This window comes from Lontra canadensis, unplaced genomic scaffold, assembly GCF_010015895.1.
Source record: "Lontra canadensis isolate GAN:19392208 unplaced genomic scaffold, GSC_riverotter_1.0 scaffold24, whole genome shotgun sequence".
Taxonomy (NCBI): Eukaryota; Metazoa; Chordata; class Mammalia; order Carnivora; family Mustelidae; genus Lontra; species Lontra canadensis.
The window spans coordinates 17,305,950-17,450,128 of NW_022631018.1; the positions used below are offsets into that span (position 1 = coordinate 17,305,950).

The window sequence follows — 144,179 nt, forward strand, 5'->3', positions numbered from 1 at the left end:
TTAAAGCCAAACCTAGAGAGGATACCCTCCCCCCAATTCATGTGGAATAGCACAGATTCTTCCCTCCACATCCAAACATTGATTAATGAATTTCAACAACTCCCGCTATCCACAGAATATGAAATGCCTACTCCAGTGAGCTTGAATTCCTTATCTTATTAAGTATTTTCTCTGGACCAGGCACTGTATGATCTCTCTGAAGCCAAATCTACTTTAATCGTCCTAGAACTCTGCATTATAGGTATTTTAACCTTATTTTATATATGCCAAGACCAAAACCCAAGAAGAAAAGCAGAAATCCCAAACAGTAAGTGATTCAGCATTCAAACCCTTTGTTGACATCAAAGTCCACACACCAAATGATCGTGCAAGAATGTCTATCATTTAAAACTAGCCTGAGGTTAACCTAACTTTTCAGAATATGGGAGATGCCCCCATATTTCACTGGGTTTTTTTCTTCTTGTAGTCTCCTTTCCCAGGAGGAGAAATTCACAAAATTTACCTCGAGCATTGGGAGATTTAGTATAAGAGCACACACAGAAACAAGGGAAAATAGAGGTACAGCCCATGGAAGCTGAGAAAGAGTGAGCAACAGGACACCCCCTTGTCTTGCATTCTTAGTCAAAACTTCACAAACGATCATTTTCAGTGTAATCATACATAGTATATTCTCCTTTCTCTGATTTTCAGACTCTTGAAGATAATATCATTGCTCTCAACTGCGAACTATGGATGGATAGCTAGATGGATAGGTAGAAAATCAGACAGATCGATACCCAGACATAGCCTTAGTTTAAGATCTTCAAAAGAGGAAATCTGATGGGCAACTAGCCACCATTATCTCTGCACGGCCGGCAGATTGTTTGCCTCTGAGCCTAGTCTCGTCTGATACCCGTAGTCAGATCAACAAGAGTATGACTCTTCTGTACTCATGTATGGAACTATCTAGGAGGGCTTCCTTAGCCCTGGGTTGTGAGGTTGGGGAAAGGGCTGTGGGGTGGCAGGCACCATGATGGAGGCTGTCCTGGCCATTATCTCAACTACGTTTGTCATTACTAAATCTTGTTTTAGCCATCTCCTCTGTTTGCTGTGTCATGAGCACATTGAGGTCAAAGGCTGTTCTATCTTCCCTTCACCCTGATTCTGCCCTCTTTGCCTCTTTCCATCCATTTCTCAGAACTAAGGGTACAGCGCAGTGGCCTTGCTGACATCTAATAAGCATGAACTAATGAATCAAAAAAAACCCACAGCCACCTGCTCCCTGGGTCTTAAGGGAAAATATAGGGCTTGAGCTGAATATGTGGTCGTTCCCTTTCTTGTTAATTTCCCAAGCTCCTCTGTGGGTTGTACTCTCTGCTCTGCTGGGGTGACACAAACATGACAGATGGCACTCTCATGCCCAAGGAGTTTATTCTGCAACCCAGGAGGGGCTATATTTTTTCCTATAAAAACTCTTATAAATCTTATAAATCACTCTTGTGCATTTGGTGCAGGAATATTGTGACACAACAGAGAGAAATGCTGTTCCATACACATAAGCAGCAGCAATGTGTGGGTGGTAAGTTTTAGATGCCGATAGGTCAGTGAATCCTAAATTTTAATCCATTTGGAGATTTCGATGTATATATACAACATTAATCAGTAGAGTTTTGGCCTTTCTGTAAAATGAAGATTTTAATCTGCTGGAAGAATATAATTTAAGTTGAAGAATTAAAAATTTCATATATCAAATTCACTTTAATGTTAAATTTAAACTGTCATGATAACCTAAGGAAAATGACTATAACTATAAAAGGACTAAAACACTTATAGATTTATCAATAAATTGATAGGTTAGAAAAAAGCTACTAAGATGAGTAAGAGATAACCAAGAAAAAAAAATCAGCATTAAAAAGTCATCTAATACAAGTTGGAAAGAAAATGATAAATAGGTATAGAAAACATCGAGAGTATGATGCTTATCTTATTAGAAAGTCAATCAGCCTTCAGCATACTAGCTATGTGGAAATCTCATAGCTTTGAGTAGTAGTGAAAAATTGCAAACTCTTTTATTCTTCTTCTGTATGGTTTTTTAAAGTGTTCTGTTATTGCAAATGATGCAGAGTCATCATATGGATAAAAGGTTAAAAGGCCATCTCTAATCATCTTTAGTCCAGAGATATATTTATATCATAATCATAACTTTTTAAGCTTAACAACATGTCATGAGAATCATTTAGTGAAATTTTAAGTTCTCTTACAATATTTTGAAGTTCCGTAATAAGACCAAAGATGCTGTCAAACTGGAAGAAACCTGGGATCACCTAATCTCTTTAGATGACTCTGAGCCCTTTCTTGACCACTTTGGTCACTGGGAAATCATCGATTTACCAGGAAATCCTTGCATTTGCTTGCATGCTCTAATTATGAAAAGTCCTACCCTACTCTGAATTTTATTCACCTCCTTTAACTTCTCCCCAGAAGAGCACTGGGCTTGGCATGCATTTCAAGTTTTCCCATCCTTTAGTGGCATAGCCTAACTGAATCATGTTACTTTACTCTACTTTCCTATGCAGACTTGATCTATAAAATCAGTCTAATACTCTTTGCCCCATATTCCTCATCGGGTTGTTAAAAGATTCAAGTCAGAAAATACGTGTGAAAATGACAATACGCTTAAAGCATATATGAATGATAAACATAATCCCTCTTTCATATATATGATTTGCAAATTGTTACCATGTCTACCCCAAGTCCCTTCTGCAAGACAAACTGCCCAATTCTCTTCATCATCTCCCATAAATTATAACATCCAAAACCGCTATCTTAGGGAACCTTCTGGATACATGCCAGCTTGCGAATGTCTCCCATAAAAGGCGCCATACGAGCTAAACAGGTGACCCTGATGTGGCTGAATGAGTGGAAAACGAAATAGGATTGTTCTGCTGTTACTATGCTGGGCAGTTTACTCTGATGTCTTCTGAGATGCAGAGTTTTTCTTATTGCCACCACCTATGTTATTTATGAGAGCTAATTTAATTGCAGCATTTGAGAAATATCTTTAAAAAAAAACCTTTTTAAAAGTAGCAAAATGATCAAAATAATAAAACATAGGAAAACAAATACTAATAATTTATTTTCTCTAAGTCGCATGACTAATTGGGTATAAGAGGTATATGCTTCCATGAATGAAGGAAAGATGGCTTGAGTTATCGCCTAAAATAAAGTTTAAGATTTATCTGTGACTTTAAGTGAACCATGATTTTATTTTAAGGTCTTTTCAGGAATATAACGTGCAACAGTGATCCCCCAAATAACAAGCAGAAAACATAACAACCTGCTTGATTTTAACAGTCGCGTCTCTCGTTTTGGAAAGGCAACTCTAAGAAAGTACAAATTATTGGCAACTTATCAGAACATGCCATCATCTGTCCTGGGATACTGTGTAAAATAACTATTTACCAAGTTGGTCAGATGATTTCAAGAATTGTTAGCTCGTCTATGCAAATCCAAATCATGATGGGAATCCAAATCTGCTATAATAACACTTCACTTCCCTTCGGATTGAATATTCTGTATAGAATAGTAATCTCAAAAAGGTAAGAAGAAAGCAGTTATCCAATCTCCCAGCTCTGCCTGCTATCTACCTTCATAACACTGGCAACTTTATCCTTCTCTGTCTTTGTTTCTCCACCTGGAAAATCTGGAAAATCTTACCTATGACTCCTTTCTTTCTATGACTGTTGAGACCTTTAGAAGAAATAAGCTTCACACATTCAAAGATTTATGTCAGTGTTTGTTTGTTTTTTTTAACTGCTTACTTGAAGAAAGGGAATGGATTCGAGTTGTAAAAGTAATAAGGAGACGCCATTTGGAAGTTGGATTGTTGTTGGCAGAAACCAATGTGGCCAAATATGGTTTTGTTTTGTATTTCTTTTGTCAATTTCAGCTGGTTTCAGATTGGCCCATTCCAAAAAATAAGGCTTCTTGGAACATGTCCAAGTAAGAAAAGCAAGCAGGTAGTTTGTTTGGTGACAGTGAATTCCAAAAACTAATTTTTGTTTCCTGTGACTTTGCAACAAAATGTGTTAGGAGCTGGGCTGAAACCAGGACATCAAATACGAAACTAGTAGACAGAAGGCATAACACTGGGGGGAAATTTTCCAATCAAAAATCAAAATACAGCTCAGTGATTTCAGAAGCAATGTTTCTCGTCAAGAAGAACCGTCATTAAAATTTAAATAGGCACAAGTGAAAATGATTTAGGGGTGATGGACGCTAAGGGAGGGTCTGTTTTAGAAAACACAGTGAAGTTTTATTTTACGCTTAACTTCCCCCAGTCAAGTTTGTCAGATCTCAGAAGAGAAATTGGGGCGGGGGGTGTTCATTCTCAGCTGAGCATTTAGCACTCTTGACCCCCACAGACTGAAATTTTTAATCCAGGTAACTTTTTCAGCAGAGTCTCACCAGCTTTCTTTGGCCAGTGAATCCCACTAAGTGAGTGTCTTCAGACCATCAGTGGAGACAAGACTCCAAAATTCAACAACAACAACAACAACAACAACAACAACAACAACAACAACAAAATGCAGGAGCATGCAGGCGTCCCCGGAGCCTCCCGGTAAAACACACGGAGCCCGCGCAGCCCAGGAAGTGGTCTGGCGTCATCGCTCCATGTTCCCTGGATGCTGTAAAGTCTGATTTGCATTAGAAACCTCTGTATTCAATAAACAAAAATAGGGATAATGACCAAAGCACTATTTGGAACAGAAAACAAACTCAAGCAGCGAGTGTTTTCCACTGAATTCATTCAAGATTTTATTAGTGGAGCTCTCACTTCGGTGATGGGGCTCAGCTTGCCTTTAATGTCATTGGCCTCAGTTATTCAAAACAAAAGGAGCCTGATGTGTGCGCGCGCGCGCGTGTGTGTCCGCACACACGCAGGCTTGGTACATTCCTCACGTTCAGACCCATCCACAAAGGGAGGAGAAGACCCGAGGGGAGTGCGCGGGTTTTGCGGGTCCGGGGACGGAGGGTTCCCCCACGTAAGCAGGGCGGTTCGGGCTGGAAGTCTGCTCCCAGCCGCGCTCCCGCCGACCGCAGCGCTGCACACCCAGCCTGCAACGAGCGGAGGAGACACCCCGCGAGCGAGGGCACAGCCTGTGGCTGCGACGTTTGCGGGTCCGAGCGAAGCCCGGCGGGGGCGGGGGCGCGGCGCGTGTCCTTGGCTCGGCGCGCGGAGCCAATAGGAATCCCGGGCCGCGCTCAGACCCGGGCGCAGCGCCGCGCGGAGGCAGAGCCCAGCCCCGGCCGGTGCACAGCCGCCAGCCGCAGCCCCGCGCGCCCCGCGCCGCCCCCCGCCCGCGCGCGCCCCCGCATGCGCGTCCGCGTGCGCCCGGCCGCCGGCCCCCGAAGGCGGCAGACGCAGAGCCGGCGCGCAGCCCGCGGGGCGCTCTGTGGCTCGCCGGACAGGGCCCCGAGGACGAGGCTTCCATCACGTCATTGCAGGTACGTCGCGACCGCGGGGCGCGGACACGGCTCCCCGTTCCTGCCTCCGCGGGGCGCTTAAAAGTCATTGGCGCCGCTGCTCCCTCGCAGGTCGCCGCCGAGAGCGGCGAGGGCGCGTCCCGGGTGCCCCCGAAGGTGAAGCGGTTGACGCGCGTTCGGAGGGCGCGGGGTCCAGCCACCCACTCAGTTATCCGCGGCTGCGACGGGGCCGTCCAACTTGCTCGGCGTCCCCGTCTCTCCAGCCGCACCGGGCTCTGCGCGCTGTCACGCTGCCCCCGGCCGCTCCTGGTGACCCCGTCGTAGCTGAGACCACGGCGAGGCAGACCCCGGCCGGTTGTTGGGAAGCGGGCTCCGAGCAGTCCCCAGCGCCCCCCCAGGTCGGGAGCCTCCTCTGAGGACCGGGAGCCCGCGCGGACTGAGCACGGGTTTGAGCCTAAAAGCGCGGCCGGCGCGGGCCGCGCTCGGGAGTGGGAACAGCGCCGTGTCGCTTCGCTGTGGCCGGAGGGAGGACGGGGTTTCTCGGTGTAATGGTCAGCGACTCCTGCTGTGTACCTGATTTACTTGGGCATCGTCTTCGGAGTTGAAAGTGCATCTGTGTCGTGCACCCTCCGGTGGGAAGAATTCCGAGACCTCACGGGTCACTACACTAAAAAGTCATGAACTGGAACCGTGTCGTAGATGGGATCTTGGGAGGAAATGCCCATCTGGGGCTTGATTTTATTTGATACGAAAATCCGTAGATGCCTGGCCATGTCCTGGCCTGTCTTTATTCATTTTATTTTGAGATGGGAATTTAGTAAAAATAAATAAATAAAAATAATTTAAAAATATATATATATATATAAAACCATGTTTGATTTCAGATTTTGAAGATGGTTACATAACTTTCTTTTTTCCTGTTGATTACTTAATGATTAAATTAGCATTGCTTAATGAGTTCAGTCTTTGCCTTGGAAAAGCCAGTGGGGCTGAATGACGGCTGAGTTAAAAGATTAGTCTTGCTTTGGGCGATCCTCAAACAGCTGGCGTAGAGCCACCCTGAATCCCCAGATAAGAGCTTTTCCTGCAGTGAAGGACTCTGGTTCCACGAGAGAAGCGCCCTGTAGCAGGTGCAGGGCTGGTAGACTATGTTCTCTTACTAGAGAACAGGAGAACTTGAATATGTTCTCTCACTCTTCTCAGTGGATTCTCAGTGGAACATATTCAAACCCTCCACCGGTAATTCACAGTTCCCCATTCTGTCATGCCTGGATTGTAGGGCACCCCGATCCAAGACATGTGCCTGCCCGGGGTAGATAAGGAAGATAGAAGAAAGGTATTTGTTTTACATATCACAATGGAGAATTTACACTGACCTGTTTTTTTAAATCAAGTTAATCTTTGTCATTAAGGAAAAGGCATGCTTAGCTCAACCACGGAGTCTTGAAAACTGTTCAAACGGTTGCCCAATGCCAAGTTCGAATGATATAATGGGGTATTTTTGAAACCATGTCAAAGAAGAGACATGGCAAGTGAGCATTTTATTTTGCAGAGAGCATTTTGATTTTATATGAGTATTTTTCTCTTTTTACAGCACAAAGGAAACTGATTATCAGGAATTTACCTATTTCAATAAACACTAATTAACTGACCCCACTCAATTCTATTTGCAGTTAAAAGTGTAGTTTTGCGTCACTATACACATTTTTCAATCTAAAAGTATAATATCTGAAATACACGGAAACCCGTTTCCTTTTGCCATCCAAGCTCGAGAGTTGTTTTGGGCATGTCGGTAGTGACAGTGTAAATGTGAGGCTGAATATGTATACTTACACACACACTTTGTCTGGACTAAGAGCTTTTCAAAGATAAATGTAAACCGTGCTTTGATTACTCATTGTTTTGTGCTATCACTCTTTGCTGGGAGAAGTAATCGAAAGTTCATTCCCTCTGTGTTTTAGGATAGCTGGCTAGAGCTTTAGATACCATCAAGTTATAAGTTTGGTAAAGTTTAAACAAGGTACTTGCCTTGAAATCTCTTTAAAGTAAACAACAACTCCTTAGTCCTCTTCTTCTAAAGCAAAGGAATGGAATTAGGCTTCCAGTCCGGGTGCTGAGCTCTTATTGATATGGAGAGAACTGGCCGGCCTAGGTCAAGGACAAAGGCGGAGAGGCTGCAGAGGCACGGGCACACAAGAGATCATACCAGCCACGTCCTGCCAGTTTGCAAGCATTTTCTCAGTATCAGGGTCCACTAAGTATTTAGGAGAAAGTGGTGAATTAGAGTAACTGCCTGGGCCAAGTATTGGGCTTAAAACAAGTCACACAGAGAGCCAGCAAATAAGACAAATCATTTCGAAGGGGAAATACACGGTTATAAACTTGGCCTCTGGTGCCATCTACTCCTGTGTTTGCTTAGCTATTTCTCTTCCTACCCCAGAGTTCTCTTTTCTCTAAATTGGACACACTGACCTAATCATGTGTAGAATGAATTTTGAGCCCAAGTCAGGCTAAAGTATGGTCCTCAAGCCCCTAGTCTACATACAGGTATTTCCCACGGCCACCACTTCTGGGTGGGGATATGTCTTTGACTGGTCCGCTCGTTTGTAGGACCCAGCTCACGCGGACCACTGATGTGCAGAGCAGAGTCCCAGAGCCACATGGCCTTAAGAGGGCGATGAACAGCGAGGCGGTCAAAACACTGAGAGTGTGAGGGGAGATGGTATGAAGATGGTCATCCTTAAATAGGAACCCAAGAGCCAAAGGCATAATGAGTGTATTTCCTCAAATAAGCTCCCAGTATAAACTTTCACTGTGATTTCCTGAATATTTTAAACAAACTCTCACGTGTACACATGGACCTTGCACCCAGGTATGGGATGAAAATAAATACATGGGATGTGCTGTTAACACTCACCAGGAGAGGGCAGCGTGCAAACTGTAAAAAGTGACATCTCCTCTTGACCAGGGGTTCTCCCATCTCCAAAATAGCTAAACCTGTCTCCCTAACAATAGGCACTGTCTTCCCTTTGAAAAGCAGAGTCGAGAGCCTTACTTAATATGGGATACAACGTTCAGAAAGATTTGTTTCTACTTTTGCCTCCAGAGTTGGAGCCGCCCGGCAAGATCAGGAAAGCAGCCTATTTAAGAGAGAACTCAACTTCTCTTTGAATTTGCTTCATTCCTTGAATGGTCTTTATCTTTACTCTGCCAGGAGATGGGTGGGAGAAAGGGAGGTAGAATACAGAGGGGAAAAAAGAGAATAGGGTTTTTTTGAGTTGGTTCTCGAGGGGAAGTTTTTATGAGCTGCTTTCTCCGTACACCTTGTCATTGTTTCAAGCATGTCTCAAAGGCAGGTTCAGGGCCACAAGAATACATGTTGTAAGTTGACAGTAGTGTCTCTAGAATCCTAGTGAATTTGGTTTCAAAACAGAAGAACTAGAATAGCTTTTTTTTTTTTTCTTGGTTGTTTCCAGAGTCTAAGACTTGTGCTATAAAAAAAAAAAAAAAAAGAATTCTACATCTACTGCTTAGAATCTCAGAATCTCCGAGATGGTCAGACCTAATCCCTGCTACACCTAGTCCAGCCTTTGAAAAACTCAAGGCTGATAAGCCTCGCACTGTTCTTACTTTCACAGATCAGCCATATTCTAGGGACAAACTATAAATGTGTACAGAAGAGAGAATAATCACTCTTTAAGTGGGCAACCTGGAGCTGGCAGAGAGAATTCCTGCATGCTTCATCCTAATTGAGCTACGTCGGGGGTTTTAGCTTCAGGAACACCATTGTCTCTTTGCCGTGATTTGTGCCGTCAAATGCCACACACAGCTTGCTGCTAAATATGAAGGCTGTTTAGAACGCAGCTCAGAGGGGGCTTTAAAAACAAAGTCTGGGAGGCCCAGAAAAAAAGCATTCTTGATGAAAAGCTGAGGTTTCTCCTGAGAGAAGAGGAGGCGGAAGGGACCCTGGGCTGGGGATGGGCACACGAGAGTGAGGGAAGCCATGACCTCTGTGTCAAGAAAGGGCAGTGCTGAAGCTTCTGGAAAGCAAATCCTGGGACCCTCAGGACCTGCCCAGCAGGGCTCAGCCTTGAAAGCACTTCTCTCTGGGGCCACTATACTCTGCTAGGAGGTGTGGTGTCCTTGAATCAAAGCAGGAGGTTTTTTCAAGGACAAAGTAAAGATGTCTCGGTGTCTGGGAAGAAAGGGAGGTCACTGCGTGTCTCCCCCATTCTCAGCCAGATTAGCCTCTGCAGCACTCCCATGTACTGTCTGGAATGACGCAGTGCCCCAGTGCTGCTGAGGGAGCTTGGGTAAAGGGGGAAACATTCGTCCAGGGTCATCGTAGAACCCAGCACAGTGCGGTAATAGTGGGGCGTCAGCAACAAGGGAGGGAGAGGCAAATCCTGGAGGCTGAGAAGCTGCATTGCTGTTTCTCAGTTTTTGATGTAGCCCTTCCCAGCTCCTTCAGTCATAGAAACTCTGGATTCCATCTCTTTTTTCTAGATTACTTTGCAATAAAGGAATCCCATGGCTGAAGGGGAAATCTCTTTGAAGGCACTTACCCGTTTGAGGGGCAAAGCAGGGTAAGTAAGATCATAGGCTGCTGGTGGATACAGTAACCCTCAGGAGAAGACACACCTGAGGGTTTGTTCCAGTAAGAAAACATTTCCAGATTGTGAAGGCAAGGGCATTTGAGACAAAGGAAATACATGACTTAATGAAAAAATTCTCCCCAAAGAGGGTTTTTGAAGGCTATGACAGCAAGAGCACAAATATTCACAAACATGACTTTCGTGGTATGGATTAGTAGTAGTTCCAAGCTAAAATTCTCCACTCCTGTAATTTATTTAAACATCAAGAGAGGGAGGAAAAGAACACACTGAGCAGGGGAACACTTGACTAGCTCATGTGAAATGCTAAGCTGAGTTGACTTTGCCTAGAACAAATATCATCTGCATTCACAATTATTCCACCTGGTTCGATAGCTGGGACTCTAAAAGCTGAAGGAGGCTAATCTTATCACCTAGGGGAAACTCGCCACCTCGCTCTGCTTTTATGCAATTACAACACACACCCTGGATAATGCATTATATTTCCTAATTATAGTAGCAGTGTTTCAGGCCAGTCGATGGATGTATAATATTGTACTTACAGTTAATAAAAACCCAGCAGATCTATAATGAGATTTCATTGCCACCTGCTTTTTCTAGAAATCTAAATTCCATCCAATTTTCGAGCTATCTTTAATTTTCCCTTACTGATCATTTTACAAATTAAGATTCATCTAACACTTGTTAAGGGCTGAACACATGCCAGGTTATACTAGACACATTCCTGCATAATATATCATTTAATCATTACATGAACTCGGAGGATTTATCTTCTGCAAGTTTTATTAAGGCATTGATTATAACCAGGACATTTGAAAGCTAAAAACATAACCATTTATGCAAGCATTCATTCAATAGGTAGCTGTTGAGCTTCTTTGAACAGCAGTAACAAAAGCAACAGTAACAAAATGATCTGGTTATTATCTCTAGATGATCCTTTGCATTTTGTTTCCACATACATTGTTGCACTTAATTCCTGGATTAGCCAGTTCCTCACACATGTGTAAACAACAAGCAAACATCTTTCTATAGCACCAACTCCTCACTACGTGATTGAAACTATGTATGTGGAAATAATCTTGCCTGACTGTTGATTGAAGTCTATGGTCATAGGAGTGTCTTATTTGATAAACAGATGAAAAATAGTCACCCTCAAGCCCACTACTGGAGAGAAAAAAATAGGTTGTGTCTATTTTAACCCCTTTGCTGAGGATGTGTTCATGTCTCGGCCACATCCTCTGGCCGGCAGACAGCACCCCTCATTGTAGCTCATTAAATATTTGCAGCAATACAGAAATGTGTAGCTTCAGATATATATATATCTGCCTCCTAGAGTTCAACTTGACAAATAATATGGAAAAAGTATTTAAGATATCTCACTTCTATGAATTCAGAGAATGTAAACTTTGGAGAAAACAGACAATAGCAGACAATGGCATCACAGTGTTTCAGAAGGCCAAATGATATTAAGACCCCTTTGACCTAGAAGAGGGTTATCTGGTTATTATTAAAATTTATTAAGCTAGGAAAATGAGAGGACCAGGTTTGCACCTGTTCCTGTTTTTCACATCGGAAGTGTGGCCTTAAGGAGAGCCTACGATCTCTTGAGCTCAGTCTTTAAAAAGAGAAATGGAAGTGGATCATTGTATTTCTTTCCAGCCCTAAACATCAGTTCTACATGCTTCCTTCTGTGACGATAGCTGACATTCCTTGAAGGATGACTGTTTTTCAAGTCTTTTATAGGTATCATCTAAGCTTTATCAAAAGCCTAATATTCTCATTATTATCCCCACCTTACAGGTGAGATAACTAAGGCTTAGGGGGATTAACACAGCTTTCAGCAATTAACACAGACAAGCCAATTGCAAACTAGGATTCACACCCCTCCCTATCTTTCCCATTGTATGTTGCACCTTCATTCACTTATTTATAGTATGTGGAGAGGATTCTGTGTGCAAGGTGTTGTGCAAGCTTATGGAGATAATCATTAAGAGCTCAAATAAGTAGGAAAGACAAAGAATATTCTAGCAACTATAAGGTTGTTTGCTGAGTATGGTAATACAGGAGGCTTTGCAAATCTATGGTATTATTTTGCCTTGTTAACAAAACCATTTGACAGTTTAAGTCTACTGATTGTAAGAACTCAACTCTTTCCTTTGTATCATTTTGGATAGTTCTCCCCCTCCAAGATAGCATGGCCTTAGTCTTCCTTGTATAATTATTTTTGTCATATGTTTACATCTTTCACTAAATTTTAAATTTCCCTTGAGGACAGAAGCCATTTCTTAATCATCTTTTGGTTACCCAGCACAGAATTGATGCTCAATGAATTTTACCTCTGCTGATCTCCCGCTATGTCTAATTTATGGCTAGCAGCAGAGACTCCTGTTTATTTGCCAAAAGGGGCAGTCTTCAAGAGCTTTAAATAGGGTATCCTGGGTGGCTCAGTGGGTTAAGCCTCTGCCTTCAGCTCAGGTCATGATCTCAGGGTCCTGGGACCTGGGATCGAGCCCTGTGTTGGGCTCTCTGCTCAGTGGGGAGCCTGCTTCTCTCTCTGTCTGCCTCTCTGCCTACTTGTGACCTCTGTCTGTCAAATAAATAAGATCTTTTTTTTTTTTTTAAAGGCTTTAAATACACACATTCGGTGTAGGCTAAACAAATGATAAACTCAGTCATTCATCTGGGAGGAAAAAAAACTTTCTTTTTTTCCTTTTTCCTTTGTGTTACTGATCCCTTGTGTAACACATTAGCATTTAAAATGATCATTTCAGTAGGAAAATCAAACTGTCATTAAAAGTCAATTAATCCTCTTTTTAAACAACTTACTGCTTTGACTTTAAAATACTTTATCAACCATTTTAATAGATTTTTCTTCCCAAAGTGAGAGATCACTTCATCATTAGAGGGTGCCAAGGTGTCCCTCCAAGTTTATCCTTCCTTCCTTTGGGGTTGTGTGGGCTGGTCATAACACACTAGAATGCTTGCTAACTTTCAGGGCGCTGTGCTTTCATTTGGAAATTAACAAACTCTAGCTCATGCAGAGAAAGTGATAAGGTTACCAAAGATTCTGGAAACAGTGTCGGGTTTGAATTGGAAGGCTTAATTTAGGAAAAGCAGGAGAGTTCAAGAGGACTGATTTGCTCTGTGTGGTTGCAAAAAGCAGATTTTAAAAAATCTCTGTGAAAGAATTCTTCACAGAGAATTCTTTCTCTGTGGGGTTAGTCTGTGATAATTCTGGGGTAATCTATGACAATTCAGGGGAGTCTATGAATTTGGGTGGTAAAAAATGGCATCTTTGTCTCTCCTGCCCTGAAACTGAAATTTCCCTTCCCCTTTAGTTCTGAACGTGAGCAGCATACCCCAGCAGTATTAGCAGAACCATCGTCTTGTCACCAATAGAAATCAGAGCTATTTTCATACTATACCACAGTTGGTACAAATGTTTCAAAATATCACTTACACCTACCACTACTTCAAAATTATGGTGATTATGATACCTACTTCTAGATCTGGTATTAACATGTAAGGAAGACCACATAAATCTATATCACACTTTAAAAAAATATGTTAGTATATATATATTTGTATATTTATACACACATATTTATATATATACACACATACGTGTGTGTGTGTGTGTGTGTGTGTGTATACACACACATACATAGTTCCCTATTAAGAGTATACATTTCTGGGGGAGCCTTGGTGGCTCAGTTGGTTGAGGGCCTGACTCTTGATTTCAGCTCAGGTGACGATCTCAGGGTCATGCGAGCCAGCCCCGTGTCAGACTGTGAGCTGAGCGTGGAGCCTGCTTACGATTCTCTTTCTCCTTCTCCCCCTCCCTGCTCACTCTCTCTCTTTCTCTCTCTAAAAAAAGAGAGTATACACTTCTGGCCTTAGAAACATTATCCTGAAAAGGAGCTTCACTAGACCAAAAGGAAGTCCGTGGGGGAAAAAATCTAAAACACCTCGGTCTAGAGGGTGGTAAATTTGGCTTCTTAGATGGCAAACGTTCTGTCAGCTGAAGTTGCCCCAAATGGAACAGGCCACCCTGGGAGCCCAGGAAGCTTGTGCTGATGCGGGGCAGGACAGTGGTGGGGATGGATCTCAGTTGAGGGGAGTCATACATCAGATACGGGGTTGGGCATGATGCTACCACCCAACACTGAGGCTACGTGGTCGAGACCAAGAGGCAAAGAAAAGTCCATTGCTTTCCTCGATTTCGATTTGCAAGGGTCTGAGCCAGCTGGCTTCTATGAGGAGAAAGAGACAAGAGTCCTTCAGAGGTACACACCATGCCACATATCTTGGTGTTTGTTTCCAGGTTAGTCTCAAACATCAATAAGTACTTGTGAATGGGGTGGCTGAGGGCCACCATTACCGATCAGGTCTGGCTAGTGTCCTGAAAAGTCAGAGACTCACCACTTGGGGTTCCTAGGTACAAAACTCCAGGCTGGATTGTAACTGTCTTTCCATTTCTGGCCTCCCCTCCTGTGCTGTGAGATATCTAAGGGGCCATGCATTGGCATCTTGATGTCTCCAGTCCAAGAGACTTCATGTTTGGCAAACGAATTGGTGGAGGCCCCTGTAGAGGTCACTGTTGTTGCAGAACCAGTGGTCCCATTTTTTAAAAATAAATTAAGGAAGAAAATCCGAGAAAGAATACTTCTGATTTTACTCAATATAAGTATCCTCATGGGATGGGCTCTCAGAGAGCATAGTTCTGGACCACTGAGTAGCCAAGTAAAAACCTCAGAGAAGAATTCTGTTCATGGCGAAATGAGCAAATTCTCTTCTATTCAACTCAATGGAAATGTTGATAGCAAAGACCTTTCAGGGTGGCTGAGGCCTTGGTGGTCTCTGATATCTTCTTGGGAGGTAAGGCATTTTATTCGGGACTTGGTTAAACTGAGGAGAAGTTCTTCACAGGGATGCCAAGGTGTTCCTACACATGTAGAGCTCATTCTTCCAATGTTACGGACTTTGGGAAGGTCGGGCTCATGCTGGAAGGCAGAGTTGGGAGGGGACAGTAAGGACCTACCATGCAACTACTGTGCATTTTAGGTATTTGAACATACAATTCGTCATCGAGTTTTTATAAAAACTTTTTGCAGTAAGTGCTGCTGTCCACATTTCACCGACAAAGAACTGAAGTTTATTGAGCTTCAGTAAATTTCCCAACTTCACACAGCTGCTCAGTGGCTCAGTAAGCTTCATTCTGAGAGCTTAAGAACTCCAAATGCAAGTCACTGCCTTTTCACTACAACAAAGCTTGAAAACACTGCCTTTCTCTTCCATAATTTTGGTTCTGTTGCCTCGCAGTGATGCAGGGTTCATAACTAGAGACAGAGATAAGAGTCTAGGTACGTTGTGTTGGGAGGATATCAAACAGAGAGGAAGTGTGCACTTCTAGTTTAAAGCATGAACTTTGGAGTTGGATAAACCGGGCTCCGTTCTTATCTGAGGGCACTGTTTCTTAGAAGCAGTCATCCTCATCTAAAATCTCATAGTACAGTTTTAAGAATTATATGAAAAAATGGTTTCATCCCAGGCACAAAATGCAGTTCTCATTATTATCTGTGTATTTATTTAGCAGCCTTTTGATATTTGTGGGTAAGGGGCAAAAAGCAAAGGTCTTCAGAATGGATGTCTGTGAATATTTAGTAAAAGAACAGTGCATTGCTGTGGATGCCTTGGAATTGGGAGCTCGAATCCAATTTTTTGAACCGAGACAAGTAAAACATTTGAGTCTGAAGTTTATCTTTTAAATGTAATAATTATTTAGAAGAGTTCATTAAACACTCTCCCTGGAACCATTGATTCTTTTGACAAATATTTACGGATTCAGAGCTGGAAATGGCAGAATATCAAAAAACGGATCATATTTTCAAGGAGCTTATGGCCAACGGGGAAGATAAAACATATGTGTCAATAATGAGGACACCAGATTAAAACTGGATAAAATTGGTAAAGAGGCAAACCAACGAGGGGACAAAGGCATTGGAGGAGTGAGAAGTTATTTCCGTTGAAGAATTTTCGATGCTCCAGGAAGGCCTGGACAAACCATGCCATGTGCCACTTTGAATTATTTCCTGTCTGTTTTCTCCAGCCTATGACCTGTGTTCTGTATCACTGTCTTCTGGCTCCTTGAGTTTTAGAGATACAAAGTAGCAATTTATTTAATCTTCTCATTTCACTCAGAGGGAACTGATAGCTGAGAAAGCTGTGTGCCTTGTAGAACTACAAGTGGAGCCAGGTTCCCTATCTCCCAATCTATTCCTCTTCCTACCACACCATGCCCTCCAGTGGGCCTCCGCCAGGAAGCTAAGCCTAAATCAGCAGTACACAAAGTGCTGCAGGCGGTTTCACAAAGGTCCAAGGTGCAGGCTACAGGATGTGTGCCCAAGTGGGACAGAGACCATTTTGTTTTGGGGACAGTAGAAGGATTTTGTATAAATGCCATGTAGTCTGTTGTTTAATTTGGATGAACTTTTCTCCTGCTCTCTGCAATACCAGATAATCCTAGAGCTTGTACTCCCCAAGGCTGAGGTCCATTGAAATAGTCCCAGTCATTTTTAGAAGTCCAGCAGTGCCTTCAAATCACGTCATGAACAAATGGAAAATGGAATGAAGTGGTAAGAGGAGGAAAGTCCCTTTGCATTCTCCTTCCCAGGCCGCCAAGTGTCATAGTGCTTTTCGGCTTATTAAAATAATAACAGTGACTTTCCCTACCCTCCATTTGGACCAAGGGTGGATCTTTTTTTGTGATCTATGCAGTCAGGTTTTTCCACATCCCCGGCAACCAGTGTTTTCTCTAGTTCAAATGCCCTAGTTAGACAGGTTTACTTGGTCATACTTAGAATGACTTTAACCAACAAATGCAGCCTCTGGACAGGATTTGGGAAAAGAACAGAGCTGGTGTCACACTCCATCCAGAATTATGCCCCTCCTGTTTGTCAGAGGAAGGGTGCTCTCTGGAGGAAAACTTTCTTCTCTTCCTCAGCCAGGTCGTTTGGCTCAGTGCTCCTTCTCCCTCCTCGCTCCTTTTATTTCTGGAAACAGACATGCGCAGAACCAGACAGCCCCCTGGGACAGGCTGCCAAGTAAATAGTGGGCACCTCCCTCCTGTGTGGCTGTTCCTACCCATGGTGCCCCTAGAGGACTCTGAGGGTCAGCAAGAGACAGATTTCTCTCTGTGGGAGAAGAACTGTCCCTTAAACAGCCAGGAAGTTGTTTTACTCTAGGAGAGAAAGCAGGAAGCAGGGCACAGACCAAGCAGGGTATATCCGAGGCTGGAAAGCCATCCTCCCTGGTTACTTCATTCATGACTGCTTCCCTACTCCAGCTGAGTTTACATGCCATTGACCTCAAGTAATTGGGCTGGGGAAGATGAAACAACTAACTCTTCATGAAACTTCTTTTTATCCAAATTTGGAGCAAAACTCGTGAACTCTATTCTTGGGGTTGAATAAGACAACATTGCTGAAGGCTTGTGTCTGAATAGGCACCATATGGATTTGTGCAAAGGGAAGCAAATAATCCTCAGTTGTAAAAATATCTCTGGTCTTCCTAAGGGTGATAGGCACCCACATGTTTCTGTCAGGTGGTTTTGCTATAAACAATTATTCTTGGGCTAATAGGAAAAATTTCCTTTTATAGTGATTGTACGTTTTCCCAGATTATCAGTGTAGCGTGCAAAATCCCACAACTTCAGAAACTCCAAAGATCAAAGTCAGGCCAGTGAAGTCATTAGACTCACCACCCACCAGAACAACAGTTTGGCTACCAGAAAGCCCCTTTACTGACAACAAGAAAGTGTGCTCTCACAATTGCCAAACTGCACTGTGAAAACTGATATGCATTCCTAATTCCTGCATTCGATATTCCTGTTGTTTCTCGATGGCAGTAAAACTCAGATTGTCTCCATATGATTAAAACATTGGCCAACGGAGGTTTGGGGCCGTTCGGTCAATATTAACTACTGCGGTGTTGAACTGATTTTCTGTTTCAAGCGACAGCCAAGACTATCAAATAAACCCAAAAATATTTATTAGGGCGGCTTCTGAATATATAGGCTGTGGCTCATGACACAGACTCAATAATCTCATTAAAGGAGGGGAAAAGATTTTTTCCCCATCTGTGTAAACCCCCTCGGTAGCTGGCCTGTGGTGTAACACGGTGCATTGGAAATGTCTTTGGAATGCGTGAAAAAAACGAGTAACTTAGAGCGTGTGGATTCGAAAGTAAGGACCTGTAGCTGTTTAAATATAAAAAAGAAGTCACAGATAATGTTAACAAATTGACCATCCGTTTAGCAGTTTAGCCCTGTTTTGTCAAGGTTCTGATTTATATACAATGAAACATTCCTGAGTGCTTACAGTGTGGCAGGCTCTCGGAGTATAGAGAAGGATGAAGATCCGGTCCTGCCCTCCAGCAGCTCCCCGTCCAGCAGGGGAGACAAGCACTAGACAGGTAACAGATCAGGGCAACAATGGCAATGTGGCTCGCTAGTTTTCCTTTGTAGAGACTGTAAAGCACACATCACGCTGGAGGAGACCATGACCGTGACCGTGAGCCCATTACGCAAAACGGTTCACAGCCCGCAAACATCCTCTCTTCCATGGCTTCATTTCTTGGTTTTGGTTTTGTGGTTTTTTGGTTTTGTTTTCGTCCTTGTGACAGGACAATAGACCTGCTCTGCGACCTTTTCCTGGTCCCTTGGACTACTAGTAAAATGCAAACAGTCTGCGGCATCTACAATGTCCTGTTGGCTCGCCTGCCTATGGCTTAGGAGGCTCCTCCGTCCAGGCACTCGGAACACTCCAGAGACAGTGGTCTCATTCCTGGCTTTTTCCAAAAGGATCGTAGCCACAATCATAAAAAAGGATTACTGGAATCCCAGCAAGTCACATTCAGGTGTAGCTCTTTGGAAAAACATGATCTGAAGAAGGCAGTGTGCCTCGGTAGAGCAGTAACACTCCTTGTTTCTGTTTTCCGATCTGGCGTTGGCTGGGTTTTAGCTCATGACAAAGAATGGCACAGCGGGCTTGTCGGTTCCAGCCTTTATTGACTTGTATGCGGGCCAGATGCAGGATGGAAAAGTGAATATCAGAAGGTCAGATCCTTTTCGCTTTTCTTTTTTCTCCCCCCTCTCTCCCGAAGTACGCACAGGGAGATAACCAAATGTTTGTTTTTCTGTCAGAGCATAAGTTTGGGTACGTCTACGTGACTGGAGGCAGCTGAACGAGAATCCTGTTTCATAACAGAGGCTTACGTGGAGTGATCTAAATGGCTCTCCACAGCCCAAATGACATTAAACATGAATTCAGTCACCTTGTTTTATTGGGGGGCGGGGTGCACACAAATGACCGCGGAAGTAGTAATGGGGGACAAAAAAGGTCAAGGCATTTATCTGTAGTTTTGCATTTCCTTAGCTGCCCCTGGAAAAATGTAATGGATTTCAAACATTGACTAAGTTTCCCTTAGAGGTATCATATAAAATGACTGATTCAATTCAGGATTCCACCTCATGTTTAAACAAGCAAGATATCCATATCCCAGAGGAATTCAGAAATGCCAATGATTCACTAATAATGACAAGAAAAATAATTTCTGTCATTCAGTGAGCCCATCCATAGTAGAATAATCTAATTATAACTGTTACTAGAGAAGGCCACACCTCATTTAGAACTTACCATATTCCAAGGACTGGAGTCAGTCTTTTTACATGCATTTAAGCCCGAATAACAGTCCTGAGAAAAGCACTGTTATCTCTGTTCTCCAGAACTCTGAGAGTCGAGTTTATTTCCCCTTGAGTGACAGTTAGGCCCCTGGTCTATCTACCTCCAAAACTCTAACTCCTAACCCTCATGCAAGATTTTGACCTTCACATATTATTAGGTATTTTACAAAGACAATCCTATTAATTTTCAAAGCAACCTTAGAGTCAAGTCTTATTATTATTCCTTTCATACACTTGGAGACCCAGAGCCCCAATGCCAACAGCAAAGAGCCAGAATTCAGACCCAGCTAGGCCTGACTCCAAAGCCCTTGCTTTCCATCGACTCAGTATGCTGCCTCCAGATGTGTTCCAGGACGCTCTCCTCATCCGCGGGTTGCCTTTCTTCCCAGTGGGTTTTCTGGTGCCTGAAATTCCCTTAATAGGAAATAACACCTTTCATTCCACAATTTGGAAGCTGACTTGGAAAGAAAAACACTGCTGGGGTATTTGAAGATTGACCAAAGAGCTCTGGGTTGCCAAGGCCAGTATACAGGTGCACGGGGGGGAGGGGGAGGAAAAAGGGTATGCAGGGAGGGTCTGAGGGCACGACACTGAGAGGACAAAATAAATTAAGAAAAGGAACCTGAGGATTAATGAGGAAAGCAACTACTTCACCTTTTTGTAAGGGCTAGGTTAGGGAACCGCACTGCTTAGTATTAAACAAACAAACAGAAAACTCTGAACTAGGTTTTCTTTTTTTTTTTAATTTCACTGTAGTGTTCCCTGGAAATACTATTCACAAGTAGATATGAGGCCAAAGAGCACATATACCCTTAACTTGGGTTTTTCTCGGATCTTGATCTTATATCTTGTTTTCGGTTTATTATTAAATTCTCTAAAGTTCTACTCACATAGGGTTATCCCACCTCTAATCCTAAATGGCAGAAAAAATTTCTCAGTCCAGTATTCCTATCTTCCTAGACTCATATCCAAAATTCTACCCTATTTTATTTCCCCCAAAAGGAAAATAATGTCCCAATTTTTATCCATTTATTCTTGTATCAGCTCTTTATTGAACATTTTCTCTGTATGAAGGATTTCAACCCTAGACAGCAACTGACTGCTCCCCATGTCAAAAGTCGCATGTGGGGGTGCCTGGGTGGCTCAGCCGGTTAAGCATCAGCCTTCCGCTCAGATCATGATCCCAGGGTCCCAAGACTTGAGCCCCACGTCGGGATCCCTTGCTCAGCAGGGGAGCCTGCTTCTCCCTCTTCCTCTCCCTCTGCCCCTGCTCGGGTACTCTCTCGCTCACTCTCTCAAATAAATAAATAAAATCTTTAAAAGAAAGTAGCTGTGTTTTGCACAGCAAGGAGCTTAATTTCTGGCCATAAAACTGATGAGACACCTCTCAAAACTAGGGTGACCATAAAATTTATTGTCTAAACCAGACACTTCCCAGAGGGTGCTATTAATAATCCTGCTGGGACAACAAGCAGAAGGCAGGCCACTGCAGGGCAAACAAGGGCATGAAGAACAGTGGTCTGGCCCCTCGCATGATGTAACCCCTTCAGGAGGGCACAGTCCTGGGAAACCACATATGACGCTGAAAGCAATCACGTATATTCATTGACGAGCATGAAGAATGCTCCGTGTGCTAAGGCAGGGCTTGCCACTACTAAGGATTCACTGATGAGCCTCACAGTCTAGTAAAAGACTCGTACATGACTTGAGTTTGTAACAGTAGCAGCGCTAACCAACATGCACCGAGAACTGTCCACATGACCTACGATGGACTTTTTGTTCATTATCTCACGTAATCCACACTCCGTCCCACGAACTGAGTGGTATTTATGCTGGGTTTTCCAGTCGGGACACTGAGACTAGCAGGGAGGGCATGTCCAAGGTCTGTCGCACGCAGCTGGTGGAAGCAGGGTTCAGGCCTCGATGTGTGCACGTTCCAGGGCTGGGCTCACGGCCACCATGCTTTGCTGCTTCCCTTTGGAGGACACTGAGACACGTCACAGTGGAGACAGGAGCTGGGTGACACTGGAGCACAAAGAAGGCTCCCACCACTTCCTGTGAGGCATGTGGGCCACTTGAGGAGGAGAATGTCACAGAGGAGGTAGCATTTGAGATGGGCCTTGATGAAAACCGAGAATGTGAAGGAGTGGGATGGAGACACTCCAGGCAAAGGTCCAGGGGAGTAAATTTCTCCCCAAAGCACCAGATATAAAGGGCAGGGACAGAACCTGGGTCTTCAAAGTACTTGTCTCTGCAGTGGAGAGGAGGAGAGGGCCTAAAGGTGACAGGAGTTTGAAGGCACATAAGCCTATGATTGTAGGCAGAGTTGTGCTTTAGGATCAAGATCCCTGTTAGGGCCAGAGCTGGGTACAGAACCTTGGTGCCCGTTCTGCCCTAAGCTCTTCCTTTCACTTGACAAATTGACTCCAAACCTTTTTTTTTTTTTTTTTTTTTTTTAAGATTTTACTTATTTATTTGGCAGAGAGAGACACAGCGAGATACAAGCAGGGGGAGTGGGAGAGGGAGAAGCAGGCTTTCTGCCAAGCAGGGAGACCAATGTGGGGCTGGATCCCAAGACCCCGGGATCATGACCTGAGCTGAAGACAGACGCTTAATGACTGAGCCACTCAGACGCCCCTTGACTCCAAATCTAATGCTGTTGCTGGAAAATAGTTTCCATCACATTTCAGAATTCTGATACACTCCCTGTTATGCATTAAATCAAGGAATAAATCAAGAATCAAAAGACTTTAAGAAACCCTATTTGTCAGGTGACATCCAATGTTGGAGAGCCACCTATGTGAGTTTTGAAAATAATTAAAATGTACCATTTTAATGGCCATTTTTTTGAGTTTAAATATTTTTTTCCTGATGGAAATATTTCCAAAAAGTGGCATTTATTTTCCTGCACTATTCAATGTGACATACGAAGTATGATGAAACTCTCTTTTGTAAAATCGCTGTCATCCTAGAGAACGTCTGTTGTCCTCTAGGCCCTCATTTTGTATTAAGATCCACATTTATTTATATTAATTTAATAAGCAGCTATAGGGTGGGGGAGGGGCAAAGGGAGCAGGAGAGGAGAAGAAGACTCCCCACTGAGCACGTAACCCCACATGGGGCTCGATCTTAGGACCCCAAGATCATGACCTGAGCTGAGACCAAGCATCAAACACTTAACTGACTGAGCTACACAGACACCCCGATGCTATGGTTTCTTACTCTTTACACTTCACTGTGGTGGATTTGCTTTATTAGCAACAGCAAACCAAACAACAGAACTTATGATGGTTAAGTATAAGCTTAAGTTTTACGGTTATACAGTTAAGTATAAGCTTGGAAGTACCCAAGCTCGTGGGGAAGAGGATGGTCTTTTAAAAACTGTTGGCGATTTTGTGCATGACTTTTGTGCCACCTGTTTTTGTTACCCAGAGGTCATTTTGACTGGGTTTCCAGGCCTTGACCGTGTTCAGAGGTGTCAGATGTGTTTAGGGAATGAGGAGCCACTTTAATAGTACGGCTCTAGGAAATACAAGCTTGTAACTTCCGTTTAGAACCATGGATGCTGACCTTCAGCACAACCTTGGCCGGTTCATATAAGTATGTTCTCTGGGCTCTTGTGACATTGAAGTGGTGAGAATGAGTTGTATTATGTTCGTGGAACTATGGCAAGAAATCATGTTTGGAGAGGAAGACGTTCCCTGTGATGAACGAGGGTAGAGCTTCCTTCCAAATACCCACAAGGCCACCGAATCGTGGTCTCTCATGGTGTCCATTATTGTAGTTAAAATACTTTGAAAACTATAATCTCTTTCCACGTAAACTTGGTTTAGGAACAAACAGTGTCTTACAGTTCTGATTGCATTTCACCCGAGAAATCATAGGACGTGTTAATTAGTATTCTTTTACTCACCTTCCAGGTGAAATTTAACTTTAGAAGTAGTCTCAAATCAGCCCTACCAACCTTTATCCATTGATTTTTTTAGTTTGATGCATTTTGTCTTCTGAAGCCAGGAAGGAGTGTCTCTCAGCTGTAGCCTCGGCGTTTATAATTCTTCCAGTTGTAGCCCAGAGTAGAGGCTCCAATCACAGATTTTTATATCCTTGAAACAAGACTATAAAATTTTATAGCCAATTGTAGAACCACGGTCTGAAAAACCTATTCAGACATTTCAAATATCAACTTCATCATACGGTAGAATTAAGAGTCATTTATTTTCTATCAAAAGCATCATAAACAGCTCCATACCTCGTAGTAAATCAGGAAACCAGATTGCCAGGGAAGGTATTGGCCCTACTAGTTTGGCTGCTGGAGCGGTTTCAAAAGCTGCTGGATGACCTCCAAAGGCCCCTTCCACTTCAAAAAACTCCCTTTCTTTTCAGCAAGTCATGACTTATGACCGGGTCTTGGGCAACTCAATCCATGGCCATCTGCAAAAAAGCAATCCATTTCCAGATCATTAGGAAAATTACCAAGCCTAGCACTTAGTTGAAACAACGGCCAGAAAATGCTGGAGGTGGGAAATGAGGGGAAGAAGGAACAAATGTTACTGGAAGGAAATTCCACCTAGAAACGATGCTTTGGCGAACCTGAGTAAGGACGGCCAAAGTTGTAAGATATTCTGCACACTTGAACCAGCCTGCCCCGTAGCCTTCAATACACACCTCCATAATCAGAGGCTGGAACCTGATTTAGGTATATCTCTAAGCAACGGAATGTCTTTCCAGTTTTCTAACCACATGAATCCTACTTCATTCAGTTTATTCATTCAACAAACTTTTCTTCGCTTCTTGTATATGTTGGTCACTCTGCCACGGTCAGGCCATATCCTGAAGACTGTGACTGCATGATCCATAAAGAAGAAGCCAGTGGGGGGGCGCCTGGGTGGCTCCGTGGGTTAAAGCTTCTGCCTTCAGCTCAGGTCATGATCTCAGGGTCCTGGGATCGAGCCCCGCATCGGGTTTTCTGCTCAGCAGGGAGCCTGCTTCCCCATCTCTCTCTGCCTGCCTCTCTGCCTACTTATATCTCTGTCTCTGTCAAATAAATAAATAAAATCTAAAAAAAAAAAAAAAAAGAAAGAAAGAAGAAGCCAGTGGGGGATTGGAGGAAGGGGGTCAGAAGGTACAAACTTCGAGATATGGGACAAGTAAGGGCTGGGGATATGGCGTAGAAAATGGTGGCTACTACTAAGACTGCTGTATGATATGTGGGAAAATTGTGAAGAGAGCAAGAAATCCCAAGAGTTATCACAAGGATATAAATTTTTCTTTCCTTTTTTTCCCTCCTATTGTACCTACATGAGATGATGGATGCTCACTAAGGTTACCGGGGTAACCGTTTCACAACATACTTAAGTCAAACCCTTCTCCTGTATGCCTCACGTTCATACAAGGCTCTGTGTCAGTTACATCTCAGTGAAAGTTGGGGCGGGGGCGGGGAGGAAACCAGTCATGCGGAAGCTGGGAAAAGAAGCCGTGCAGAATCCCTGGGCCAGGGACGAACAGAAGCAGGTGTTTTCCAGGAACTTCTAGAAGCCAGTGTGCTCTGAGCTTGGTGTGCAAATGTCAGTGGCACAATTTAAGGTGGACAAGCAAGCAAAGGCCAGATACTATATGGTGTCAGAGTCATGGTAAAAGACTCTGATAGTGTTCTATGTGAATTTTATTCTATAGTAAAAGGAAGACTGAGTGCAACACAATTAATAGTGTCCCATAAAAAAACCGTGTCTTCAGACAAATATTCTTGAACTGTAGATTGAATTACAATGCTTCCGTGCTAACAGAGCTGCCACTCGCCAAATAAGACGGTAACTCCCGGGCATTGAGGGGAGAGTTCTTCACCATATAATGTTAAACGCGTCTCTTCCATCCCTGACGATGTGCTGTGTGAGCCTGTAACCCCAATCCACTCGACATTCCCTGAACCCATATTGCATTTTTCTTTGCTCATGCTGCTCCTTCCTCCCCACCCCTCCCTACCCTGACATCCGCCTGTTGAAATCCTACCCATCCTTCCAGATCCAGCTTAAAGGCCACCTGTTCCATCAAGCCTTCCCTGCTCCCCTCTGCCAGAATGTATCTTTCCTTCCTCTGTCCTCCCAGAGGACTTTCCACCTCTCTTAGTGCTCACCACGCGGCCTTGAACCATAACTATTTATGTACGTCGCTTTCCCCCATGAGTCCAACCTACTAAGGTTCGACCAAATGGCCCTTGTGATTTGGGATCCCATAGACTGCTTGGTAGAGAAAGTTCCACTTAGGTGACAGAGGAAGTGAAGGACGTGCCGCGGAAGTGATGTAAAGAGAAGGGGAAGTAGGGATTAGAATCAAGAATGAAACAGAGTTATTGAGCAAATAACTCTGCTTTTAAAATCCTCTGAATAGACCATATCTCAAGGTTTAGGCTCCCTAAAAGCAATTCGTATTTTTCCCAAATCAACCTCACTTTTGACACATACATGCTACTTAGCAAAGATACAATTTCCTAGTTAAAAAGAACAAAAAACAAAAAACAAGCAGGTCTGGTACTGGCTCTTCTAACTAGCTGCATGACCTTGTCCAATATTTGCTTAACCTCAGAGTCTACAGTTTTTCCATACAAAAAATAAACTTGGTGTTAAGCACCCTGCTTTTCTGTAAATGCACCAAATGTTATACTGATGCGAAGTAAGAAGAGAGTTCCTGTTGCGTGACTGGATGAATTCCTACCCTACCTCTACAGCAACACAGAGGCTGTGCTTTCGGAATTCCTGCTGGTGACGAGACTGGAACAGGTGTCTTAGTTTGGGTAATACCAGAAGCAGACCCCGAGCCAAGGATTCAAGTGCGAGTAGTGTATGGGAAAGTGCAAGGACACAGGAGAGTGACAGAAGTGATAGGGAAGGCAAGGCAGTCAATAAAGCATGCATTTTAAACCAGCAACCACAGAGAGCAAATGGTTCTAAATCCAGTGGGACAACACCTAGAAAACAGTGCAAAATACAACCTCACAGTCATCTTCACCTTGAAGTGAAAGAGCTGAGATATTAATACCCCTACACCTGTCAATCATTCATTGATGCCCAGTGTAACATAATGCAGTGAATAAGAATAGTGTATTAAAGCTTATTTATTTACATGGAAAGATGCTCAAAAAAATGAAAACACAAGTTTAAAGATATATAATATACATGCTATAAACATGCATAAAAGTCTAGAAGAATATATATATATATATATATATATATATATATTTATATAGTGTTCATTTTAGCAGAGGTTATCTTTGGGATATCTGTGGGAGGTTTTTCAGTGACTTTATTTTCCACTTATCTCTACCCTCTCATTTTTCTTTAATTGACATGTATTGTTTAGAGCAACTTAATTTCAGAATACAAAAAAAAAAAAATCAGACCCAAAAGATCAAATAATCAGACTAGAGAGTAAAATCCAAGTAATTCAGAAATATCTATAATATATGTCACATGTATTTGCAGAATTCTGCACTGATTGCTGTGGTAACTGATATGTAGTATTAAGCCCTTCCCGTACTTTTCTGCAGTCTCTGATTCTTCCAGTTTAAATTCACTCTCAGGGGAAGAGTGGGCTGACTGGAACCTAGGAAGCATTTTCAAACATGTAGCTTCTTTGCCTCAGACATCTTTAGAGACTGGATAAAGCACTGAAGTCAACACTTTAGAACTTCCTTCTTTGAGAGCCATCTTATTTATCACGAGATAAATGGTTTTTCTGCTCTCTTTGAAGGAAGCAACATAGGAAGGTTGAAGGCTGATGGGTCCCAATTCTGTATTCTCTGGAAAAATCAACACGAATGTGTGGGGCTTACTTTTTGCTTTCCTTTGGGGTTGGGAGCCCGGTTCATGGGTTTCTCCTCAGCCCTTTTCCCCAGGCCCACCCCTTTCCTTACTTAGCAGCCATTGGGCACTGGGTATCTTTTCTGCTAAAAATCATAGTCCTAGACAAGTTTCTGCAGTTGGAGGACTCACTGGACATAGGCTATGATAAAGAGAGAGAATGATGCTTCAAGATCTGCTTGTTCTAAAGATCTGCTTGTTCTTTGCAGAGAAGGGAGTCAGCATCCTTTTCTGCTAAGCAGCAATCAGGAGAAAGTCAAATTAGATTAATTACCTAGAATAAAAATGGACTTGTACTTTTGCTAGTAATGGATTTCTAGTCCAGAGAACTTTGCGAGTATTAATAGCATGCTAGTTCTTGGCAGATGGTAATCATTAGTGAGCAAGGAACTCTATCCTCCTGAGATGATTTCGCTTTGTCACTATGTAGTAATCTTTGTCTTAATGTTCCGTTGAGGCAGGGAGAAATTTTCCTTCAATCTGTTTGTGTAGCATTACAGTTTCAAGGATAAGGCTGAAAGCGGGCTTCCTGCTCTAATTACGTGTGGGCTTTGCTTGTTTGTTTTTAATGTGGGTTCTGAATTAAATATAGTAAAATTCTTCTAAATTCTTTTCTTCAAGGACCCAAGTGGAAAGATGTTCAGAGAAGGAGCTCAGTCGACGCAAATTCTTTTTTTGAATGTACAGGCCTCCTCCCTACTGGTACTCTTACGTCAGTGTCCTTGAAACCCAGGACCAGCCTCATTCCTGGGTAGAGTAGGTCACCAGAAAGCTATCGCAAAATTTTGAGGGGGTCTTTCACCATCTAGGAACTTTATTTCTTTTTCTGTAATCCCCAAACTGCTAAGTACATCTCCCCTGGGAGAAAGAATAGTATTAAATCTGTTTAATGTCACTCATTCACTCTGATTTTAACCCTTTGGTCACAGCTGAGTTGCATGTGTCATGGTCACAACTGAGTTGCAGTTAAGGGTGGAAATTGAGGGCAACCTTCACACCCTGTGTGGGCACAACCCTAAGAGTGAGCGCCTCCTTAAACTTTGCACCTGGGCAACTCACTGGCTTCACCCTCGTCCTGGCCCTGACATGTCGGTTATGCTTAAAGAGCCTTTACCTGGATAGTCTAATTTGATCCTCATGGCCATCTTATGAAACCAAGCAAACACAATGACCCCCACATCGATAAGGAGCCTAATTTGTGGATGAAGGTTTTGCAGGTAGCAATGGACTAGAGCCTAAAGCTTCATTTTAATGCCATGCTCTCTGCACAAAACCATGCTCTTTTTTCCAAATGGAAACGAAACTGCACAAATGGGAGGTATGGAGAGACAGGATGGCAGTCAGGAGAAACCGCGCAGGACTCCTAGCTCACTCTTGTTCAGGCACCAGGAGGGAAGGGGAGTAGTCATGTCTCTGGAGATTTCAGCTTCAAAACTAGATGTGATGCAGAATCAAGTGCACAGGACCAGGATGAAGGAAGAAAGCAGGAAGAGGGGGATGGAAGAAGGTGATTTAGAAGCTGGAAATGATGTACAGCGTATTTGTTCATCGAAGCAAAATTATGGGAGGCAATTCAGACCCCACTGTTTGAAAGGAGCACTTGCCCCAAGAAAAGGCACTGACCTCGGGTACATTTGGTGTCAGCCTAAGCAGGGAAATCTTCTGGTAGCCATGTTTGCTGAAATAGCAAAATTAGCAATTTCTCATTACCTATTTGCCACATCTTTTTATTTTTCCAAATATTGTCTGCATTTTTTTGTTGTTGTTGGATACTTCTGATATTTACTCAGACTGCACATACTCTCATTCTCGTGTGCCCCTTTTTCCTCCATGAGAGTAATGCATACTATGCTAGATAAGCAACATTTTCTGCAATTAAGGATTATTTCCAAAGTGTCACATTCCAGAAATTGTTTTTAAATGGTGAGTCGATGTAATTATAGATTACAAGGGAATGTGCAGGTAAATACAAGGAAATATTTTTTTTTTTTAGGACTTACGCAGACAAAACAAAATCCTAAAATCCCATAAAAGAAGATTGTCATCATTGTTAAAGTATGGTGAGGAGGAGAAATAAAATACTAGAGGTCTTAGTAGAGCATATCCAAAGTGGGGGAAAAAAAAGAAAGTCAGTCATGGGATCCAGAAATAGTTTTCTGAGAAACACATTTTCTAGATTTTATTTACCCTTTGGAATTCAAGGACATAATATATAGAGAAGTTGAATCACTATGTTGTACACATAAAACTAATGTAACATTGCGTGTCAACTATATTCAGAGAAAAAAATCTAAAAAAAAAAAAAAGACAAAAAAACGCACACAAATATTTGATCCTTGGTTCAAAGAAGAGAGAAATACATAAGATTTCTTTCTCTTTTTTAAAAAAAGATTTTATTTATTTATTTGACAGAGAGTGACACAGTGAGAGAGAGACGACAAGTAGGGAGAGTTGGAGAGGGAGAAGCAGGCTCCCCGCCCCCCCGCCTCCCCTGGCAGGGAGCCCAATGGGGGGGCTCCATCCCAGGACCCTGGGGTCATGATCTGAGCCAAAGGCAGATGCTTAAGGACTGAGCCACCCAAGTGCCCCTATGTAACAGATTTCTTAATAAAGTTTTATTCATATTAGACAATTAGAATCCAACATTTTAAATTGTTATGAGTTATAGCAGTGGTCTTCAAAATGTGGTTCTTTGACCAGCATCATCAGTATCACCTGAAAACATGTTAGGCAAATTCTCACCCTGTCCCCTTTACTCCTGAATCAGAGAACTGGGGATGAAACCCAGCAATCTGGACTTTAAGGAGCCTTCTGGTGATTCTGAAGTTTGAGGACCACTGTGTTACAGAATCTCCTTGCAGGTTCTAGAGAGATATCTACTGAAGAGTTTACATAAATTATTAATATAAGTGCTTTATGTTGGAGGACCATCAAAATGAATTTTATGTTCATATATTTTGTAATTACTAAGGAGCAGAGTCCTGCAGCGGAAGCATGCTGGGCCCATATATTCTGTAATTACTATCTCTTTAAAACTTAAAAGCAGAAATCTTTGTGTTGAAAATTTGAAGTCGAAACACTTACTCAGTAAGTAGCTATTTACATATGTAAATTGATAGGGAGAGGAAAGTTCAAGTCCAACTTTAATTCTTTATCTAAAGAATATTTCATGCCAAAAAATGCTTCTTGAATTCTAAAGAATACAATTGAGAAAAATAATTTTATTTTTTAATAAATTATGAATTATTATTTATTACAGGAATATTATTTTTATAATACTGTTAATGTCACTATATAATTAATGTAATATAGCATATATTCATATCATTTATTTTTATGTTATATTTATTATATATTATAATATCACTCTTTTCATACTGTCTATATTGCATAATATAGTTATATATAATATATGTGCTGTGTTATTTATTATAAAACATATTGCTTTTATTTTGTAAATAATAAAAATATAAAATAAATTATCAATTTCTATAACTGGATTTAAAAAGTTATTTGATGTAATATATTTTTATTAACATTGTTATGAGACTATAAAACCCTCTTTAAACCTTTGGATAAAAGTCAGTTTGACTTAAAATATTTGGACTTAATACAATCGGAGAAAGACAACTATCATATGATGTCCCTGATATGAGGGAGAGGAGATGCAACATGGGGGTTAAGGGGGTAGGAGAAGAGTAAATGAAGCAAGATGGGATTGGGAGGGAGATAAACCATAAGTGACTCTTAATCTCACAAAACAAACTGAGGGTTGCTGGGGGAGGGGGGTTGGGGGGGTAGGGTTATTATGGACATTGGGGAGGGTATGTGCTATGGTGAGTGCTGTGAAGTGTGTAAACCTGGCGATTCACAGACCTGTACCTCTGGGGAAAAAAATATATGTTTATAAAATATAAAAATAAATTTAAAAAAAAGAAGGAAAAAAAATATTTGGACTTAATAGTATTAGCTGCAATTCAGAATTTACTGTATGTCGGGCTTTGCTAGTCTTTCCAGCAGCTGTGTAAGATGGGTACTATGAGCTATATGCTGCATATGGTGACTGACGCGGAGAGGTTGATAACTGGCTGGAGATCAGAAGTCTCCTGAATCTCAGGGGGGCACCTGGGTGGCTCAGTGGCTTAAGCCTCTGCCTTCAGCTCAGATCATGGTCTCAGGGTCCTGGGATGGAGCCCTGCATCGGGCTGTCTGCTGAGCAGGGAGCCTGCTTCCCTATCTCTCTCTCTCTGCCTGCCTCTCTGCCTATTTGTGAGCTCTGTCAAATAAATAAATAAGATCTTTAAAAAAAAAAAAAAAAGGCTACTGAATCTCGGAACTGGTCTCCCAGCCCAGGCTGTCTGACTCCAGAGTTCATGTTCTTAGCTAGCAGGTCATTTCAGGTTTTTAAATGCAAAAGTTTATATAATATAAACAATATCTTGAATATTTTACAATAAAATTTTGCCTCGAAGATGATGTATGTAGTGGTAATTAACAAGTTAAGTGTCTCCATCAACCTTTTGTGGAGGAGAGTTCTCACTTACTTAGACAAGCGCTCATATCTTGGTTAAGCATGCCAACAAGGGAAAATATTAGTTGATCATTGGTATGAAGAGAAAGCTTGTGAAAATTCAAACCATTTTTATCTTAATAGGCTAAGAGGAGAAATTTAACAAAAGCCTAATGTATCTATTCATGCTCCTTCCCTGTGTACATATTACTGTGAAATAGATCAGCAAGGACATGAACTTTTTTATCTTGTTCTAAAGTTGCCTTGATTTCATCATCTGGGAGAGAAATCTCCGTTTTTAGAGGCACATGGGCTTCAGATTCCTGTGAGTCTCAAGAAGGGCGACAAGCCTGTCTGGTTGACTCTAGTCCTCCACTTTTATAACCGCTCCCCTTACGGCCACGTGGAAGGGTGTGGTCCCAAGGTAGAGATGGACTTGGGGGGTGGGGGGCAAAGTGTACCATTTCCCAAGCACATCTTCCACTCTCTAAGGTCTACATTATTCCTCACATCCTTACCTTCTCCAGAAATGCCCCCTCCTCTATTTGTCATTTGAGATCCTATCCACACTTTGAAGCCCACACGATACACTATCATGCACTGCAACAAAACTTTCCTGGTGATCCCAGGCAAAGTCTCCCCCACTTCACTACCATGGCCTCCACTCACATGACATTCATGCTACAGCTGCTCAAGTAGCTGTTAACACCCTGTGACACTGCACTTACTCTGAAAAACTGTGTCTTCAACATCCTTGCATTCTTGTAACCTCTGTCACAGCATCTTGCACATGGAAATAAGAATGCTTGCTCGGGCATTAGAGTTTTCAAAGTGCCTACCCCCACCCCCCGATATCATTTCATCCTCACATCTACCCTGTAAAGTAGACATCGTCATGATTCTCTTGTGACACATGAAGAATCTGAAAGTAAGATTTGGGAAGTGCTTTGCTTAGTATCACTCCGAGTCTTCTCACTCTGCGTCTGGGCTTCTCCCATGCATTCTGTCCTCAAATATGTGTTGAAAGAACTGACAAATTTAAAAATAAATTAGTCAATTCTGGGGTAGTCAGGATCCTACCGCAAAGTTGATTTAAGGTCTTCCATTGCTTTTCCACAAACTTTTAGACTTCTCTGCAGATCTCCATGTTTCTCCACAGATAGTAGTGGCAGAGAGAATTGGGTATGGATGTAACTGCCGTGTAGAATCTGGCAGCTGTGGCCTAGAAAACTCATCTCCCCTCCCAAAGGTTTTCGAGGAATACCCTGACATTGAGTATCTGAACAGGAGGGAGAAGAATCTTCTAGTTTCCAAAGTGCCAAATACCAGATGAATTCCTACCTGAGTGTGAAGATTTTTCCTTCTCAATCGCAATCCTTTTTATGGGACTCACTATATGTTTTTTTGTTATATTCTGCTTTGTATCGTCCGAGTAATCAATTGCCCACCATCCCTCACAAATGATTTTAGTTGGGTATTTCAATGAGAACTATAAACTAGTTGTCTCACTCTGGGAAGGGAGAAGCCGAGAACAGTAACTGTGAATGACAGCAGTCACCCTGATTTCAGCTATGACATATGGCTCAAGCTTGTTCTCCATGCCCTATCCTATAAAGAAAGTCTGAGATATAAAATTTTCAAATAAGACTCACCTCCCCCGCCCAGTCTTGAGATTGTTTATGAATGCAGATTCACAATCTCTGCCCTAGGACTTCTGATTTATTAGTGTCTACCAGAAAGTCTTATTATCTGCCCCTTAAGTAAACTCACAGGTAATTCTAATAAAAGTGATTAGTAGATCACAATTTGGGAAACAATGAGATACAACGTGCCTCTTGTGATTCTGGCATGTGGATTACTTGCGTGATCATTTTAACCTGCTATCTCTTCCCAAGATCCTTTCATATATGTTAATCTTATTAACCCTCATAAGCAGCCATAAAGCTTGCCATGCATTTGGCTGAAGCCCATAAGAATTTATGGTGTAACATCTGTTAAGAGTTCCAATTTCATTTATTTTACCATCAGTGAAATTGAGGTCTCAGAACCTGGGTGGAGGTAGGTTGGAAACAAATAAAAAGAAAAGAATTTACTGCAAAATAAGACGTACTAATCAGAAATGTTTTTCAGAAAGCCTCTATAAGGCTAAACAGTAGAGAAGCAAGTTCTTTTATACGCATTGTTTAGATGAGCAAACTAGGAGAAAAAGAATTGCCTTGCCAAAGGTTGTGAAGTAAAGAAGCCATAAAGAAAAAAGTAAGCCAACTACCTACAGTCTTCAGACCACACACCTTCAGCTTCCTGCTCTTTGAATTTAATGGCACATGTATGTAAAGATTCATGACTCACTCTCAAGAAATGATGACCTTGAATTCTTGGATATTTGGTCTTCAGAAAATAAGTTGTTTACTTGGCTCAGTTATTCTAAAAATGTAGATTTGCTCACATAGATTTAGTCTGTGCCTGATTCTTTTTCATTGTGAATTTCCATAAATCTAATAGCTAAAATTATAAAATATTTTATGCAGAATATACACATAGGTAACCATAAGTTTATTATTTAGAAATTGCAGATATTGTTAAGTAGGTAATTTAATAGCTTGTGAATTGATCAAAATATCTACAAACTTGGTATTAAGGCTAACATCCCAAACTCTAATTTCTCAAAGAACTATTTCGTGATGCTCTAGTTTTCAAGTTAGGACCAAAACCATATTCAAGAAATATCCATGTAAATAGTAGACCCACTTCTCATCATCACTCATATATGTAAACTTTGTTTTTTAATGCAGTGTCCAAATGGTGGGAACCAAAATTGAAAAAAGAAATTCCTTCAATACTCAAGAGTAACACAACATATTTGTGTGTCATTGTTGGAGAAAGTTATGTTTATAGTAAAGAAGAGGAATCTAAATTAGGAACACACTAAGATTTCCCTTATTTCCATTTTTTTTGGTATGACACATGAGAGAAGAAACATGTTTTTAATTTTAGAACTTCTCTCTGTTGAAATAAGTTGCGACAACATCACTTTTGTGGCCCACTCAATTCCATGTTAGTTCTGAGGAATGGAACTTCTATTTACTTTGATATTGACAGTGCCAGGAATGTTTTTAAAGCTTAAAGAAGAGATCCTAGCTTTGCATGACTCTGAAAGGAAAATAAGAAAGATCCACTATAAACCAAAGACTAATTTTGGCACCTACTTTAAATAGAGACAGAATAATTCACTTGGAAATTATGTGTAAATCTTTCAAATATGAATCTATTGATTTGTTTATTAGATAAGTACTGAAACTGAGTGAGGAAAAACATGTAGCATGTTACTAAGAAATATACCTTAGAAACAATAAAAAATCTACCAAGTAATTCTTATGTATTGTTTCCTGAAATATTGATTACATGGTTGTTTTAAAAAAAAAATATTACAAACAAATATAAAAAGAACTAGCAGAGCTTAATAAACCTCAATTCACTGAGTTTAATTTAGTTCCAATTGGGATATCTGAAATTTAAAGAAAAAATTGTTATAATTTCTGATATATTCTCTATCACATCCAAATATCTAATAATTTTTACTCCAAAGAGTTCAGTTTAAAATGTTTGAAAGTCTTCTGAATATTTTAATTGGAGTTGTGTTCTTTAACTTTTCCCCCTCCCCCATTTCCACTACAGTACTAACTAGGTCAACCAGGGATACTTGGCAGCCTCTGGGACTCTGGACTCGTTGTGTGGTTTCACAGTTTCTTAAAAAAAAAAAAAAAAAAAAAAAAAGAAGAAGTTTTGTAACCAAACCAAACCAAAGCTATGATTCTCCAGATTTTGTGGTTTCCCTAAACTCTGAACAGGAAATATGGAGGGGTGATGCTAGTAACGTGACCAGCTGTCACAAAGGCTGCATTACGTTCCCCAGATGAATGCAGGAAACTCAGTCAAGAAAGGGAAGGCACTGGCACCTCTCTGGCTCTCCTAGGATCAAGCCCTTGCATCAGGCTCTCTGCTCAGTGGGAAGCCTGCTTCCCCCTCTCTCTCTGCCTACTTGTGATCTCTCTCTCTCTGTCAAGTAAATAAATAAAATCAAAAAAAAAAAAAAAAGGAAAGGGAAGGCAGATCCATTTACAAGATTCATAAAAGACTACATTTGGGAGGAAGCGGTTGGAGGAGCTAACCCAAGGTGCAGAAAGAACATAGTCAATTCTGTTGTGGGCCCCAGTAAATCAAAGTGGGTTATCTTTGAATTCAAATTTCTACATAAGCTTTCATGCTGCCTTGGTGAATTACTGGTGTACATCACTGAGCTCACAGGTTTTCTTTCTTTCTTTCTTGTCTGTTTTCTCCAGAGAATTCATTTCTATAAGGTGTGTGGCTGTTTGCCTTGGGAATTTGGAAGAAATTATTTCCATAGGATGGAATAATTAAAATAATTAAAAATTATTTCCATAGGATGCATAGGAATTCAATTAATTTTTCTTCTTATTTTGGGTAGACAGCCTCTCTATCTTGGGGTTTGCCATTGACAAATGCTCTATGATTTTACAAGAGTGATTTTGTTCTTTCTTCTTTTTTCCCCAGCATAGCATGTATCACCCAAATTCTGATGTTGTTTTACATTCTCCTTCTGTGTAAGTTTCTTTAAAAAATAGGCTTTCTATGATGGTATTTGGAATAAACGACATATTAATAATATAAATGTTGTAACATACCAAATGTAAGAGAAGGGTTACCCTTTAGGAAATATCCAATAAAAGTTATTGAAATCCAAGTTTCAATTAAGTAAATCTTAGGTTCATATTCTTTTCCACCATGTAATCTCAGTTTTGTTCCCACTGGAGTATAATCTTGTGGTCTTATTTTTTGTTAAAAAAATTAGAATAACACTTACCACACTTACCACAAAGAGTCTTCCAAAACTGTCCACTTGCCTTTGCCCTCGCTTTCCACATTCTTCCTGCCCCCACCTGCCCACCAGTAGTTCCAGTATCCTACTTCACTGACTTCCAAGCTGGCTGTTAGGACCAACTCTAACCTTACTAGTTCTACCTTCAAATACCTGATATTCCTCTTGTCTTCTGCAAGTAAATATTTTCCCTTATTTTTATCCATTGACACCTTCTCGGAGGAAAAACACCCTTCCTGCTCCAAGGGCTTAACCTCAGTGTCCCAGAGTTCTTAAATGCATCACATAAGTACATGGGTGAAGAAATGTAGGAAAAGCCCTAGTGCTATGTGAGAGAATTTATTGTTTCATCATTAGGCTATACAGTGCTAGGTTCTTCTCTGAGAACTTACTCCTTAGATGATACGTTTTTGCCTTACCAGTTCCTTTTTTTGACTTTTTAAGACTGAATCCTGTCCAACAACAATAACAAAAATGTTAAACATTCCTCCCATTTGAGATAAGTAGCCCTTAACTCATTCCTGGATCCCTATCAAACTATAATCTCATCTCTGAGATCGTTAGCTCTGAATTTACCAACCCAGAAACAGAGCTCTAGCTCCTCTGGACTACACAGTGTTGTAGTGCTGTGTTAGACTACACAGCAGCTTTGAGAAGTATTCAAGCACAGTTCTCAACAGAAGGCCTGATGACGCCTGATGCTGAATTCAGATTTCACCACTTACTATGTGACTTTGGAATTTCAGTCTCTCATCTTGGGCATCGAAGTAGAAAGCTGGGCCTGGGACAAGAGCAAGATGAGAACAACTCTGGTACAACATGCAAGAGAGTGCCAAAACCCCAAGTAATCAAGATAAATAATATTTTCGTGCAATATTTTAAAGAATAAAAATTAGTGCAAAAATCCATGATGAACAAAGTATCAACATTTTAAACATAGACGGTGTCAGCAATGATACTCTTAGTCATATGTACTAAGCTCAAACCAAAAGGGGAAAATCCAACTAGCATTGAGCCTATCTTTATTAAAATTTTGATGTTTTTATTCATCTTGGATTTTTTTCATGGATTTGGTGTTTGGTTTTGTTTCTTAAGCATTTTCTTGAAGTGTTATTTCTCTTAATTACTGAGGTTTTGGGTCCTACTTCAGTTTTTATTTCAGGGAAGTGCCTTACTTCCGTACCCTGATCCCTACTCTGCCCACACATTAGCACTGGTTTGATAGGTTTGCTTCCAAATGCCAGGGACTAATTTTAATGTAAGATTAAAGACTGATTCAAATAATAGAAACATCATTTTATTTTGCCAGTAAGGGACGTTGACAGTTGGTGTCAGTCATGTTATTATAACCAAAGTCCTTTTTCAGAGCATTTCCCTCCATATACCTCACTGTGTGCTACCAGTCTAGACACCTGGGTAAAACAAATGCTCAATTCAGTGATTATCCAACAAGTCATCTGGCTTGACTTGCTTGCCTGAAATATATAGGCTATTCAGTCAACATTTTTTTTAAAGATTTTTTTTTTTATTTGACAGATCACAAGTAGGCAGAGAGGCAGGCAGAGAGAGAGAGGAGAAGGAGGCAGGCTCCCCGCTGAGCAGAGAGCCCAATGCGGGACTCCATCCCAGGACCCTGGGATCATGACCTGAGCCGAAGGCAGAGGCTTTAACCACTGAGCCACCCAGGTGCCCCAACATTTTTGACTTGATGATTTCCCATACCACCAATCCACCAAGAAAAATGAAATAAGAATTATGGGAGACTACCTCACAAGTGTAAGAAAACTGACTTTTAACTCTCCATAATCATTAGTCAAAGGTAAAGCCCAGCAGGGGATAAAATAGACTTGATGTTGGCAGTGTCTCTCCCTTGTTGACATAGGGACCTCAATGGTCAGCTGCTGGAGAAGACTTTACTCTTTAAGATAATTTGAGTTTCCAGTGGTGTGTCTGATTATATAGAATGCAGAAAAATAAAGCTTAGAAAAGTCAGGATAAGTCTTATCTGTCAGGTAGTGCCAACTCCTTCCGTTATTGTTCGAGTGCTTAATATTCACTTTATAGAGAGCCAGAGTGACGGGGGAACACACTAGTAAAACAAACTCGATTTCCTCATTAGCTGCTGCTTGAAATTCTTCCACAAAGTATGTGTAAAGTAAAAGATTTGTCCGAGTACACCAGAACACAAATACATCTTCTTTTAATGGAAAATTTTAAAAATTCCTAATAAATCTATTGGAATATTCCAGCCATAATGAAAAGTAGGGAAGACAAGAGAATGGGAAGAATTAGCTTATTTAGTCCAGCATCAGTTACATCTTGGATCAAAAGGTGCCAAAATTCTCATGGGGCCTTGTGGGTGTAATTAGACTCCCTCCAGGAATCAGCCAGTTCTGAGTGGTGACACTGACGTAGGTGCCTGGTCCTGGCAGTCAGAATGTCTTGGGGACTAGGGGGTTGATGATGAACCCAACACTTGCATTTGGCTTCATTATCTCCTCAAACAAAATCAATAGTTCAAATTCCTCAGTTTGAAAACTGAGAAGTAATTGGTAGTGGAACTTGAGGGCCCATGTGTCACCCCTGAAAAGTTCATTGCAGGGCAGGGACTACCATCCATGCCAGATAAGAAACTGACCTGAATTCTTCTCTAAAGATCTGTCCTAATCAGGTATTTAACAGTGGGCGGCTTTGTGGAAATCCATGGAGGCAAACAGTTCTCATTCTACAGGTGATGAAACTTCTTCAAGGCCACACACCTTTTAGAATAGAAGCCAGATTTATGGAATTCCTTTTCTAGTATTCCTTCCACTAGTTAATCTTGCTCACTCATGAGGAATGCCATTTGGTAAGCCGAATATCGTTAGAATATCATCAGTTAGAATAGTCAGGAAAATAGTCGAAAAATACGTACACAGGAATGTTTCTTATAAATATACTGGTTCTATATCAAAATCAACAACAATTTTAGTGTTCCAAATGTTGAAATATTATATGATTGAAATGGTAATATGCAGATGTTTAACCTGGTTAGGCCCGGTCCTTCCTGCATCCACTGTTTCCTGCCTAAATCACGAGTCAGGCTTCATTTATCGCATGCCCATAGGGTATGGAGCACTAAGCTCAGAACAGGGATGATTAATATAATATCAAAAAAAAAAAACCCAAGGAATTTAATATTGTAATACTTGCAGATGATTACATCTACATACATTTTACTAATGTACTCAAAAAGAATGTAGAAAAAAAATGTGGGACATGACCTACAAAAACATGAATTCCTTGGGTTACCTGGCACTGTCATTTTTGGAATGATTTCATTGGTGTTGGTAAATGAAAAAGGGAAACTACAGAACAGAACTGTCAGGACTGTATTAACTTCTCCCAGAAGACATTCAGCAGAGCCCAGGGTAGAGCACAATTCCGACGGTGGAGTATTGCCGTTTGTGGCCGTCCATTAAGTGTCTCAGACCTTCTAAGGCATATTTGTCCTTTACTGGAGTTTCCTCAACTTTCTGAAAGGTGTTCACAAAACCTTCCCACCCTAATTAATTTAGTTTTAAAAAGATAGTATCAGAGACCTAACAACACCAAGCTACCCAGTGAAAGCATTTCAACACCTATGAAAATGAAATAAACATCTCCATCTGTACATCTACAACTGAAAGCACTGGAAGAAAACAAGATTTCTAACCAAATTGTAAGAACATAATGGATGGGAAGTCCACGTGACCACCAGAAAGCCAGTGAGAGGCAAAGGACTGCCAATATAGCATTGACACACATTTTTTTTTAAGATTTTGTGTATTTATTACAGAGAGAGAACATGAGCAGGGGGGAAGGTTAGAGGGAGAAGTGGACTTCCTGCTGAGCAGGAAGCCTGATATGGGACTCCATCCCAGGACCCTGAGATCATGATCTGAGCCGAAGGCAGATGCTTAACCAACTGAGCCCCTCAGGTGCCCAACACACATTTTTAATTGCATTTTTAAAAAGCTTTACTAAGGGGGCGCCTGAGTGGCTCAGTCACAAAGTGTCTGCCTTCAGCTCAGGTCATGATCCCCGGGTCCCAGGATGAAGTCCCACCTTGGGCTTCCTGCTCAGTGAGTTGGCTTCTCCCTCCCCCTGTACCATCCCCCCAACTCCTGCTATTTCTCACTCTGCTGTCTCTCTTTGTCTTTCTCTCACATAAATAAAATTTTAAAAAAAAAAGCCTTAGAAAGGTATGATTGTCATACAATAAACTATGCTTAGTTAAAACGTACATTTTGACCTATCTCAGGACAGTGAGCATATCCAACACACTCAGATGTTTCCTTGAGCTCCTTCAGAATCCCTCTACCACCCAGTGCATTTTCTAGAGTTTTCTGTAAATACAGTCCATATGTCTAGCTTCTTTAACTCGTGATTATTTTGATATTTACCCATGCTGTTGTATCAATAGTTCAGTCCTTTTTTTTCTATGTAGTATTCCATTGTATGGCTCTCCCACAATTAGTTCATCCATTCACTTGTTCGTGGACATTTGAGTTGTTACAAATACAGCTACTACAGACGTGTTTGCGCAAGTCTAGATAAAGGAATACTTTCCTTTCCCTTGGTTAAAGCCTAGAAATGGAGTGACTGTATCAAATGCTAGGTACAGGTCCAGCTTTTTTATTTTAACTAAAGTGGTTTATTTTCTAAAGTGGTGGTACCATTTTACATTTGCACCTACAGTGAAATAGTTACAGTTCCTAACATTTGAAATGGTCACCCATTCTAGCATTTTAATAGGTATGCAGTAGTGTCATGTGACCTTAATTTGCATTTCCCTAATGACCGCTGATGTGAAGCATCTTTACATGTGCTTTGATGGAGTGATGATTCAACCCTTTGCTCATGTTTTGGGTTATTTTCTTACCAATGAATTTTGAGACTTCAGGATATAGTCAGTCTGGATACAAGTCCCTTATCTGATAGATGTTCTACAAATATAGTTTCACAGTCTGTGGCTTATCTTTTCATTCTTTAACCTCTTTCACAGTTTATTTTAAAGAACTGACATTTTAAATTTTGATGATAAAATTCAATTTATCATTTTTTAAAATACGTTGTACTTTGGGTATCATATCTAAGAAGTCTTTGCCTGGCCTAAAGTCACAGAGATTTTCTTCTATATTTTCTTAAAGAAGTCTGTATTTTAAGTTTTACATTTATATCTACCTCAAGTAAATTTTTGCATACAGTGCAAAGTACAGGTCAAAGTTCATTTTTTCATTATCGATATTCAGTTGTCCCAGCTCCACTTGCTAAATAATCTATCCTTTCTCTATTGAATTGCCTGTACATGTTTGTCAAAAATCATGTGTGAATCTATTTCTGGACAATCTGTTCTTTTTCTTTCATTAATTTGTCTATCTTGATGCTAATCACACACTATCTCAATTATAGTAAATTCATAAGAAGTTTTGAAATCAGAAAGTGTTCACATACCAACATTGTTCCTTTTTAGAATTGTTTTGGTTATTTAAGTTCTTTTCATTTCCACATGAACTTTAGACTCCACTTGATAATACCTACAAAAAAAAAAAAAAAAAAAGACCTGCTTAGGATTTTATTGAAATTGAATTAAATCAGTAGATCCACTTAAGAATAGTTGTCATCTTAACAATACTGAGTATTTCAACCCATAAATAAGATGTCTCTCCATTTACTCAAGTCTTCTTTAATTTATTTCAGTAAGGTTCTGTAGTTTTCAGTGCACAGGTTTGTGTAATTTTTGTTATTTTTATTCCTAAATATTTCATATATTTGTTATTGTAGTATCACTTTTTAATTTCAATTTCCAAATGTTTGTTCCTAGCATATAAAAGTGAGGTTGAAGGGGTCAGCACCTGTGTCATTCAAATGTCAACCATAGTTTCTATTGCTATGTCCTCGAGTTCAATAATCTTTTCTTTGCCATATATAATCTTTCATTAAAATCCTCATCCCGTGTATTTTTTTTTCAGTGTATTTTTAATCTCAGATATTGTAGTTTTCATTTCTAGAAGTTGATTTAGGTCTTTTCTATATTTTTCATGTCTCAACTTTCTGAACATAATGGGATATAGCTATAATAACTCTTTAATGTACTTCTCCGTTAATCTTACCATTTGTGTCCATTCTTAGTTGGTTTCAGTTGATTGCTTTTTCTCTTCATTGTCGTTTATATTGTTCTAATTCTTTGCATTCCTAGTAATCTTGGATTGGATAAAATACATTGTAAATTTTACCTGTTGGGGACTGGATAATTCTATAGTGCTTTAAATATCCTTGGGTTTTGTTCTGGGGAACAGTTAAGTTACATGGAAACAGGCTTATCCTTTTGGATCTCTAATACATTTGGATAATTCTTTTCCTAGCCCTGGGTAGTTGCTTTACATGAATTCTCTGATCAGTATTCAGCTGAACTCTAGAAGAGGACCCACTGAAGATACCTGAAGTTCTCTCCCTGTGCCACTCTCTACTCTCATAGTTTCAGTTATAAGAACTCTAGCTGCCTTGACCTCCCCAGACTTTCAGCTTTATTTCTTCAACTCAAGAAATCCATTGGGCTCCACCTGTGTCCTTCTCCCCGCAGCACCACCCAGAAGCTCTCTCAAAGCAATCAGCTGAGGCAATCATAAGGTCCACTTTGCTTGTTTTCCATCTCTCAAGGATCAGTGCCTTTTGTTTTCTTGGTTCATTGTCTTGAAAACCACAGTTTCAAGTATTTTGTCTGTTTTGTTTTGGTTTGGTTTTGGTTTTGGGGTTTGGCTGATTCAGTCAGGAGCATAAATTCAATCCCCTCTTTTTAACTTGGCCAGGAATAGAGGTCCTCAATTTAATTTGTAACCTGTTATAAAACTAATCTGCATTTTCTTTTGGAAGATGTGTATTTATATTTCTCTGAATCTCTAATAATTTAAAGTTTGATGCTGAAATATCAAAGGAAAAAATTGTTCCCTGGTTTCAAAGAAAAACACAAAAGCTCAAAGATTAAATGATTTAGTGTCCATCTGTGGCTTTGATGCAAATTACTGCCTATAAAAAGTCTTTCTTGAGTGTTCAGAGTTAAGGATGACTATTCCTTAAAATGTAACATAATTTAGTGACATCAAGTTTATGGAGGAAACAATAAATAGGAATAACTTCTTAGTATACTTATTTGAAATGACTGAACCCAACATGTAAATAAGAGGTATGTCCTCCCTAAAACATTGCTTTAACTGATGACACTCATTGTAATTGGTAGAAATATAGCCCACAGAACCATCTGTAAAATGTTATTCATATCTCAAGCTTTCTCATGTAAATTTATAAAATACAATGAAAGAAGAATGTAGTCAATTTGGGTAATAGAAGGTGCATTCAATTTTAGTGATTTATATTGTAATTTGACACTGTCATTTCATAAGTAAATATAGTCTGGCATTAGGAGATATAGAAGCTATGCATAACTTCTGAGTAGACTTTTGTCCTGAACTAAATTTTAAAAAGTATTATTAGGATCCCTCAGTCATACATTGAACTACAGGGAATCCTCCATCCATGTAGAACAAAATGTTGACATAAGGCAAACACCAAGAGACATATAAAATCAAGTCAGGGGAAGACCCAAGTTTGGTGGGGCTTAAAGCTTAATTTGAGAAACTTCTTCAAGGAACAAAAATCCAAAATTATAAATATGTGACTCTGACAAAAAGGAAGTCCATGCACTAGTTCTAAAAGTATTCCATTACTGGAAGTTCATTCACCCACTTACAGGAGTGACTGTGAACCACATAACTATATTCTACCAAACCCAAAATGAATGTGTGTCCAACTCTGATTCTCCCAGAGATGAAATGTGCAAAATATGCCCCTGGCCATCCCAGTGTTACCTGACACAAAGCAAGGTATGGAAGAGGGCGGGTTGAAGTGGAGAGGTGTTCAGTATTTAACAACCGCAGCTGATACAGCTTACCTCTGCAAATGTTACAAAACCTTAGGATCATGTGAAAATATGGCTAGCCTCTGCAGGATCCTGAGGTTACACTTTCATCAGCCTTATCCCAGATTTAACTCAGAAGGGAAGGGTGAAGGATACAGAGGAAGTCCAGACTGGTAATAGGGTTTAAAGTTGTCACACCGCTACCTTCCTCCAGAGTAATTTTAGAAAACTCGACAGTGGGGACTCATACAGACCTTGCCTTGAATATATCCCTAAACACTGCAAGTTCAAAGGCCACTGGGAACAAGTTAGCCTGTACCTTTAGTTTAACCAGGCACATGAAGTGGAAGGAAACTTAAAGAAAACAAGCGTGTAAGGAATGGGAAGGGGAGGCCATCTAGATATGTGGTCCCGCCAACACAGACATTTGCAAAATGATGTGGGATTCCAGGTTCACCTGGTCCTGCTAGCAGTCGCTATGGAAACGGCCTAAGTTTCACATTCGTCCCCTTGACTAACATCCTGGGAAACTCAGACAAAAGGTAGCAATCCTATCCCATACTTGGATTAATAGCTGGGCACAGAACATTTTTCCCATCCTCCGCTATTTTGTTCTTGTCTAAATCAATTTGTTCTGCCGTTATATTACAGAACGTATTCCTACAGCCATTTTTGCTCCCCTGCTTCTTCCCCTTTACCGGGCAGCCCCAAGCTGGCCGGAGCCCGTCCCCCCTGAACCTAGCCCGGGGAGCATTGTGTTCTCCACTCCCAAGACTTCATACTTTTTGGCATATGCGGTGGGTGTGTAAAGAGATGTTAAGTTTAAAACAAGTATGTGTTTGCACGGGCGCACAAATGCACACCATGGACTCTGGAGTCCTACACATGTTTGCACGGGAAAATCTGCAGGGAAAGCCGTGCATCAGATATAAATAATTTCCCCTAGAGATATTGGAAATCCCGGGACCTTCTCCAGGACCCTGTCTCTTGGTGTCTTTCCCACAGAGTAATATTAAACTAATGGCGTGGATTACACCTACAGTGAAGGGCGAAACCGGACACCAGGCAGCCCCCTGGAGGATTAAGTCCTGCTTTCTGACACCACCTGTCAACGTCGGAATCGTAATCCCTGGGAGCACAGGATGGCTGGGGCTCGGGGGCAGGACTGCTTCTAAAGGTTACGGCAGCTCTGTCATTTTTCAGTTTCAGTCGTTTCCTTAGGCTGACAAGGTGAAATGACTGTATTAGGGAGGCGTCCGAGCCACCGCTGTGGATTTGCTGAGCTGGGGTCATGCGGTTCACAAAAGGAATGGGGCCCCGGGACCACGTTTATGTTTACCATCGCTCTCCTCCTCTGAGTCAGCAATGAGCAGAGAGACGATTGCATCACCTCCCTCTACACAACCACCGGCACCCCAAACGCACACTAATCCAAACAAGTTTATGTGGTGGTGGTGGTTGTTTTTCCCCTTTCTGTAGGGAATCTTTCAATTAGCAAGAAGCAGCGCAGGGCTGCATTTGATATTCACAGAGTAGCTCAGAATCCATTTCCCTCATCAATGTTTCGCGAGGCCGGGTGACACCTTATTAAAATGAGATCTTTTTATGGGGTGGAGGAGAAAGAACATGACTTCTGGGTTCGGACGACAGTTCCCAACCCCGACATTCTGTGACTTTGGTCAAGTTTCTTATTCTTTCTAAGCATTAGGGAACTTTTCTCTAAGTGAGGTTGATAATAGCTATTTTGAAGACCTGGTGGGAGGACTCAGAAAGTGATCTCCAAGTATGTGACAATTAATAAGTACACAGTGAGTATTTCCAGCTCACGGTTCCTATGGCAGGTGTTTTTTTTTAAGTGCAGCATTATTTTGTGTGACTGATGACAACGGTCTCAGTTTTCAGCAAGCATCTCAGGGAATTTTTTCAGTAAAAACCTTGTTACTTTATTCAGTAAAAACCTTGTAAAATCCAAGTATGAGATAGGATTGCTAGGATAAGAATGATTGATTCTGAGAAAACTTCATTTTATTATTTTTACTGCATGAGCTATTTAATGTGAAGGTATTTATTTATGGAACCAAAAGGCCTTGCTCTTTTTAACTGCATTTTCCATGTCCACTCTTGCCTGGGCCTGTTATGGTGGACAAATAGAATGTAGTGAAATCAACTGGAAAACTGGAATCTGCAATCTTCACTTGGCTTTACCACATATAATCCTTCAAGTCTTTCCACTCCCTTGTGGATAATCTTTCTTCCAAATAGCAGCCCTTACTTTCTGCATTCAATTAATCTACAAGTGTTTACTGAAGACCTACAGTAAGCCTGTACCATATTAAACACTATGGAGTCTGCAAGAGAAATAAATGATAACAGATTATAGAGTAATTATTGGTTCACAAGCCACTCATTGAACTTGTCTCTCCTTCCTGGTCTCATCTTGAAAGAGATGATTTCCATACTCCAGGAGCTTGATACCTGGGGAGATGTGAGTCATACATATGAGTCAACTAGCAAACAATGGACTGTCTGCTTATAAAATTAAGTCATGTGACCTAAACATAACCTAAATCATTGGCCAGGGATGACATATGTCACTAGGGTCAGGTCACCAGGACATACATCATAAATATGTTTGGATTTTAACCAGAAAGGAAAGACAAGGGAAAACAGAGAGAAGTTGGAAAACAGGGAAAGGATATTACCTGCAGAGGAACTGGACCATCGTGTATTTGAAAGAGGCTAAGTGATTAATTAGGGATCAGAGATAAGGGGCTATAGACAAAGATATTGGTTTTAGCTGGACAGGGAAGTCTTGAATGCAAGGCTTGATGGTAGAGTGGTGTGTTCTCTAGGCCAGTATAATGCCAGCTGAGAAGCAGTAGGGGGGTGGGAGATGAGTGGAGGCCAAGTTTTAAGGAGAATAATACATACAGTAATATCATTCAGAAGTTTTCATTTGTTTTTTAAGGGTCCATCTCTTGGCATGTTCTCCCATTAATTTATCCACCATTTTTGTACATGAATGTTTCGTTTAACTATCTTCATTCAAGTCAACATACTTTTTGACCACATATTATAGAAACAAAGAAGAGTAAGTAAGAATTAATCACCACTTCCCAGGAGCTTATGATTTAGCCCAGAAGGAGTCCCTAAGACAGTTTCTGGCAGTCCAAAAGGTCACGATAATACTGAGACATTATTGGTCTTTTTAACTGTGTTGACATTGGCACTGATGGTATAAAAAGCAGCAGTGGCTAAAAATTCTAACGTCTCAGCACCGGTCAGGGCTGTGTCTCCAAACTGTACTGTAGTTGTATTTGACCGTGCAATCACAGGGGGGGAAAGATTGCCAGTTTCACCTAAGGACATTCTCAATACAGTGGTAAAAATTCCTAATTTTATTAAATCTCAACCCTTGATGAGATGTCTTTCTAATACCTCATGAGGAAAATGGGAAGCACACACACACAAAATATGCCTGCTGCATGTGAAACAGCAGGACTGTTTCAAGGCAGAACACTCGTGTGACTGTTGGAGGTGAACGCCATTGAGTACCATCAGACACCGATATCGGGAAAACCAGGATTACTCCAACATGTGTAGATGGGAAAAATGAACAAAACAAGTGTGTCACTTCGAAGAAAGTAACAGACAGTATCGATTGCCAATGAAAAAATCTGAGCCTTCAAGCAAATATTTGAATTTTGGGAAAAAAATTTTAAGATTTTATTTATTTATAGTAGAGAGAGAGAGAGAAGGAGCAGGGAGGAGTGGGAGAAGCAGGCTCCCTGCTGAGCCTGATGCAGGACTTGATCACTGGACTCTGGGATCATGACCGGAGCCAAAGGCAGATGCCTAACCGACTGAGCCACCCAGGTGCCCTTAGTTTTGGAAAATTTTATCTGCCGCCAGTAGCTTGACAGCTTGTCAAAGACTTTTGATCAGATTGGTGGTGATAAAATGGCTGGTTTCTTTCATCTTGTATAATAAGCGTGTCAACATTTTCAGGATCTTTGCCTTTCAGTAAGCCAGTGCATGATGTTGATAAAATCATGCTTGAATACAAGATCCATTTGAAGGGAATGGTAGACCAACTAGTTTCAATGTAACAGAGTTCAAGAATTTCATTCATATCATCTTAAATTCCACATTTCAGCTAACCCTTAAGATACAATTTCATGTCAGTTATTGGTGTACTACCAAAGAACATTCACAGTAATTATCTAAAAAGCTACATAATTACATGTCTTTGTAAGGCCAGATTTTCTTCACACACTTCAACTGAAACAACACAACAGCTTGAATGCAGAAGAAGATAGGAAAATCCAGCTGATTTCTGTTAAGCCAGATATTAAAGAGATTTGCAAAAGATATAAAAGAATGCCATTCTTCTTTCTATTTAAAAAATATAGTTCCTTTTCATAAAACATATAGTGAATTTATGATTAGTATTTATAAATGAGTTAATTAATTAAAATTTGTTTTAATTTCTAATATGATTAATATGATAGATACAACCCACAGAAGCAAAACCTCTTCATGAGCGTCAATAATATTTTTAAGAGTAAAAAAGGCTCAGAGACCAAGTTCAAGAATTGCTGTCTAGCCCATCGTGGAGTGTCCAGGGAAGACTCGTTCAATTAATAGAGATCAGTGTGGAAGAAAGAAATCAATGTAGTTCTCTGTCAGTTGCAATTATGATTCAGAACTTGCTGGACTTCTTCTGTCTGTTTTTATACATTATGCACTTCCTTTCCATAGTCAGTGTTTTATTTATTTAATTTGGATGTTATAAATGCTTTTCAGGCTCTTTTCTTTTTGAGTTTATTTTTTATTTCATCAGCATCACATTTTCATCGTTTGGAGGCAAATTTTTCTACAAAGCTTAATAAGGAAATCAGAAACCCCTCAGCTGCTAACTTAGCCCCAAATTTTCAGCTTCCAAAAGAAAATTATTTCCAGTGTTTCTGGCTAATCCTCTTGGTATTTATTTCTCTTTCTCTATATAACATGCTTATATTTTGAGATCTAAATTTTTTAGCTGTTAGCAGTATGTACTGACTCCCTACTGTGGAAGATGAGGATTGAACCCTCTGTCACCTTATGCCACCAAACCATCACTACCACCTCCCAAACACATGCGCGTGCGCGCACACAACAAACACTCAAGTCCCATCCTCCTAATACTACAGTTCTGATTAGATAAAATTTTAACTTCTTGGGGCGCCTGGGTGGCCCAATGGGTTAAAGCCTCTGCCTTCGGCTCAGGTCATAGTCTCAGGGTCCTGGGATCAAGCCCCGTGCAGGGCTCTCTGCTCAGCAAGGAGCCTGCTTCCCTTCCTGTCTCTCTGCCTGCCTCTCTGTCTACTTGTAATCTCCGTCTGTCAAATAAATAAATAAAATCTTTAAAAAAAAATCTTAAAAAAAATGTTTAACTTCTTATGCCATCATAAACAAGGACGCACAATTCACAGTAGAGCTATGTAGTACACTCTTACTAATTTCCTTTTCCTGCATATTTTTTTTTACTTTCCCTTCATTAATAATTGTTTTTTATTTTCATATTCGTTCTATTTATTGCTTCTCCAGCCACACACTCTCCGTAGTTGCATAATCTCCTGTTGATATTTTAATCGCATTAGGTGTTCTCTGATGTTCATCTTCCTGAGGTAGTGTCTCAGAGTGCCCTCTGACCTACCCCAGTCCGGGGGCTGCGTGGAGGCGGGCTGTGCAGCGGCCATCTTTGGGATCTCTGTCACCATCACAGCTCACCAAATAACGCCTCTGTTTCTGAGCCCATGTCTTTCTCTTTCTTACTTTTCTCATTAATTTGGTGCAGCACACTCTGGTAACTTCACCAAAAAAGGGTCATGGAAGATCAAATTTCTCAGGATGTGCATGTCTGAAATTACATATACTAATAAACTAATAATGAATAAATAAAAATAGATTTATCAATTTGAAAGAGAACTACAGCTTGAAAAATCATTTTGTCTCAGAATTTTATTTTTTAATTTTTTATTTTTTTATTAACCTATAATGTATTATTTGTTTCAGGGATACAGGTCTGTGAATCATCAGTCTTACACAATTCACAGCACTCACCATAGCACGTACCCTCCCCAGTGTCCATCCCCCAGCCGCCCCCTCCCTCCCCCTCCCCTCCAGCAGCTCTCAGTTTGCTTCCTGAGATTAAGAGTCTTATGGTTTGTCTCTCTCCCTGGTTCCATCTTGTTTCATTTTTCCCTCCCTTCACCCCCACCCCCACCCTGTCTCTCAAATTCTTCGTATCAGAGAGATCATATGATAACTGTCTTTCCTCAGAATTTTAAAACCCTTGTTCCATTATCCTCTGCTTTTAGTATGAGCTATTGAGAAGTCCAGTGCAATTTTCATCCTTGGTTATTTATATAAAAACTATTCTTGTTTTTTGTTTGTTTGTTTTCCTTTCTGGGAGAACTGGGGATTTGTATCTTGTCCCATTTTTGAAAATTATTAATGTGCTTTGGGAAGGTAGGTTTCATTCATTATGCTAGATACTGGTGAATTCCTCTGCGCCTGAACATTTTCTTCAAGTATTTTCTTGATAATTTTCTCTTTTACTCCTTCTAAAGTTCCTTTGATTCAGATAAGTCTTCTTGGACTGGTTCTTTAATTTTTTTTTTTTTTTAACATCTCTCTCTTCTTTTCCATCTTTTGTTGTTTTGTCATTTGTAAAGATTTCCTGAACTTCATGTCCCCATTTTTATTGTGTTTTTTGTTTTTGTTTTTGTTTTTGTTTTTTGCTACAGGCTATTTATTATTATTAATTAGTTTGCTTCAGAATTCCTTAGCTTCCAGGAGCTCTCTTGTATTCTCTGGAGTCCTTTTTTGGTGGTGTCTTCTTTTTTTCCCAAAGGCGTAATAGTTGCCTTGTGGATTTTGAGATTTCTTCTCTCCAAATTGTTCTTTCTTTCCTCTAATTGCTTCTGCTCATTGGTTGGCTGATTTGGGGCTTTCTGTAATGCTAGAGACTTTCCTCAGATGTTGACAGACATCCCGGCAGTTTGTGGTACAAATTTAAAATTAAAGAACTAAAAAACTGATTGGCAGTACAGTACTGCTGAATAGACTTGCTAATAGTAAAATGTACCGCAAAGGATCTACTTTAGTTCTTTATTTGGGGCGATCCCAAAGGCAGTATCATCAAACCTTCTTCTTCTTTTTTTTTTTTAATCCTGCACTGGGTTAACAGATGTCCCAGGGAAGGCTCTTCCTATCCTGGCTGGGAGATATAAACCTGACGGCCAGAGTTCTGGGTGCTGAGTTGGGACGATGTCTCGGGACTCCCTATTCCAACATTCACTCAGTCGCCCTCTTTGTGGAGAGTGTCCTCACTTTCAAGTGGTGTCCTAGAGTCCAGAGCCCTTCTGCTTTGACTGTCTCCAAAGAGTGAATGTACGTGTGCACATGTGTGTTCAGAACATCAATGTACATCATGCCCTGGGGTAAGACAACCTCCTACGTAGAACAGTAGAGGGGCCGGAGTCTGATTCTGTCCTAACCAGACCATTAGGACACTTCCCTGGTTTGAACCCCCAGCTCAGCCCTACTTGTGAGACTTCTTGCGCACTCAGTGATTCTTTGACTGCCTCCCTGGGGCGTAGGGTCTTTAGAGAATGATCAACCCCCGTCCTCACAGCCTCCGGAACTCCGTTGTCGGCTCTCCTACTTGGGTTTACATCCATTTGGATTTCTGTCTCCTTTTTTAACTTAATACCTTCCTCCTTCTCTTAATATCCTGTCATTTAAGTGGCTGTTTTGGGAGGCGGGGGCAGTTTTTGTATATGTTCAACTTGCTGTCTTTAAATAAATAAAGACCCACTTTGATTTTTATTGCTTATTGTTTGGCAGAATTTCCAGAAATTGTCAAGAGATTTCATATTCCAGCATTTGCAAAGAAACATTTTAAAGATTTTATTAAAATTTGATCTGATTTATAACAACTGAAGATTTATTCAATTTTCAAACATCAAACATGACATATGAATATATTACATAAAGCCTTTTATAGATATTAGACTCCAATGACAGAGAAAAATGGAGCTTGTTAGTAAATGATGACTCCAGTCAATCCCTTGGGTGCCTGGGTGGCTCAGTGGGTTAAGTGTCCGCCTTTGGCTCAGGTCATGATCCTAGAGTCCTGGGATGGAGCCCAGCATAGGGCTTCCTGCTCAGCGGGGAGGCTGCTTCTCCTTCTGCCCCCACCCAGCTCCTGCTCTCTCTCTCTCTCTCAAGTAAATAAAAATCTTTAAAAAGGTAAAGTCAGTCCCTCATCATTTGCAACAAGTATTTATTGAAAAAACACTTTTAGGATATATTCTACTAGAAACCCTTATAAACTTCAAGGAAGTGTCACAAAGCTAATGTTTGTCCTATCTTAGAAAAATAAATTTGACAGGAAAAACCAAGGGCTATTAAATCAAAGGTGACTAAAATATCTTGGCAATTAAAATCTATCTGCTCTGTGGGAATTATGAATTAACTGCAGTTTTTGCATCTGTTTCAAATCATGCTATTCTCCAAGGATAGTTGGAGTGAATGCTTAACGAAGAACATACTTTGAATATCTTCCCAGTACAAGTATCTTAAACTCAAATCCTTGAAGGCCCATTCTACACTTATCTCTTGATCTGCTGATAAGTTTCTCCTAAATACATCATCTGCATCCAAAATACGGGTGACGTCAACATTCCCCGGTGTACACACTCAATTCTGTGGTACGTACAGCTTTCTTTTCCATCCTCAGAGACACAAGGAGGTCCTATCAAACACTGTTACCGTTTCGTCTTACATCATTCATTTCTGATTTGTCTTGACCCTAATCATTTTTATTTTTAAAAAGTATTTAAATTATTTATGACACTTTAGAAGCCAACTTGTACTCACTTGCACATTGCCAATAATTATAGCTATTTCTTTTTTTTTTAAGATTTTATTTATTTATTAGAGAGAGAGTGAACACAAGCAAGGGGAGTGGGAGAGGGAGAAGCAGGCTCCCCGCTGAGCAGGGAGCCCTGCATGGGGCTCCATCCCAGGAGCCTGGGATCATGACCTGAGATGAAGGCAGACGCTTAACAACTGAGCCACCCAGGTGCCCCATTTATAGCTCCCCCCCCCCCCCCCAGTTATAGCTATTTCTAATGCTTGCACTCTGTGGCAGGTCCTGTGTGGTATGCTTTCACCTATGAACTGTACTCAGTCCTTATCACAATCCATTATTATAGTTGTAGAACCAAAGCAGTAAATCCAGGACTGGAATACAATTCCATCTGCCCCAAAGTCTGTTATTCAAAATGATAAAATATGGCCTCCCAATTATGTGGTCATCATTCTTACATTGTGATTGATTCTTAACATTAGCGTAACTCATGGTGAGAAGGGAGAGGAAGGGGAGAAGATATGCCAACTCAAATTCCAGAATGGAAATGTGCTGTAATGAGGGGAATGAGAAAAAAGTGTGAATGATACAGGAATTCCAGTGTGCCGACTGTGAAGCTTAAATACCAGTTCTGTTTTCTGTAGACAATGTAGAATGGCAATTTTTGTAACAATTGAATAATCCCTGGTGCTCTGCCCATGCAAATGTGTCTGTCCTTGTCAACATTTACTCATGAGAATTAGTGCTTACTTGGATAGTTCGGCTGTGGTTAAGAGCTCTCACTGCTCCAACCAAATAACGTGGGCTCTATGGGAAAAAACAAAAAACAAAAAACCTGTCACACTGTAGCCTGTGTCCCTGGGGGTTCCATTCTGGAATAGATTTCAGGACTCTAATGCAACATTTTTGGATTTACCAGTTTTTTCTGTCTAGCAATCATAAGCTGAAGTCTGAAAATTCTTAGGATTATACCAAAAAGACTGTCAGATTTAAATAAGTATGACTCAAGAATTTTGTAATATCTGAAAATTATAGAGCATGAAAACTTTAGCTTATTCAATGATTATCTACAGTCCTAACTTTTCTTTTGAAGTTAACTAGGGATTTATAAAGTATGAACTTTAAGTTTAGCTGCCGAAATCTTCCAAATTAAAAATATACTTTTTCTAGAAATTCATAGGATAATATCCCTGATGAACGTAGGTGTAAGAATCCTCAACAAAGCTTTAGCAAACCAAATGTAACTATACATTGAAAGGATCATACTCCGTGAGCAAGTGAGTTTTACTCCTGGGAAGCAAGGATAGTTCACCATCACGAATCATGTTATACACCACATTAACAAAATGAAGGATAAAAATCACATCATCATCTCAGCCTAAGGGTTGGTCAACAGATGAGTGGATAAAGAAAATACGGTGTATGTATATGGAGTGGAATATATTATTCAACCTTTAAAAAGAAGGAAATGCTGCTATTTGCAATTACCTGGATGAACTTGGAGGGCATTATGCTAAGTGAAATAAGCCAGGCCACGACGAATAATGCATAATATTAAAAATAACACTGAGCCCATAGAAAGAGTATAATGGTGGTTGCCAGGAGCTGGAGAGTGGGGGAAATGGAAAGAGGTTGGTAAAAGGGTGCAAGGTTTTTGTGATAAGATAAATAAGGTCTGAAGATTGAATACATAACAGGGTGATTATAGTTGCTAGCATTGTATTGCGTAATTGACATTTGCTGACAGAGTAGAACTTAAGTATTTTCATTTAAAAAAAGAAAAAAAATCAAGAAGGTAAAAAAAAATGCTGCCTTCTACTTGTTCTTTATCACTCTTCTGACCCAGAAGAAAACCCATGACATTTTTAAGAATATCCTGTGGGGTTATTTGTAATACATTTTGATAATTATTGTAAGACATACAAAGACAAATAAGATCCAGTTTCTGCTATAAAAAGGACCTAAAATCAAGTGAAAGAAAAATCAAGTGGAGAAGGGCTAAAACATGTTTATAAATCATTATAACAGGAGACAAGAGATGATCTACTTCAGATGAGAGGCACAGTGCAAGAGAATTGTTTACGTGATGGAGAAGGAGGCAGTTATCTTTAATTCCCATGGGCTAGCCAGGGCACAGAAGCATTTTTGCCTGTCCTGGCATTATTGGCCTCTACTGATCACGTGCCATGAATCCATGAGCCGTATATGCTTTGCTGTTTTTAGTAGTTCCAATGCCTAGAATATAGATGATCAATAAATATGTTTTGAATATGTTCAGTCATTATTTTATACATTCATTCAATCTTTTGTATCATCCCCACTGCTCTTCCAGAGTCAGTAAGTTCTCATGTTTGTTTTCTATTTGTTTTTTTTTTTAATTGCCAAAGAATTATTTTTAGAAGTCTAACTAAGCATGTTACCAAGACAGATACCCTTAATGGAAGGGAATGATCTAACCCAAAGAGACCTGGGCAGGCTCATTTTATTTGGAAAAGGGAAGGGAAGATGATAGCAGAATCAGACAGGGATGCATGAGTTGATTTGGTTTTTGTTTGTTTATCAGAAGTTTAAGATCCAAGAAGGATTTCTGCAGAGTGCAACTAGATGTCCAATAAGTTCTACTTTTTAGAAAGGAGGATTTCAGTTAGTGACTTCAAAGAGATAAACAGTAAAACACCTAAAAGACAGCTTCCCTAATGTATAATTTTTCTGTAGATTGTTCCCATATTTATGCATTTACTTCTAACTCTGTAACACACATATCAAGTGTCTTTGAAGACTCAGGTTAGAGGAAATTTTTTTTTAATTTTTTAACTTTTTTATAAACATATATGTATTATTAGCCCCAGGGGTACAAGTCTGTGAATCGCCAGGTTTACACACTTCACAGCACTCACCATAGCACAGACCCTCCCCAAAGCACATAACCCCACCACCCTCTCCCTACCCCCCTACCCCCGACCCACCTCAGTTTGTTTTGTGACATTAGGCGTCCCTTATGGTTTGTCTCCCTCCTGATCCCATCTTGTTTCATTTATTCTTTTCCTACCCCCCAAACTCCCCATGTTGCCTCTCAAATGCCTCATATCAGGGAGATCATGATTGTTGTCTTTCTCTGATTGACTTATTTCGCTCAGCATAATACCCTCTAGCTCCATCCACGTCGTCGCAAATGGCAAGATTTCATTTCAGAGGAAATTTAAAAAAAAAATTCTCTACCTTCTTCATTTGCAAAGTAAAACTCAAGTGAACACATTTCTTTTTCTCCTTTTAATTTGAATTGGAATAAATGAATTTTTAAATCTCCAACTCACAACTCCATTTTATTGTATCGTGTGGCTTTTCTGAATTTGTAGGCAGAGTGGCATGAGGTTTGCAGCCCCATTTATGCAAGGCAGTGATAGTCCTCTGTTCTAGAAGCTATTCCTAGCTAGCTGCAAAGAACATCTACTTCTGGGGTCATAAGTGGTAGCTGAGGAAGACGTGCTGACTCTGGAGACTGGTCCAAACACCTGGAAAGTGGTAGACCATCGGTCACTGCTTCCTTCAAGGATCAAGAAGAAAGAAATGATGCAAAAAAGAAGACAAGACATTAATGCATTTAGCATCCAAGTCTGGAGTTGATGATTCAAGCAACTCTAGAGACTAGGGACTTTCTAGACTCATGGTACACTGGCAAGCCCTTCAGCCAGGACTGATTATTCACTCTTGGATAAGAGTTCATCCACCTGTACCTGAAATTTGATTTTCTCTTCACTTTTTTTTCCTTCTAGGTCAGTGTATTCTAAAGCAGATTAATATTCTCTTATAAATCTGTGGAGTGTTTTCCATGGAAATTTAGGAGGGGAATTAAGAAAACCAAACTCTGTAAAGATTAAGCATGCAAATGTGACCCATTGAGGAATAGGCATTCTGCTTCAGATTATTTATAGACACGTGCACCGCATTTTTTTTTACACTTCTCCATATACATTTCATTTCAATTGGTCTCAAAAGAATTCGTTGTGTAAATAAATGGTGGCAATCCTGAGATCCCACACCACATTAAACACGAAGTGTTAACTGCTTAAAATATGTGAGGTCATTCATGATTGCTAATTGGGAACTTGTGCCTAATTAAAAATGTAGTCCTGCCAGATTGTGTCAATGTCCATGTTTCATGTAGAATTTAGGAGATTTTTGCACATTTGACAGGTTCAAAGGTATGTCAAGAGTCCTAGAAAAGACATCAAAAGAAAATTGTATAATCTAACTCCTGGAGAATAAGGAAATGACAAATAAAAATTGGATGTGTCATTTGTCCTGTGGTCCTGAAAGCTGCATACATCCCAACTGCAAGAGAATTGAAAAACAGTTTAGCCTTCCACTCTCTGGCTGGATTCTCCTTCCAAGCCATATCATAGTCAAGATGGAAAGTACCTTTACTTTTACATTGTATAAGCTTAAGATGTGCAATGTAATGATTTTATATACATATATTGTAAAATCGTTGCCACAGGAAGTTTAGTTAACATTCATCACCTCAACTAGTTACAATTTTTCCCTTGTGATGAGCTTTTTTTTTTTAAATTCCAACTATTTTATTTATTTTTTTGAGCGTGAGCTGGGTGGGGAAGGGGAGAGGGAGAAGCAAGCTCCCTGGGACCCTGGATTCTTGACCTGAACCTAAGGCAGCCTGGAAACCGACTGAGCCACCCAGGCGCCCCCTTGTGATGAGAACTTTAAAGAGCTACTCTCTTAGAAACTTTCAAATATACATTATTAATTATAGTCGTTATGTTGCACATTTTCTCCCCAGAACTTAATTATCTTATAACTAGAAATCTGTGCCTTTTGCCCACCTTACCAAATTTCTCCACCTCTATCCCCCTCCACCCCTTCATATCACTTAGCATAATTCCCTCAAAGTCCCTCCACATTGTCACAAATGACAAGATTTTGATTAGGGGTCCCTTTGGCTCGGTGGTCAAGACGCAGACACTTCAAAGCCTCTGTGATTTCCCATAGACTTCTAATATTTTTTGGCATCTCAGAATGCTGAAACTGGGTTGCCATATACAATTCCCCATTCAGAGTCTCTTGCAGAAATACCACTGAATTTCTTTCTTATATTTTCCAGGTACTTAGGTAGTGAAATGCAAATGATAGAGGAGAAATGCTTAAAAATGAGCTTAAGATATAGAATGTGGTCACCAACGACTCTTAATATTCATGGAACACTACGTAAGAGAATAGCTTAATGATTAGGAATGGATGTTTTAGTTAATATTATATCAGTTTACATATGCATTTTTCAAGAACTTTCAAATATAGCATCTTATGTAAGATTCGTCCCCACATCAAAGTAGGATAGAAGAACTTTCTCATTCTGTATTCACAGCCAATGAAATGATGTTTAGGAAGACTGGATGTTGAACCACACAGCTTGTACGCAGCAGGTCCATGATAAGATCAAATCTACCAGTGCCTGTCCTGGGGCTCTTTAGGCTGCACCCAAACTGCCTTTCCACATAGAGAAATACATTTTTTAAAATAAAGGCTATTGTCAAGAAGATCTACAAATGGCAAATAAGCATATGAAAAGATGCTCCACACCATCTGCCATCAAGGAAATGCAAATGAAAATAGTAACGAGATAGCACACAACTATCAGAATGGCCCACATCCAGAACACGGGTGATACCAAGGGCTAGCAACACTGCGGAGCAAAAGGAGTTCTCATTTATGGCTGGCGGGAATGCAAAGGGGCACCGCTTAGCAGTTTCTTACCAAACGTAACATACCTTATGATCCAGCAGTCACACTCCTTGGTATTTATCCAAAGGGACTGAAAAGTTGTAGCCACACAAAAACCTGCCCAAGGATGCTTACACGAGCTTTATTCATAATTGCCAAGACTTGGAAGCAATCAAGATGTCCTTCAATAGTTGAGTGTATAAGCCATGGTATATCTACAGATAATAATACAGATGTATTATTATGTATTATGTGTTACTCAGCACGGACAAGGAACGAGCTATCAGGCCATTAAAAGGCCTGGAGGAACCTTAATTCACATTATGAAGTGAAAGAAACCAAACTGAAAAGGCTACATACTTTATGATTCCATCTATACGACATTCTGACAAACACAAAACAATACAGTAAAGAGCTCAGTGGGTACCCATGGTGGGGGGGGGGCATAAATAGGCAGAGCACAGAGGATTTTTAGGGCACAGAAAATGCTCTCTATGATATTATATGCTAGAGACACATCATATACATTTATCCAAACCCGGATGATTTACAACCCAAGAGTGAACCTTATGGTAAACTATGGAATTTGGGCAATTATAATGTGTTGATCTGGTTCATCCTTGGTTTAAAAAAATGTGCCATTTTGATGAGTGATGTTGATAATGGGAGAAGCATGCTTGTGTGGAGACAGGTAGCATATGGGGTATCTCTCTACCTTCCTCTCAATTTTTTTTGTAAACCTATTATTCTAAAAAACTAGTCTTCTTTTTTTAAAATGAAGGCTACTAAAAACTGAAACCAATTTCAAAGATAACTACTAGAAATTCCTTTAGTCGAGTACTTTAAATGCAGCTGATTGCTAAAGGCAGAAAACAAAATTAGATGTCCCATAGTACTAACCCCCTAGAATCCATCCCTATCGCTACAAGGAAGATCTGTGCTCTCTATGGAAGTTAGTCCAGTTACTGAATTAGTTGGGTTAAGAGAAACTTGAAAGAGGCAACGTGATGTATTGGAAAGTACTAACCAAACCAAAAGTTCTGTCGTGTAGTCCTGGTTTACTTACTAAATAGGTGTGCAAACCTACACACGTCATGTTATTTTTGTAGTCCTGGTTTTCCTGAACTTCATAAGAAATGGTGGCATAATCTGTAGGACCCCTTCTGGCTCTAAGAGCCTATGATTCCTCCTCCTGTTTCTATTAATTCAACAAATATTTGCCTTCAGTAGCCTCAGTGAATCCAAACTCAGCATTCAAGGAGGGAAAAAGGAAGAAAAGAAGCAGATCTTATTTCTGTGTGTTTTTTTTTTTTTTTTCATTCGTATTTGTGCTTCTACGTTGCACCTCATTCAATTGATCATTGAAAAAAATGTTTAGGGGTGCCTGCGTGGCTCAGTGGGTGAAGCCTCTGCCTTCAGCTTAGGTCATGGTCTCAGGGTCCTGGGATCGAGCCCCACATCGGGCTCTCTGCTCAGTGGGGAGCCTGCTTCCTCCTCTCTCTCTGCCTGCCTCTCTGCCTACTTATGATCTCTGTCAAATAAATAAATAAAATCTTAAAAAAAAAAATGTTTAATGACAGTCAAACCCCAGTAACTCAAAATACGTATTCTTCACTGAACTCAGATCTCAATGGAAATCAACTATATTTTTTTCAGATGTCAGGCAGTTCAGATCCACAGTCATTTCATTCCCAAGAACCAGTGTTTCATCTAATTTCAAATCCTTGTGGATGAGCTCCAAAGGCAAAGTCTCTTCCAATGTTAAAGAAGACTCTGTGCTTGGATCAGCTCCACTGGAAGCATGGGGAAGAGGAGAAACCAGCCTGATTTCAGAATACAACAGAATAAATCAAATTAAGGGACATTCTGTAATATTTATCCCATTATAGAACACTTTTATAGATTCTTTTGGCCCTGGAAGAATTTTTTTTTTCCAAAATCAGTATTCCTTTTTAAATTCTAAGTTTCCATTCTAATTGATCTTCATGGTCTTGCCATAGTAATTGCAATATGTCTAAATATATGAAAGACTTAATTTAAAGAATATAGTCTGGGAATGTTTGAAAACCATTCATTGCATATGACAGGACAATATTTGCCTTCAATCATTCAAAATACTGCAATATGCAATGAAAACCATTATAATTAGCATGTAACAAAAGTATCATTAAACCCTTTTCAGAGTGACCCAACAGATCAGTCTACAATGTAAATATGGAAAAGGAAATGCCATTATAAAGCAAGAAAATTAAAGATTAGAAACTGGGTGTATCTAATTATTTAATAAAGTTCTTTTCCATCTTTCATTTTTAACCAAACGCGATCCTTTCTAGCTTTTGAGTTAATGCCGTGCTTGGCCTTACTCTATTTCCTTGTGCTCCCCAGCCTCCCACACCACATCTCATTGTGGCCCATGGTTTTGCTGCCCCCCATCCTGAGTCACACCCACATTTACTCAATCTTCGGAGCATTGCTAGAGAAAGCAGGGAATCATGCCATGAGTTTATAACATTAATATGTAAGCTCATGGGGTCCTCATGGTTTAAGTTTGCCCCATAATCACGTTTTATCTTGCTTCCACAGGCTGTTCCCAGAATTCTACCCTTCTGATGGCCTCATTTCTGTCCATCAATGGAACTGTACCTTCTTTTTTATTCCTTGCTACTTCGGCAGGACTCTGAGCCACATGTTTCGCACAGGCTCAAAGCACATATTCACAGCTTGCTGGACCCCTTGCTCTTCCATCTTCTCTCAGAGAAAGGCTGTACCTCCTCTTTCACACGACTAGTCCCCATTTTAGTCATCTCTGTCCTATAAATCCCCATATCCTCCCGAGCTTTCTGATGCGCTAATGTACATCATTTCCTGTTGCGTCTTTCGTCTTTTACTCCCTACTGATTCTGTACCTTGTAAATCCGCTCAGATCTCCTAACGCATACATGCACACATACACACCCCTCTTTTTGAACCTTATTGTAGTCTACCTCTTTTTAGTTTGACTCAGCAATTAACATATTACCTTCAAGCTCTCTTTACTTCTCAAGTCTGATCCAACTTTGGTTGCTACCTTGATTGGATCTTTTTTTAAGATTTACTTATTTATTTTGAAAGCGAGAGAGAGAGAGAGAGAGAGAGAAGAGAGAGGAGGGGCAGAGGGAGAGAATCTTTCAAGCAGACTCCCCGCTGAGTGAGGAGCCCGACGCAATGCTGCTTCCCACAACCCAGGAGATTAAGACCTGAGCCCAAACCAAGAGTGCTTGGACGCTAAACAGACTGAGCCACCCAGGTGCCCCTGGATCTTTTTCTCAGTGGCTACCAGTGACCTTTTAAGCACCAAATCCAAAGGTGTTTCTTGCAGTCATCACTCTCCTAGATTACTCTCACCTTCTTCTAAAATTACTTTCCTGTGATCCCACATGTACCTAGTTTTTATTTTGCCTTTAAAGTCTTCTTTCAAATGAAAGTCAGTGGCTTCCCTACTTCTCTTCATTCCCTCCTTGAACATGGACATTCATTTGGTACAACCTTTTTGCTTTTCTGTCTGGAATCTCATCCATTCTCATGATTTAAAAGGACACCTCTGCCACATCTTCAGTCTCAAGTTCACTCTTTACCATTGTCTATCAGTCAGATGCCCCTTATTAAAAGTCTGCAATTAGTTTAGATTCTCAATATCTTAAACTAGATCCATATATATATTTTTGGCAAAGCCAGTTGATGCTTCATATATATGTTATTGGAAGCATTATTTTCTTATCAACCTAAGACCAAAGCTTTTGAAGATTTTTTTTAAAGATTTTATTTATTTATTAGAGAGAGCATGTGCATGCACACATACACAAGCAGAGGGAGGAGCAAAGGGAGAGGGAGAAGCAGACTCCCTGCTGCGCAGGGAACCTGATACGGGGCTTGATACCGAGACTCTTAAGATCATGACCTGAGCCTAAAGCAGACGCTTAGCCAACTTAGCCAACTCACAAAGCTTTTGAATCTTGTATGAAAACTAATACAATATAGACCAGAGTGTAAGAGCTTTAAGAGAACTCCATGCAAAGTTCTAAGGAGTATGGCTGAGAAATTAAATCTAGCAATTGGGGAAGAGTTGGAAGTTTCAGAAGAAAATCTTAGGTACTTTATAAGATTGAAGAGCCTAAATCCTATTTCTGTCTTTCCTTCAGAAACATAAACAAAAATCCATATATAATCCTCTTCCCTTTCTAAAAAAGCGAGTATTTATCACTAAACCCTATTCTCTTCCTTTACAACGATTTAACATTCCCCACTATGAGATAATATATTTGTGATTCTTACATCTGTAAACTCATTTATTCAGTAACTGGTCGGTCAGCATTTACTGTGCTGGAGCTTGACTTCTTCTTGGTGGTTTTTTAATATAATAAGTAGATGATTGTAATTTTCTCCCAAAGACTTCTGTTTCCAGAATTTCCCTTGAAGTGCCGTATTAATCCTCTGAAAACACCTCTTCATGCACTCACTACTCTGTTAAAGGGCTTTTCAGTTATCAAGACCAGTCTTACTTCCTTTGTTTCAGGTCTGACATCCTTTTTTTTTTTTTCAAGATTTTTAAAAAATTTATTTATTTGACACAGAGAGGGGGAGAGCACAAGTAGGCAGAGAGGCAGGCAGAGGGAGAGGGAGAAGCAGGCTCTCCGATGATCAGGGAGCCCGATGCGGGTCTCCATCCCAGGACCCTGGGACCATGACCTGAGCAGAAGGCAGACGCTTAACCAACTGAGCCATCTAGGCACCCCGACCTGTGACATTCTCAATCTGAATGCTCCGCTCTGTCCAGAGGCCCCTTCCTAACCTTTTTGTTTTTTCTTCTAAATTTTTATTCAAATTCTAGTTAGGTTAACATATAGCGTAATACTGGTTCCAGTGCTCATTGTAACAAGTGCCTGCCTTAACACCTGTCACCCACGTAGCCCCCCTCACCCACCTCCCTCCATCAAGCCTCAGTTTGTTCTCTATCATTAAGAATCTTATGGTTTGCTTCTCTTTTTGCCCCTTACCATCTGTTTTGTTTCCTAAATTCCTCATATCAGAGAGATCGTATGATAATTGTCTTTCTCTGACTGACTTATTTTGCTCAGCTCAATACACTCCAGCTCTATCCATGTGGTTGCAAATGGCAAGATTTCATTTTTTGATGGCTGCGTAATATTCCGTGTGTGTGTGTGTGTGTGTGTGTGTGTGTGTGTGTGTGTGTGTGTAGTGTGTATACACCACACCATGCCTTCTTTATCCACTCATCACTCGATGCATGTTTGGGCTCTTTCCATAATTTGACTATTGTTGATAATGCGGCTGTAAACATCAGGGAGCCTAGACCCTGTTGAACATGTACTGTTTTATCCCTTGGGGTTAGTACCTAGCAGTGCAATTGCTATATGCGGAGTCGTTCTTTATTTAACTTTTTGAGGAACCTCCACAACCTTTTCCAGAGTGGCTGCACCAGCTTGCATTCCCACCTACAGTGCAAGAGGGTCCCCTTTCTCCGCATCCTCGCCAACATCTGTCCTTTCCTATGCTGTTAATTTTAGCCATTCTGACTGGTGTGAGGTGGTATCTCATTGTGGTTTTGAGTTGTATTTCCCTGATGATGAGTGACATGGAACATCTTTTTATGTGTCTGCCAGCCATCTGGATGTCTTCTTTGGAGAAGTGTTTATTCATGTTTTCTGCCCATTTCTTAACTGGATTATTTATTTTTTGGATGTTGAGTTTGATAAGTTCTTTATGGATTTTGGATACCAGCCCTTTATCTGATATGTCATTTGCAAATATCTTCTCCCATTCTTTTTTTTTTTTTTTAAGATTTCATTTATTTATTTGACAGAGAGAGACACAGTGAGAGGGAACACAAGCAGGGTGGGTGGGAGAGGGAGAAGCAGGCTTCCCGCTGAGCAGGGAGCCCGATGCGGGGCTCAATCCCAGGACCCCTAGATCATGACCCAAGCTGAAGGCAGACACTTAATGGCTGAGCCACCCAGGTGCCCCTCTTCTCCCATTCTGTAGGCTGCCTTTTGGTTTCATGGACTGTTCTCCTTCATGGGGCAGAAGCTTTTTATCTTGATAAAGTCCCAATAGTTCAGTTTTGCTTTTGTTTCCCTGACCTCCAGCAACGTGCCTAACCTTCTTTCACATCAAAATACTCCTCTCCCATCTCTCTGTTGTAAGCGTGCCATATACACTCCAGCTTCACACTTTTTGCCAAGAACACCCTTCATCATCCCCTCCCCTTTAAATCCCTCTCTTCTTTTTAAGGTCGGACCAATTTCCACCTCCACCATTAGGCCATCAATAGGCACCTTCGTCTTCAGTGTCTTCTTTCTCATCTGAGCTCTGGTGGCACTTTCTTTCCTTCCATCAGCAATTTTTCCATGATATCCTATATCACTATGTATTTTTTTTTACATGTATGTACACAGTCTACCTTCAAAACTATATTATAAGGCCACAAAAGACAAGTTACTTTTTTGTGTTCCTGACATCTAAAATGGTACTGGAAAACATCAAGCAGACAAGGTAGGGGATTAATACTTAGGAGTTGACAACTCCTTTTTTTTGATGATATAAAAATGTTATTTTCTCTTTCATTCCCAAAAGATACCATGGACGGGGTCAACACACTGCAGTACATTTTACAAATCTTGGAAAAGGAAACATACCTTTGAAGCACAAGAACAAGGAGTATTGTTTTTAAGCTTCTCTGTAGAGCAGACGTCCACTGAATTTAGGGAGTTATGTGCAAAACCCTGTGGTAGGCACTGTGGGAAGGCAAGATAAATGTGATAACCTTCCCCTTAAGGAGCTATAATCTTGTAATCACAAGAGCACATGTCCCTTTTATACCTGACAGTGAGTGATCCTGTGAGACATATATAAAGTGGGCAAATGATGAAGTGAAAAATTCTTCCTGGAGAAATTAGAGACAACAGTGAAGAATTGGGTAGAAGTCAGGAGCTGTTAATTAGTTTTGTTTTAAACATTTATTTGGGCTTAAATGGTAACTAATTAATAAATTACTTGGCTAATTAAATAACTACCAAAGGTTTTAGGTTTAGTTTTATGCAAAACATTCATGTTCTGCATATTTTATATTTTAGTGACACGTAATATCCAGTCTACTCAACATGAAATGAGTTGGTGTGGGTAATATTAAGTTCTGAACTTTGAGGATTGTATAACTTTTCCGGGGCTGGAGGAATAAGAGGATCCAGGAAGGTCTGATATTTCAGTCCCTTACAGCACGTACACAGATCACAGATAAAACACCACTGGCCGCTGAGAGAGGAAAAGGGAAGAGAGTATAGCGTTCAGGATACCAAAAACACATATTGCAAACTACTAAGATCATAAAGTGAAGTAAAAGAGATGTTTGAAGGGGTATAGATGAACTTGAAAATTCTTTTAAATATAGGAGTGGAATCATTTGTTTTATAATAATAGAAAACACGTAGCCATAATTGATACAAAGAGTTCTTTGAGTCACAGTTGGAGAATTTTGCATATATGAGAAATCTTAGTTCTCCTCTTGTTTCCATAAGAAAGTATATAATATGCTTTTTAAATTATAATAGTCTCGTGGACTCTGAGAAACAAACTGAGGGTTTTAGAGGGGTGGGGGGGGGATGGGTGAGCCAGAAGGCAGGGATTAAGGAGGGCATGGATTGCATGGAGCACTGGGTGTGGTGCATAAACAGTGAATCTTAGAACACTGGAAAAATAAAATTTAAAAAAGAAGAAGCCATATACAGTACAAACGATGTGCATAACAGCATTGTTTATAACTGAAATAAAACTGGAAACAATTTTTAAAAATAAATTATAGTAGTCTCACATATGGTATTTCCCTTAACATATCAAATTTCAGAAATAGTGCTGGACCTATGTATCAACCCCTTTTGAAACGTAATTACTTAGTTATTTCTATGAAAGATCAATGTCAAGGTGGGTTTAGAGTTAGAGCAAGTTACCTTTGATGACACTTTTGTGTTTATGCCAAATATTTTTTAAAGGTGTACTTTGGAATAGTGATCATTTCTGGACCTTTTATCTGACACATTTTATAGAGCACTTTCTCTGTTTACTTTGCTGGGTTGTAGAGTCACCCTAACATGAAGCAAGCTTGGCCCCCATCCTTGGGCAATTCCCAGTCTGATGGTGGAGATAAAATTGCACACAAATAATCAAAATATAGCGATTTTAAAAATCCAGCCTAGGAAATTTAGGGATGCTTCATAGAGGAATTAATGTTTTAATCAGATCTCGAGAATGTGTAGAAAGGAAAGTCGAAGGCTTCAAAAAGAAGGCAAATTTGGGGTGGGGTTTCATTGTATTTGTATAAGTGGGAGGAGCTTTTTCTTCCTCAGAGATGGTGAATAATTTTGCAAGAACTTCAGTTTACTAGAAAAAAAAATCAGTGTACAAATCCACAAAGCACAAAAATGATGACACCTTTGTCTCAAATCAGAAGCATAAGCAAAGTTTTATTGTCAGATTTGCTTGGCTTTAATCTTATGCCACAGCTTCCCATGACTCCAGCTCTTTTAAAACTGAGTGAAAAAAATCCAAAGAGTTATCCAGCATTATAAGAAAAATGTATCCGCTCCTAAGAAAGTAAAATGCTGAATCAGTTGCCATCGAGGGATAGAGATAGCTCTGAATGCCGTCACATCTGTCGAGATGTGATAGAGTAGCAGACTGTCAGGCTAATTTATGATTTCTCAGTCTTGATGCCGTTGACGTCTGGGACAAGACCATTCTTTCTTGTGGAAGACTGTCCTGAGTACTTCAGGACATTTGGTCTTATCCCTGGCTCTACCCCCTAGATTCCAGTAACACTCCACTCCCCCGTAGTGACAACCAAAAATGACTCCAGACATCGACAGATAGGCCCTGGCTGAAAACCACTGATCTAATCAATATAGAATTCTCTCTCCCAGAAATGGGGCTCAGAGTAACAACACAGATAAACGAGTGATGACGATAGCCGTAGCACTGGTCACGTCCTGTGTGTGTACCTGTGTGTACCTGCCCAGTCCAGATTACTTATACCCATCCTGAGGCCCGGGACACAAGACACATTTTGGGACCTCCACAATCCTTGCCTCCATGGTTCCCTCAGATTTAGAAACAGAAACACAATATTTAATCTGGGAAAATATCTTTACTATGCACAATTTATGAAGAGACAGAAAAAATAAATCCTGAATTTTTTGCCCACTGACGGTTAATTTACCTGAACTCAAAAGTATATCTATCAAGGGAAACATAATTGAAACCCAAGATAGCAGTAAAATGAAACCCATCATCATATCCCAGGAAACCAGTACAACTTTGAATATGGAAAATGGAAATAAATGTAATGTGCCCAACAGAAGAGAGGTAGGAAGTGAGTCAACCAGCAGGGGCTTGAGAATTTGGCTAAAGAGAATGCCCCACAGGAAAGGAGCTCCTCGGGCTCCCAGCCAGGACCAGTGTTCCCGTGGCCTTGGCCTGCTGGCAACCAAAGGGGCAGCTGTAGCCCAGGAAAGGCCAGCCTTGCCCTCTGGTCTTTGAGCCCACTGTGGCAATCTCTGAGACCTTTGGTGCTCCTCTCCCTAGCCTTAGATCCCTACAGTCTGTAAATATCAGCCTTTGTTTTCATCTGTTGCTTTTAAGAACAGTGAAAATGCAGCCCGCTCTTATGTGAGTTGATCCAACCCCTTTGTCCAAGGAAAAAGTTTACAAAGTGGCTTATAGCTGAGATACTTGCCTGTCTTAGTGTTCAGCGCAAGCATGAGCCAGAGAAGCCCCGTTATTCCACACAAGCCACCCCCTTTTTTTTCTGATCTGAAAAGACAAGCTAGGAAGATGTCCCAAAAGCAGAACAAAACAGAAGAGTTTTCATTATGGTTGGTGATGTAGGGACTACACTGACAAGTGTCATTTCCCTGCTTAGTGACTATCTTATGAAACACCTTTCTTCTTGGGGTTTCTGCATTGGTTAATGTGTTTTCTGCTGTTAAAGGTAGAGATTCTGGTCTCACTAGATCACAGCCTCCCAGATCAGTTTCAAACCAGCATGTGCTCCCAAAAACAGCCCACTCAAGGGCTAATCTCCTCATTCTGCTTTATTTGCCTGCTTGGTTCTATTCCTATTTTTCTCTCCTCTTTCCTTGGCAGGAATTGAAGGACTAACGATGTCCCTTTTACCCCCGCCCCCACCCCTTTAGAAAAGGAGCTCTTCAATGCAATAAGTTAGTCTAGACAAAGAAAATTAAGGTAATTAGTAGAAAGCTTGCAAATGTGCTGTGTAGGAGGCCCTGTCATTACAGACCCTCACCCAGGCTCCTGTGGTTTGGTATGTGTACAGAATAATGGTTCTGGGTTTCCTCTCCGTAGAAAGGAATAAAATAATGTTGGCTTTCAATTAGAGACATAACTGCCGTTTAGTCCGGGGCAGGGAAGAGGGGAGCTGACAGCTATGCCAAGCTAATGTCATAAGACATGAAATCCCAGCCCATAGCAAGGGATCCTGAGACATCTGAGTTACCGCAGGCCTCACACACAATAAGACCCCAAGACTAGCAATTAGGATGCAGACAGAACAAATATTTACATTTTGAGAAAACAAAAGAGGAGGCATCAACAACAGAATGAATCAAAAGCCACAGGATCTCTGATGTGGGCAGGCCAAGTGTCGCTGTCAGTGTGAAGCAGGAAGGCAGGACTGGTTTCCAGTATTTGCAATTCAGAAATCCAGATTACTGGAAAATTTACAATAACACTGCCGTTTAAGATCTCCACTCCATCTGTGTTACACGGAGTTTAACATGACGAGTCAATTGCCCTTTTCCTCCTTCCACCCTCTAAAGCCTACTGTTAGCTCCAAGTCATTTCTTCACCATGTGTATATGGATTATGTGTTCCAGGGAGACTGAATACATTATTTCAAGAGATCCTTCAAAGTCCTGCAAGGGCTCAAGAATGTTTTAAAGCCATATATCAATTCATAAATGTATTCTGTTCAAGAGCCTGGTGTTCTAAGTGACCGGAGAAAGTGGTAAGATCTAATAGAAGAAAATCAGGGCTTTGGGTGGGGGTCCAGGGAAGGAGAGAGATGTTTGGCTCCTTCCTTCTCTAGAAGCGGTAGACAAATATTTTTTTTTTTCTAAGTACTTTTAGATGGCTCACTCATACATGCTCATCTGGAGAGGGGGAAAAGGTCTGGCTTGCCAGGCAAATACAGAGACTTGTCACCAACAGGAAGATTCTAAGTCAGCCTTTGTTGTAACTGGAGTGAGGCATTTAGTCTTGACAAATTCTGCATGCATCGACTGTTGTAAGAAATCCAGAGGGGGTGGTAAATAAGGATGGAATGACTGGGCCCTGGCTGGTGAGGAAAAGCAGCTCAGTGCACATGGCTTGGCTTTGACATGGCAAATGATGCTAACTTTTCCCTTCCAAATGTCTCTCATTCTGAAATTCTATAAGCATGAGATGGTGTCTCAGCCCCTTTTGATCTATATCAACACATAATGGATGTCTGCCATGTGCTTGGCATCCGTACTTGGGAAAATGACTTTGCTGCCAATTATCTGATACTGTTATTTCATTTCTCAAATGTAATATCTAAAAATTGTTCATTTGAGAGATGTTTCAAAGCATTCTTCGCCAGTGTGCCAAGTTTCAGATTCATTTTGGGGAGAGACACATACACATAGTATTTCACTGAATTTAATATTTTATAGACAGGTAATATTAATTGAGTTATGGTAACTACCAAACTCTGTTCTAAAAAGGCCTCATGTATCCTTAATACAGATGTGGATGAAAGGATAATCCAACGATTCCATACTTTTGTCAACTCTTCCCCAGGTTACTGAAGCTAGAGAAGTTACGTTATGTTCCCATTTAATGGGTTGACCTTGTTAGGGGAATAATAAATCAAGAAAGAGCTAAAAAAAAAAAAAGCATTCTCAAGAGGATACAAAAATCTCTTCATCAAGAGAGTCAAGACAGAGCTGCAGACCCTGCCATCAGGAGACACATGGAGCCTGAACCCCCAAACATTGTACGTAAGTTTATAGGTAGTAAGAGTAACTAAATTTAAGGTCAGTGTAGCCAAGACATTTTACTTTCTAGACAATCGTACTTCAACTTTTTCCTCTATTTATTGACTTTTATTAGTTTTAAGTTCTATTGTTTCAAATAAATGAAATCTATTGAGGTTTAATGTTTCTTTAGTTTTAATAAAGCAGTTCTCAGCCTTATCAGAGAAGGTGCAGTCTGTCAGTCACTTTAGGGCTTAATGTCTGACACGAGTTTCCATTGAACATTATGGAAGTTATTGCATAAATCATGGGTATTTTGCAGAATTTATATCATTGATGCTTTTCCATTTTTATAATAGAGTAACACACCCTCACTTTTTGTAGAAGTTATTGAACTCTTTCTGTTGTTGCCTTGGACATTAGCTCCCTTCTTCCTGTCCTGCAGTGTTGTTTCCTGGATTTACCATGCTTCTTAAGCTTTTAGCCCCTGTCCACAGCCATGTTCACTTAACAGACAGCTTCAGAAAATGGAGAGGCCACCAGACACACATCTCCTCATCTTTAGAACCTAACCTCCCTCTACAAGGTACCATTCTTTTCTCCTTACTTCCATCTTAGAGAATGCATCTAATATTGTCCAGTATTCTCTTTCTTTCCTCTATTTTCCCACTGCATTTTTGGGTTCTCAACTTAAAATATATTTAAAAGCTTTCATTTAAAATTTAACTCTAAAAAAGAGTAAAGAAGAAAAGGAAAAAGGAAGGAAAGAAGGAAAAGGAAAGGAAGGAGAGAGGAAAGCTATAATTTTTTTTTAAGATTTTATTTATTCATTTGACAAACAGAGATCACAAGTAGGCAGAGAGGCAGGCAGAGAGAGAGGAGGAAGCAGACTCCCCACTGAGCAGAGAGATGTGGGGCTCGGTCCCAGGACCCTGAGATCATGACCTGAGCTGAAGGCAGAGGCTTTAACCCACTGAGCCACCCAGGTGCCCCAGGAAGGCTATAATATCTAAGGTCTGTTCTAGTTTCTAGGAAAAAAATCTGTATTATAGTCTCTCCCACAGCATAACTAAAATTGCTTTAACTAAGCGGTCTGCTTTGTTAGGAATTAACTGGTCATTTCCATCTCATCTACTCTAACATGCTATGCCGGTACACTTTGCTCAGTACTCAGCCCTTCGGTACTCTTGCCTTGGATTCTGAGTGCTCCTCCTTCCAAACTTCTCCATCACTCCATTGAGGGAATGTTACCCTCTGCTCATCCCAAATATTTTTCTCCAAGCTTCAGTATTTATCTCTTTCGAACCTCACATTATTCCTGAAGGATTATCCTCAGGCACATAAGTACAGATGGCTTCCAGATCTACAACCCCAGTGGGAATTTTCTTATACTTGAAACCTGTATTTTCAATTTCATACTAGGAAAAATCACCATACACCTTCCTGGACCGAGAAAATTTAGTTGTCAAGCACAAGCATCAACTTCTCACCCTTCTTTATACGCATGTACCAATTTACTCTTCCATCATTACATATTTTTCCTGGCGTCAAAGGCAAATTACCCATCGGTCAGTTCAAGGTCTGCACATCTACCTGTGCACGTGGCTGAATGCCCCTTCCTTCTCATGGCATTACAGACCTTGCTCTAGGATTCATTACAGTCTCTGACTAGAAGATTTGGCTATGACTATTATGACTTAAACCTCATCCTTCCGGCTGCTTTTTACCTTTCAACTTTAAAAATACATGTACTTGTAATCTAGCCAACTAAGTAAATGGGTAAATAAAAAATTACCTGTCTGGAGCTGCCCTTCTTCTAACCACTCTAATCGAGACCTGGTTTTTTCCTTCTCTTCTCTTTATTTTTGTTTTAAAGTCAATACATTTTCTTCGGGGCACCTGGGTGGCTCAGTGGGTTAAGCCTCTGCCTTCAGCTCAGGTCATGATCCCAGCGTCCTGGGATTGATCTCCGCATTGGGCTCTATGCTCAGCAGGGAGCTTGCTTCTCTTCCTCTCTCTCTGCCTGCCTCTCTGCCTACTTGTGATCTCTGTCTGTCAAATAAATAAATAAAATCTTTAAAAAAAATACATTTTCATTTGAGGAGTTTCACATGTGATTCCTTCTACTGACAATCACCTTAGTTCCTTAAAGGTCTAAGTCATAATCTGCCAGATAGCCCTTTTAAAAAGAACTCCTACTCAATCCCTAGTTGTCATTGTAAGTCAGCCCACAATTCTTTTGGTGCTTGGGCTTCCTTGATCGACTTGTATATAGATACTTCAGAAATTCTCCATCTGTAATCTTTAAGGTCCAATGTCTTCAAGCAATTTACTTTAGGGCCCTATATATAAAATTATAGGAAGTATATTGTTTGCTATTTTGGCAAACGATCTAAAATATTTAGATATTTATATATAAATTATTCCTTACTGGTTTCTAATATTGAAAAGTCTTGTTACATCCACTCTTTACTCACGAGCCTAGCAAGGAAACGTTACAGGTCTCGCTGTCACCGCTGCAGTAAGCTTGCTGTGATGAAAGCATAACCTGTGGCTGAATGGATTAAAAACAAAACAAAACAAAAACAAAAAAACAAGACCCATCTATATACTGCCTATAGGAGACTCACTTCAGAAGTAAGGACACAGACTAAAAGTGAAAGGATGGAAAAGACAATCCCATGCAAACAGAAATGAGAAATGAAGTTAGGGAAGATATACTCAGACAAAATAGACCTTAAAACAAAGACTAATAAAAAAAATTAAGAATACAGAGACTAATAAAAGTCAAAGAAGGGTATTACATAATGATAAAGGAGCTGGCCCAACAAGAAGTTATAACATTTACAAACATATGCACGTAACATAGGAACACCAAAATATATAAAGCAAACATTACTGGACATGACGGGAGAAGGTGCCAGCACTGCAATAATAGTAAGGGACTTTAATATCTTATTTATATCGACGGATAAATCACTCAAAGCAAATTAATAAAGAAACATCAGCATTAAATGACGTATTATCCCAGATGGACTTAATAGGATGTATACAAAATATTCCATCCAAAAACAATGGATAATAAATAATAAAAGCCATATGTAACACACCCATGAGTAACATCATACTCAATGGTAAAAAGGTAAACGTTTTCTCTCTATGATCAGGAGCAAGATAAACATGTCCACTTTCACCACTTTTATTCAACATAGTGTTGGAAATCCTAGCCGAAGCATTTAAGCAAGAAAAAGAAATAAAGTACATCCCCATCAGAAAGGAAAAAGTGAAACTGTCTCTATTTGCAGATGACTTGATACAGTATATAGAAAACCCAAAAAACTTCACCAAAAAACTGTTACTTATTAATGAATTCAGCAAAGTAGCCACATGCAAAATTAACACACAGAAATCTCTGGCATTTCTATACACGAATGAGTTATCAGAAAGAGAAATTAAGGAAGCAGTCTCATTTAAAAGTACATCCAAAGGATAAAATACCTAGGAATAAATTTAAGCAAGGAGGGAAAGATCTGTACACTGAAAACTATGACACTGATGAAGGCAATTGGAGAAGACACAAATAAACAGAAAGATATTCCATGCTCAGGGATTGGAAGAATTCATATTATTAAAATATCCATGCTACCCAAAGAAATGTACAGATTTAATGAAATCCCTATCAAAATTGGAGTGATATTTTTCATAGAACTAAAGCAAATAATTCTAAAATTTGTATGGAGCCACAAAAGATCCTGAATCACCAAAGCAATCTTGAGAAAGAATAACAGAGCTGGAAGTACCATGCTTCTTGATTACAAACTATACTGCAAGGCTATAGTAATCAAAAGAGTATGACATTGGCATAAAAATAGATATGTATCGATGGAATAAAAACGACAGCCCAGAGTTAAAGCCACATATATAGGGACAATTATTTTATGACAAATTAACCGAGAACATACAAAGGACAGTTTCTCAATAAAAGGTGGTGGTGAAAGTGGACAGCCATGTGCAAAGGAAGGAAACTAGACTAGTGTCTTACACTATACACAAAAATTAACTCAAAGAGGATTAAAGACTTGAATTTAAAGCCTGAAACCCTAAAACTCTAGAAGAAAACATAGGTAGTAAGCTCCTTGACTTTGGTCTTGACCGTACTTTTATAGATCTGACTCCAAAGACAAGGGTAACAAAAGCAAAAACAAACAAGGATGACATGAACCTAAAAAGCTTCTGCACAGTGAAAGAAAACCATCACTAAAACAAAAGGGAGACCTATCAAATGGAAAAAGTGTTTTGTGAATCGTATATGTGACAAAGGATTAATATCCAAAATTTATGAACAATTCACACTACAACAACAAAAAAGCAATTAAAAATGGACAAAAGATCTGGATAGACAGATATTTTTCCAAAGACATACAGATGCCCAACAGGCTCATGAAAAGAAGCTCCACACCACCAATTATGGAAATGAAATCAAACCTACGATAAGATATCACCTCACACCCATTGGAATTGCTATTATCAAAAGAAAAGAAGTAACAAGTGTTGAAGAGGGTGTGGAGAGAAGGGAAACCTGCAAACTGTTGGTGAGAACGTACCTTGGTTAATGCACTATGGAAAACAGTGTGAAAATTCCTCAAAAAATTAAAAATAAAACTGTCGTGTGATCTACCTATTTCACATCTGGGTATATATCCAAAGAATACAAATATGCTAATTCAAAAAGATCTATGCATTCCTACGTTTATTGCAGTATTATTTCTAGTACACATACAATGGACTACCACTCGGCTATCAAAAAGTATGAAATCCTGTCATTTGCAACATGGATGTACTTTGAAGGTATTACGCGGGGTGAGGTAAGTCAGATGGAGGAAGACAGATACTGGACAAAGGGGTCAGTTTTATGGTGATGGATGTCACTAGATTTTCACGGTGATCACTTTGCCATGCATGCAAATATTGGATTATAGTAATGTACACCTGAAACTTACATGATGCTATCTAACAGTTTTACCTAAAAATAAGAGAGACTAGTCTGTACTGCGATGCCAATTTCTCATATCCTTGTCAGTCTCCAGCCTTGTGCAGTTTGGTCTCTGTGACACCTGCCCTCGTAAAATTGTTCTGACAAAGGTCACTCACATCCTACCTATTCCCAACTCAGAGGACTCTCTTGAGTCCTTATCTTACTCCTTGTGGCCACAGCTAACGTGGTAGATCACTCCCTGCTCGCTGATACTGTCTTTCTCTTAGTGTACATCAAAGTCTTGGCTGAGCTTTGCCCTCTGTCTTTTCACCCAAAATCTCCAGTACCAGTGGATCTTTCCCACATCTGTTCTTTAGAATTGTCGTTCTTGGCCCTTTGTTCTTTTTATGCTCTCTCCTTTTTATAATCTTCCCTCTTTGTGAACTCAAGTATTGTGGCTAAGAAACAAACAAACAGATAAATGAACTCAAACCTGAATTTGAGTATCAGCTCTTACACTCACTTTCACCAACAACATAATGCTGGATAAATTATACAATCTCATTATAATTTATCGTCTCTATAAAAAGGATTCAGTTCTAGATGTTTATATTCCTGTTGTCACTAGGGTAATGTTTGCATTAATATAAAGTATACATTACTTGATTCCTGCACATTTAATTTAAATTATATTTTTATAGTTTTATTATTATATTTATGTTTTATTATAATTATGTTTAACTAGTACCTATGCCCAGTACACACTTGACAATGTAATTCGTTTACAAATCTGTCCTTCTCTCAAATATATTACCCAAGGGTAGAACCATGTTTTTTTTGACTTGTGATAGGAACATTTATTACCTGAATGAAACTTCGCAGGCAACTCAAGAATGTCATGCTGTAGGCTGAATTTTTGTCTCTTCAAGTCTTTCCTCTTTCTATTGACTAGTTTCCCCCAAAACAGAGCTAGCTACCGTCCATTTTGTTAGACCAACCAGAAACTTTGGAGACATAGCACACTTCTACCTCCAATATCTGTTCCTCCACCAAAATCCCTTCTATCCTGCTCCCCCGCCTCCAAACATCACTTAAATTCAGCTGCTTCTCTGTATTCCAATGGTTGATTCCTTCGGTTTTAGGGAGCGGGGGGCTGCATATCCTGCGGGAGATTCTTCGTGCTCCTACACAGGACCACCAGCACCCTCCAATTTACTCGTGACTTCTCACTGTTCCCAAGGGTCTTCCCTATTACCTTAATATATCATGTTTGAAATTCTAGAGGGACTCCCTGATGTCTTCAGGATAGAGTTCATACTTTTAGCAGGAGACACCAAGGTCTTCTCAGTCATAGTTTTTCAGATTCATCTCCCGGCACTTATGCTACACACTGTACCCCACTGATGGAGACCTCCTCTCAGTTCTCCGGAAATGTGATGCCCTCACAAGCTTCTGAACTCACCCTTTCTCTCTGCTGGAATGCCTTCCGCTAGCACATTTCTACTGGTTCTTGAAGTGCCTTCCACTTCTTATTCTCCGAGGAATTGATTATTTCCCCAATCTCTACTCCCAGATCTCCTTTCTCCATGTGCCATGCACACGTGTCTCCTATACCTCATGGTACCTGTGACATTATATTCTAAGTGTCACCTCTCTTGCCCAACTCCATAATTAAACTGCGAGTTCTTCCTAGGTAGGTTTAATGTCATAGTCACCTCTGTATCATAATATCAATCATAGGACCTATGGTACATAAACACTGGATTGCTGCTGGTTGAAGGAATGGAGGGACCAATACAGATGAAGTTCAGAGAAGTTCAACAATTGAAAAACATGAGGGAACCAGGGTACACTTCAAGGCAGAATGCCAGGGGCAACAAATTACATTGGTTCTAAGTATGACTCTGGAGGATAAGGAAACAGGCTTGAATTCCACCTTGGGTAGCCGCTAGCTATCCATATTTAGATAGGCACCTAACCTCTCAAAGAATTAGTCCTTATCTGTAAAATGGTAATGATGATGTTCTGGCAAGGATCAATTCATGTAACTTTTATGATATGGTTATTACACTACCTGACATAGATTGGCCCTTAGGAAATGTCACTTACCATTTTTACTACCTTGTATCCGACAGGTTGCTTTAAATTATGCTTTCTAAATTTATTAGACTTTTCATTAAAATTTGTTGTAAGCACGAAAATAAACTGTATAACTTTGGTTAACTTTGGAGAACTGCCATTAAGTTCAAGGCTTAGATGTTTGGAATGGAAGGGATGATAAAGACCATTTAAGTTCGAAACCCTCACTTTCTATAACAGGAAATAGGGGCTAAGAAGATTAAGATCTAATAGATCATGTAGCTTATTAGAGGCCAGTGAGTGAAGATCGAGGACTAGAACCGAAGCATATATCAATGCTTATTATTCCCAGTTGCTGGGATTGATGAAATCCACGTGACTATTAGATTTAAGGAAGAGTGAGAGCATCTCACAGACTTTGGAGTCCACGTCAGGGAGGAGGAAGGTGCCAAATGAGCAGAGAACTGACCGCCCTTGCCACATAGCCACAAACCAACTACACCATCCTGTTACTTTCTTCCTTTTGTTTGGGAGGTTTTTCTTCTCCAAAGAAAGAAGAAAGAGCTCTGTGGAAAATTATGAAATACTGTTACATACAAATCTGATTAAAAGTCCAGTGACTGTTGAGACGGACACATTCCCCGGGGCTGGCACGCAGATCTGACAGGTTTAATCTTACCGCTTCTGTCTGGCTTTAACGAGGTTGCCTTCCCCTGTGACGCTATCTCCCAGAAACATCAAAATTTTAATTATATCGTCAATTTGTTTGAGGTACACCAGAAAGGTAGGGTAAAGAAACAGAATTTCTATAAATGGAGATTGAGAGAACATGCAAGAAAAATATCATTTTGTGCCAGAAAGAGTAGCTGGGAATATTTCTTCCTCCTGCAGAAATCTAAACGGGGGCTTCTAAATGAGTCGTCTTTCTGGTTAAGGGAGTTTCCTAATCCCATGAACTGCTTGGTAATAAATTCAGTCATCGCAATTATTTGTCAGCAAATCTGATTGAAAACTCAATAGAATAAAATAAAGCCCTTAGTAGCACAGGCTTCTCGATACCTGTCTGCATTTCAAAGGTTGTAGGATTGCTTATTTTTGCTCCGAAATTTCTTGAAAACAGCAGAAGTTAGCTCTAGAAAGAACTGTGTTTTTCCATTCCGTTTATTGTGTCACTTTGTACTATTGTTCACAAGCATTGGGTTGCTACACAAAATGAATGATTCTTTCAAAGTGTGAGGCCCAGTTTTTGTAATTTATATTCAAGGAAAAATAGGACAGGAAGAACAGCGTTTAGCTTGGAGTTCTTTATATTGTCCACTGCAGAAAAACCTCTGGGCTTTTTGGTACCAGCTGCTCTCCATGGCACTTACCATTGCATTGCTTGGTGTCCACTGATCTTCCCAGTTTTTAAAAGAGTGAGTTCCTTGGGGATTGTTCCATGTCAGAACGGTTAGTGATAACATTATTTCAAACTCTGTGTAAAGGTCCCCTTGAACTGCATGTTTTTTATGCACCACAATTTCAAAATACCTTCTTTTCCTGGAAGCCACATGTGATCCTTTCGATCCTCACCATCGTAAAGGAGTCATATATTTTAGAAAGGAATGCGGAGAGCTGGGTGTATAAGACATATCTGGAGAATAGCTTGGTTTTTCGTGTGAACCCAAGATTATCAGAGAATTTAGAGCAGGAAGATGTCTTAGAGATCATCTTGTCTTTTCGTCCCCAAGTATGTCCCTGGCTTGTAACACTAGTCCAGTGAGCTACTTCTCCGGTTTCCATTGTCTGACAAGTCAGGAAATACCACCGCTATAACTCTCTTTTAGAGACTCACATATCACGTTAGTCACATTTAAGTCTTTCAGAAAAGGAGGCTCTAGAGCCATGTTAACCCTCGTCACCATAATTTATTTGGTCACAGAACTCTCTTATTCCATGGAACTAGTGTTCTGAGATTGGTGTTTTAGGAAACATTGAGCTACTCCCTTTTCTTGAGAAATCTGGGGGCCCGCAAGGTTGTCAAGTGGTCAGCTAGTATCTAAAACCAGAATCTTGGAATTGAGACATTAACTAGCATGTAGGGATAACCTGTGTCCTAAGATTACCTTGTGAATGTCCTTGGGTAAGAAATGTCAGGGCTCTTTGCTTATTAAATACATTGTTTTTATCTAAGCAGCAACAGTGTTTTCAGTGTCTTACAGGCTGTGTGAATGAACCTAGGAAAGCCTAACCCAAGGGAAATTAATAGTACATTGACATCCCTTGGGAGGTAGATCTCAAACTGTCTACCGTCTAGGAGATTAAGGAGATTTATACAACTAGTGTACTCAACTACCACTTTTCTAAGTCATTAAATATATTTGTAGGACTTTTTGATAATCCTGGAATTTAGTGAATAAGATTTGTGAGCAAATTTTAAAAATTTTAAGAATTTAAATTAAAAAAATCGGATTTTTTGTTTTATTTTGTTTTCTATTCATCTGATATATTCATTACGAATCATAATCGATCTGTCAGGTAGGTATTTTCACTAGCTTGCTGTAGGGTTGAAGCCCATATGGGTTCGTCGGCTGGAAAGTCATTTCAAGATGAAACAGTTTAGCCCTGGGCCATGAGATCAGCAATAAGGGAAGCTCTGCTGTTTTGCTAGATGAGCTGTCAATTTTTCTATGTTCATTCTGGTTCTGATTGTCCATGCCTTGTTTGTCATTTCCTAAATTCTTTGGTGTAAATACGCAATCACTAGCTTAAACTTTGTAAGAAAACCCAGAGTCACGGGCAATTTTTAAGTAGAGAAGTCTATCAAATGGTTCACAGGAATCAATCAAAAAGGCACAATATAAATTACTATGTCATCTCTATCTGGGACACAACTTTGGAAGAACCCATCCATTTGACTCTCCTCCCCTTACCAGAAAGTCCAGCAGGGGAAAAAAAAAATTCCCCAACATCCTGCCATACCTATGGAATTAAGGCCAAAAGTTTCATGCCATCATAAGTGGTCAGATAATAAAGGAAACTGAATTCAAACACCTTAGGGCAACTTTGGCTGCTGATATAGGGGTTCATCAAATGCTCCCTTTTAGGAAAGCCCCAAGAGCCCTTTCCTGGGATGTAGGAGTCAGAGATGGAAAACAATTCAAGTTAAATGATTCTCCTTGATGTGGCTTTGGCAAAACTCAACGCTAAATGTAAAGCTCTTCTTGGATATAAAGGGCTGTTCTAAGGCTAGAAAGTCATAAAACCCCAGCAGGCAGGCTGTTTATCATTTCCCTGGCAAGGCCCTGGCTAGTGTTGGAACTGAGGAGACAGAACATTTGGACGTGCACAGAGGGAGCCCGGGAGACGTGTTTTCAAGTCAGACTTCTCTAAGGAAATTCACGGAGCACACTGAGACTAGGCTTGGTAGTAATTAATTAATTAATTAATTAGCTTGATGTAGTTATTTTGTGGCTCATAGGCTTATTCAAAGAAGGCTGTTCTTACCATTCCTAAAATACTGCCCTTTCACTCCAAGTGCAACTTTCTCCTTGTGGCTAGTGTTGTTTCTGAAATTTTAGGGATTGGAGACAGGTGAATAAAGGAGGAGTGAGTGGCCGGTGGAAACCATGATCGTTTGGGGGTTAGAATGTACTAATGACGGGGCACCTAGGTGGCTCAGTTCTTAAGTGTCTGCCTTCGGCTGAGGTCAGGATCCCAGGGTCGTGGGATCGAGCCTCACATTGGGCTCCTTGCTTCTCCCTCTCCCACTCCCCCTGCTTGTGTTCCCTCTCTTGCTGTATCTCCTCTGGTGAGTAAATAAAATCTTAAAGAAAAAAAAAAAAAAGAATGGATAACATAACAAATATTATTGAGTACCTACCTCTCTAGAGTCACATGGTAAGTCTAATCTCAGAAATTTCAAAATCCCATAGGAAATCTCATTATTTAAAAGGCAATTGTGGGGCGCCTGGGTGGCTCAGTGGGTTAAGCCTCTGCTTTCGGCTCAGGTCATGATCTCAGGGTCCTGGGATCGAGCCCCTCATCGGGCTCTCTTATCAGCAGGGAGCCTGCTTCCCCCCTCTCTCTGCCTACTTGTGATGTCTCTCTCTGTGTCAAATAAATAAAAAATAAAATTAAAAAAAATTTAAAAGGCAATTGTATTCCTCTGAGCAAAATTTGATATTCAAATAAATATTTAAATACAGTCATACTTCTAGGAGCCTCTGTTTCCTCAAATATAACAGAGGGGTAAGGAGTGACCTTACTGTATTTCTAAAGGTCCCTGTAAGGACTAAATGAGATATATGTTCAGTCCTTAGCACACAGCATCAAAGATTAGCTATAATAAGTGCATTTTTGTATAACTAAGTTGTCTGTATCTGTCTGAAAATTACTTTGGAACATTTCTACATTAATGCATTTTTCTTTCTATAATTTCATATTCCCCTGCTAAGAAAGCAGAACGTGGGTGATTTCAGTAATTTTACATATTGCATGGTAGAATAAGCAGAGACTTAGAGTTCAGACACTTTGGGATTTGACGTTTGTCTCCACATCTTAGTGGCGGTGTCATCTTGAGTAATTAAAGCCTTAGTTTGTGTCTGTGAGGTTGGGAAAACAGTGTCACATCTGGGTGCCTGTGGTAAGGATGGGAGATTATAAACATTTATTCCCGTTTACGGTAAGCACTAAATAAATGACAGTTTAGAGACACCTTCCTCTCTTTTCTCCTCCCTTCTGAACGGCTCGTGCAAACCCACCAACACACATACCCAAAACACTTTCTACTGTCAACAGCAGAAATGGCATTATAAGATCTTTTTATTTTCTCTCTAGTTCTAGTGGGTTGACCTAAACAAGTATTTTCTGCAAAATCTGAGTATACCCTAAGAAGTTGGCCCAAAAGCAAAGACAATAAAATTAATTCTAATCTTCTTTAATGGTATAAACCTGCTGTGATTACCTTTAGGTAGGCCTCTTATAAAAAGACTCTCAGGGGTGCCTAGGTGGCTCAGTGGGTTAAGCCTCTGCCTTCAGCTCAGGTCACGGTCTCAGGGTCCTCATCGGGCTCTCTGCTCAGCGGGGAGCCTGCTTCCCCCTCCCCCTCTGTCTGCCTCTCTGCCTGCTTGTGATCTTTCTCTGTCAAATAAATTAATTAAAAATCTTTTAAAATAAAAGACTCTCAGAACTATAAGTGATTTCAAGTAACAAATAGTGAATGGTACATGAAGATAAAAAACCGTGCATCTTATTAAACCTGTCAAGATTAAATTTCCCTTTCTTTAGTAGAAGTTAATGTCATTTCCTGTCTGGGCTCCTGAGACAAGTAGAAGAAAATGACAACAGAATTAGAATAAAATTAATCAACAGGCCGTGGATACAAATGAGTGACATCGAAGAGGTTCCCTCTCCCCAAGTAGACTTAATTCCCATTTCCTGTTCACCAGTGCCCTTTCTTGTTTCCCTCCCTGGAATTCTCAAACCGTCTCACCATCTCACTAGCCGGGGCTTTTGACAATCGCTCTTCACGAGGACTGCTTAGCTAGTGGAACAGCGGCTAACAGGGTTAAAAGGTAACAAGATAACTGACCCTATCCTCAGGGCTCAAGTTTCTCTCCAGCCAGTGCGCTTGGGCCATCCCTCCCTATGCCCAGAAAAGCAGTTTAGACGTGCAGTTTTCAACCTGGCAACATTCACTTTTTCTGCTGTATGTTAATATTCAGAGACTTGCATCACAGCCCAGATTTTTTTTTTTTTGAAGCCAGGGAACAACAGTGTGCGACTGTCCAGTAGATGCTCTTAAAGACACGTTCACATAAGCATGGAGATTTGGAGTTGCCTCAAAGATGGCCGGGGGTCAGGGAGTGCCTGGTAGATCAGTAATAGAATATTTAAATCAAAGTACTCCTTGGGAGAAAGCCAAGTTTGAGAAGAAGGCCAAAGTAACCTGATCCAGGCCATGGCACTGATGCTAGCTGGAGCAGCTGCACCCAGGGCCCTTTTGGACTGCTTGTCTGGATGGCCAAGTGAGCCAGGGAGAACATGGTTGAAATGCTGGATTAGTGATGAAGGCAAAGAGGAGATTGCGTTGCTTTGATTTCTACAGAAACCAGCATGTGAAACTCACATACTGGTTGTGCCAAGGGCTTTAATTCTGATAAAAGGATCCCCCCAATTCCCTCTCAGCCAGCGTATTGATCATGATGACACAGTTATAAAGTCGGGCCCTTAATTGTCTCAGGGATGATTTGCCCACTACCCAGATCCTGGAATCGTGTTATAAAGTCGTAGTAGACCAAGTGATGTCCCCCTAAGGAGTATACATCCTAATCTCTGGAACCTGCGAGTAGGTTACCTCCCGTGGAAAAAGGGTCTTTGCAGTGGCAATTGAGTTCATGATCTCGAGACGGGATATTATGCTGGATAATCTAGGTCAACCTAATGGAAACTCAGGGGTCGTTAAAAGAGAACCTTCCCTGGTTGTGGTCAGAGGGAGGAGACGTGAGCACCAACAATGGTCAAAGAGATGCACCCTTGCTGCCATTTAAGATGGAGAAAGGAGACCCTGAGTCGATGCATATGGGCAGCCTCTGGAACCCGGAAAGGGCAAGAATCCTCCTAGAGCCTCCAGAAAGGAACACAGCCCTGTACACACCTTTATTTCAGTCCGCCGAGGTTTCTACCAAAGTGTAGGGTCCTAAATCTGTGTTGATTTAAGCTACTCGACGTGTGGTAATTTGCTAGGAGAGCAAGAGAAAATGAATACAGGAAAATTACAGGCTTCAGAGACAGGGTCGTATCCTGGCCCTTCCCTCTCAAAAGGTCCCGCTCAGCCCCAGGCTGAGAGCCAGGAGAGCCTTAAGAAACACACTTGGGGCTCGCTGCCCATGTCTTCCCAGGAGGGGCTTGAGAGAGAAGGCAAGGAGACCCAGTCCTACCTGTAAGGTCGTTCAAAAACAGAGACTCTGCCCAGAGTACAGCTAAGCAGTCTTGCGCTAAGAAATCATGACATTTCGTGCCCACTCAGTGTGCAGTTGGGGGGACGTGGGAGACCAGAGGAACCTTGTGCAGAGCTGGATGTTACGGGGGGAAGGGAGAGGAGGGAGTGAGCCCCCGTCATTGGGCACCTGCGCCCTCTCGGGGCTTTATGTGCCTTCACCAAGTTCGCTTCAGCTGAGGTTATGAGAAAGCAAAGAAAACAGACTCAGAGGGTGTGTGTGAACTGCCCAAGGTTGTGCGGTCCCCGTAGCTGAAACACAAGGCGAAAGCCAGGTGCGCCTGGTCCCAAAGCCCACGGGCTCTGCGCGACTCGGAGCCGCTGGCCGCGCGGCTTCCACACGTTATCAGGAGGTCACTTGCGGCTTGTGCCGATGGGGCCGAGGCCCCGCTCATATGCTGATATGAACGAGTTCAGAAAATTATGGTAGGAAAAAAGGGTACAGAAGAAAGGTCATCAAAAAGGAAACATAATTCACCTAGCATGCTTTTTTTTTTTTTCTTTCTGTTTTGTGACATTTGGGAACACCTCTATACCTAGATTATTAAAACATACTTCTATGGCTTCTTCTGATGCTGTAACCTTTTAGTTAAATCTCTGCTCCATGGGAATTTGTACTGGTGTAATGTGAGCCGTTGGCTCAACTCTGTATTGCACAGAGGACTTTTCAGGTGTCCCAGCACTACTTACTGTGTGACCTATAATTCCTCGCTTGTTCAAAATACCAGCATAGTCACTTTCTAAATATCTGTGTGATATAAAGAACTTCTAAAAATCAATGAAAATGAGGAAAGGATATGTACAGATACTTCAGAAAAGGGATATATAAATAGATCTTAAATAAATGAAAAGCTACTTAAACTCTCTCAGTGTGGGAATGACAAAAGAACAGTGAAACACCATTTTTAACTATGAGACTGGCAATAATCTAAATGTTAATAAAACACTATGGTGGCAAAAATATCGTGTTACCAAGAATAGAAATTGATATGGCCTCTAAAAGGGGCTATTTAAAAATACCAATCAAAATTACACACATAATCTTTGATCCGGCAATTTACTTCTAAGAATTTATATTAAAGGTGAAAGTACATATATTGAAAAGAAACCACGTGTGAGATTTTTTTCATAGCCACCCTGCACTGCACTGCAAATAATACAGAAAAGAAAAATCTAAAGGATTATCAATAACTTACCAGTTAAATAAGTTCTTAAAATGAATTTAATGAATTTTGGGGTGGCTTCCCCAAATAATATAGGAGTATCTATAGGAGATTTACTGTTATGGAGATTTTTTTTTTCCTAGATGTATTGTTAGAAGTCTCCCCAAAGAACATTTGGGCCTACTGGGGGGACAATTTTGGTGTCATGTCCAAGAGGCAGAGAAGAGCTGCTGATGATATCCAGTGGGTAGAAGCCAGGGGTGCTGCTAGATATCTTAACAGTATAGAGGATAGCCTCCGCCAGCATAGAATGATCCAGTATAAAATGTCGGTAGTGCCAAGGAAGAGAAACCCTGCTCTACAATAATGATCAGAAACTGATTATATTACAAGACTGTTAGGCTAAGGACAGGGATGAATAGAATGTTTTCCATTCTTTAATTGCATTCCATTTTATAATTGTTGAATCAGGTACCTTATTCAAAAATAAATAAATAATACTGCTTTTTTTTTTTTAAAGTCATTGTTGAATCTTAAAAAAAAAAAATCTGTAGGGCTTGTGAAGAAAAATCTTTGATTTGACTCATTTGGGTTTTTCCCTGTGGCCTCTTTTCCTTTTGAAAAGTTCAAGGACATATATATTGATTGTTTCCACGTAGATGGAGTGTTCTTTCCTGGAAAGGAACTTCAAACAATAGAGTAAAATAGGAGAATGAAGTAACTGTGTACTGTACCTGACCAAACAGGTTTTGGTCTTAGCAAACACCAGAGGAAATGTAACCTAAATTACTAGAAGTTACAAATGGGTAAGTCAGTGTTTTCTCAGAGGCAGGACAAACACTCCCACACAAGGGAACGGATAGGGCAGAGGTGCCTTTGGATTAGAACTCCTGACAACAGTGCCTTTAGAGGTCAAAGGACCTCTAAAAATTTCTCTAGAATCATTTCATAAAGCTACTGTAAATTTTCATTATTAGTCATTCCTGCTCCATGTCGCTACTCGATGTTGACAGAAAGGTGGTAAGATTGTGTTTACCATCAAAGCTCTACCCTCCCACTGAATTACCACTGTTTCCAATGCTGCTTTATCAAGGTAAAGCATTCAACTGAGGACTTGAGTATGTCCGAAGCCAGATTCATTGTGATCAAGGTAGGACCCTGCCCAGAGTATATTCATGGTTTTTCTTGGCAAAGATGTTCATACATACACACACACACACACACACACACACACACACACACACACATATATAAATTTATATATTTTCTAATATTATATTAGATAATATAATACTATATTATTCTAATAACAAATTGGAATATATGTATATATAAAGGTTAGAAAGAGTTGACCATCTTAAGCACAGTCTGAGAGAACTGAAGAAAGCTCTCCACTGTGAATAAATAATATCCTAACGGATGTCGTTAATATCCTGCCATTTGTACTTCCTTTGGTATGCTTACTGTCTTTCCCTATTTCATATTTAAAATTTATAAAAATAAAAAACCATAAGGAAGAGCATATTAATGATGTTTATAAGCTGCCAGCATCACTCACAAGACAAAATCAGGAAAATATGAAGCCTTTGTAACTCAGAGGAGAGAAATCAGAAGAGAGTAAGGGACTCAAGGATAGAATTTAATGGGATCATCAAAAAAAAGTTTACCCAAACTATAGTTATATTAGGAGTTTATTTTGGTACTTTAGACTACTTTTTCTGCTTTCTAAAGAATATGAAAGACAGGATGCTGAACCAGATTGTTGGTTCAAATTGGCCAAAAAAAAAAAAAAAAGACTTTTTTTGCCCACTAATACAAAATGTTATACAAAAAAAAACAAAAAACAAACCCAAACCTTTAAAAAGATAAATATATGTGGAAAAAAATTCCTGCTGTCAATGATTTATAATCTAGATGGAAAAAAAAACACTCTATGAAAACACTCTATGAAACATATGTTTCATAGGGACATGTGTCCCTTGAAGCAGTCTCTCTGGAAGCAGAGTCTACATTCCACTCAGAATCTCACCCCAGTCACTGTTTGTGAAAACAGAGTCAAGAGCTTGGGTTCCTGTGTTTGAAGAATGGACAACAAGACCACTAGGGCCCATTCCAATTTTAAGACATGATGTCTACAGTCAAAGACTTTAAGAACAAATTAGAAAAATGGAGCATAAGGGAAAATGCAGAAATAGTGATAAGTTGCTCCTCCACCCTCCCCCAAAAAAGGAGAGAGGGAGAACCATGAACTTGCGATATACACCAAAAAATGTTTTCTGAAGTAGGTGGGTTTGAGCTGGCTTTTATAAGAAAGCAACTTCTGAGTCCCTGTAAACCCCTAGACTACCTTCTGAGTATCCGCTGATGACTTTTCCATAGCATTTTTAAATCTTTTTCATTTTGCCTTAAATTTATTTCCATATATTGATTCTATTATTGAGAACAAGAAGGGTGTCCTTCTGTTCCCAAAACATACTAGACAAACACTAAGGATTAACTTTAGGAGACCAAGAGAAATGAAAAGGTAAAGAAAGAAAGAACACTTCATCTCTATCAATATGACTATGGCTTCAGATTTTTTAAAAATAAGTTTTATGTGAATACCACATATGCTAATATTCAGCTTGTCTTGAACTAGAGCCTAAAAATAAATATAGGAATTTAGTATGATCAGCTGGTTTACCGATGAGAATAAAGCAATTTTATTTTTGGAAATGGCGGTCATAAAAACCATGTTACCAGGAAAAAGAAGCAAGTGAAAAAATAAAGATAACTAAGAAAAGAGAGGAAAAGAAAAAAATGAAGAAGGTAGAAGAGAGTCATGAGAGAACAATCCGTCCAAACAGCAACACTAGCAAAAAGCTATTGTTATGGGCAAGGAGAGAAAAAAATACCAATTACAATTATATCGCCAACCTAAGAGCAGTGAGTATATGAGCAAATGACGTTATACACATCATTAACCTCTGTTTTTCAGGTAAACTAATATGTGAAATGTACATTTGGAAGACTTAAGGGGTGATCCTTCAATTTCCAAAAAATATCTCCTTTTTGAAAGAATACATTGCAACAGTCTTTCACGTAATTACAAGCTGTTAGCCTAATACATCGAAAATGAGTAAATTCCTAAAACTCAGTTTCCACCAAGACTGTTCCCCTTTGACACGGACTGTCAGCTTTCTTCCTCCCCAAACTCAGAAAACTTGAAAAAGCAAAACACCATCAACAGCAGCAATTTAATGCACTCTGAAAACCCACAAGAACACTGACTGGTCTTTAGAATAAGTGACATTCTTTCAAGAAATAAATTAATCAAGAAATAAAAACACGCTATCCTTGTGTAAAGGCAATATGTACTTTGAGAGGTTTTGTTTTCCAATTACAGTCCAGTCATGCCAAGCCATCCATGTAGTTTTTTTGTTTTGTTTTTTTTTTTCCTCTAAAGTCTCTTTGGTCCAAAAGCACAAATGTGGGGGTAGGAACAGAGTGAAACTTATTGCCACTCAGACGATGTTTCTTTTTGGGAGGTGGATGTTTCTGAATGAGATATACTTCTTTGATCAAAACGTAATTTTCAAATGGAGTTGGCTTTTCTTATGAATTCATCTAGCAGCAAATCCAGAAACTCTTAGGCTTCAATAGTCCACTTCGACCTTCAGACATGGGAAGAATTAAGGGTTAAAAGGTGAAAAAAGGCAAGGACACCTTCCTCTCCACATCATATAGACTAACAAGGACATATTTTCTGTTCAGAATTGTTGTCCTCAGAATCCTTTCGAGAAAAAGCAAGTACATTTAGCAAGGAAATTATTGATTTTTTTACCATGAGTTAATTAGTCCTGTCCCTCTAACTGATGGCAGAATTGCATACGTAACATTTCAAAACTGCAATTTTCACTTCTGCACCAGAATCACACTACTCCTTCACCTTCCAGGAATATATATTCCTTTGAAAAGCACAAACAGGTCATTTAAAACTTGAATTAATTGGGAAAAACTGACATCTTTAGATACATGAAGACCAACTCTTTGGCTTACATGAAAGGAATTTAACAGGCATGGTTTGCAGAAGTGATGATATTTTGTTCTTAAGACTGTGAAAGTTGGGGCACCTGGGTGGCTCAGTCCACTAAGCGTCTGCCTTCAGCTCAGGTCACGATCTCAGTGCCCTGAGATTGAGCACAGCATTGGGTTCTCTGCTTAGTGGGGAGGCTGCTTCTCCCTCTCCCTTGTGATCCGTGTTTTTCCTCTCTCTCTTTTTCTCTCTCTCAAATAAATAAAATCTTTAAAAAATATTTGAAAGAAAGGACTGTGAAAGTGAACAGAAATAATATTGATGACAGTGAGCAGAAATAACAAAATCTGCTGCCTCATAAGGTACCACCTTCCCTATCTTGGCGTCTCTAAAATGTCTTTGAGTGATGCTAGATAGGATTTGGGTTTTTGAAAGATAAGGGTTTCCATAGTGGGCCTATGTCACAGGACTCCTATCTTCGAGCACAATGGATTTTCTTAGCAACAATGTGGTATTTCCAATTTTTAAAAGATTTTTAACAAATTCATAATTGAGGAGAAATCAAAGAACTTATCTTAAAGAATAGTTTTATCCAGTGTTAACCAAAGGCACAAGAATAGGCACCAGCAGATGATAAATGTATTTTATTCCCTCAGAAACCCAGGATGGCCAGGAGAGGCCTGGAGCAGACAGTCCCTAAATTCTGGGCCTCTGTGTGTGAACACCTAGAGAAAATTTGAAAAATGGGCTCCTTGTACAAAATTTACTAAGAAATTCAAAATGGCACGATAGATTGTTTCCATTTTTAAATATCACTTTATTGTTTTCTTTGGATATTTAACCGATAATGAGAAAGGCACATTATTAAATTATTAAAAAGTAAGGGGGTTTTAATTTTTGAATAATTGGGATATATATGGAAAAAGCAAGGAACTTTTTTGTCAGGCATAAATTTGAATCCTGGCTGTTAATAATGATGGTGTTTCAGTTTTCTTATCCAGTTATCAATGAGGAAACCACAGTACAAGGAGAGTTCCAAACTTGCTGCCATTTTTGCCAGTGAAAGTGTTGGACACGGGGTTGCAACCCAGGCAGTCTGGTTCGAGGACAAGGCCAGTCACTGCTTAGCCATCACCTTCCCGTGTATGCGTCACTGGATCCTATCGGACACTAATCATTATAAGAACAAAAATAAAACCCACAATTCAAGCACGGATTTGAGGCTTAGTCACTATACCATGACTCTTCCATTCCTATGGTTTTCTAGCTCTCTGACATTAAAACCTTGAAACTTTTGCATAATTGGAAAGCAATAGAAGCCAGGAGCAAGGCAATTGTTTTTATTATTATTGTTTAAGTCTAGACATGAGATTACAAGAGACAAATCAAATAATAAGCAAAACAAATCAATTGATAATAAATCAAACAAGTCAACAATCTTTTGGAGACACAGTATATGGTGCTATATTTAATGGAAATTCCTATGAAATGTATTTCTTCCCAGATGACCCCAAGTGTATTTTTTTCAGTTTCTTCATAAATCCTCTTCTGATATCACCATTGAAAAATACAGAAATAAAAAATAAAGTCTAATGAAATCTCCAAGGAAGATAATTGAAGTTAGCAAACAACAGAATAAAATAAAATCACCCCTCTCCACTTAATGCCTCATTTTGATAAAGAGAAAACAGATTGAATTTTCATTATCAAACATATTGATTGATTATACAATTGCTGATAAAAGTGAATTTGCAGATTTGACCTGGAAATACTTCGCAGTTTCCAAAGAATTGCTATTAAGAGCCAGGGCTGGAGAGAACTCAATGACCTTGATTCTAAACCAAACTTCTCAGAAGTCCATGGAACGCACTGGGGGCAGGAGTGGGAAGACTGCATGGGAGGTCTACCATAAAGGCTTAGATCTTTCTCATTAGAAGAAAGATCCATGATTTCAGTGACTGAGATCTAGAAACCTTTAGGAGCCAGAAGAGTCATCACCTAGTAATTTAGCATCAACTCTGTGGTTTAGTGGTGGTCTTTTTCATGTTGAAGGGGGGAATTGTTCAAACAATATAGTCGGTTTGAAATACATCCAGGACCAATGCAAACACCAAGTGGGCTGCCCAAAACCACACATTGTTTCCTTCAGACAAAAGATAATGATGCACTAATGAGTTTTACCCTTTATTGCCCTCTCTGGAACACAGCCTCAGGAAGAAAACCCACAAAACAAAATTGTTAGTCCCAAAATTTACAATATTATGCAATGACCCCTATCCCTTTTTCTTTAAGTGCTAGTACTTGTGTCGTGAAGTATTTGTGTTGTTTAACTCATAAATCCCAACCTCGTATAATCTCGAAAGTGCCCTCCCAGAGAGAGAAAGGAAATGAGTAAATGAGGAAAAATAATAAAAGCCTTACTGATACAGAGTACCTCCAAGAGACTTAAAGTAATTCTGAGATATTATCTTATTCTCTTGACTTTTGACCTCATCAAAGGGGTGGGAGTAACAGAAATTAATATTTTAAATTATGGAGAAGGAAAGTGAGGCAAAAAGACTGGACTGATAGGTCCCTTTAATAAAAAGCATTTAATGAATAAAACTGTGAGTGGAGAAAAAGTTGAAACCCAATTGATTGGACTTACAAGAGTATGATGTATATTGAGGATTTATCAGATTTGTTGGAGTCATTCGTTGTTTCCATGAAGAACAAGTTTCGTGGCACCCCTCCACATCACAGACCCTGAAATAATCCCTAACATTTCTGGAACCTCCCCAGCTGCCCCCTCACCCATTCCAGCCACCATCTCCTTCCTATGGTCTCCTGCACAGCAAAATTCCTCTAGACACTGCTTTCTTTCCTTACCTCTCATTCTCACCCCATCCCTGCTGAATGTGGCTTCCTCTTAAAGCATCTCCACTGAAATTACTCTCATTCGGTTGATGGTGGCCTCCATAGGACCAAATCCATGGAGCAGGTTTTTTCCTGAAATTCCACCTACTTGATCTCAACAGCATTCCAAAGACTTAACCACACCTTCTTGAAACGTCCTTCCTTGGCTTGTGTGATGTTTCCTCCTCAGTTCCTTTATTCACCTCTGGCTGCTCCAGATCTATCTTCTTCGCTGGTTCCTCCTTCTCTGCATAACGTTGTGAGGCAGGAGGGCCCCAGAGCTGTGCTGGGCACTCAGTCTTCTCTGGCGCCTGCCTAAACACACTTTTCTGTGTCCCTGGCTTTAAACACCATCTTTCACCCACTGTCACCTCTCACCTCTCATGGTCACCTTTAGGCTCCTATTAACAATTTAGCGGATCCTTTCCACTTAGATATCTAATAGACATCGCACTTCACATGGCCAAAACCAAATCCTTGATTTCTGTCCTAAAACTTCTCTTCCCTTGGTCTTTCTTATTTCAAAAACTTTGCTTCACGCTCAGATCTAACCAAATATGTGTTACGTTGTTTTTTATCCTTGAAACATGTCTTTTTTTTTTTTTTAAGATTTTATTTATTTATTTGACAGAGATCACAAGTAGGCAGAGAGGCAGGCAGAGAGAGGGGGAGAAGCAGGCTCCCTGCTGAGTAGAGAGCCCAATGCGGGGCTCGATCCCAGGACCCCGAGATCATGACCTGAGCCGAAGGCAGAGGCTTAACCCACTGAGCCACCCAGGCGCCCCGCCTTGAAACATATCTTACAGCCATTTCCTTGTCTTCTCCACCATTGTTGTTTCTTATCTAGATTATCCCAGTAGCCTTCTCTATGGTCTTCAACTTGCTTTCTCACCCGCATACTCTCCTTTCTTCACAGAGCAGTAAGAGCGCTAAGATTTTTAAGACGTGAAATTAGGTCATACCACTTTGCTACTTTAAAACCTGTGCTGGCTTCTCATTGAACATACAGTAAAGCCCGAACATTCATTTTAGCCCACAAGACCATATACGATCTGGTCCCCACCTGCTTCTTCGTGATGTCTTGATACTGTCCCCCAGATCACTAATCACTAGCCACCCTGGCTTTTCTCTTGCAAGAACGTGACAAGTTGTCCTCACCCCTGGTCGTTCCTGTGCTAGCTCTTGCCTCTTTCCAGAAAGAAGAATGTCACTCCTTCTTGGTACAGGTGTCAGGTTTTATGTCCTCCTCAGAAAAAACTTCCCTTCTAATTAACCTTCTAACGAGCCTTCCCTAACTAACGACTCAACACATGACACCCCAGCCAAATCCCACTCAACTCATGACACTTCAGCCAAATCTTTTTTTCTCCCATCATCCTGGACTTTTGTTCTCTGATAGCACCTCCTGCTATCTGAAAATATCCTAGTTTTGTAACATTTACTGCTTTATTAACTGTGCACCCTCACTAAAATGTAACTTCCAGAAAAAGTGGGACTGTGAAACAACAAATGAACAGTGAGTTTTTGATGAAATATCTTACTATTTTCACTAAGTATTTTGGATGAAAACTTTATAAGGAACTTTTTACATACAGAACTAACATTGCTTTTTAAATCAGTGTGTCAGGGAAGTAAGAAATATACAGTAATTAGCAAGGAGCGAAGTAATTGCATCAATTATTAAAAACCCTTACCATTGATGCCCTCTACCCCTAAGTTTTGTAACAGAGAGCCCATGTAGAAAAAACCAGAATCATCAGCAAGGCTTGTTAAAATGCAGACTGTTGGACCCCAAAACATCCCATCTCCTCTCCAGAGTTTCTGATTCAGTAGGTCTGGGGGATGGAGGTGAGGGGCAATTTCTAAAACATTCCCATGTGATACAGATGTTACTAATCAGGGAACCACACTTTAAGATCAAAATTTATCCATAATTAATTGTGAAAAGAGGAAAAGCGCCCTAAATGGAAGAAAATAGGAGGAAATTTTATCCATAACTTCTGGAATTATTCGACTAACCTGCTATCGAGCTATTCAGAGAAATCATTTTTTAAATATTTTGTATTTATTTTAATATAGAAGGATATTGTCCATTTGATGTCAAGCCTCCTTTTATTACGGGATATTTATTGATCACGCATATGGACGTTTCCTCTGATGCTCCTCTCACATATTCTTCACCAGCACACTCTTCTCCTGTGTTTATTTAAAGACAGCCTGCCTACATAAAGCTTGTCTCTCACTATTCCCTTGTATGGGAACTCCAAAATTTTCTATTATACTTAGAATCAGTTGACATGAGAAGACAGACAAATAATCAAAGGTCATTTTTGTGCGTCTGCTCAGCCCCTATCTCTTCCGGGTTCTTTGGCTTGTTGGGAGTTCTGAACTGTCAGTTTCCAGGCTCATCCTTATTAGGGCCTGCGGCAGCTCTCTCTTCCATCTGTCCCTGGACCAAAGGCACTTGATGCCCTAAGGAAATATTCAGACCCATTAAATCTTGGAATCCAGAGGTCTCTTTGTGGTAAAGTAATGGCACTTCTAGAAAGCTAAGTCTGTGATGCTCCAAACTTCACATACAGAGGTGTTTAGAGCAGTATTACTTGTAAAGTTGGAAATTGGGCACCAGCCAAATGGAAGAATAATTAAGTACACTGAACACTCACGTGTGTCAGAAGATTATATAGTCGTTGAAACTTACTTATATTTCTCTTTCATGTTTTCTGAATTCTCCAAATTTTCTACAAATAGCAAACAGAATTTTTGCAGCCCAATGAAATTAAGATTTTAAAGACAAAAAGATCAAGTTCTTGAAAAGCAGTTAACTTGGGTCATACATATGGCCACTGTTTACACAATAACGTCCTTGAACAACCACCACAGAACTTTCATTGCATATGTCCTCAGAGGTAAAGCATTTAATGTGCTATGAATCAAGCCACATACTTCTTTGTATTTGTTTTTGAGAACAATGGTTGATTTTTACTGATTTCAGTTTTAACCATAAACAGAATTTTGTGCAAAACATAGTTTTATGTTAATTTCTCTGCTGTTTTTTAAGAGAAAATTCACATACCATAAAATGAACCATTTCAAAGTGCAAAATTCAATGACAATACATTCACAAAGTTGTGCAAACACAAGCTCAGTCTAGTTTCAAAACATTTTCATTACACCCAAAGGAAATCTTGTACCCATTCATTAATAGTTCCCCCTTCCCACTCCACTCCAGCCTCTAGAAACCACCAGTCTGTGCTCTGTCTCTATGGATTTATGTATTCTTGACACCAGTCACGTTAAAGAAAAAAACAATGGGGCGCCTGGGTGGCTCAGGGGTTAAAGCCTCTGCCTTTGGCTCAGGTCATGGTCTCAGGGTCCTGGGATCAAGGCCCGCATCGAGTTCTCTGCTCAGCAGGGAGCCTGCTTCTACCTCTCTCTCACTGCCTGCCTCTCTGCCTACTCGTACTCTCTGCCTGTCAAATAAATAAATCTTTAAAAAAATAAAAACAATTTTTATTTTATTTTTATTTTTAAAAAATATTTTATTTATTCATTTGAGAGAGACAGACAGAGCACAAGCGGGGAAGAGGCAGAGGGAGAGGGAGAGGAAGAAGCAGGCCTCCCCCCATGACCTGGGGGCCTGATGTGGGACTCTATTCCAGGACCCCAGGATCACGACCTGAGCTGAAGGCAGATGCTTAACCATTTGAGCCACCCAGGCACCCTGACACCAGTCACTTTTTAAAAAGCTTTAGTTGTTATCTTTTTAAAAATGTACACATTTGGGGATTCCTGGGTGGCTCAGTCAGTTAAACATCTGCTTTCAGCTCAGATCACGGTGCCAGGGTCCTGAGATCGAGTCCCACCTCAGGCTTCCTGCTCTGGGGTGAGAGGTGAGACCAGGTGAGACCTGCTCAGAGGTGCTTCTCCCTCTGATTCTGTTGCTCCCCCTGTTTGTGCTCTCTCTCTCTGGCTGTCTCTCTCAAATAAATAAATAAAATCCTTTTTAAAAATATGTACATATTTGGTAAGAACACTTGGCTTTGGTGCAGCTGCTTGTGGACCGTCACCTGCTCTGAAAAAGGCAGGTGAGGCTTGTGTCCTCCACACGACAGCCCTCGGGCACTGACTGCAGCTCTAAGGGATCGATCAATCACTCTCCCTCATCACCCAGCACTGCCATCGCCGGCGCCTCTCCCAAATGCCTATGATTGTCTTCATATTAAATATGCAGATTTCTTTATGTGGCCCCTTTCTCCATAACTGATACCTGCTATGGCTTCTCTCCAGCCCTTGAGGCTCCCAGTCCATGCGTGTCGCCTGAGAGAGCCCCAGACTTCATGGAAAAGTGGAAAGAGGGAAGGGGAGGCAGGTCATGAGAATCAGACGAGTTGGTCCCTGGGCTGCAGGCTTCCGCGTGTTATGTGACTACCAACCTCCAGTACACCTGCGTCGCAGTGGCCAGTCCCCGGTGCAGACCCTCTCCCCTGGGGTCTCCGTGCAGGGATCCCTCCCAACACTGAGGTCCACGGAGCTTGCCAAAGCCGTGGCACACAGGCTTGAGAAGAAAGCCATTCTAAGTGGAAACATACATCACAATTACTTGCAAATCATCTCCCTCACATCTTCCTGTCACAGACCATGAAAGAAGACCCCTGCTCTAAACATGGGGAAATTGCTCACAGAAAGAAGAGACGTTAGCTCTGAATTTCAATTAACTTTAACACTGATTGCTGCGTATTCCTGGATTAGTCTCTGGTCCTTATTAATGAGGATATAATTAATGAAGTTGGCCCTGGGCAGTGGACCAGAGCGCAGATAATTTCATTTTAGACAAATAGTTTCGGCTCTGTTTTTCAGAATATGGGATGCTTCTTATAAATGCCATTTCTTAGGTTCCAGCCCAAATCTTGGGAATCACAACTCCTGCAGTATGTAGTCCTGGGATCTACACTTTTAACAAGTTCCCATGTGTGTCTCGTTCATAATGAGGTTTGAGGATCACTAATTAAAGAAAAGGAGTCCTCTACTGAATTTGTATTGAATGCAAATAGTGGATATTGTTAATAGAACTTGCTCCATAGAAAAATGTGCCCATCTTTCTGTTTGGAAACTATATCCTAGAAAATATTTGATAAGGTTGGCTGGCTCTATTTGATGTTAACAAGAAACATGCCCTAGACTTACTTCGAAAGTTCAGTAAGGATCCTTTTTATTTACATTATTTATAATTAGGCTGATCCAAGGAAAGATCTAAACAGAGAGTTATAAAAAGCAGAATGGACACCAAACATATCACGAGCACATGTGCGTTCAGTAAATACTTCCTGCATGAATGGTACACTTACAGTCACTTTATTTCCCAAATAAAAGGCAAAGGACTGGTTCCTAATCTCTCGGGCTTTCCTTTTTCTCAAATATCGGTTGTATTCTGGTTGTTTGAATACCAGCAGTTATGACCCCTGTAATTTCTCTAAAATATTAGACATTTGTTCATTTATTCAATAAATATTTGTTGGTCATTTTCTATACGCTGGGACCTGGGCTGAGTTCCAGGAACATGGTAGTGGTTAAAACAGACTGATCTCTGCTCTGATGGAGTTTTCCACTGAAGAGGACTGGAAGCTTAGGTGTTCGGGGGAGAAGATTAAATGTGAAAATCAATAGGAATCTCGGAAGGAGTATCAGGAACTTCAAGCCCAGGCACCAGCTCGGTCCTCGCTTCATTTTGCTCAGCTTTTCAGGGTGAAATTGCTTGGGTTACCGATGTTGCGGTTCAGAAAGTACTTTCTGTCCTTTCCAGTTGGTCCTTTGACTTCACTCAGAGTAAATTGTTGACTATTTGGAAGGCGAGATAATGACGGCTTACCAAAATTTCAAGGTCTGAAAGTCAGAATCCATTACGTATTATCTTCACTTTCCCCCCTCTGCAGTCTTGCCCTCACCCCACTATGTCTCTAAAACTCCTCTCCCCAAGACGGGGGGGACCCTCGATCCAGGGAACACGCATCCGTCTTCCCTCATCTGACTTCTCACAGCCTGGCTATCTCGGCCCTCTCTCAGCCTCCTTTCTAGGTTTCCTTTTCCTCGGTCTCTGGAAGAGCTTATGTACCCGAGTTCCAGCCGCTGCCCACTTCTCTTGATCTTCTTAACCCCACAGAATGACATCCCTTCAGATCGAGCCTGTGAGGCCCTCCCCGTACCAGACAGATTTCCCGTGTGTGGAGACTGCCCTGTCTCCTCCCACCAGCTCTTCCTCTCCTGTTCTCCATCCTGGGAAAGCCAGCCTGGTCTCCAGCTTCCTGTTGCCTGGGGCGGGCACCCAGGTTTCCCAGTCTTCCCCATCCGCGTGTCCACCATTCAATCCCTTCAACACGCTCAAGTTCAAGGACTTAAATGTTTCCTTCTCTTCTGTTACCATTGCCCCTTGGTTATATCCCCCGCCATTGTTTCTTTCACGGATTACTCCAACAGCTGACTAGTCTCCTACTTCCAAGGCTAATGTCACTTCTGGTTCATTTATCTTCTTCCTGGCATGAAATTGGTGTCTTACTCTCTTTGTATCCCATCCCCTAGGAAGGTGCACATAACACGTGGGATGAATGAACAAACCAGTTAATGCTTACAGTGTTCGTAAAAGTGCTGCCCGGTCCAGGTGTATAAAAAGACGGGTTTGGGAATTGGGTATTATATTCATTTTAAATACGTTTTTGACACTTTTAAATTTTTTTAAATTTTTATTGTTTTTTTTCCCATGACTCCATGTCCATTGCCATAAGTCTGCTCGTTGTCTGTGGTTGTGTTTGTTTTCTTTGGTCGAGAGCCTTGAATTTACCCTTTGGTTTGTCTGAATTCAACATGAGTTGAATTCAGGAGCTAACATGAAAAGGGCAAGGTGCATAAGACTTAACAGCAACTGAACCACACTTCTTGTTTCAATTAAATTACTTAATATGGGACTTTCCAGTTCTCTATGGACCCGTTAGCCACACCCAACAGGGTGTTTTGAAAAGCTGTCAGAAAAGAGGGTGCAGAATTTGGGAGACATGAGTACAAGAATAGGAGAGAAGCAAAGTCTGAGCTCTCTCTTCATGACATTTACTTGGGGGCAAAAAATTTGTATGTATCAGAGAATTCAAGGACGAATCATTCTTCTTGCCTGGTATTGTTAACACAATTCTTGTGTTTAGAAATAGTAATATAATAACATATTTAGTGTACTAGTCTATACACATTTTTACTAATCTATTATTAAATCTATGGAACCTCTCACAAACTCTCTGACATACAAATTTGCAGCAAATATCATTTAAAGAATATCGCAACACTGATGTTTTAAAAGATGATAGTTATAATACTCTCTTTAATGTCTCCAGAAGAATCTAAATATGATAATAGCCAAATACCATAGCTATATTTTCTGCCCACTCTTACACATTTTTTAAAAATACATGTAGAAACACTGAAAGGAAATGTGATGTCATTCTTTTCCTTGAATTCGTATCTCTCTCTAGTTCTCCCCCATAGAATTTATCTCCTTATAACAGGTTTGGGGTTTGAAAGGATTTTTTTTTTTTTAAGGATTTTATTTATTTATTTGCGAGAGAGAGAGTGCGGGCACAGACACGCATGCCTTGAGTGGGGAGAAAGGGGAGGGGGAGACGGGGAGGGGGACACAAAGGGAGAGAATCTCACGCTGACTCCAGGCTGAGCTCAGAGCCCAAGGAGGGGCTTAATCTGACGACTCTGATACCATGACCTGAGCCAAAACCGAGTGGGACCCTTAAGGACTGCATCCCTCAAGCGCCCTGTCCTTTCTCAAACTCTTAAAACTTTTGAAAATCTTGTCAGTTTAAATTTTTTGAGATTCACCTCCTCTCCTCACCCCTCCCCCTCTGCCCCTCCACCTACATGGGCACCGGCAGGCACCCTCTCTCTCTAAAATAAATTTAAAAAGTAATTAAAAAGAAAAAAGGCTTTCAAACCCAAAACCTGTCAAGTTAAGATCAAGAGGGGGAGGGGAGCCTGAGTGGCTCAGTCAGTTGGCCAGACTCTTGGTTTCAGCTCAGGTCGTGATCTCAGGGCTGGGAGATGGAGCCCCACCTTGGGTTCCCAGCTCAGCCTGGAGTCTGCTTGAGCTTTTCACCCTCTCCTTCCTCCTCCCTCTCTGCCCATCCCCCAACTTCCCCCACTTGTGCTCATGCTCACATGCGCTCTCTCTGTTTCTCTCTAAGATAGATAGATAAATAGATAATCTTTAAAAAAAAAAAAGTGGGGCACCTGGGTGGCTCAGTGGGTTGAGCCTCTGCCTTCAGCTCAGGTCATGGTCTCAGGGTCCTGGGATCAAGCCCTGCATGGGGCTCTCCGCTCAGAGAGAAGCCTGCTTCCCTTTCTCTTTGCCTGCCTCTCTGCCTGCTTGTGATCTCTCTCTCTCTGTGTCAAATAAATAAATAAAATCTTTAAAAAAAGAAAAAAGAAAGAAATGGGCAGAAGACATGAACTTCAGGTCAGCGTCAGCAAGAGCAAAGACAGGTGGACACAGTTTGAAATAAAATGAGGACGAAGACCTGCAAAATTATTACTACTGAATCATAGGCATCTATTGGATTGTTAAAAAAAAAAAAATCATTCCACTTTTAGTAGTTACGTTGACTTCTGATTTTGATAGCTTGGTATGTACTAAATCATGATGATGAAAGGCTTTCATAAAAAGCATTATTGCTACTGAAAAATTAACCCAGTTTCAACTTCTTTATAGTTTTTAAAAATAAGAACATTCTAAAAAAAAAATAAATAAAAAATAAAAACATTCTCATCTGTACCAGTGTAGCCAAAACCTATGTAATCATTCCCTCTTTCATTCATTCATACATAAATAAGCATTCATAACTATTCTGTAGACCAACCACAAGTCAGTATGGAAACAAAGGTTAAATAGCACGTCTTCCAGTAACATCCACTCGAGTGGGGAAAATACGGATAGCGGCCTGTTGGCTGTGATGAGGCAGGTGTGAGGACAGCAGCAGCGAAGGGCACAGGAAGCACAGAAACTGTCACAACGGAAGTGGAACTTGAATGAAACTTAAATACCCAGCAGTGGTCAAAGAAACAGTATTTCGGGCAAGAGAAAGAGCCGTGCAAATGTTCGCGGGTAGAAAACGACCTTGCGTGTTAGGACACGTAGTTCTGTGTGTTTCAGGCATAATGCGCTATCGTGAGGGGACAAAGATCACAGAAGACTTATGCGCTGTGCCAAGGACTTTGAACTGGTGTATGATGCGAAACCTGGTGACGGAAGACTGAAGGGCATAAGAGAGACAGATCTGCATGTCAGGATCTCCTCGATTCGAGCCTGGAAGGTGGATGTGAGGGTGAGTTTGGAGGCTGGGAGGCCAGTGAAGAGATGAGGACCCAAGCCAAAGTCGTAACAGTGGGGTTCAGCAGTGAGGCAAGAAAGACAATCATTTAAGACAATTAAGACAATGGGCTTAATATGTGAGAAGATAAGTTTGGGTATTCTCCATACCCAAATGAAAGTGATTTAAATACTGATGAGTTTTTAATGGACAACATCAAAGTCCAGAGATGAGCAGCAGTAGGGATGGTCAGTTCAGTGGCTTACCCGTGTGATCAAGAGTCCGGTGGCTTTCTCTTTTGTGCTTTATGCTGCAAAGATCTGACTCACATCCCATGCTGTACCCTGCTGGGGGCTGCTATAGCCTCAGTCTCCAGATCCTTGCACGAACACAACCCAGATCAGAACAGTAACTTCTTCTGGCATGTCTTTTTTTTATCAGGGAGAAAAAGTCTCTCCCAGGAGGTTATTTCTTACATCTTGTTAGTCACTGAGTAGGACCTATCAATTCCGTACTCCGCGGTATGTAGAAGTGCCCATGATGAACCTGGACTCCGGTTCCTGGACAACATTGTGCTTCTGTTAGCAAGAAGAATGAAGACATTGGCTCTCAGGTAGTACCTCAACGAGGACTTGAACTCTCAGCTCTGTGGCCTGGGGGAAAAGGATAAACGCTGCATCACTGAGACAGTAATTTTCAGAAGAGGCGCTGAGTGAAAAAAACAGGATAAGATTTGGGACCTAGAAAACTTGGAGTGCCTATAAGGCATCCAGGGAATGTTCGGTAGGCAGCTGGGTATAGAGTCTGGGAGTCATGAGCAGATAGCAACTGGTGGCTAAAACCTTGGCACGGATGAAATTCTTAGTAGGAAGGTGAGGAAGGAGAAAACAGGTTTATTAACCTCTAAGAGGAAGCCAGAGAAAGAAAAATCCATGAAAGACATCAAAAGACTAAAGAAAAGGAATAAAAATACTTGTGTCATCAATTCCAGAGGAAGTGAAAAGGGGGTACATGGTTTTGTCAGGGTTTCCTACGTGCAAGGTCCCACCGTTCCCCTTTGCCACACAAGTGAAACGAAGTAGCTTGAAGTAGAGGTTGTTGACGGGGCATGTGGTCAAGACGTTTTTGATTTTGCTCACACATTTTAGACAGGCCCCTCTGATTTTTATGGATACACAGACAGAAACTCCAAACCCCACTGTCAGAGAAGGGGAAGGCTTTTGTTTTAGAAGCTCACCCTGAACACACAAGACTGTCTGAACAAGACTTGAGGAACAAGGTAGAGAAGCGCAGAGTCATTCAAGTATGACTAGTCCCTTGAGCCGCAGCCTAAAATCTTCATCTGAAAATCATCATCGTCATCATAATAAAGGTTCTGCCTCGTGGCTGCAGAGAACAATGCCACCGGCTATAAAATCCTTAACGGATCACTCATAATTTCTTCCTTCCTTTCAAATAAAACATATGGTTCTTTTTGCTCTGAGAGTACTTGGACCATGACTGGATCTCAGTGCCACATTCTTCATAGCAGCGACATGGAATGGGGGTGGCAAGTACTATTAACACCATTTTACGGACGGGGACCAGGGAAGCTTAGGAGTGAGTCACATAGGGTCACGAGATGGGCAGCTCCAGGCCCAGAACCATGTTCTCACTCTTATTCCCAAGTGGTTCCACTCTTGAGAAAAGCAACCATGTGTGTAGAAGCTCACAGCATTCAAAGAGCTTTCCCATCCATTTTCTTACTCAACTTACTGCTTTGCTGCCATCTTACCTCAAAGTGACATTTCCCAGACCGAGTTTATCCCGATTGTTTCAAAGACTAAGAACTCTGATTACGAATTCCTAAATGATACACTTGCTATCCAGAAGTCAAAGTAAGTAATGATAGTATCATTTCTTCTTTGGTTGAAAACCTTTTTTAAAAACATAATATAATTTTTCCAGAGGAAATTAAACTTCTCCTGGAACAAAATGATAGTCAGTGTTCCACTCAGACAATGTCACTTGGAAAAGTAAATGAATCCATTTGGATTTCAAACTTCTGAGTCATATGGGATGCCCTGATCATTCTGCTTTGAAATGCAAGCCACTGCCTATTTTTCTCATAGGAAGTTCAGAAGATTTAGAGTTAGTACTTATTTTTCCTTTCCTTATGTTTTCTTTTTCTTTCTTTTTTAAAAAAAGATTTTATATATTTATTTGACAGAGAGAGACACAGCAAAAGAGAGAACACAAGCAGGGGGAGTGGGAGAGGGAGAAGCAGGCTTCCCGCTGAGCAGGGAGCCCAATGCGGGGCTCGATCCTAGGATCCTGGGATCACGAGCTGAGCTGAAGGTAGACGCTTAATGACCGAGCCATCCAGGCGCCCCATCCTTTCCTAATGTTTTCATTTCTCCACTTATAATAAGTTGCAATCACTCCCTTACAGTGTACAACTACAGTATTTGAGCTTGGTGAAAAACTAACTTGGAATCAGAAGGATGCAAATTAAAATAATAATAATAGGATGCCATTTCAAACTTTCCAGATGGGTGAAACATCATAAATCTGGTAACACCAGGGACGCCTGGGTGGTTCAGTTGGTTAAGCGGCTGCCTTCGGCTCAGGTCATGATCCCAGCGTCCTGGGATCGAGTCCCGAATCGGGCTCCTTGCTCTGCAGGGAGCCTGCTTCTCCCTCTGCCACTGTGTCTGCCTGTGTTCACTCTCTCTCTCTCTGACAAATAAATAAAAATCTTAAAAAAAAAAAAAATCTGGTAACACCAAGTGTTAGCAAGTGTGTGCAGCAGCAGGGACTCAAAGATTACTCTGGGGGGAGAATACTGGTGCAAGGACTTGGAAGGTAACGATGGAACTTTGTCAAGCTCTAGTTGTACATAACCCGTGACGCAGCATTTCCACTTCTCTGTGTCTCCTCTAGTAAACCTCTAACAGGTAGGCATAAATAAACACACACAAATCTGTTCAGGACAGCACTGTTGGTAAGAGTGACAGAGTAGAAGCAACTTCACGGGCCCCCAGTAAGGCAAATGCACAAACCGTGCTTTGAGATTCAGCAGTGGAGGTGAATAGATTCTTCTCAAAGCATCCACATGTATAAAATCTCAAACACCAATTGTTGATTTTAAAAGGTGCTCCAAAAGTAAAATAAATAAAATACAATATAGTAAAATAAAATAAAATAAAATCAATAGGGGCACCTGGGTGGCTCAGTGGTTAAGCCTCTGCCTTCAGCTCAGGTCGTGATCTCAGGGTCCTGGGATCAAGTCCCACATCGGGCTCTCTGCTCTGCAGGGAGCCTGCTTCCTCTTCTCTCTCTCTCTTTGCCTACTTGTGATCTCTGTCTGTCAAATAAATAAAATCTTTAAAAAAAATAATAAAATAAAACAAAAGTTGCTCAGCAAGAGTGTAGTACTATATACACGTGAAGGTCACAGGCACACACACAGACATGCCTTCATCCACAAAACATACCAGGAAACACGGAAAAGCACTAGGAGGAACGATATAATCAACTGCAGGACACTGGTCATCTAGGCAACAGCAGAAGAATAGGAGAACAAAACTTTGGCTTTACCTATATTTCATTTCTCTCAAAATTGAAGGAGATGGCAAAATAAATATTGGAACTATTAATATTGTTTTAACCTCGGTGGTGGGTAACTTGCTCTATGTTTGAAATGCTTCATAGTTAGACATTTTAAAATGAGGAGCTACTTTTTGAGCCAGAGCGCCCAAAGGGAAAGGGAGAGCAATGAGTGAATGGGAGAGGAAAAGTTAGGAATTCGGCAAACTTTTTCTGTGAAAGGCCACATAGTAAATATTTTTGACTTCGTGGGGTGTGTCTCTGTCCCCACTACTCACTCTGTCTTTGTAACCCAAAAGCAGCCATGAAGAAAATGGAACTAAACAGGCACGGCTGTGTTCAGTATAACCTTATTTACGGAAACAGGGTGCAGGCTGGGATCAGCCCATCGGGCCATTGCGGGCTGCAGATGACAGTTGCTGAAAGTCAGCGGGTGCTCCCTGAGCCAAGGAACGTGCACCTCTAGCTGGAGAGCTCAGCCACAACCTCCCAAACAAAGGCTCCATGTCACGGATGAAGTATCTTTGGCTGTTGAGGTTCTAGTAGTAAAATTCATAAAAATAATCGTGGCATTCTAACACTGTCAAGGGGCTTTTATTCGCTGCTGGATTCGGATTCTGTGTTCCCTTGGGCCGTGGGAGCAGGTTTATCCCAGATGTGCCTGTCCATGTGCAGCCTTGGGCCCTTCCCTCCAACCTGCCCAGGATGTGCAGAATTCTTTCTTAGATCACAGAAAATGTTTAAGCTTCCTCCCATTCGCCACTCATGCACAGCCCGGCACTGCCTGGACCTGACCTCTAAAACCCAACAAGGTCGAGCTGGGAGTGAGTTAATCAGCTTAGCTGAACCCTCGGCCTTCAGTCACTTAAACCTTTTGGCAGGGAGGATCCAGCACTGCCACAGCCTTTCCTAGAACTTAGGAGGCATTACGACTCAAAAGCCTATCGCTTTAGAAAAGGCTGATGTTCTAGAAAAGGGCCAGTGATCCTTTAGCTGCCTCTGTACTATCCTGACCTGTGCAGCCCTGTTCTGACACCAAGAAAGCCCGGGCCCCAGGGCATTACTTAAAAGGAAAGTGTTTTTGCTTCCTCTCTCTCTACCCAACCCACTTTGACCAACCCACACTGCTTAGCAGATCAGCATTTACGGTCCTGGCACCCCTTGCAAACTGACAACATTGTCAGCCCCCAAGGATAGTTAATAAAACCAAAAGGAATTATTTACGAGTTTCTTCTGAGACAAGCCAAACACAAGATGTGAGGATAAAATGAAAGATATTCGTGCTGTGGTACCAACTATTATGGCAACGCTCCTGAGAGGTTAATTGTATGTGAACCATTTCTCTGAGTAGCAAAGTGATTCAAGGCAAAGGAAGACTCTGAGGGCTAAATTCAGGGTATGGTGGGGCCACTGACATGTGTGTGCGAGTGTGTGTGTGAGAGCGGGTTAGCCAGCTGAAGAAAGAGGCATGCATGTTCACTCCCCTGAGGACCCCCGCATACATAAGGGCTAGAGGAGATGCGCTGTGAGCAAAAACTCAGTTGCTTTGGTGCCCTTGATTGGAGTGAAAAGCATAATGGTCACTCCAGCAAAATACCTCTTGCCTCCTTGCCTGTCCTGACATGAAGATTCCAGATCCTTGGCAACGTTCCTGTTGCTTTGTGTGAAGGAGTAAAGAAACAAGATGGAGGGAAGGAAACTCCCAGTTGGCCCCAGTCACCAAGCGATATCATCAGCCTCTTTTCCTGCTCTTACAAATGGGAGGTTTGCTTTCCTCCTAGGTTCTTGGGAAGAATAACTTCTCCGGGTGATTGCCAGATGTTGTGAAAATGTTTCAAAGCGTTCAAAGAAGGCATGTTGTTAATCATCACATCTAATACTGTGAATCTGAGAGTTTTTGCCCCAAATTGATCGAAACATGTTTTAATTCTGTTCTCCCTGACAACAGCTAGGACCTGTTGAATAAAAGCACGAATCGTTGACCCTATCAAAGATGCCTGTGAAGCTGTTCCTGGAACTAGGGGGGTTGAGGACCAGGCTGACTCTATAAATCTTTCCTGGCTGGGACTTGCAAACTTTTGGTTGTGTTTTTTCAGAATGTTAATAATTTTAGAAATTATTAAAATGGAACCAACATACTTTCTTTTTAAGAGACTATTGAGATCACAAATCATTCTGCAAGTATAATCTGTATAAGTTGAATGAGTCCAATACTCAGTGCTTGCCCTGAATCTGCTGGGAGCGTGGCCATTTTCATGTGACAATTCATGTGTGTCACTAAGGAGGCATGAGGAAAGTTTTTTAACAGTTCGGCCTCAACATTTCAGTAATTGTATTCAGTATTGTACTCAGTAATTGTATTGCCCAAAAATGCTTTTGCAAAAAAAGAAAACCTTTCCCTTTTTCCCTCCTCTGTTCTCAATATTTTTACTTCTCTTGCCTCTTGTCATTACACTTACCTAACTCTGCCCTCTTGGCAGTGTCACCGCCTGGAAGAATCCTATTTGGAGTTTAAGACACTCGTTAGCTGTTACTTCCTGGGCCTCTCCTATTCCCTGTCCAGGAGGAACCGATGTTATTTCCCTGTGCCCCCACCATCCCCTGCGGCACTGGCCCGTGGAAGCCACTGGAAGCAGTTCTTTGAAACACAGATCTCAAACTCCACCTCGACTCTGCTGGTTTGGGGGTCTTTTGGGGGTGGAGCTGAGGAATCTACATCCTAAAGCATCCCAGTGGTTCAGATGTTCTTGGCTGTGCAAACCTATCCCATTGTGCCTGCATACTCTACATGCCGAAAGGCATGGTATTTGTGTGTCCTTCAACACGTATTTATTGAGTATCTACTTTGTACCAGTCACTGTTCCGAGTGCAGGACATACAGTGTGGTTAAACAGGTGGTCCTTCTTTCTTGGACCTTATATTCCAGTTGCAGAAGTCAGACAATGCAAAAATCCATCAGATCTTTCAGTACTCTCTTATGGGATGCTAAGTGCCGTGGAGGAAAACAAAGCAGGGATGAAGGAGACAGTGAATGGCAGGGCTGTGATGAAGTCACCCATGAAGGCCTTACCCAAGGTGGCGATAATTGAGCAAAGACTTGAAGACGGTGGTAGAAGGCCATGTCAACATCAGGGGGAAGGCAAACGTAAGGCCCTAGAGCAGAAAAATGCCACATACCTTCTGGAAACAGAAAGGTGAGCAGGGTTGCCGGAGCAGAGCAAGTAGGAGAGTGTCGATGAGGAGGTCCATGGGATGAGAACAGGGAGAGCAGATCTTGTCAGGGCTCGTCCGACTCTGGAAGAACTTTCTCTTTGTCTCTGAGGGAGGTACTGGAATTCTCAAGGCTTATCAGAGTTTGTTCCAGAATAAATACTCAGTGAAACTTGACAAATGAAGGAATTCTCTGCTGTGTGGTTTCCAAAAGCCTCTTGTGGTTTACACTTAGATTAACAATAATGACATATAGGAATATTTTAGAATAGATATTTTAACACAAAATTTTTTAAAGATTTTGAGTGAGTGAGTGTGAGAGAGAGATCACAAGCAGGGACAGAGTGAGGGAGAAGCAGACTCCCCACTAAGCAGGGAGCCCAGACATACGGCTCAATCCCAGCACCCTGGACTCATGATCTGAGCCCAAGGCAGATACTTAACCAACTGAGCCACCCAGGTACCCCTTAACACAAATATTTTTAGCTATAGTATAGCTACCCTCACCTGGAGCCAGGATTCAAATATTTCACATACTGGACATATGATCTTGGTAAGTTGTGAAGCCTCTCCATGCCTCAGTTTCCTAATCCATAAAGTGGGAGAAATATTAATACCTATTTCATAGAACTGATATGTTTATACATGAAAAGAAACTGTAAGAGGGATGGGTTTTGAACACCAATAAATACTAACTATTATTATTAGCAGAAACATATGTAAGACATTGATAATAGTTCAGGGGGGTTAATATATTTAGTATTAAATTTATTTATATTTATATAAATTATATTATTATAATTATATATTTATGTTATATAAATATAAATTTAATATTAAATAAAAATTAAATATAAATGTGTAGTACGCATTATAGAACTATATAATGATATATATGTAGTTTCTACATGCCATTTTGGTGTGTGCATGTGAAAGGAACGAGAGTCTCGTGCAGTTCTCGAGGTGGTAAGATATCCAGGGAAGCAATGAATAAACGTGAATATGGTGGCGAGGATGACAAGGGTAATGAAGGAGCTGCGGTCCTCAGCAGATAGAGATCATCTTTGCTGGGGAGGCGGGGGAGGGTATTGCTGTCCCTGGAGGGATTAATGGAAATGTAGCAATGGGAACTGAATTAAGCTTCAAAGAAGTCCATCTTTCAGGCAGACTTGGTTTGCTTCCTACAAGACCTGATTGTAAGGAAGCTCCTCTCAAGCTCCCATCCCTGCACACTTGGGTCATGAGGCCCTAATGCACAGAAGGCAGAATCTATTCATGCGGTTACCGTTGGGTTCTCTAAGGCCGTTTTAATAAGGGCCTTGGAGAGTCCTTAATTCACGACTGGGAAGTGGTTTCCGCTCCTAGACTCTACTTCATGACTCTCCTGAATTAACTTGAATATCTTTGCGCAGAGGTTCAATGTACTTCTCCATTCCTAACAATTACCAGAGGTGTAAATATTACTTTCCCGGGTCTGTGTCCATTCGTAGGTTAATACTTATTTTAAAGAAACTTGTGACCACGCCCCACCCCGCTTGCCTTTTCTTTTTGCGGATCCTCCTGAGCGGATCCGTGTCTCCTTTTGGTGGCTCCGGAGACAGGCGCGTGACTCCTGGGCGTTCCTTAGCGATTGTGCGACCGTGGGCCAATTCCTAACGTCTGCGTGCCTCAGCTTCCCTGCAATGTAGGTATAATAACAGCCAACTTAGGCGTGTTTTGAGGATCCCATGAGGAAAACACGTGATGTGCGTGGGGCAGGACTTGTCACCCGCTAAATGAGGATGCAGGGAAGCGCAGTCGCTATGGCTGGCACGGCGGCCGGCGGGCGTGGGCTATCGTTGGCGACCGTCGCCTTGGCGTTCTTCTGTCGTCCACCCCTGTGAGCGCTCTGTGTTCTTTTCTGCTCGCCCCCTCGCGCCTCGCGTCGCCTTTCGGAGGGCGTCCCCGCCGTCCCCGCCGTCCGGAGGGGCTCCGGGCCCTCTCCCCTGCCGCCGCCGCACCCGACAGCAGCTCCTCTCACGAAACCAGCGGCGCCCCAGCCAACCCCTCTCACTCTTCTCTCGTTCGCAGGATGTTCTGGAAGCTCTCCCTGTCCTTGTGCCTGGCGGCCGTGCTGCTGAAGGCGGCCGAGGCCCGGAAGAACCGGCCGGCGGGCGCCATCCCGTCGCCCTACAAGGACGGCAGCAGCAACCACTCGGAGAGATGGCAGCACCAGATCAAGGAGGTGCTGGCCTCCAGCCAGGAGGCCCTGGTGGTCACCGAGCGCAAGTACCTCAAGAGTGACTGGTGCAAGACGCAGCCGCTGCGGCAGACGGTGAGCGAGGACGGCTGCCGCAGCCGCACGGTCCTCAACCGCTTCTGCTACGGCCAGTGCAACTCCTTCTACATCCCGCGCCACGTGCGCAAGGAGGAGGAGTCCTTCCAGTCGTGCGCCTTCTGCAAGCCGCAGCGCGTCACCTCCGTCCTCGTGGAGCTCGAGTGCCCCGGCATGGACCCTCCCTTCCGACTCAAGAAGATCCAGAAGGTGAAGCAGTGCCGGTGCATGTCCGTGAACCTGAGCGACTCGGACAAGCAGTGAAGCCCCCGCGGCTCCCCGCGCGCGCGCTCCCCGGGCCGCCGCCGCCGCCGCCTTCGTCCCCGTCCTCGGAGCCCGCGCGGCGCGGCCCGGTGGCCCCTCCGCTGCCCGCGCGGCTCCCAAGCGGAGCTTCGCCGCCGCGTCCGGCCGATCGCGGGACCCCCGCGCGCCCCCACTGCGCGCCCCCAACGCGCTGCGCTCCGGGCCCGAGCGACGCGGCTGGAAACCCGCTCCGCGCCAGCCGGCGGCCGGAGAGGACCTTCGGGGGCCGCGCGGCCAGGCTGGCGTTGATGTTTCCACCATGTGGAAAAGCCCGGCTTTCCCTGGCCTCCCCCGACACTCCAGCTCCCGTCGCGCGGAAGTGAAGGATGCGGCGCTCGGCCCTGTCCCGCGGGGCCCGGGGGAGCCTCACTCGGTGAAGGGGGGCCGTCCCCGCGCGGCGGCGATGCGGGCCTGGACCGCGTCCCCGCGCGCGGAGGGGAGGTTCTCCTAACCAGCCGGCTACCCGCTACCCGAGAAGACGACTTGAGCCACTGGGATCATGAAATGGGCTTCCCTGGGGACCTTGCTCACAGCAGGCCGCCCTCTCCCCCACCCCCAGCCACCACCACCTCTTCTTCCTCACCCCCCTCCCCCCACCCGTGGACTCCGATGAACTCCGGTGTGCATGCTATTATCGCTGCAATTAGAATATTATTACACACAACGGCCTCCGAATTAACGCTGGTTTTGTAACTGACCTGTATTGTAAAGGGCTGTGCAGAAGCGCTATAGACCTATCCATGTATCGTCTCACGAGTTTGGACTCCGGCTTTGCAGCACGGTTCTGAGTAAGGCTCGGCAGGGTTGAGCTCAGGAATAATGCCCGGTCAGCAGTCCACTGGCCAGGACCTAGTCTTACATTGGGCAGGGAGATGGCAGGTGATCTCACATTGTGATCTTACGGTGAAAACTGTTTCACTGAAGGTACTAAATAAATCATCGCAGCACAATGTGGGAAGTGGGTTGGGACAGATGGGTGTAGGGAGGGGACTCACTGGGGAGTCTTTCACAGGGAACTTAAAAGCCCTGTGATGTTCAATAGTCGTATGTGCCCTGAGAAGCTGTACCACTTTACTGCCGTGACACGAAACAAAAAATATTTCCTGCTAAAAGAGAGAACTATTTAAACATACAAGGAATCAGGTCACTTTGTGCTGTAGGAGGAAATAAAAAATAAAATATATAGACTAGAAATCTAGTTAAGCTATCCTACAGGAGTTTCGTTTTCCAAGAATGGACTTCTCTTTTTTTTAAAGGACGATCAAACATCAGCTTACGTTTCATGTTTATAATGAATCGTTGAGGATTATACGTTGAGGTCTCTTAGTGTAAGAAAGCTGACATAATTTATTTTCTTGCAAAATTATACTTACCTTGTGTCCCTTTGCTAAATTGCCCCCCCCCCCCCGAGTCTTCCCTGTGAGTAGCGTTTGTGGAATCTGATGAATGTGAATGAGATGCCATTGGTGGGAATCAGCAAACTTTGAAAACCTTTCATTGGTCGTTTCTGAGCACCAAGTCTCATGTGCTACTGCCAAGGGCACTCAGAAAGGCCCACTCCAGGTTTGTGAGACCCTCTACAAACTGCTTGGGGGAACTGAGGCTTTCTGATGGGGGGTCTAGGGGCATTCACCTGGAGAGCGAGGTGTGGCGTGTCCCTGAATCTCTTTCCTGCCCCTGAACTGCAGGTTTCATTTCTGTCTACCCCGTAACTCCATGAGACCCGGAGCACAGTATGCTGCTGTAAAAGGGGGTATTGGTTTTAGAAATGGGGGATAGACAGCCCTCCATCAGGAGGCAGAACTCAACAGAAATCCTCTAAGGCTGGAACCTTGGGATGGGAAGAAAGAGCAGAGAGCTTGTCCAAGTTGAGAATTTATTTTTGCCTGAATTGGAAAACCTCAAGTTAGACGCAGTGCAGGACACACGGCAGAAAAGCTGTGAAGGAAGGAGGCCCACATGACTGAAATGGAGGCCAGTGGAGTAGAGGAGGTTGGGAGTGGATGGGATCCTCTAGCTGACTGCAAAGCCAACCCTGTCATTTTATTAACACATAACCCACGCAGATAGAGGAAGGATTAAGCTATGAACTCACAGAATACACACATGAGTACACTCTCTTTGAACCCAGTTGTGGGTGTAGCAATGGAAACAATATGATATGCTGCAGGGTTAAGCTCCTTCTGGGGGTTCTTCTATGTACAAAGTTTACCTTATAATGGCTCAAATTGTATTTAATTGTTTTTGTTTTTGTTTTTTGGTTTGTTTATAAATGAAGAAAAGCTCTAAGTATAATGTAATTATTTTATAGGTGTACTATTAAATTATAGAACAAATAAAGATACTCTAGGATTCTTTGTGATCCTGGTGTGATGTGCGATAAAAATGGGATTCAGCATTTGTTTCCGTGGGCCGTGAAGGGAGCACTGTGTGTTCAGAGGGCATGTGTCCCGTCATGGTGAGTTCAACCCTTAGCCTACGACATGCAACCTCCTCTGGGACCTGGCGTCTTCAAAGAGAATCAGAATCAGGCATTCAAGGAGCAGAGGTGATGGGGATGGCTCTCAACCCTGGTCTTGGGTGATTTCTAAGCCTCTTAGAGAGTACTCAGCAGCTGAAGACAGAAATCTTGAGCTCTTCTCTTTGTGTTCTTTGAATAAGAAAAATTGAATGAGGAAGTGTTGAGAAACTGCTGCAAATACAAGTTCATCTTCCTTGGAATGGCCAGGGCACCACCCTTGTCGCATGGACAAGCCAGAACTTGCCTTGAGTTTGGTCCATTTTCACATTCACTTTTCATGTGCTTCAACATTTCTTAATTTAAATGCTTTCCAGTTTCACAGTGTCTCTATTTTTCAATGAATTGACTTACATCCCTTCAAGTAATTCAATTGCCAATAAAACAATAAACACTGTAATAAAATTGTATATGGTTGATTTACTGTATGGACTTCAAAGGAATTAAGTTTAACTTAATAATAAATAATTTATCTTAGTTTATTAAGTGGGACAGAACATTCCACTTAAATGAGGTTAAGATATTTCAATTCACTTGTTTCTGAAGTTGGCCAATAGATTTTTTTTTTTAAAGATTTTCTTTATTTATTGGACAGACAGAAATCACAAGTAGGCAGAGAGACAGAGAGAGAGAGAGGAAACAGGCTCCCTGCTGAGCAGAGAGCCCAATTCGGGGCCACACAGGCACCCCGGCCAATAGATTTTTAAGTTATAAAGTCAATGAAAATGAATTTTTGCCTGGAAAGCTCATTTGATGATTGACCTATCACCTGATGATTAGCTCTACATAGGAGATAACTGATAAGACCAAATCATAAAATACAGCTAAAATTTGTTGATCGTCAGGTTATAATTTGAATCCTTCTTAACCTCCACCACCCTTCCCACCCTCTTCCCCCAATCTCACTGCCACTACTTCTCAAACACCACAAGCCATTTACCAAAAGAGAAAAATGGGAAACCAAGTAGTTTTTGTTATGGTGATGATGGTTATATCCATTGGCATTTCCAGGTTGCTGATTTCTCTACTGCTCAGTCTGGGATACATAAGGGGAGTTGGGGGTGGGGGAAGCCAGGGAAATAGCTGTAATGTCATTCCTTGGATCTCGAGGTTTCTGCCTGATCTGCCTTGCCTCCCTCAACTTTTAGGGCCTTATTATGTTTGATAAACTCTTTAGTGGGGGGAGTAGGCAGAATGTGTCTACCCCATCTTGTCTGTAATCAAAAGTCTTATGAACCTTTGTAAGATTTACTACCTATTCTCTGAGGTTTATAGTGTATAAACCTTAGAGTTTGGCATATATATTATGTATAAACCAAGACCTCCAACATACTGGCCCCATATCTCTCATCTGGTTCTATTACATGTTGTTGATCGTATGGTCAATCAATATGACATTTTACAGAATGCCCATAAAATCCAGATTATTTTAGATCACATCTTGGTAAAGGGTATAAGAAACTTGGGTAGACTTGACGGCAAGATCATAAACCATCGTTTATCCCATGGGAATGCCAATAGCATCCACCTCTCCTTCCTCATAAGTGTGGCTAGAAACATTTGCTAGATCAAGTGCTGGAGCCTATTGTAACCTGTTCTAGCAAAACAAAACCAAAACCAAACAAGTAAAAAATACACTGAGCACAGTAGCTGCAGCTGGGTCTCCTGTCTTACCACCTGCCATGTTCTATTTGATCTTTGCAGGAGCTGACCTGATGAAATACGTGGGATATGGTAGGAGTTATCACAATATTCAACTCTCCGAAAGTTTCATTAGTTTACTCCATCCTCTTTGGAAATTCACTCTTTTCTCTGGGTTAGCAAGTTTCAGAAAGTTCAACTTGCACCTCCTCACTACAATAGCTCTTACTCAAGAAATCAAGGAATCATTGTGAGGGTTCTTCAATTATGCATTTGGAGATTAGGGTGTCCCTTTCAATTATGCATTTGGAGATTAGGGGTAAAACCAGCAGATTAGTCAATAGACTACTGGGCCCTCTGAGAACCAGACTTTGGCGAGGATTCTGATGGCCCTTATATCCCCCTCCCTTTTATAGGGAGCCATGTTGGTTTATTGCGTCTCCAGGGATTTGTGTAAATTCAGAACCAATGTTCAACAATCTTCAAAAGTTCTGAGGATTCCTCTTTCCCCACATAGCACATTTACCTGAGTAACTAGTCTTAACTCCCCTGGTTAAGTACCAAGAGAATAACAAATGAATATATCTGCCCTGGTATGAAAGGGTCCTGACTTCTAAAGAATCAGCCCCTTCAGTCAGTGGGTTCCAATCTGATCCGGAAACGGAGCACGGAATTGTGATTCTTACTGAGATATTGCCCTCTGTCTCTGATAATCCGTCATTGATTTCTTGTGACTATATACATTAAGTAATAGCCTTGTTGGCAGCCCATCTCTCATATCCAAGAGCACCATGTTCTATGACTCAACTCCCAGCCGGGACTCTGTGGATGCCGCTCCAATCCCATAACTCTTTGCAACAATTGTGTCCACAATACTCCTGAAACTTAAGCACTGGTCCCTGGCTTATATTATTTTGAGATCTTGCCATTCTCAGGCTCCTCAGGGAGCCTAGTTTTTTAACAGCATCTCTTCCTACTGTTAGCCTTGGGCTCCAGACAGCTGAGCTTCTCATACTGTTGCTGCTCCCAAAACAAGCACAGGCAACATTGCTTTGGTGAACATGGGCTTTCCTGGGACTGTCATTGGCTGTTGCGTTTTTTTTTATTTTTTTTTTTTTAGCAGATACATTTTAACATGCCCTTTTCTCTGAGCCTGAGGACCCTTTCCTCCACCATCTATCGTAGAAGCTCTTACATTTTTCTTTCATTAAATGTGGATCAGTGTTTGTGGTACTCTAAGAATCATGCCAGTACCTTATCACTGTCCCTGGGGTATTTGCCACAGTGTTAAATCCTGAATCATGGGGGAGTACTCCCATTGTGACACCTACACTCTGCTCTCCCTCCTTGATCCAGCACCTTCAGGACACAATACCATACTTACTTAACTGGCTCCTGCAGTGGCTTTAATCTTATCCCTTAGCTAACCCAGCACAACCCAAGTGGGGGAAAAACTCACCTCAAAAAAAAAAAAAAAAAAAAAGGAGCAAGAGGCAGAAGAGTGAATTAGCGATCTGCCTCATTTGTCCTAGCAGTAAGAGCCTCCATTTTTTATTGCACCTTATTAATAGCTTTTTTTATTTCAACTTGGTTAGATTTTAGTTCTTTTATTTCTCCAGAAAGGGATTTTATTTCTCCAGAAAGGGATTCTCTAGTATCTTCTGTGCTTTTGTCAAGCCCAGCTAGCATCCTGATAGTGGTCATTCTGAACTCTAGTTCTGACATCTTACTAATGTCCGTATTGATTAGGTCCCCAGCTGTCGGTACTGCCTCTTGTTCTTTTTTTTTTTTTTTCTTGAGGTAAGTTTTTCCATCTTGTCATTTTTTTCTGGAGAAGAATAGATGAATGAGAGAGCAAAATACTAAAAGGGTAGGAATGACCCTAGAAAAATATACACTAACCAAATCAGAAGAGACCCAAAACCAAGGGTAGAAGAAAGGGGAAAAATATATCTATATATATGAATGATTGGACTGATGACTAGAACAGAGCCACACACTTGATTTTGGATGTATTTTCATCTGTTAGAAAAAACTGCCTCCCAAAATTTTAAAGAAAGAAAATTATACACACACACACACACACACACACACACACGAGTAAATGCAATGGAGGGATGGAATATGACTGTAAAGATGAAAATTTAAAAAGATTCTAAAAAAAGGGATTGATAAGAAGTTGGTTGACAAAAGGAGAAAAAAAAAGAACGTGATTAGGCTGGAGACTAGATCAAAGCCATACGCTAGATTGAGGGTATTTTTTCATCTGTTAGAAGAAACTGTATCCCAAAATTTTAAAGAAAGAAAAACTTATATGTACACAAAAAAATTAGGTTGAATACAATGAAGGGATAGAATATGACATAACAATGAAAGTTAAAAAAGATTTTTAAAAAGGTATTGATAAGATAAAATAGTTTTAAAAAGGTTCAAATAGGAAAGAGGAAAAATTTTAAAAATAGTAGAAAAAATTAAAATTAAAAAATTTTAAGTTTGAAAGACTAAAGAATCATGGGAAAAAGCCATGAATTCTATGTGTTGTGTTCCCTTAGCTCTGAAGTTCTGCAGTTCTCATTGATTAGTGAAACGGGTCTTGCCTGGACTTTCTTGCTGATCTTCTGCGGGAGGGGCCTGTTGCCATGATTCTCAAATGTCTTTGCCGGAGGCGGAACCGCACCGCCCTCGCCAGGGGCCGGGCTAAGCGATCTGCTCGGGTTCGCGCTCGGAGCTTTTGTTCCCTGAGCGCTTTCCGTACCGCTTGGGAGGCCGGGAATGAAGATGGCAGCCGCCGGGTCTCCGAGGAGGAGACCGAGGAGGATCCGAGAGCTTGGGGCCCCCAGTCCTCAGTGCGACCTCAGAGAAAAGCCGTCAATCCCTCCCCTCTCCCTGGTCTCCGGCGGGCTCCGAGCTCCCCCGGCCTGGACTGAGCGTTTCGCCCGGCTCCGTGTGGAGTCTCCAAACCCAGCCGATTCCTGCCGTGCGCTCCTGAGCCGCTCTTCCGGAATGGAAGGTAAGTCTCCCCGGATCTGCCACTTGTAGGGGTCCCTACTGAAGAGTAATGGCCCAACCGTGCCTTGGATCATGGTTTAAGGTAACCCCGAGTTGAGAGGCCCCTCCTCGACTCGGTCTCTGCAGCCGGCTTCCCGGCTCCAATACCTGTGAGCTCTGCCGGGCTCAGACACCACCAATCTTTCTGTGACCCTGCGGGTCCTGAGACTGTCTCAGTGAGGGCTCCAACCCCCGCTTAGCCCCTGGCGCGACGTCCCTCAGTGGAACAGACTTCTAAAAGTTGCAATGTTGTGCCCTGTTGCTCTACGACTTGCTGGGAGCCAGCCCCTCCCCCCACGGTCTTTCTCCCCATATATTGCCTTGGATTCACGTCTCCACACGTTCTACCGTCCAGAAAGTGTTGGGTTTTCTGTTCCTAGGATTGCTGCTGTTCTTCTCTTTGATCTCCTATTGAGTTTGTAGGTGTTCCGAATGGTTTGATAACTACCTAGCTGAACTCCTGGGACCCCAGGAAATTTGCGTCTCCAACTCCTCCGCCATCTTGCTCCTCCATGTACTTTGTCATTCTTAAGCACTGAAAGTATTGCAGTAGGCGGGAGTCCCCTCACCAACATCCCACATCAGTTTACTCCTGGGGAAACTACTAACAGTGCTTACTACAGCAGGCCGGGGGCCATCTTTGGCAACTGGGCGAGGCACCCATCTCCAAATCGTGTTATAGGGTACAATTTCTGGACCACTCCTGGAACTGCTTATCTTAGATGGGTTTCCCAAGCTCTGAGACAACTTGTTTTGTGCAGAAGGCTTCTTGGGGAGTGATTTCAGAACGCAGACCTGTAAGGGAGTGAGGAAACAGGATCGTACAGCAGAAAAACCAATCTGCTTGCCGTCCAGGCCTCATCAGCTCCAGTGCCAAGTTGTGGTGCTGGGCTTGGAGTTGTCCCAAAGGGCGGCCTGGAGGACAAGGGTTTGGATCCCCCATCAACCAGTCTCTGGCTTCAGGACATCCCATGGAGAAAGCATGCGTTCTCTTTCACTAAGGATAACTTTTAGTAAGGGATGAGTTTTGAGCCGTTAGCAGATGACTAATTCACTGGGGTCAAAAGGCGGCGTGAGCTAGGATGAGCACATCAGCCCTAACGGGGTGTCTGAGTGGATCCTTAGCATGTGTGTCGGCAGAGGTCGGGGTCGGGGTCGGGGTCGGGGTCGGTGGGGAGTTGGTTGAGGGAAGAGGGAGAAACAGAGTAAAGAATGTGGATGACCTTGAAAGAGAAGCAAAGAAAGTTCTATTTGATTTGATAGGAAATAGAAAATGTTGACAAATTTGATTAAGGATCATTCTAGTCACAACATGCAAGATGACTGGAGGGACCAGAATCTATACTCAGACAGGACAACTCAGAGGCTCTTATAAGAACTTAGATGGAAGATTAGGAGCAGACAGAGCCAGATTCAGAATTGAATCTGAAAGGAAGAAAAAAATACTTGACACATTTGCAGAATTGGTTACTAAAGAGGAGTATGTTAGTGTCAAAGATGGAGAATCCAAAGCAAGTGAGGTGATGATATGGGTTTTTAGAGATGTTAGGTCTGTAGTGATAGTGGAATAATCTTAATAAAACTGTCCCATTTGAAGAAATAGGACTGGAATTAAGTGATAAGCTGGAAGCAAAAAAACCTTGACTAAATTCATGAAAACAGTTCAGACTTCCACAAGACAGAGACACAGAATAAGGGAACAGAAGACAAAGTCACCTTCGGAAATACAGATGACCCTTGAAAGCAACACAGGTTTGAATTGTGCAGGCCCACTTAGACATGGACTATTTTTTTTTTTTTTTTTTTTTTTTAGATTTTATTTATTTGTCAGAGAAAGACAAGCAGGGGGGAGTGGCAGGCAGAGGGAGATGCTGAGCAGGGAGCCAGACGTGGGGCTCAATCCCAGGACCCTGAGCTCATGACCTGAGTGGAAGATAGACACTTAACTCACTGAGCCACCCAGATGGCCCCGTGGAATTCTTTTTAATAAATAACAGGACAGGACCACAAGATGTATTTTCTCTTTCTCATGATTTACTTAATAACATTTTATTTTCTCTAGCTTATTTATTGTAAGAAAACAGTATATAATACATAGAACATTAAAAATACGTGTTGCCTCCCTTGGGCAGACGGCAGAGTACGAGGACACCAAGATCCCCTCATTCCATGTTTACAACAAGATAATACTCACTTCCAAGTAAATAAACTGGAGAGCTATCCAAAGACCAGCAGAACACCCTCCACAACCAAATGTAGAGACAAAGCCGCATCTGAGAGCTTAGGAAGGGCAGAGAGGGTGGTCTGGAGCTGCCCGCAGGAGGAGGGCACTGTGGGTGCAGAGAGGGGAAAGCACCAGGGAGACCACACAGGAAAAACAAATCCCTACAATGTCTGGCCTTGAAATCCAGAGGGGCTGAATTCCAGAGTTTCTATAACCAGCAGGACTTGGAGCCTGAAGTTTTAGAAGTCAGCTGATTCAGCAGCATGGGATGAGCCTGGAGGGCTAGTGACAGCCTGATCCCTGCCCTTAAAGAGACAACAGCCCATCGAGAGGCAACACAGAAGTGACTGTGCACCATGGGAGGGAGATACACTTACACAGATTTTGGCGAGTGTTGGGGGACTTCTCCAGGGAAAGAGTAGCTGGCATTTTCCAGTATCCTCCCCTGCCCCCAGCATAAACACGGAGCCCTCTGGTCTGCAGTAGGTGGTTTCAGCCAGTACTTGCTACCGAAGAGCTAACAGGGTACCCTGCCCACGAATTCTCCTGAGGGCTTGGCGGCTCCAAGCCTGCTGGCCTCAGCCCTGGGTTCAGCACAGATTTTCTTAATGCTGCACATGCCCCCTGCCCAGGCTCTGCCTCCACATGCCATGCCCCTGCAGACACCGTGCTTTAGGGGATCCAGCCAAGGACTAACCACTCAGGGCGCTTTTGCTAATGCCACACACACGCCCTGCCCAGCTGCCCCGCACACAGACACTGCGCGCCCCCACCTGCTTCCACCACCACTCACGCCCGCCCGGCTGTGGACGATATGGCCTAGGACTAGCAGCTTCGTGCAGATTTTCTAATATTTGATGGATTCCAGCGGGGGAGGCTGGTGGGGCGAAGGGTGAAGCAGGTGATGGGGATTAAGGCTTGCACGTGCGATGAGCTCCAGGTGTGGTATGGAAGGGTTGAATCACTCTAGGGGACACCTGAAACTAATATTATTAACTAACGAATTTAGACAAAAACTTAAATTTTTTTTTTCTAATAATGCTGTCCCACCCCCAAGCCGTTCTGCGATCACCCCCAGTGATCAAGCCAGTCTGCCTGGGTCTCATTAACATCACAGAGAGCAAGCACAGCCCACAGCAGGCAGAGAGTCAGTGCAGACCCCTGGACTGAAAGGAAAAGCTACCTGGACACAATAGCAGGGTGCAAGCAACACACATAGGAGAGTCCCCTGAAGGGCCACGTTCTGGTGAACTGGGAACACTACACTGCAGGCATTATAGGACCTCTTCTTCGTAAAGCCACGACTTTCATTTTATTTTATCTATCTATAAATTATTGTGTTCTGTTAGTCACCATACAGTACATCATTAGTTTTTGATGCAGTGTTCCAAGATTCATTGTTTATGCACCACACCCAGTGCTCCGTGCAATAATTGCCCTCCTTAATCCCCACCACCAGGCTCACCCATCCCCCACCCCTGCCCTCCAAAACCCTCAATTTGTTTCTCAAAGTCTACATTCTCTCATGGTTTGTTTCCCCCTCTGACTCCCCCCAATTCACTTTTCCTTTCCTTCTCCTAATGTCCTCCATATTATTCCTTATGTTCCACAAGTAAATGAAACCAAATGATAATTGATTATTTTCTGCTTGACTTACTTTGCTCAGCATAATCTCCTCCAGTCCTGTCCATGTTGATACAAAAGTTGGGTGTTCATCCTTTCTGATGGTTGAGTAATATTCCATTATATATATGGACCACATCTTCCTTATCCATTCGTCTGCTGAAGGGCATCTCTGCTCCTTTCACAGTTTGGCCACCGTGGCCATTGCTGCTATGAACATTGGGGTACAGATGGCCCTTCTTTTCACTACATCTGTATCTTTGGGGTAAATAACTAGTAGTGCAATTGCAGGGTCATAGAGAAGCTCTATTTTTAATTTTTTGAGGAATCTCCACACTGTTTTCCAAAGTGGCTGCATCAACTTGCATTCCCACCAACAGTGTGAGAGGGTTCCCCTTTCTCCACATCCTCTCCAACATTTATTGTTTCCTGTCTTATTCTAACCATTCTAACTGGTGTAGGTGGTATCTCAATGTGGTTTTAACTTGAATCTCCCTGATGGCTAATGATGAACATTTTTTCATGTGTTTGCTAGCCATTTGTATGTCTTATTTAGAGAAGTGCCTGTTCATGTCTTCAGCCCACTTTTTGACATGATTATCTGATTTTTGGGTGTTAAGTTTGAGGAGTTCTTTATACATGTTGGATATCAGCCCTTTGTCTGTAGTGTCATTTGCGATTATCTTCTCCCATTCCGTGGGCTACCTCTTTGTTTTGTTGACTGTTCCCTTTGCTGTGCAGAAGTTTTTATCTTGATGAGGTCTCAAAAGTTCATTTTTGCTTTTGTTTCCTTTGCCTTTGGAGATGTGTCTTGAAAGAAGTTGCTGTGGCCAATGTCAAAGAGGTTACTGCCTATGTTCTTCCCTAGGATTTTGATGGATTCCTGTCTCACATTGAGGTCTTTCATCCATTTAGTTTATCTTTGTGTATGGTGTAAGAGAATGGTCAAGTTTCATTATTTTATACATAGCTGTCCAATTTTCCCAACACCATTTATTGAAGAGACTATCTTTTTTCCACTGGATATTTTTTCCTGCTTTGTCAAAGATTAATTGACCATAGAGTTGAGGGTCCATATCTGAGCTCTCTATTCTATTGGTCGATGTGTGTCTGTTTTTGTGCCAGTACTATGCTGTCTTGGTGATCACAGCTTTGTAATAAAGCTTGAAATCAGGCAACGTGATGCCCCAGCTCTGTTTTTCTTTCTCAACATTTCCTTAGTGATTTGGGGTCTTTTCTGGTTCCATACAAATTTTAGGATTGTTTGCTCCAGGACTTTAAAAAATGATGCTGGTATTTTGATCAGGATGACATTGAAATTACAGATTGCTCTGGGCAGCATAGACATTTTCATAATGTTTATTTGTCTGATCCATAAACATGGAATGTTTTTCCATCTTTTTGTGTCTTCTTAAATTTCTTTCATGAGTGTTGTGTAGTTCCTCAACTATAGACATTTTACCTCTTTGGTTGGGTTAATTCCTAGGTATCTTGTGGTTTTTGGTGCTATTGTAAATGGAATTGATTCTCTAATTGCCCTTTGTAGAGTTACATTTTTAGTGTATAGAAAAGCAACTGATTCTGTGCATTGATTTTGTATCCTGCCACGTTGTTGAGTGGCTATATGAGTTCTAGAAATTTGGGGGTGGAGTCTTTTTGGTTTTCCACATAAAGTATTATGTCATCTGCAAAGAGAGAGTTTGACTTCTTCTTTGCCAATTGAATACCTTTTATTTCTTTTTGTTGTCTGATGGCTGTTGCTAGGACTTCTAGTGCTATGAACAGCAGTGGCGAGAATGGGCATCCTAGTCGTGTTCCTGATCTCAAAGAGAAGGCTGTCAGCTTTTCCCCATTGAACATAATACTTACCATGGGTTTTTCATAGATGAATTTTGTGAAGTTGAGGAAATGTTCCCTTTATCCCTATACTTTAAAGAGTTTTAATTTAGCGGATGCCGTATCTAATCAAATGTCTTTTCTGCGTCAGTTGAGAAGACCATGTGGTTCTTCTCTCTTCTCTTATTAATTTATTCTATCACATTGATTGATTTGTGAATGTTGAACCACCCTTGCATCCCAGAGATAAATCCCACCTGGTTATGGTTGATAATCTTATTAAGATGCTGTTGGATCCTATTAGCTAGGATCTTGTTGAGAATGTTGACCTCCATATTCATCAGGAATATTGGCCTGAAATCCTTCTTTCTAATGGGGTCTTTGCCTGGTTTGGGGATCAAGATAATGTTGGTTTCCTAGAAAGAGTCTGGAAGTTTTCCTTCTGTTTCTATTTTTTTTGAAACAGCTTCAGAAGAATAGGTATCATTTCTTCTTTGAATGTTTGCTAAAATTCTCTAGGGAATTCTTCAGGTCCTGGATTCTTGTGTTTTGGGAGGTTTTTGATCACTGGTTCAAACTCGTTACTAGATATTGGTCCTGATATCCGTTTCTTCTTGTTTCAGTCTTGGAAGTTTATAGGTTTCCAGGAATGCACCCATTTCTTCTAGGTTGCTTAACTTATTGGCATATAGCTATTGATAATAATTTCTGATGATTGTTTCTATTTCCTTGGTATTAGTCATGGTCTTTTCAATTTCATTCATCATTTTATTAATTTGGGTCCTTTCTCTTTTCTTTTGGATTAGTTTGACCAGTGGCTTATTGATCTTATCAACTCTTTCAAAGAACCAACTTCTAGTTTTGTTGATATGTTCTACTGTATCTCTAGTTTCTAACTCATTGATCTCTGCTCTAATTTTAATTATTTCCCTTCCTGTGCATGGGTTTGGCTTAATTTGTTGTTGATTCTCCTGTTCTTTAAGGTGTAAAGAGATTTTGTGTATTTGGGATTTTTCAATTTTTTTGAGTGAGGCTTGGATGGCTATGTATTTCCCCCTTGGGACTGCCTTTGCCATATCCCATAGTTTTTGGACTGATGTGTCTTCACTCTCATTGGTTTCCATGAATTGTTTAAGCTCTTCTTTGATTTCCTGGTTGATCCAAACATTCTTGAACAGGAAGGTCTTTAGCTTCCAAGTGTTTGAATTCCTTCCAATTTTTTTTTTCCTGTGATTGAGTTCCAGTTTCAAAGCACTGTGGTCTGAGAATATGCAGGAAACAATCTCAGTCTTTTGGTATCAGTTAAGCCCTGATTTGTGACCCAGTATGTGGTCTATTCTGGAGAAAGTTCCATGTGCACTCAACAAGAATGAGTATTCTCTTGTTTTAGGGTGGAATGTTCTGTGTATATCTCTGAGGGTCATCTGGTCCAATATGTCATTCAAAACTCTTGTTTCTTTGTTGATTTTCTGCTTAGATGATCTGTATATTGCTGAGAGTGTCATGTTAAGATCCCCTACAATTAATGTATTCTTATCAATATGACTCTTTTTTTTAAATTAACATTTGGCTTGTGTAGTTGGCTGTTTCCATGCTGGGGGCATAAATATTTAAAATTATTAGATCTTCTTGGTGGATAGACCCTGTAAGAATGATGTAGTGTTCTTCTTTATCTCTGACTACAGTTTTTAGCTTAAAATCTAATTGATCTGATGTGAGAATTGCTACCCCAGTTTTCTTTTGAGGCCCTTTGGAATGAAAGATGGTTCTTCATCCCTTCACTTTCAGTCTGGATGTATCTTTAGTTTCCATTTGTGTCTCTTGTAGTCAGCATATGGACAGGTCCTGTCATTTTATCCAGTCTGCAGCCCTGTGCTGTTTTATGGGAGTATTTAGACTGTTCATGATGGAGTGATTATTGAACAATAAGTTTTTATTATCATCATGTTGCCTGTGAAGTCCTTGTTTCTATAGATTGTCTCTGTAAATTTATGTTCTGTATCACTCTTGGGGTCTTTCTTCTTTTATAGAACCCCCCTTAATATTTCTTGTAGTGCCAGTTTCATGATCACATAATCTTTTAGACTTTCCTGGTCTTGGAAGCTCTTTATCTCTCCATCCATTCTGAATGTCAGCCTTGCCAGATAAAGCATTATTGGCTGCATATTCTTCTCATTTAGTGTCCTGAATATGTCTTGTCAGCCGTTTCTGGCTAGCCAGGTTTCTATGGACAGGTCTGGCATTATTCTGATGGTCCTCCCTCTGTACCTAAGGAATCTCTTCCTCCAGCTGTCCTTAAGACATCTTTTCTGAATTTACAATTCATGAATTTCACAGTTACATGTCTGGGGGTCTTTCTACCCTTGATCTTGGGGTGTGTTCTCTCTGCCTCTAGGACATGAACACTTGTTCCATTTCCCAGATTAGGGAAATTCTCATCTAGGATTTGTTCAACTATATCTTCTAGTCTTCTCTCTCTCTCCACCCCCCTCAGGGATCCCAATAATTCTGACATTGGAATGTTTCATGGTGTCATTTATTTCCCTAATTCCATTTTCATGGATTCTAAGCTATTTGTTCCAGGCCACCTCCTGATCCTTCTTTCTATCAGTTTGTCTTCTAGATCACTAATTCAATCTTCTGCCTCATTTACCCAAGCTGTTAGAGTATTTAGATTAGATTGGATCTCATTGATAGCATTTTTAAGTTCTGCCAGATCAACTCTCACTTCAACCCTTAGAGATTCTATGTTGCCACTAATGCTCTTCTCCAACCTAGCCATTGCCTGGATAATTGTTACCCTGAATTCCATTTCTGACATATTGTTTATGTCCATATCCAGTAGTTCTGTGGCAGAGGTCACAGTCTCTATTTTTCCTCTGTCGGGTGTTCCTCCTCATAGTCATTTTGGTGAAAGGTGGTTGAGGGGATATATAGCTGAATATATCAACCACGATCCAGGCAAGGTGTACCCTGGAAAATTGCAGAGCAATTGGAAGTCACCACCAAAAAGAAAGAAAAAGAAAAAATAGGGAAAAACCCAGCCAAAAGACCCTCAAAGTAAGATTTATAAAGTACAGAAACAAAAATGAACAAATAAAAAGACTGAAAAAGAAAAAAAAAATCACAGCCAAAATGAACCCCAAGAATAAGATTTATAAAATACAAAAACCAAAACACAGAAATAGTGACAAAAGAATAAGATGGGAAGGTGGTTACAAACCCTTGATGTTGGTGAGGAAGGTTATTTCAGTTCTTCCTAGGTGTATCTTGTTATCTTTGTTAAAGGACTCAACTTTCCAGAGATATAGGGAAATTAAAACTGGTGTGTGTGTGCACGCGCATGTGTGTGTGTGTATGTGTGTCTGTGTGTGTATGTGTGTGTGCATATATATGTGTATGTGTGTGTGTGTGTGTGTGTGTGTGTGTATATATATAGTATTGAATAGGGAAGAAGGACTACCTTGAGGCTTATATCTATATATACATTAAAAAAAGACATATGTATTAAAAAGTTCAAGTTAAAAAGTTATTATGGAATATGTTGTATTAAACATCCCGTTGAAATGGTAAGTAGGTAAAAAAAAATTAAAAGAACAAGAATCATGAGAACTAATTTAAAAAGAGAGAGAGAAAGAGAGAGAGAAGTTGTATCTATGAAATATACAGGGTTGAGGGCAATACCAGGAGTTTAATATATTGTTTTCCTTTGAAGTTGGGGTTTTACAGTTTTATGGGGACCCTGTGGTTGTTGTCCTCTTGTTCTTTTGGCTTGTCTTCTGGGGAAGAGGCCTGCCATGTTGTTTTTCAGTCAGTCTTGCCTGGGCTGAGTCGCCCTGCCCCCTATCAAGGGGTTGGGCTCTGTGGAAACCGGTTTTTCAGGCTTTTGTTCTCTGGAGGTTTTTTGTTCTTTGATGGCTTTTTGTGCCTTTTCTAGGTGGGTTGGAGCAAAGTAAACTGCCCACACCCAGACCTCCACCTCAGAGGAAAGCCTCAGTCTGCTCTCCTCTGGATGGTCCAGAACACACAGACTCCCCCTCTGCTAACTCTGTCGAACAGCACAACCTCCCACAGGTTATGTGCACCCCCAGACACCATCTCAGTGGCCACCTGAGGCCCTGTTTGTCTCTGTACCCCCATGCCACTAAAACCACAAGTGATACTGGTCCAGGCAAGCCTGATTCTGGTGGCTGCCATTCCCAAGGCCACTGTCTGGAGTCCACCTCAGCCCTGGCGGAGGTGGAGGCAGCAGATGGTTGCAGACCCACGGACCACCGAATGGAGCCTGTGCAGGGTTCTCTCAGGCACAGATGGGGGGTGCGCTCAGCCCAGGCAGTGCTGCAGGCAGTGGAGGCAGCTATCCTGGCTGTGGACCCAGGGACTGCTGACTGCAGCAGGGCTCTCAGGCATGGGTGGGTGCCGGCTGTGGCCGTCCTAGAACTGTGGGCTTATGCCCGTGCTTGCGGCCGCCCAATCCCAACAATTGCCCTTTAAGTCCCTTTGTTCTTTTTGAGTGCTCTTAACCTGTCTCCAAGTTCATGCTGGTCCCCAAGCACAGGACATTTTCATATTGGGGTATTACTTTCCAATGTGTCACTTCTGGTAGCTCCCTCCCCATTCTGTTTATCCTCTGATATCAGTCTGTGCACCCCCACTCTGCTTTACCTCTCCACTGATGATCCTCTGCCCTTATAGAGATCCAGAAGTGTATAATCTTACATCTGATTTCCTGGATGTTCAGAATGCTCTGGTAGATATTTAGCTCAATTCAGGGGACAGGTTGAAACAGGGTCTCCTACTCCTCTACCTTCTTGCCCCTCCTCCAGTTTTTGGCCAACCTACTACTTTTAAAAACAGAAGACACAGCTGACTTTCCTAACACACAGAAACAGAGGTACACAAGATAAGGTAGACAAAATAAGGAGACAAGGAAACATGTCCCAAATGAAAGAACAAGACAAAATCACAATAAGAGATCTAAGTAAACAGAAATAAGTAATATGCCTGATAGAGAATTTAAAGTAATGATTATAAAGATACACACTGGACTTCAGAAGATGGTGGAGGATATCGGTGAAACCTTGATAAAGAGATAAAAAAGTAACATATCAAAGGTGAAGAACTCAATAAATAAAATTAAAAATATGTTAGATGGAATAAATAGTAGATTATAAGGATGTATCAGTGACCTGGAGGGGAGTAATGGTAAGCTGAACGGGTGAGAAACAAATACTACATAATGAAAATAGACTTAGAGAGCTCAGTGACTCAAGCATAACAGCATTTGAATTATAGGGATCTGAGAATGAGAAGAGAGAGAAAGGGGGAAAGAAAAGGTATTTGAAGAAATAATAGCTGAAAAATCCCCAAATCTGGGGAGGGGAGCAGAATCCAGATTCAGGAGGCACAGAGAGCCCCCAACAAATACAATCCAAGGAGGTCCACCCCAAGACACAAAAATTGCAAAAAAAAAAATTGCAAAATTAAAATTGCAAAAAAAAAAATAGTAACAAGGAAAGAATTTTAAAGGTTGCCAGAGAAAAGAAGACACAGATACTTATATACAAAGGAAACTCTGTAAGGCTATAAGCTGTGACAGAGTGGATGAAAAAAAAAACAAAAAACAAAAAACAAGACCACCTATATGCTACCTACAAGAAACTCTTTTTAGACCTAAAGACAACTGCAGGTTGAAAATGAGGGGCTAGAGAAACATATTATGCAAATGGATGTCAAAAGAAAGCCAGAATAACAATTCTTACATCAGACAAAATAGACTTTAAAACAAAGTCTGTAAAAAGAGGTAAGGACACTATATAATCCTAAAGGGGACAGACCAACAAGAAGATATAATAATTGTAAATATATATGCTCCCAACATGGAAGCACCCAAACACATAAAACGGTTAGTAACAAACATAAAGGAACTAATCAATAGTAATACAATATCAGTAGGGGACTTTAACACCCCACTTACATTGATGGACACATCATCCAAACAGAAAATCAACGAGGAAATAGTGGCTTTGAATGACATACCAGGCAGATGGATTTAGCAGATCTATTCAGAATACTCCATCCTAAAACAACAGAATATATATTCTTTTCAAGTGCACATGAACATTCTCCAGAATAGATCACATATTAAACCACAAAACAAGCCCTAACAAACTAAAAAATATCAAAGTCAGGGGCACCTGGATTAAGTGTCTGCCTTCGGCTCAGGTCATGATCTTGGGGTCCTAGCATAGAGCCCCATGTCGGACTTTCCACTCAACGGGGAGTCTGCTTCTCTCTCTCACTTTGTGTGCTCTCTCTCTCAAATGAGTAAAAAAAATATTGAAGTAAGACCATGCATTTTTTCTAACCTCAATGCTATGAAACTAGAAGTCAACCACAAGAAAAAAATCTGGAAAGACCACAAATACATGGAGATTAAATAACATGCTACTGAACGATGAACAGGTCAACCAAGAAATCAAAGAAGACATAAAAGAGTACATGGAAACAAATGAAAATGAAAACCCAATGGCCCAAAACCTTTGGGATGCAGCAAAATAGTTTTAAGAGGGAAGTTTATAGCAACAGAGGCCTACCTCAAAGGACTAGAAAAATCACAAACAATCTAACCTTATACCTAAAGGAGATAGAAAAAGAACAACAACAAAAAAATTCAGATCAGAAGGAAGGAAATAATAAAGCAGTAGAAAAAAATGGTGTACAAACTAAAACAAAACAAACATAAACCAAAAACCCAATAAAATAGGTCAATGAAACTAGGAGCTGTTTCTTTGAAAAGATCAACAAAATTGATAAATCTCTAGCCAGAATCATCATCAAAAGAGAAGAGAGAAAGGACTCAAATAAAATTACAAATAAAAGAAGAGGAATAACAACCAACACCATATAAATACAAACAATTGTAGAAGAATATTATGAAAAACTACTTGCCAACAAATTAGGCAACTGAGAGGAAATGGATAAATTCCTAGGAACATATAGCCTACCAAAACTGAAGCAAAAAGAAATAGAAAATTTGAACAGACCAGTTACCAGCAAGGAAACTGAATCCCCAGCAAACACAAGTCTAGGACCAGAGAGCTTCACAGGCAAATTCTACCAGACATTTAAAGAAGACTTAATACCTTTTCTATTCAAACTGTTCCAAACAATAGAAGGAGAAAGAAAACATTGAAATTCATTCTATGAGGCTGGTATCACCCTGATACCAAAACCAGACAAAGACACTTTGAAAAAGAGAATTACCTGCCAGTATCTCTGATGAACATAGATGCAAAAATCTTCAACAAAATACTAACAAAATCCAACAATACATTTAAGAAATCATTCACCAAAATCAAGTGGGATTTATTCCCAGGATGCAAACATAGTTCAATATTCACAAATCAATCAACATGATGTATTACATCAATAGGAGAAAGGCTAAAACCATATGATCATTTTAATAGACACAGAAAGTCTTTGAAAAATTACAACAATCCATTCACGATAAAAGCCCTCAGTGAAGTAGGTTTCAAGGGAACATGCCTCAACATAATAAAGGCAACATACTGAAAACCCACAGCAAACATCAAACTCAATGGGGAAAAACTGAGAGCTTTCCCCTGAATGTCAGGAATAAAACAAGGATGTACACTATCACTACTTTTATTCAACATCATACTGAAAGTCCTAGCCACAACAATCAAACAAGACGAAGAAAAAAATTCATCCCAATTAAAAAGGAAGAAGTAAAACTTTCACTATGTGCAGGGTGACAGATACTATATTAAAAAATCCTAAAGACCTCACCAAAAAACTGCTAGAACTGATAAATGAATTCAGTATAGTCACAGGATACAAAATCAATAGGCAGAAATCAGTTGCACTTCTATTCACTAACAATGAAGCAGCAGAAAGAGACATTAAGAAATCAATCCCATTTACAATTGCACCCCAAATAATAAGATACCTCGAAATAAACCTAACCAAAGATGTGAAAGGCCTGTATTCTGAAAAAATATGCAACACTGGTGAAAGAAACTGAAGACAATGCAAAGAAATGGAAAGATATTCCATGTTCAGGGATCAGAAGAACAATTATTGTTAATTATTGTTAAAATGTCTACCCAAAATGCCAACAGCATTTTTCACAGAACCAGACCAAACCATCCTAAAATTTATATAGAATCACAGGAAACACAAAATAGCCAAAACAATTTTGAAAAAGAAAAGCAAAGCTGGAGGTATCACAATCCCAGGCTTCAAGTTATATTACAAGGCTGCAGTAATCAAAAGAGTATGGTACAGGCACAAAAATAGACATATAGATCAATGGAACAGAATAGAGAACCCAGAAATAAACCCACAATTAAATGGCCAGTTGATCTTTGACAAAATAGGAAAGAATATCCAATGGGAAAAAGAAAGTCTCTTCAATAAATGATGTTGGGAAAACTGGATAGCTATCATGCAAAAGAATGAAACTGGACCACTTCCTTACGCCATACACAAAAATAAACTCAAAATGGATGAGAGACCTAAATGTGAGTCCTGAAACCATAAAAATCCTAGAAGAGAGCCAGGCAGTAATTTCTCTGACATTGGCCATAGCAACATTTTTCTAATATGTTTCCCGAGGCAAGGGAAGTAATAACAAAAATAAACCATTGGGACTGTGTCAAAATAAAAAGATCCTGTGCAGCAAAGTAACAACAAAACCAAGTATTGACCCTACTGAACGGGAGAAGATACTTGCAAATGGCTTATCTGATAAAGGGCTAGTATCCAAAATAGATAAAGAACTTAAACAACTCAACACCCAAGAAACGAATAATCCAGTTAAAATGGGCAGAAGACATGAGCAGACATTTCTCCAAAGAAGACATCCAGATGGCCAACAGACACATGAAAAGATGCTCAACATCACTGATCATCAGGGAAATACAAATCAAAACTACAACAGGACTATCACCTCACACCTGACAGAATGGCTAAAATGAAAAACACAAGAAACAAAAAGTGTTGGGGAGGATGTGGAGCAAAACAGAACTCTCTTACACTGCTGCTGGGAATGCAAGCTGGTACAGCCACTCTGGAAAACAGTATGGAGGTTTCTCAAAAAGTTACATATAGAGCTACCCTCCAATCCAGCAGTCAAACCACTAGGTATTTACCCAAAGAATACAAAAATATTAATTCAAAGGAATACATGTACCCCAATGCTTATAGCCAAAATATGGAGGCAGCCAAGTGTCCATTGACAGATAAATGAATAAAGAAGAGTGGTGTGTGTGTGTATATACACACACAATGGAGTATTATTCAGCCATAAAAAAGAATGAAATTGTACCATTTGCGATGACATGGATGGAGCTAGAGTAAAATGCTAAGCAAAATTAGTGAATCAGAGAAAGACAAATACCGTACCATTTTCACTAATATGTGGAACTGAAGAAACAAAACAAATGAGCAAAGGAAAAAAAGAGAGAGAGGCAAACCAGAAAAAAGATACTTAACTCTAGAGAACACACTGCTGGTTATCAGAGGGAAGGTGTGTGGGGGGGGAACAGGTGATGGGGATTAAGGAGTGCACTTGTCGTGATGAGCATTGGGTGATGCGTGGAATTATTGAATCACAATATTGTATACCTGAAACCAATATAACACTGTATGTTAACTATACTAAAATTTAAATAAAAAATCGGTGTTAATCAGTGGTGTATGTTATTAGTAAGGCTTCAAGTACAGCAGGCTATCAAAAGTTAAATTTGGTGGGAGTCAGAAGTTATAAGTGAACTTTTGACTGTGCAAGGTTGACACACCTAACCCTTATATTGCTCAAAGGTCAACTGTACTTATGAAGAACAGGTATAAAGGACATGAGTGACATTCCTCAGGCAACGTCTGCTCACTGCCAAATATAAAAAGTGGGGCCCTCCTATCATTTCACCGAGCCACTCTTGTCCTAAACAACGCTTCTACCCTTCCCTTGTCCTGTGCATGTCTCTATATTTGAGCGGTCCAGCTCCTCCCTGATGAAGCACTGTTGGCTCGAGTCCCAACCCCACCTCCAATCCTGAAGGAAAGAAGTGTGTTTAAAAACATAGCACACATTAAACATTCCTAACCACTACCGCCACCCATTCTGCTGCCAAACGTTCTTCATCTAACAAGAGTACAGCTATGAGAAGATGCAATTGCTAATGTCTGGGGAGTAGGTACTGGGTCCTAGATTATGAATTGGAGGTCTAATCAAGGCTGAAAACTTCAAGTTTTATGTTTGAAAGTTCAGCAAAAAGGTTTAAGAATTATCCAAATATTTACATCTTGTAGTTTTTTTGCTTTCTGTTTTTGTTTTGTGGTGGTGTATATTTTTTTCTAATTTTTATTTTATTTGAGGAGCCATCCGGTATACAACTTGTGTTCCCATAACAACCACACATCTGTTTTTCCATGTGCTAGAAGGCACTCTTTTGATGGGGTCTATTTCTGGATGTATCCTGGAATTGTGAGAACCAAATATTAAAATTCTTGATTCTCACCCTTTGCTTGGAAAAAACGAGCTTCCTAATGTAAGAATATACTGAGAAGTTATGGGTAGTGTTTACCAAGTGAAATATATGGATATGAAATAACCAGTATTAAGGAGCCTGATTTAGATTAATTGAGTTCTGTTGTGCTCATTCTTGCTGTAACATGGCTTGATTGCCATGTTATATTGCCGGTTTTTGACTCCAGAACACTAAACCCAGCAGAAAAGTCTCATTGTTGATTAGCCTGTAAGGAGTGGGCTGGTCCTGGAATCCATTGCATGGATTAGAAGGTGATGTTAATTTCTGGAAAATTTACTGTATATGATAGGATTATAGCTATAAATTAGAAACATTTACATAAAGTCAATGAGGTCTGTAAGAAGTAACTTCAAAATTGAAGTGAATGGGGTTTTGCATAAGAATTACCAAAATGGGCCATTGTGAAATAAAAGCCCAATGTTACTGTAACAATCAGACCACCATAGGAGAAAATGTGTCCAGTGGCCTACAGACCACCCTGACTTTTTTTTTTTTTCCTATTTTCATTCCTGCAACGGACAAGGTTGGCTTCCCACCCTTAGAAATCTCCGTAGTGGTCTCGTGTGAGAATTTTCCTGATTTTCCCATGGATCGTATCCGATAGAATTGCTGTCATGATGCCCGCATCAGAAATGACCTAAAGCCTTCTGTCCCCTTGATTCCACAGACTTGGCCACATAGGTGTGGCCGACACAGTCCCAAAATTATACAGTATTTCTATGCTGACTTATTTTTCAAAATTGCACAAAATCCAAAAGAACCAGGGGAAATAACAGTGATTTACATAAAGGGGAGCGCACTATACACAGTTTTACTTCTTAGTTTTTTTTCCACACACAAATGACAAAGACACAAGCTTTTACATGGATTTTTTTTCTCTTAACAAAATTTACATCTTTTATAACAGTACAGAAAGTACCCCATGTTCCTTTTTAAAGCCTCCATATTACCTCTTTATTTAGAAATTTCCACTGTTTTGCTGTTACAAATACTTACTGCCACTTTCTGATATGTTTAATATCTAGTGAGCGGGGCCAGTTCCTCCTTCTACTGCTCTTCCCCCCCCAAACCTTCACGACTATATTGTTTATTTATTTTTATATATAAATTTTAAAGTCAGCTTCTTCCGTTCTTGCTATCCTCACACCCCAAAATATTCTGTTGATATTTTTATTTGGATTTCATTACATTTAAAGATTCATTTAGGGGGTACTGACATTGCCAGTCATCTGCCTTTCTATTTTTTGTGTGTGTCTCGGTTATATTCATACAGATCTCACACATTATTTACTAAATTTATCCCATGCCATTCACCCTTTTTTGGTTGCTATTTTAAGTGGGGAATTTTTCCAATTGTATCTTGCAGCGGACATCATTTGTATCCATGAAAGTTCTTGATTTCTGTACTTTACTATTTTGCTGAGTCAATTTACCACATTCTGTTATTGTTTCCAATAAATTTTTGGCTGATTATTCTGTTTTCTGAGTATATAATCTGCTAAAGAGCAAATAAAAATTATTTTAACTCTGCCCTTTGAATTTTATCTTTTTTTTTTTTTTTTTCCTCATCCGAAGAGTGATAAACAGAGATGATGAAAGTAGATGTCTGGTCTTTTTGCTGACTCTTAATGGGAACATTCCTAATACTCTCATTATCGTCAAAGCTGACTTTACCTTGAGATAGTTGATCTCTTAAGGATATATTTACATCATTCAGATATTTTTCATCAAAAATTAAATTGAATGCAAAAATGATTTTTTAGCAGTTTGAGGAACTCACATAATTTTTCACCACACATAAATATTTAAAAATATATAATAACATGCAGAGTTATGTAGATATGGTCATTCTGGTATTCCAGAAACAAACACCTCTTCTCCGTGGTGCTTCCTGTGTTTGCTAGTATTTTGCTTGGTATTTTTGTTGTACTACTCATAAATGTGTTGGTCTATAGTATTTTCGAATAATTTTTAGCAGGATTAAGCTCACCAGTTACACCAGCTATTGGTAGGAGATGGGTGTTAGGGGGAGGATTGGGCTGTGTTTCAAGCTATCAAATATTTGATTATGCAGTCATGTGGAGACCATGACTTATTCTCACACTCGTTACTCCAATTCAGAGTCATTTTCTCCCCCCAATTGTATTGGTAGACATCATCCTGCAAATCTTGTGTGTTTCATTGCTCATTTAGGCCACCTCCCTGCTTTAAAAAAAAAAAATAAACCATATACGGGGAAACTTCTAATACCATTTGGTGTACCAAGGTCCATTATGGAAAACACAGGCTTCTGAGGTGGCACCTAAGGGTGTGACCTCATCCTGGAGGAGACTTTGCTGGCTTTTTCTGAGATCTGCCTCTGTGAGCATCCCTTCTCTGCCTCTTGCCGTACCCACACATTTGGAAGATCTTCCATGTAATTTGTGGTTTGGGTTTCAATACCTCTAATTTTAATCAAAGATGAAGTTTGTGCTTTTCCTCCTTATTGCTTTGGGATGATTTCTGAGAAGAGATGGGGTAAATATTCCCTTTATCACACCATTTTAAAACATAAACCTTTTCCTATTGCTTTTGGTTCCATAATGCCTACGATGCATTTCATGGAAAACAAAAACTAAAAAATGCAGCCTCTCAAGGTCTGAGTTCATGGATTGGCTGGGAAGTGGAAATGATCATGACTGATGGATGTCATGCAGGGAAGGGTCGCACAGGATTCCAGACTGCGGTCCTGACAATTCCTTTTCTTCCCTCATCCTCCTACCTAGCATCCAAATCACTTTCTTCTTACCCTACATTGTTTTGCTTTATTTTTCTTGCTTTTCTGGCCTTTAGTTGAATGGATAGTTTAATTCCCTCTTTGTTTTTAATTATTTCTATTATTTTAAAGAATATCCTTAAATTTTAAGTTATATTTAAATTCCTATTTTTGTATCACAGTCTAAGCATATCCAATGTTGTGAACTTCTGCCTTTTTTTTCATCATGGCTCATAAAGCTTACATAGCGCATATACAGGGTGGCCAGAGTTTGCATGGGATGGTGTTATTTTATGGAGCTTTTCCTGGCATAAGAGTACCTCCATGCACCTTCAAGGTTATTCTGGTTTCAAGAAAAAATGATTGGTCACACTACTTAATTATCATAGCACCTGATTTATCTTTCATGATTTTTTTGTTTCTTTGTTCCCCCCAGCCCCAGAATGTAAGTTCCATGAGGATAGGAACTTGTACTGTTGGTCCATTACTTCCAAAGCAAACAAGAGTTTCTGGCACATATTTGCCACATCATAAACATTTTATTTATTTATCTATAATTTATTAACATATAATGTATTATTTGTATCAAGGGTACAGGTCTGTGAATTGTCAGTCTTACACAGTTCACAGAACATACCATAGCACATACCCTCCCCAATATCCATCACCTAGTCACCCCCTTCCACCCACCTCCCCTCTAGCAGCCCTCAGTTTGTTTCCTGAGATGAAGAGTCTCTTATGGTTTGTCTCCCTCCCCAGTCCCATCTTATTTCATTTTTCCTTCCCTTCTCCTCATGACCACATGCCCTGCCTCTTAAATTCCTCATAACAGAGAGATCATGATAGTTCTCTTTCTCTGATTGACTTACTTCACTTAGCATAATACCCTCTAGTTCCATCCATGTCGTTGCAAATGGCAAGATTTCAGGGTTTTTTGATGACTGCATAGTATTCCAGTATGTGTGTGTGTGTGTGTGTGTGTGTGTGTGTGTGTACACATACCAAATCTTCTTTATCCATTCATCTGTGGATGAACATCTAGGTTCCTTCCATAGTTTGGCTATTGTGGACATTGCTGCTATAAACCCTGGGGTGCATGTGCTCCTTCGGATTACTACATTTGTATTTTAAGGGTAAATACCCAGTATTAAGGGTAAATACCCAGTAGTGTGATTACTGGGTCATAGGGTAGCTCTATTTTTAACTTTTTAGGAACCTCCATACTGTTTTCCAGAGTGGTTGTACCAGCTTGCATTCCCACCAACAGTGGAGGAGGGTTCGTTCCCCTTTCTCTGCATCCTTGCCAATACCTGTTGTTTCCTGACTGATTAATTTTAGCCATTCTGATTGGTGTGGGGTGGTATCTCACTGTGGTTTTGATTTGTATCTCTCTGATGCCGAGTGATATTGAACAGTTTTTCATGTGTCTGTTGGCCATTTGGATGTCTTCTTTGCAGAAATGTCTGTTCATGTCTTCTGCCCATTTCTTGATTAGATTATTTGTTCTTTGAGTGTTGAGTTTGAGAACTTTATAGATTTTGGATACTAGCCCTTTATCTGATATGTCATTTGCAAAGATCTTCTCCCATTCTGTCAGTTGTTTTTTGGTTTTGTTGAGTGTTAACTTTGCTTTGCAAAAGCTTTTGATCTTGATGAAGCCCCAATAGTTCATTTTTGCCCTTGCTTCCCTTGTCTTTGGTTATGTTTCTAGGAAGAAGTTGCTGGGGCTGAGGTCAAAGAGGTTGGTGCCTGTGTTCTCAAGGATTTTGGTGGATTCCTGTTTCACATTGAGGTCTTTCATCCATTTTCAGTCTATTTTTTGTGTGTGGTGTAAGGAAATGGGTCCAGTTTCCTTCTGCACGTGGCTGTCCAATTTTCCCAACACCATTTGTTGAAGAGGCTGTCTTTTTTCCATTGGCCATGCTTTCCTGCTTTGTCGAAGATTAGTTGACCTTAGAATTGAGGGTCCAGTTCTGGGTTCTCTATTCTGTTCCATTGATCTATGTGTCTGTTTTTGTGCCAGTACCATACTTGTCTTGATGATTCTAGCTTTGTAATAGCGCTTGAAGTCTGGAATTTTGATGCTGCCAGCTTTGGTTTTCTTTTTCAACATCCCTCTGGCTATTCAGGGTCTTTTCTGGTTCCATATAAATTTTAGGATTATTGGTTCCATTTCTTTGAAAAAAGTCGTTGGAATTTTGATAGGGATTTCATTAAATGTGTAGATTGCTCTAGGTAGCATAGACATTTTCACAATATTTGTTCTTCCATGAGCATGGAACACTTTTCTATTTCTTTGTGTCTTTCTCAATTTCATTCATGAGTACTCAATAGTTTTCTGAATACAGAGTCTTTGCCACTTTAGTTAGATTTATTCCTGGGTATCTTGTGATTTTGAGGACAACTGTAAATGGTATTGACTCCTTAATTTCTCTTTCTTCTGTCTTGTTGTTGATGTATAGAAATGCATCTGATTTCTGTGCGATGATTTTATATCCTGACCCTTTACTGAGTTCCTATATGAGTTCTGGCAATTTTGGAGTGGAGTCTTTTGGGTTTTCCACATAAAGTACTCTATCATTGGGGCACCTGGGTGGCTCAGTGGGTTAAAGCCTCTGCCTTCGGGTCAGGTCATGATCCCAGGGTCCTGGGATCAAGCCCCGAATCAGGCTCTCTGCTCAGCAGGGAACCTGCTTCCCCCTCTCTCTCTGCCTGCCTCTCTGCCTACTTGTGATCTCTGTCTGTCAAATAAATAAATAAATAAGTCTTTAAAAAAATCTTCAAAAAAATTACCATATCATCTGCAAAGAGTGAGAGTTTGACTTCTTCTTTGTTGATTTGGATGCCTTTTATTTCTTTTTGTTGTCTGATTGCTGTAGGCTAGGACTTCTAGTACTATGTTGAATAGCGGTGGTGATAGTGGACAGCCCTGTTGTGTTCCTGACCTTAGAGGAGAAGTTCTAAGTTTTTCCTCATTGAGAATGATATTTGCTGGGGGGTTTTCGTAAATGACTTTGATGATATTGAGGTATTTACTCTCTATCCCTACACTGTGAAGAGTTTTGATCAAGAAAGGATGCTGTACTTTGTCAAATGCTTTTTCAGCATCTGTTAACAGTATCATATGGGTCTTGTTCTTTCTTTTATTAATGTACTGTATCACATTGACTGATTTGTGGATGTTGAGCCAAAGTTGCAGCCCAGGAATAAATCCCACTTGGTCGTGGTGAATAATCCTCTTAATGTACTATTGGATCCTGTTGGCTAGTATTTTGGTGAGAATTTTTTGGGATCCATCTGCATCATGATATTGGTTTATAATTCTCCTTTTTGATGTGGTCTTTGTCTGGTTTTGGGATTAAGGTGATTCTGGCCTCATAAAATGAGTTTGGAAGTTTTCCTTTTCTTTCTTTCTTTTTTTTTTTTTTTTTTGGAACAGTTTCAGGAGACTAGGTATTAATTCTTATGTAAATGTTTAGTAGAATTCCCCTGGGAAGCCATCTGACCCTGGCTCTTGTTTTTTGGGAGATTTTTGATGACTGCTTCAAACTCCTTACTAGGTATGGGTCTGTTCAGGTTTTCTGTTTCTTCCTGGTCCAGTTTTGGTAGTTTATATGTCTCTAGGCATGCATCCATTTCTTCCAGATTGTCAAATTTGCTGGTGTATAATTGCTTGTAATATATTCCTATAATTGTTTGTATTTCTTTGGTGTAAGTTGTGATCTCTCCTCTTTCATTCATGATGTTGTTAATTTGGGTCCTTTCTGTCTTCTTTTTGATATGTCTGCCCAGGGGTTTATCAATCTTTTTAATTCTTTCAAAGAACCAGCTCCTGGTTTTGTTGATCTGTTATACTGTTCTTTTCATTTCTAGTTCATTGATTTCTGCTCTGATCTTTATTATTTCTCTTCTCCTGTTGGGTTTAGGCTTTCTTTGCTGTTCTTCCTCCAGCTCCTCTACATGTAAGGTTAGGTTGTGTATTTGAGACCTTTCTTGTTTCTTGAGAAAGGCTTGTATTGCTATATATTTTCCTCTTACAACCCCCTTTGCTGTATCCCAAAGATTTTGAACAGCTGTGTTTTCATTTTCGTTTGTTTCCATGAATTTTTTAAATTCTTCTTTAATTTCCTCCTTGACCTATTCATTCTTTAGTAGGATGCTCTTTAGCCTCCATGAGTTTGAATCCTTTGCAACTTTCCTCTTGTGGTTGAGTTCTAGTTTCAAAGTACTGTGGTCTGAAAATATGCAAGGAATGATCCCAGTCTTTTGGTACCAGTTGAGACCTGATATCTGACCCAGGTTGTGATCTATTCTGGAGAATGTTCCATGTACACTAAAGAATGTGTCTTCTGTTACTTTGGGATGGTATGTTCTGAATATATCTGTGATATCCATCTGATCCAGTGTGTCATGTAAAGACTTTATTTTCTTGTTGATCTTTGCTTAGATGATCTGTCTGTTTCAGTGAGGGCAGGGTGTTAAAATCCCCTACTATTATTGTATTATTGTCGATGTGTTTCTGTGATTTTGTTATTAATTGGCTTATATAATTGGCTGCTCCCATGTTAGGGGCATAGATATTTAAAATTGTTAGAACTTCTCATTCGACAGACCCTTTAAGTATGCTATAGTGTCCTTCCTCATCTCTTATTATAGTCTTTGGCTTACAATCTAATTTATCTGATATAAGGATTGCCACCCCAGTTTCCTTATGATGTCTCTTAGCATGGTAAATGGTTTTCCCCCCCCTCACTTTAAATCTGGAGGTGTCTTGGGGTCTAAAATGAGTTTCTTATAGACCGCATTTTGATGGGTCTTGTTTTTTTTTTGTTTGTTTTTTTTTTTATCCATTCTGATACCCTGTGTCTTTTGATTGGGCCATTTAGCCCATTTACATTCAGGGTAACTAATGAAAGATATGAATTTAGTGCCAATGTATTGCCTTTAAGGTGACTGTTACTGCATATTGTTTCTGTTCCTTTCTGGTCAGTTACATTTAGGTTTTCTCTTCACATAGAAGACCCCTTTCAATATGTCCTGTAGGGCTGGTTTGGTGTTTGCAAATTCTTTTCACTTGTTTGTCTTGGAAGCTTTTTATCTTTCCCTTCTATTTTCAATGACAGCCTAGCTGGATATAGTATTTTCAGTTGCATATTTTTCTCATTTAGTACTCTGAATATATCATGCCAGTCCTTTCTGGCTGTCAGGTCTCTGTGGATAGGTTTGCTGCCAACCTAATATTTCTACCATTGTATGTTACAAAGCTCTTGTCCCAAGCTGCTTTCAGGATTTTCTCTTTGTCACTGAGACTTGTATGTTTTACTATTAGACGACAGGGTGTTGACCTC

General features: G+C 40.8%; 1 protein-coding gene across 2 annotated transcripts; it reads left to right on the forward strand.

Annotated features, from left to right (window-relative positions):
* Positions 1 to 5,344: 5,344 nt before the first annotated feature.
* On the forward strand, positions 5,345 to 112,587 carry GREM2 (gremlin 2, DAN family BMP antagonist). Of its 2 annotated transcripts, none has more exons than XM_032862940.1 (2): positions 5,345 to 5,487; positions 112,066 to 112,587. In XM_032862940.1, the coding sequence occupies exons 1-2, from the start codon at positions 5,357 to 5,359 to the stop codon at positions 112,571 to 112,573; spliced, it is 639 nt and encodes a 212-aa protein (XP_032718831.1). In that variant the 5' UTR covers positions 5,345 to 5,356; the 3' UTR covers positions 112,574 to 112,587. The 2 variants fall into 2 exon arrangements, with proteins under 2 accessions (XP_032718831.1, XP_032718832.1); XM_032862941.1 differs by lacking the exon at positions 5,345 to 5,487 and adding an exon at positions 111,605 to 111,679.
* The last annotated feature ends 31,592 nt before the right edge of the window (positions 112,588 to 144,179 follow it).

Excerpts from the sequence above, each read along its gene's own strand:
- GREM2 (XM_032862940.1), top strand. The coding sequence starts at position 5,357 with ATGCGCGTCCGCGTGCGCCCGGCCGCCGGCCCCCGAAGGCGGCAGACG. Across the intron at positions 5,488-112,065 it reads CTTCCATCACGTCATTGCAG|GATGTTCTGGAAGCTCTCCC; the intron begins GTACGTCGCGAC and ends TCTCGTTCGCAG.